This window comes from Erpetoichthys calabaricus, chromosome 8 (genome assembly GCF_900747795.2).
Source record: "Erpetoichthys calabaricus chromosome 8, fErpCal1.3, whole genome shotgun sequence".
Classification (NCBI taxonomy): Eukaryota; Metazoa; Chordata; class Cladistia; order Polypteriformes; family Polypteridae; genus Erpetoichthys; species Erpetoichthys calabaricus.
Genome location: NC_041401.2, coordinates 174,168,168 through 174,312,346, shown reverse-complemented (window position 1 = coordinate 174,312,346; position 144,179 = coordinate 174,168,168). Strand labels below are relative to the sequence as shown.

At 43.8% G+C, this 144,179-nt stretch overlaps 3 protein-coding genes across 10 annotated transcripts in view; 2 read left to right on the top strand and 1 right to left on the bottom strand.

The window, feature by feature from the left end:
* The window catches only part of ttll10 (tubulin tyrosine ligase-like family, member 10), a 328,948-nt gene extending 305,136 nt beyond the window's left edge, over window positions 1-23,812 (top strand). For all 7 annotated transcript variants that reach the window (XM_051931444.1, XM_051931445.1, XM_051931446.1 and 4 more), the window contains 3 exons: window positions 3,088-3,204; window positions 20,026-20,119; window positions 22,523-23,812. In XM_051931444.1, the coding sequence (XP_051787404.1) occupies window positions 3,088-3,204; window positions 20,026-20,119; window positions 22,523-23,301 (990 nt within the window). In that variant the 3' untranslated portion in view covers window positions 23,302-23,812. The remainder of the gene's footprint in view (window positions 1-3,087; window positions 3,205-20,025; window positions 20,120-22,522) is intronic.
* Window positions 23,813-43,600: 19,788 nt separating this feature from the next.
* On the top strand, window positions 43,601-97,870 carry LOC114656296 (rho guanine nucleotide exchange factor 7). Of its 2 annotated transcripts, none has more exons than XM_028807838.2 (13): window positions 43,601-43,907; window positions 64,875-64,950; window positions 68,736-68,786; window positions 71,437-71,472; window positions 76,585-76,728; window positions 79,477-79,563; window positions 85,121-85,196; window positions 86,465-86,601; window positions 91,410-91,556; window positions 92,044-92,130; window positions 92,998-93,073; window positions 93,299-93,375; window positions 96,256-97,870. In XM_028807838.2, the coding sequence occupies exons 1-13, from the start codon at window positions 43,819-43,821 to the stop codon at window positions 96,322-96,324; spliced, it is 1,152 nt and encodes a 383-aa protein (XP_028663671.1). In that variant the 5' UTR covers window positions 43,601-43,818; the 3' UTR covers window positions 96,325-97,870. The 2 variants fall into 2 exon arrangements, with proteins under 2 accessions (XP_028663671.1, XP_028663672.1); XM_028807839.2 differs by having other exon boundaries at window positions 43,601-43,911.
* A 3,116-nt stretch (window positions 97,871-100,986) lies between these two features.
* LOC114656653 (tumor necrosis factor receptor superfamily member 9-like) lies at window positions 100,987-125,897 on the bottom strand. Its single transcript, XM_028808286.2, has 8 exons — window positions 125,891-125,897; window positions 125,128-125,214; window positions 123,317-123,424; window positions 120,648-120,794; window positions 119,471-119,558; window positions 117,151-117,224; window positions 113,142-113,270; window positions 100,987-101,731 (listed from the first exon to the last, which is right to left on the bottom strand). Exons 1-8 carry the CDS (start codon window positions 125,895-125,897, stop codon window positions 101,592-101,594), a joined length of 780 nt encoding a protein of 259 aa, XP_028664119.1. The 3' UTR covers window positions 100,987-101,591.
* Between the last annotated feature and the right edge of the window lie 18,282 nt (window positions 125,898-144,179).

Genomic DNA, 144,179 nt, shown 5'->3' with positions numbered 1-144,179 from the left:
CTCGATTGGAAACACAACTGCTGGAAAACCAATCTGCTGGAGGGTCCACCTGTTTGCCCCTCAAGAGTGCCTGTGTTTACTTCTATAAAAGGCACCCCTTCTGCTGTCCAGTACTATGCTGCAATCCCCCAGATCACTGTGCCACCTGTCAAGTCTGCTGTTCACCAACTCGCCATTTCTCTCAGGATAAGCAAACACAGTCTGTATGAGTCCATAAGTTGGAGGGAGGCACTTGATGTACACACAGAAATAAGGATACCTTTAAAAGAGCCTCCTCACAACACCTGCCATGAAAGGTGCTACTGTATGTGTATATTGATATATGATATTACAGATAGATTGAGATTTTGCATATCTATCTATCTATCTATCTATCTATCTATCTATCTATCTATCTATCTATCTATCTATCTATCTATCTATCTATCTATCTATCTATCTATCTATAATAGATAGATAGAGATATATGCAAGGCACTATATAATAGATAGATAGAGATAGGTAAGGCAGTATATAATAGATAGATAGATAATGAAAACCACTATATAATAGGATAGCTAGATAGATATGTAAGGCACTATATAATAGATAGATAGATATGTCAGGCACTGTATAATAGATAGATAGAGATATGTAAGGCACTATATAATTGATAGATAGATAATGAAAACCACTATATAATAGGATAGATAGATAGATATGTAAGGCACTATATAATAGATAGATAGATAATGAAAACCACTATATAATAGATAGATAGATAGATAGATAGATAGATAGATAGATAGATAGATAGATAGATAGATAGATAGATAGATAGATAGATAGATATGTCAGGCACTATATAATAGATAGATAGATATGTCAGGCACTGTATAATAGATAGATAGATAGATATGTCAGGCACTATATAATAGATAGAGATATGTAAGGCACTATATAATAGAGATATGTAAGGCACTATATAATAGATAGATAATGAAAACCACTATATAATAGATAGATAGATATGTCAGGCACTATATAATAGATAGATAGATAATGAAAACCACTATATAATAGATAGATAGATAGATAGATAGATAGATAGATAGATAGATATGTCAGGCACTATATAATAGATAGATAGATATGTCAGGCACTGTATAATAGATAGATAGATAGATATGTCAGGCACTATATAATAGATAGAGATATGTAAGGCACTATATAATAGAGATATGTAAGGCACTATATAATAGATAGATAATGAAAACCACTATATAATAGATAGATAGATATGTCAGGCACTATATAATAGATAGATAGATAATGAAAACCACTATATAATAGATAGATAGATAGATAGATAGATAGATAGATAGATAGATAGATAGATATGTCAGGCACTATATAATAGATAGATAGATATGTAAGGCACTATATAATAGATAGATGGATAGATAATGAAATCCACTATATAATAGGATAGATAGATAGATAGATAGATAGATAGATAGATAGATAGATAGATAGATAGATAGATAGATAGATAGATAGATATGTAAGGCACTATATAATAGATATACAGTATAAGGCACTATATCATAGATAGATAGATACTAGCAATTGTGGTATAGTTGTCAGGATAATAGATAGATAGATAGATTGATAGATAGATAGATAGATAGATCAGTTGATGTTGCTCTTGTTGGTCATTTATTTTCCATGTACCTATTTCTCTTCTTTTATGTTCCATGTATTTTATGGGTGGTTCTCCAAGAGGTGAGGCCACCTGTCCATCTCCATAAATAGTCTGCTGTAAGTCTGCATAGTCCCTTGTGGTTCCTTGTGAATTCATTGTTGTTGGTGAGTGTTTCTTGTGCTTATTGTGATTTACTGGATTTTTGTGACCCTTTTCCTTTGTGTTTTGACCATTCTTTAGATTTACTGGGACTTTATTTGCTTTTGGCACTGCATATTTTGAAGGCACTACCTTCTGCGCCTTTTGCCTTGTACTCCTCAGTGCTTATTTGTGTGCTACAGAGAATTTAAGTATAAATTAATCTTTTTATTTGTAAAGATTTATCATTGCAGTTTCTGTTGAGTAGCTGAGGTAGGACGGTGCCCCCCTCTAGTGGGAATTTTGAGCTATTTTGGAAGTTATTGTGCTTTGGAACTCTCCAGTTCATAACAAGGGCTCTTTTAAATACACTGATGTGGATTTAATTGTCCCCAGGGGTAAATTTGGCTTTTTAGACTGAATGCTTTCTAAAGGGACTAGCAGTGACGTCTGATATGAAGACAGTTTATTTTGAATATATACATATACAAACAGGAAGATTTTTTTGCTTGTCTTTAATGACAATGTCTGTGAAAGATGCTATAAAATAAAGATCTGAATATGTACTTACACGGGATGTTGGTGCAGTGACAGCACGGCTGCCTCACAGTAAGCAGACCAGGGTCCACGTTCCGAGTTTGCACATTGTCCCCGTGTGTCTGCTCCGATTTCCTCTAAAAGCATCAAGACATTCAGGTTAGGTGGATTTATGAAGTTAAATTGCCCCGTGGTGTGTACGTTTACCCTGTGAAGGACTGGTGTCCTGTCCAGGGGTTTTCCTGTCTTTCGTGCTGTGCTTGCTGGGATGGGCTGTTCAAATTTAAATGTGTTTACAAAATGGATGGCTAAAGACACACAGGTGGCTATATACACTGTCTTTTAATGAGAGTTGCTAGTGAATAAAGCCTTATATTTATTTGATGAAGTATGCATGCTCTCCCAATGTTTGTGTGGGCATTTCCCTAGGCATTACAATTTTATGCCTATATCCCAAAGATCTGCCAATTAGGTTAACTAGAAGATTTTAAATTATGCCACATAAGTGAGTGTCAGGGTGTAGACGAGTGTCAGCTCCTGCATTGCCCCCAGGTCCTCTGGAGTATGACCCAGTCATATTGTTATTAAAGTGAATATAATTGTTTAGAATGATGTATTTACAGAGTTTGACTTTTAATGGTTCCTCCTGTTAAATGTGTGACATAAAATAATGGTATGTGTGTATGCATGAATATATTTAGTGCACATTTTTTTTTTAATATCTCTAGAAACAAATGCAGGACATCATGATGCAGTGCTTTGTAGCGGTGAAGTCCAAGCTGCAGTGCAAACTGGGCTACTTCGACCTCATTGGCTGTGACTTCCTGATTGATGAAAACTTTAAGGTAAGCCCCGCCTCCTGATTGTGCTGCACCTGCAGGCTTTAAAGGGATTAAGGGGACCAGAGCAGGCACGCCAGGGAGGCAACTGGCCAGCATAATGAGAGTTTATGTAAGGTAACTGGCAAACCGGGGGCGAAGGCAGAAAGAAAGAAAGAAAGAAAGAAAGAAAGAAAGAAAGAAAGAAAGAAAGAAAGAAAGAAAGAAAGAAAGAAAGAAAGAAAGAAAGAAAGAAAGAAAAGAAACCAGACAACTCCTTCTCTCGCATATCCAGGTGGGTAAACACATCTGCCCATCAATGAGCAGGAGTCTCGAGCAGATCCCGTCTTTGTTTTCCAGTTGCTAACACCACCTTTGTAATCCAGTGTGGTGATGCAAGACTTATCAAACAATTTCTCTCATGAGCCACTGGGTAAAGATTCTCTGGAGTTGCATCACACTCTTGGGCAGAGCGAAGAGAAGAAAAACAAGGGGGCCCTCGTCTCCCTGAGGCCGCTCTCACCATCTGCCTTAATCTTGCTTTAACAACAGACATCAGTGCCAAGCTATGGCACAACAGCGCCTACTCTTAAGTGAATACAAGCTAAACGGGGATATTCATAATAATGAAAAGCTGGGATGGCAGTGGGGCACAGTGGTTTGCACTGCCAACTGGGCACTAAGATTAAATTCCCAGCTTGGTCAATGACATGTTGGAGCAAATGTGCATTTTCTCAAGATGCCACAGACTCCTTCAGCATTGCCAAGACGTGCAGGTTAAGCCAGTTTTCGAGGTTGCATTGGCCTGGTATAGGGCTGTCTATGATGGAGTCCTCTCCAGAAACAGTGAAACTGTGGCTAACGATGACAAAGTGAGTTAAAAAATAGATGGGCGGAATCAAGAGCAAGTAAACCAAACCCAATAGGTACAAAAACTGCCTCGGTGGAGCCGCAGCCTTCCTAAGAAGCCCTTGAATGGGCCTGTCGACGGTAATGGACTCATCCCGCGTTCATGTCATTCCTCACTACGCCTTTGCTCCCCCATTTTCTCCTATTTTAGTGACTGACTTGTGCCATGTGTGGAATTAGTCAGCTCTATCCAGGTTGACATGGGAAGGGATCCATCTTTTAAAAAAAATAATTATGTTAAAATTGTAGAGTGGATTCTAAGCAGCAATGGGGGAACTGACACTGGATGGTTCACCAGATCATTGCAGGCCTCATTTACTAACTGGGCCGATTCATTAGTGAAGGTCTACCCACCAGGAACCATTTGGAAAGCAGATTATCTAAAGAAAATCCACATGGACATCATATAGAATGTGTAACTCCACACAGACAGTGACCAGGCCTTGAAGCTTTTAGTTGTCCAACACAGTATAGCAATGAAACAGTTCAGGTCGGCTCATTTCCTATGTTGGGTGCCAGCTGGTCCATCTGCCTCTTCATACTGCAGCACTGGTTCAAATGCAGATGATGCCTCCTTTTATAGGAGATGACCTTTTATCATGTGAAGAACAGGATACTTCTTCTGCTTGCCACATTACCAATAAAGCACCATATGGCTTAAACATGGTTTCCTGCCAACAGTGCCAGTTAAGTTCATGCCACACAGTGGAAACTTCTCAGCCCTGGTTCATGTGGGTGGTAAAAAAGCACTTTAGAGTTCGAGTCATGTGTAGGCGAGTACCTGCTGCAGCATGAAAGTGACCGAAAATTCTGCTGTGAGAGGACTTGACTGCAATAAAAAGTGGTCTTCACGTGGGACTGAGCAAGCAGTGCTGAGAGTGGGGTGTCCATGTTATCTAAACCAAACAAAAAGGTCAGTAAGATGAAAATGATTGGCTTAGGCCCTTATTTGATTGCCTATGGCTGGCAGTCTTCATGCTCTGTATGTGTGTGTTGGGTGGTACTCTCAGGACATTCTTTAAAAGTGGGCCACCTGATTGTGGATTTGTATAACACTGGTACTTCCTGTAAGAAGGGGCTCAGGCCGTACAACCACTGCAACCAGTATACACCTACTACTAGAGGAATAAAGTCATAAATGAAATAAATGGATAGATATATTTAAACATTTGGAATAGAAATCAACATTATACATTATTTACACTTTCATTCTGCACAAGTCAACTGTCTACATGTTTAGTCTCCGACCTCTCAGTCCTTTAATCTTAGGTGTTCTAAACATGTGTGCTGTGGAACATCTCTAGTAAGACTGCTGGTCAACATTTCAAATGTGTGTGGCCAGGATTCACACTACTGTATACCTCCATAATTATCTGTGAGGGGGATCCACTGCACCACCGCAGCGCCATCCCTGCTGTTACACAATCAAACAATGGGCAGTAACACATTGGGGGCGGGGTTTCAGATAACAAGCCCCTTAACTCCTTTACGGGCAGGTGGTCACCTGATCACCAAGCAGCTTAAATTTACTTCTCTTTAGATAGAAGAACCTCTCCATTGACACAAATAACAAAGTCTGTAGGGCACGGTCAGCTTCTTCACAGGGAAGAGGTCGATTTGCGTTTTCTGAGTATACGGAATATATTAAAAAAAAAATGTTACACATGTGGAATTAATAATGACATCTCATAAAGATGGCAGATCATGCATGTGTCAGAAATCCAAAGTTTTGCTCATACAGACAAATAAACTATCTATCTATCTATCTATCTATCTATCTATCTATCTATCTATCTATCTATCTATCTATCTATCTATCTATCTATCTATCTATCTATCTATCTATATAACAGCCAGTTGTACAATGCAATGATGGGCCTACTGGGGGGGGGCAGACTCCGCTCACGTCCAGAACAAGTATGCCCACCCAACATATTTTTATGCCAGCTTGTTGCTCCAGTGCTTAACTCTTGCATGCAGAAGTGTCACCTGATTGAAGTGAGATCAACAGAGTGCGACTGCAGTATCTACGATGTCACTCAAAAGCCGCTTGGTGTGACACAGTATTATTTAGCGCTTGAATTCAGGGGGTTGAGTTCATGGATTCTACTGTTGTCATTTTATATTTAGGATTCTTTGTGGTTTATGTGCTATGTTTTGCTTTTGTAATGTCTTGGAAGCCATTTTAGGTGCATTTTGAGTTGCCATCTCTAAGTCCCAGTGTTTTTAGGGGTGTGGCCTCAGAGGTCGTGACCCATTCGTAATCGTCAGAACGGGATAAAAAGATGACTGAGGGTTCATTTCCTTATCTGATCTGTGGTTACCTAATCTTTGTCAAAAAGCCTTGCTGTAATCTAGCCAGTTTTGTTTGGTATTGACCTCTTGCCTGTTCGTTTTGATTTGATTTTGTCTCACGTCTTGGCTTTGTGTTCTAATTGTGATTTCCCAGCTTGTTCTTTTTTTATGTTTTCTTACCCACATCTCCTGGTGCTACTCAAAAAGTTTACCTGTCAGGACAGCACTCACTCAAGAGCATCATTCTAAGGTATTTGTTTTCTATACCAATAAAATGAATAGCATTTTTCATTCCAACAGATGGCATATACAGTAAACAGTATAACCTAAAAGAGGTCATTTTAAATAGAAAAAAAAAAATGAAGGATAGAGGAAGCACTAATCCTATTGGAGCCCACTGACTGTCACATAGAAGGAAGTAGCTGATGATCTGATGGCAGGAGTCTCAGACTCACATAAGTAAGTGTCACAATGTTGACGGGTGTAGGTCATGAAAGCCTAGTGTGCCCATTTTACATCTGTTAATATGTCATTTAGTTCTGCTTTCATTTTACTATATTGATGTGGACGGATCAACAGAATGTTTAATGGACGTGAATGAGATTAGTATTCCCTCTATCATTCTTTTTTATTTCCTATTTTTGTTCAGTTATATGTCTACCTCTATTAAGTTATTGTGTCAGTTAACCTTTTGCCATAATATTGCAGTATTCGGTACAGGATTTTCAACAACAGTGCTAATATTGGTGAAACGCCATCTGTTGGAATGAAAAATACAGTGCACTTGAAAACTTGATTTTTAAAGGAAACTGGGGAAAAAAGATGTACTCAAAGCCAGAAAAAGGGGTCAAAACTAAGAAGAGTGCCACTATGTGGGGAGTAAACGTTAGTTATACCTGCATTTTTATCACTCTTTAATTTAATATTGTTTTTTATCAGTATTGTGCTGCTGGAGTATGTGAATTTCCCCTTGGGGATTAATAAAGTCTATCTATCTATCTATCTATCTATCTATCTATCTATCTATCTATCTATCTATCTATCTATCTATCTATCTATCTATCTATCTATCTATCTATCTATCTATCTATCTATCTATCTATCTATCTATCTATCTATCTATCTATCTATCTATCTATATTGTTATCAAAACCAAAATGAGAATCAAAAAATCCCTCTTAAAAATTCAGGCACAAGTCAAGACCACAAAAAATAGTTTCAAAAAAGAGTAATTTTAAAGAAAAAGGCTTTTGGAGTGCGCAGACTTGGATGAGGAAATTACTAAAATGATGACATGTTTATCCCGTCACGTTATCACCAGCAGTTCACGACTTCTGAGGACCTGCCACTGACAACGCCGAGCTGATCTAACAATGGAATGTCCAATTGCAGTGAAATCGGTCCAAAATAATTCACAACAACAAAAGGAAGTTTCATCAAAAAACTATTAAGAGATTCACAATCTAGGGTTTCGGAAACCCCCCCAAAACAAGTGGTCAACCTCATAAACTGTTAAAGAAATAATAATAAACCCATTCACAACAACAACATATGTTACAAAATACATTCCAACAGATGGCACATTCGAGATGTTACACTGAATATGCCCAACAGAGGGGAGCTGCAGGACAAACAGACATTGACTTTTGTACATTATAAGAGACTACATGGGTTCTCTGGTATTACCTTTGGTTTTACAGGCAACTTCTTTGTTGCCTTTTGTGCTCCTATGGAACTTCATTTTTGTCGCAGGCAGTTTAATGAAGAATAAATCTTTTTCTTTATAAAGACCATGTGTTTTCCCTTTAACTAGCTGGGGTTTCACACTGTTATCCCTCTCTAGTGGCCATTTGTGGAAGTGTTTTTGGGTTTACATTCTTGTCCATGTGAGGTCTGCCTGCTCTATTTGTCTGGTTTTCCTTCCATAATCCCCCAAAGCTGGGTAGGTTAAATGAACTGGTGGGCCTTCCCAAGGACTGGCACCCTGCCCTATGCTGTTTACTGCCTTGTGCCCAGTGCTGCAATGCTCCTGAATTGGATTATGCAGGTTGTCTTATATTATCGTGCCACCCCTTTGTGACATGTTAGCATTAGACTATAGAATCACGGCCCCTGGAGGCACGGATATCTCAATTATTAAAACAACGGAAACACAGTTGAGTTGTTCAATGTATGTCATATGCCAGGTAATTTAATCTCTGAGCTCTATTTAGGTATTTCAGTGGCAGAAATAAACAGTACCCTGCTGCTCTTCTCTCTCAAGCATGCCACAAAACGATGGCCTTATGAAAAACAACTCAAAATAAAGTCTGCCTCTGTGTTTTATTGACTTAGGTGGTAAGAAGAGAATTTGGATGCCATGGTGGCCCAACAATTAGTGCTGCTGCTACCTCACAGCTCTAGATTCCCCAGTTTGAATCTCAGGGTGGACACTGCCCCGAGGGGAGCCTGCACATTCTGTCTGTGTCTGTTTATTCTGCTCACCTGCTAGTGTGGTAGTTCGGTGTTTTCTTCTAGAGCCCAAAGGCGATGGACATTTAGGTTAGTTGGTAATTCTGCACTGGCTCAGTAAGGGTGTGTATGTGTGTCTGCCCTGAACTAGGCCAGGGGTCCTGTTCAGAGTTGGTCCCCTTCAGAGTTGGTCCCCATGGCCCTGAACTGGAAAGATGGATGGACGATAAGAATGGATTGATTCCATTATGTCCCCCCCTCAGTCACATTCTAGTGGGGGGCTCACACTTCAGGCCATGTCCCCATTGAATTGCACAATAGACTGTGCTGCACTCCAGGCTAACGCCCAGCCCATCCCCTGGTGGTCTTTTATTTTACTTCTTGTTCCCACAAAATTATTCAGATTTAAATGTGTGTCAGCCTTCCCGTATCCAGGGTGCCTTCTTGTCCTGTGCTTGTTGTTTGAACTGGATAAGTGAGTTTGAGCATCGACCGATGTGCTCGATGTTATCCACACCAGCAACATTTATTTCTATATCACATTTTCATACAAACGGTGTACTGTAGCTCAAAGTGCTTTAGAAGATGAAGAAAGAAAAGTTTATAAAATTTAAATATAAGATTAGGCAATACTAAATAATGAAGACTAAAGTAAGGTCAGATGGCAGGGAGAACAGAAAAAAATAAAAAATAAACTCCAGAGGGCCTAAGAGAAAAAACAAAATCTGCAGGGGTTCCAAGGCCACGAGACCACCCAGCCCCCTCTAGGCATTCTACCTAACATCAATGACCTCAATCAGTCCTCATGGTTTTCAGGCTTCACGTGGAAGAATTTGATGATGATGACGGTCATGTGGACCTCTGGCCTTCAATCCATCAGTGCAGGGACAGCACCGTGCTTTGGTCAGGTGGTGGTGGCACAGATTGCCACCACAGAAAACCGGAAGCAGAACAGCAGAGAAAGTAGGGGTTAGTATGGATTGTGGAGCCATGAAAAAAACGACAACTCAATGCATATACAGAATATCAGGGTAACACTAAAATGAAGCTATGAGAAATCTATGATAAAGTAACGGGTTTTTAGCAATTTTTTAAAGTGCTCCACCGTATTAACCTGAATTTCTATCTGTCAGCTATTGAAGATTTTAGGTGCCTAACAGCAGGAGGCCGCCTCACCACTTCTTTTAAGTTTAGCTCTTGGAATTCTAAGCAGATCCTCATTTGAAGATCTAAGGTTACAATTTGTAGTGTAAGGTGAGAGGCATTCTGAGATATAGGATGGAGCGAGATTATTTAAGGCTTTGTAAACCATAAAGAGTATTTTAAAGTCAATTCTAAATGACACAGGTAACCAGTGTAGTGACATCAGAACTGGAGAGATGTGCTCAGATTTTCTTTTCCTAGTTAAAATTCTGGCAGCTGCATTTTGCACTCGTTGTAATCGATTGATGTCTTTTTCCGGTTGTCCCATTGCAGTAATCTAGTCGACTAAAAACAAAAGCGTGAACTTAATTTTTTAGCATCTTGCAATGTTATAAGGGGTCTAACTTTTGCTATATTTCTTAGGTGAAAAAATGCTGTCCTGGTAATCGGTTTAATATGCGATTTAAAATTTAGGTCAGAGTCATTAATTACCCTTAAATTCTTTACCTCCGTCTTGACTTTTAAGCCTAATGGATCAAGTTTATTTCTAACACCTTCACTATATCTGTTTTTGCCAATCACTAAGATTTCTGTTTTCTCCCTATTTAGTTTGAGAAAACTACTACTCTTCCACTCAGAAACACAAGTAAGACATTGGGGGTCAGTGAATCAAGAGAGTCGGGGTCATCAGGCGCAACTGATAAATGTAGTTGTGTGTCGTCAGCCTAGCTGTGGTAGCTCATGTTATGCTCCGTATGTACAGAATGAATGGCCATTCTTTCTCACAATGCTCAATTAAAGGGTCTTTCCAGCCCCTGAAAGTGAGACTCTGGCATCTCTACAGGCGTTAAGGGATTCTGACTTTTGTAATGGACTCAATTATGAAACTGTGGTGACATTGCATAAGGGACACTCATTTCATTGAGCTGAGACAAGCCCGGGATAATAATGGCCTCCATTCTCGACTGCTGAATGATTCAGCTGCTGCTGCTGGGCAAGTCTGGCTGTCATTTTTTTTTTTTTTATTTGTGATGCCCGACTGGTAGCACACACTTGACTGTACACATTGAGTGATCGAGCCAATGCCATTTTGGACATGTGCACAAAGGGAGCAGATACTGTCCGAGGCCCAGGAAGTCTGGCTTCAGTGAGGGCTGAGAGCTGCTTCACCACTGCTGTGCTCTTTAGTTGTATTTGAGACGTGCAGCTGACCGCATGTGGTCTGTGGTGGGTTCGCTTTTTCTGGTTCTTTCTCAAGAGGTCTCTTCCTCTCAGAGCAGCAGTCTTTACTTGGCTTTGTCTACATCTCCACCATAGTGGGGGGCTGAACAAATCTCTTCCTCTACTAATGTGAGGAGCTTGTATTGCTGCCAGCTTTGCATTACTGGTAGTACAGTATGCGCCCGCATCATGGCTGCCATGTGTTCTAAGTGTTCATTTGATGCGTCCTCTGAGCAGGTCCTCAGAAATTAACGCGACACGTGCGCAAGTTGCAGTACCAGCAAAAAGTCGGGGGACGCAGTGTGCTAAAAGTTGGAATGTGATGTCAGAGTCTCTGTTTACTATCTACATGTGACAGAAAGCCGCTTTGCAGATCCTACAAGATCAGTGTGCGCGCTTTGATATTTGATAAATAGTTCGATGTGGTGAAGCAAAATGCCGACATACAGATGTATTCGTGGTGTTTTTATATTCAAGCGTCGCATATTCCCAATCGTAATGACACAATATGTTTTAAAATTCTCACATACTGTCTTCTGTGCCGTCTTTTTTTCTGGGGCTTCCTCTGCTCCTGACAGCAGCGAATCACCAGCAATAGATCGCCACACTGAGCATATTAAATGTATGATATTCCAACTCTCTGCACATTTAGAATCCTTAGATTTATACTTGATATCACTTTCATGATGTAAAGCATTAAAATATGTATATTACATTTTACAGATAAATCGGTAATTTCGTTTAAATAATGAATACTGTTAGTGATTACACACATGGGGTGACACAGTGGCAGAGCGTTAGCACTGCTGTCTTGCAGGGAGTCACGTCGCTGATATTCCCTGCCTGGAGTTTACACGTTATTCCGGTTGGGTTTCCTCAGTGTGCTCCAGTTTGCAGATTTGGGGATTTGGTGCCGCTAAAATGACGCTAGTGTATGTGTGTGCTTGTATTCACCTTGCGATGAGCCGAGGTCTCGTCCAGGGATTGTTTCTCACTCGTGCCCAATGCTTGCCGAACATGTTCTCACCGTGATAATATCTCGCACTGCCACCTGCTGGATTCCTCCAGATGTACGCAAAGTACACGCACAAGTATAAACACTTCAACGCTTGCGTAGCAGGAGCGTACGCTGCAGCATGCGTCACGTCGTGTGAAGTATAAACCCAGCCTTACGACCTATGCATCTTATGACCATTTGACTTGCAACTGCTACCACGTCTCACGTGCAAACGTCAGTTTTCACCACACTGTATACTGTGGCCCATTCATCGCGATCTCAGTTTATTACCTGCATTGGTTTCGACTATGTTCGGTTACATTTGTCTTACAATTACAGGAAAAAAAGGCAACTGATCTCGAGACAAAAATGAAGGCGATCAAGCAGTATGAGGGAGGTGAGAAAGTGAATGTGGCTACAAGTTATCCCAATGTAACCGCCGTTCATCGCATCACACGTGCTGTACTGCTGTGCTCTGGCTTTGAATGTCCGAAGCTTCTGTGTTGTGACTCACGATGTGTCATTTAGTGCGAACGCTACCAAGGGGGTAATGAAACCACACTGAACTCCTATAAAATAAAAAAAATAGAAAATCTGCATAATGTGCTAACAATGATGATAAAAATGGTTATAAAACAAATAATATGACTTCACCTCCCTAGCATTAGACCCGAGTGTCACGTGGGCTGTGAAAACAGTGCTAAAAACGTTAGTCCCGAGTGTACCTCGGCAAACTGTATAGACCTGAGGATCACTCGGGCTGTAAAAGTGCCAACAGCGTTAGTGGCGAGCGTTACTTGGGCAATGGTATAGGCGAGTCTCACATAAGCATTAAGCTCGAGCGTAACCTTAGCAACAGTGGTGGTGCGTCTTTTGTAATTAAATAATGGCATCTCGTAAGAAACGTTTTTTCAGTAGCCCAGGTGTTACACGCTCTGGACAGTCAGACAGAGCAGTGAAGTTGAGGAGCCTCTCATAATAATGAGTGATGATGAAGTGAATCTGACCTCAGGCAGTGAAATTGAAGCGGAACGTGAAACTGAAAGCGATTCTAAGGAATCCAAAAGTGACGCTCGCGTTTGGGTCTCTATTGACCCTGCTTCATGTAAACCAGCACCACCTCGTTTTGATTTTGTGGGGCAACCAGGAAAAAAAGTGAACGTTTACTGCCAAGATTCGTTTACTTACTTGAAATTATTTCTTGATGATGACTTGATTGAAAGAACTGAGACGAACCGTTATGCTGAACACTGTCGGGTAAATGACCGTTGACCTAAACCGTTTTCCCCTTCAAACAGATGGGAACTGGTAACTGCTACTGATATCTGGTATTATTATGTTTATTATTATTATACTTTTTATACTTCCGACTTTGTACTTTTAGTGCTTTGCATGTTTTACATTAGAAAGATTTAATAAAAATGTCATTTTTCAAGCCAAAAGATGCAACACTACTTACATGTTTTCTTGAGAACAAAGTAATGCTCAGGAAGTTAAGGAACTTCCTATATACCACTATACATACTGTACATACACCAGAACCAGATCGACTTATGTCCGGTCCATCGGAGCTGAACATGGGCGCAAGTCGACGACTATCTGTATCATTTGCTCATTCTTCAGTTTTATAGCTGGTCTCCAAACCAGTTGGTCTGCAAACATTTTTTATAGGTGGGCACCACAATTCTCTTCACTTTTCTATTAACACCCTCTTGACACCTCCAGGCAAGTATGACGTGAGCAACTAGAAATATTAGAAAGTGGTTTAGACTGGCAGTAATGCATTGACACACACTCCTGGGTCAGGACCAGAGAGGGACACGTTTCTCAGGGGTGGGATTATCCAGAAAGAGCCTGGAGTGGAATGAGGTGAGTGAAGGAGAGAGGGCACAGAACGTAGAGAGCATTTCAGATATGTCTCCCAGCTGCTAGAGTCCTGTGTTCCTGTCTCAGATGTGGGTGCCATGACCTTGGGTTGGCTCATGAAGCTCGGTGAATGACTGGTATACAGGTCACTTCTGACCCTGGATGAGCTGAGGTAAGCCGGGTGGTGCGTGTGAGTGGGCAAAGGGAGCGCGTGGAGCCGCAGAATACCTGAGCAGTGGAAGCAGCCACTGAAGATGACAAAGGTCCTTTTTATGGCCACCTCACCAGTAGTAGGCATTCCTCCATCTCCCGCACCACAGTAATGTACTTATGCTGCCCCCTTCTCTGAGCTGAATGAAGTGGCTGTTCCATGACAGACGCAAAGCAGCCGTTGGTAGTAAGCAAAATCTGCAGCCATTGTCACCATTCGGGGACAAACTTGCTTTCTTTTCGCAATGAGTGCTGCCGTTTTCCCATACATATCCCATATAGCCCCTTTCACACTCGGCACTGTCACAATATCCTCACGCAGGGTGTTGCTGTGCAGTCCGCAGCAAACAATATGCTTGATAAGTCTTAAGGCAAGGAAGGAGTGAATAGCGGGGTGAAACATGAGGCCACACAGAGGCCTTCCATTGAATTTCGACAACGAGCCGCCCTCCCCCACCTCGCGCTTCCCCTCGCTTGCTGGGGCGGCCACGTCACACCTTCTCATCTCTCGCCCACTTCATTCATCTTTGAAATGCAAGACAGCTTTGCCTTTCCAAGATGCTGCTGGCGGTTTCAGGAGTTGAGGATATGAATTGTTATGGGAATATTTCCCAGGCCGGAGACAAAAGACTACGGATTGGCCAAGAGTGCAAGCTCACTCCAAAAATTTAGCACACGGCTTTTCTCGGTTTCGGTGGGTCTCCTCTTCTTCTCGTTTCTCCCATCTCATTTGTCCTCATTGCACCTGAGCCGTCTGGTCGGAAGGCCGCGATTGGTTCATTAAATGGAGCAGGACGGCACTTTTCAAGCTGTCATTCACGGTGGTCTGAACTGCCCCCCGTTCTTCTCTGCTAAAGGAGCAGTCCTGGTGCCTTTGCACAGTCAGAGGTCTCCCATGGGACTGAATCCCCCTCAAAGAGTGAGTGACAGCCACCCCCAGCAAAAAGATTGTGCCTTATTACCTTTATATCAGTTGAGGCAGAAACCCCGACAACCTTCAAGACGTGTCTGGATGGGACTTTGGGGCTGATGGACTGAGTGGTCCCTTGTTTTTTAAATTTCTTATATACTCATGAAGCCCCCTGTCAAAAGTGCTTAAACTCTTTATTAAGGAAGGTGGCATGCTTGGCCTGAAGGACTTGGTGGCTTAACATTCTCTTTTGTTATAGTAGTCCACCATGTCCTCCTCCTCCTCCTGAGCAGTAGCTTGGGGATCAGGACTTTTTAAAACAGAGACGTGCTGATTTATGGAGGATTAGATGTGCATTTCTTACCTGGCATTCACGTGCCTAGCATCCAGAGGGCAACGAGAGATGCTGGCTAGTAACTGGCAGTCATTGCACTTGATGCCCACCGACTACCCATGGTGCCTCTGGCCCCAAGTAACTCTTAAGTAAGAGGCCCTTTGCTAGGCCTCCATGAAACTTACATACTTCAGATGTTCTTTGTACCCTTGTACATTTGGAGGGTCATTTTCCAGTTGTCCAGCACCTATGGCTGCGGGACCACCTTCAACCCAACAACTGGATTAAGGTTTCGTGAGCGGCTGGATGGAGACACCCCGGGACAGAGTATCACAGAAGGAGTAGTCAGCTCACCCCAGTCCTACATCACTAATGGCCTCCCCTCCAAGGCCCATTCTGTAGCTATCCAGCCATTCCTCATTATCTAAGTTGGAGATGATTTAAGTGCAGAACAGGAAACAACTCTGGATTGGATGCCTGAAAATTCTAATTCATATTTACAAGGGTGTGACACAGACCTCACAAACCCACTGCTCTTATTTGCAGTTTGGCTCAGGGTCCTCTCACAGGGCGCTCACGTCCTTACCGGGCCAGTTAACCGGACACACCTCTTTGGTACGAAGTAATGTGCAATAATAATTGATACGAATAACTACATTCCTATAGCGCTTTTCACACCCACTCGAGACACTCCAAACACCACCAATGTGCAGCATCCACCAGGATGAGGAGACAGCAGCCATTCTTGTTCCAGTTGGCTCACCACACGTTAGCTGTTAGGTGGTGAAGGGGGAAGAAAGACAATAAGAGAGAGGGGATGATTAGGAAGCCAGAATGGATGAGACAATTATGGGCAATTTAGCTGGGACAAGGGGGGTGACACCGTACTCTTTTTTTTTTTTTTAAAGATGCCCCGAGATCTTTTACAACCACAAAGAGTCAGGAGTTTGGTTTTATGTCTCATAACATCTCATTCGGTTTCCCCGTCACTGTACTGGGCATTGGGATCCACACACAGACCACAGGGTAGGTGCCCCCTGATGGCCTCTTTTAGCAGCAAGATCTTCCCAGATGGTCTTCCATTCAAGTTCTGGCCGGGTCTTAACATGAAGCACAGGTGGTATGGCAGGTGCCAAGTCTTGGATCATCTTGAGGCTGGCTGGTCACTCTAATGCTACATGTTAACCATACAGGGGGTGACAGTGGGGACAATGAGTGTCCCTCATGACCAGCAGGCAGAGACAATCATACCCAGCAGTGGACTGGCATATTTTGTGATCAGCTTTCTATGCAACTCTTAGAAGTGGCGCACCATTGATGACATCTCTTCATCAACTGAGTCTGAACTGGTGATGCTGTCGCCCATTATAATAAGTTCTGGTGGCAAACGCCTGGAAATAGGTCACGGGTTCGATATTTAAAATGTAGGTTTTGCATATATTTGGATGATGTGATTTGAATTACTTTTAGGTTCCTTTGTCTTGTTTTCCATTTACTGACCTCTAATAAGGGGGATCAATTTGGCCCTCTAGTGCTCAGTCTGTGACATAATTAGTGACATGCCCAGCATTTAATGCTTTTCTCTGCAACTTCTCTTGGGCCACATTCTTCTTTTCACATTTGTTCTCATGTTCTCCAGTGAATGCACACCTACACATATCTGTCACGTCATTTTCGGACCCGCTTGGTTCTGAACAGGGTCACAGGGGTGTCGGAGCCTATCACAGCCAGCACAGGGTGCAAGACAGGAACACACCCTGGAGAGGGCACCAGACCAGCACAGGGTGACCACACAACTCGCACATTCATACACCAAACACACACACACACCAATTTAGAGTCACCAGTTCAGCTAACATGGGTATCTTTGGACAGTGGGAGGAAACCAAAGCACCCGGAAGAAAACCCACTCAGGGACACGAACCCTGGTCAGCGCTACCACTGTGCCACCCTCACATGTTTACTTTTTTATATTCCTTCGTCTGACTGCTGTGCTAGAAGGTTGTCAGCCTCCCCCAACACATAAATACACAATTAGTTGGCACCCAGCACTCCATGTTGCGCTCTTTCAGAGCCCCATCTGCTCCTCAGGTTTTCTTCTCCCTGATGGCTGCCCTGCTTGTACTGCACATTGTGTCATACCTTACTCTAATTACTCCCTCCAGGTGTCACCAGCCCTTGTTTGCCACGTTACGCCAATCAGATTTCTGAGCTAGTAGTGGATGCTGCCACCCAGGCTTGGCACCTCGAGACATTCTGTGTTCATGCTCACTACACCCGCTGTCAGATTTGTGCCATCGCTGAATGTGCGCACGATGATGAAATGACAGGGACATCTGCTGGGCTGGGGGTAAAGGCACATGTGCTGGAACCCCCTTTGCCCTTCTTATCTATGTGGTTGACTGCATCTGCCAAATGGCACAGCTCTGACTTGTCACAGTGTAACATGTCTTGAAATCATTGCATGTCTGTGACCCTGCCATCCCACGCCAACTGTCACAGCTAACTGAAGGTGTGAAGCCCTCAAACTGCATTTTGATTCTTTCAGTATGACTCACTGTGGTTAAACTGGTTTTTAAGAGCTCATTGTTTTAGAGCTGCTGTTGGGGCAGCTGACGTATTGTCTTTGATGTGTTGTTTGTTTATTGAAACTTTGATGTTATACAAGTGAATAACAATCAACTGAATTTAAGCAAAACCGAAGACAATCCATGCATTAGGCAGTGGTGTTTACTCCAGCGCTGGAGATGAAATGAGCGACTCCTGCTGAGCAGGGCTGGTCTGTGAACAGAGTGTGCCCCCTAGTGGCAGACCGCTGCTTGACCTCTTCAGGCCTAATGAATGGCTTCTGCTGCTATTTGCTGTACATTTATTAAAATGCAAGTAACTTCAAATCAATAACTATTATGAAGTTAAAAATGGTTTGGTAAAGATGTGTAGCAGTAATTGACACACAGGTAAATACTCTAGATATAAGGCGCTGGATTATTATCACTCGGCTGATGCCTTCATCCGAGGCGACTTAAAACATTTGAGGTGCAGTTGGCAACATTTCAGTTGAAGCCCAGGCAGGTGAACTGACTTGTTAATAGTCACACTGTGCCAGTAGCGGGATTTCAGGGTCTTTAAATGCAACGTTTTAACTACTGGGCCTCAAATATAATTGATATGAAAGGCATAATGTGATAGATAGATAGATAGATAGATAGATAGATAGATAGATAGATAGATAGATAGATAGATAGATAGATAGATAGATAGATAGATAGATAGATAGATATGAAAGGCACTATATAATAGATAGATAGATAGATAGATAGATAGATAGATAGATAGATAGATAGATAGATAGATAGATAGATAGATAGATAATATGAAAGGCACTATATAATAGATAGATTGATAGATGATATGAAAAGCACTATATAATAGATAGATAGATAGATAGATATGAAAGGCACTATATAATAGATAGATAGATAGATAAGAAAGGCACTATATAATAGATAGATTGATAGATAGATGATATGAAAAGCACTATATAATAGGTAGATAGATGATATGAAAGGCACTATATAATAGATAGATTGATAGATATGAGAGGCACTATATAATAGATAGATGATAGATAGATTGATAGATAGATAGATAGATAGATGATATGAAAGGCACTATATAATAGATAGATAGATTGATAGATATGAAAGGCACTGTATAATAGATAGATAGATAGATGATAGATTGATAGACAGATAGATAGATGATATGAAAGGCACTATATAATAGATAGATTGATAGATAGATGATATGAAAAGCACTATATGATAGATAGATAGATAGATAGATAGATAGATAGATATGAAAGGCACTATATAATAGATAGATAGATAGATTGATAGACAGATAGATAGATGATATGAAAGGCACTATATAATAGATAGATTGATAGATAGATGATATGAAAAGCACTATATGATAGATAGATAGATAGATAGATAGATAGATAGATAGATAGATAGATAGATACCATTACTCAAAGTGACCCTCTGCAGACACAAGCCCACCCCACCTATCCACATGGAGAGCTCAGTGCTGGAGTTTTGAGCTTATTAGTTTTTACTTAACATCATTCAGCTGTGATGTTCTGCACTGTAGGAAAATTTCCACTCCAAAGAGTAAAGACGAGTCTAATTCAGAAAGAGGAAGTGGCAGAGACAGCAAGCCAGACGGTGATGCCTGTATGCTACAAAAAAAAAATGTGCAAAAACCATTATCTATCTATCTATCTATCTATCTATCTATCTATCTATCTATCTATCTATCTATCTATCTATCTATCTATCTATCTATCTATCTATCTATCTATCTATCTATCTATCTATCTATCTATCTATCTATCTATCTATCTATCTATCTATCTGTAACCCTTTAAACCGACTCTGTTGCTGTGATTAGTTTTGATATTTGCTGCACATGACTGCTGAGTCTAACTGTACGTTTCTCCATCTTCAGGTTTGGTTCTTGGAGATGAACTGCAATCCAGCCCTTCACACCAACTGTGAGGTCCTCAAAGATGTGGTGCCAAGTGTAATCAATGAAACGTTAGGTAAGTGCTGCTTGGTGCTAAATAAAGGTGGAAAGTGGCAAAGGCGGTACAAAGGCAGGTTTACATCTGACGTGTGGCTCTGCACTGCTGCCATCATTCAGGCCATTGCTCTTAATTTCACATACAGTACGTGTCTCGGTGATCAGGGCTCTTCAGAATTCAGTAATGATAACAGACAAATAAAATGCCAGGCTATTTTTTGTTGTTGATAATAGAAAAGGAATAATTCATCATTTTTATTTGCAGCAGCTCACACCTAATTCATCCGCCATGACCACCCTGTATTGTCAGAAGTGAGTCGGACAAATTAATAGACAAATGAAGCGTCCATGTGTACACCTTCTTTCACTGTTATGTCTGCTTATTCCAGTTCAGGGTCAGAGTCACGGAGCCTGGAACTTAACCTGGCAACACGTGGTGTGAGTCAAGATCCAACACTGAACTGAGCGCCAGTCCTTCTCAGGGCAAATTCACGTTCACAGACATGCGCGCACACACACACACACACACACACGTGTCCTATGGGCCCATTTTAATACATCCAGTCCAGCTGACCTGTGTGTCTGTGGGATGTGGGAAGAGAAAGTACAGGCTGACAGGCGACGACATGTCCATAAGTCCCAGGATACACCTGGTGGACGATGCTCACTCTATTGAGAGGAGGCCAACCGAGAATGTTGTCCAGATCCCACAGTTGTGCACGTTGTCTCCATCTGGTGCTCATGAACTCCACTGGAGAGGGGAGACTCATTGTTGGCGTGGCCCGGTGCTAATTCCAAGATGTCATGATTAAGATAATAAAATGTGATCCATTTGGTGGTGCTTATAGTCATATTTATTTACAAAACAAAATTATATCAACAAAACATAATATACTGTAGTATTAGCAATTCATTATTTCACACAATATTTTAATGACCAGCATAATAAGGAAATACAACTCTGAGGTATTGGAGTTTTTTACGTTTTACTTGGAGTCTTCATTCCGTTATAAATGGCGCCTGTCTTATACTCCGTTATCAGGTTACAGAGCACATCTCCAAAACTATAAAAGAAAGCTTTTCCGTACCAATCAGTTTATCTCCTGCCACTCACGCTCTTCCTTTTTTTATACCTCAAACACTCCTACTTATCGTCTTCTGACTCCCTACTCCGCCCGCACCTTCCATTTTCTCCTAACTGCTCCTGACACTCGTGTCCGCCCTTCACTTAGTCCTATCACTTACACAGCACTCATTCCGCCCTTTCTGCTCCCGCCCAGCACATCACAAGCTGCCTGCACTCCACATTATATTAACAAAACATAATATAACAGAATTTAAAAAGAAAATCACAGTGCAGAAGAACCTTAACATTAATACAGAATAACATTACCGTCAGTGGTTTCCGTTTTCGACACATTTTTCAATTTTTGTTGGCATCACGCTTTATATCGTTCACTGTTCTTCCTACTCCCTACATTGAAACAATACTTGAAGTGCTTTTGCCATTTCGTAAATGTTTTAATAATTTCAGTTTGTTTGTGACAATTCCAACACCACACGCAAACATTTATCGGCCATAACAATGTCATTCAGTCAGTCATTGTCCAACCCGCTATATCCTAACACAGGGTCACAGGAGCCAATCCCAGCCAACACAGGGCGCAAGGCAGGAAACAAACCCTGGTCAGGGCGCCAGCCCACCGCAGGACACACATACAATTTAGGATCGCCAATACACCTAACCTGCATGGCTTTGGACTGTGGGAGGAAACCCACGCAGACACGGGGAGAACATGCAAACTCCACGCAGAGAGGACCCGGGAAGCGAACCCAGGTCTCCTTACTGTGAGGCAGCAGCGCTACCACTGCGCCACAGTGCCGCCCCCATATCAATGTATGGTAGTTTAATTAAAAACGCTATTAAAGCTGAAGGTATGTAGCTGACACTGTGATTTCAAAATGTGGAGTGGCACAAGGTGCCAGGGAAAAACACTCTGTGCTAATAAAAGGCTGAGTTGTTCGAATGTGCGTAGCTCTCAGCGTACCGCAAAGCAGTAGGGATAGGTGGGCTCTGGTGGTTTGTTTTTTGCCCTGATGGTTAATCGTGTGACAGATAATCGAGGTTTTACTGTACCCTGTTGGACTTACAGGAAGTTAGACATAAAGGTACACAACAATGTTCAGCTGTTGAACTATCTGTATGTTGAAATTTAAATTTCTTTTCCTTGGACATTCTCACCACTAAACTAAAATCACAACTGCAGTACGGACAACGGAAGTAACTGAGGTGGCTGAGTTTTCACCGGACATACGTCAGCACTATCGTCTGCGTATAGCCTATCGGTCAGCAATGTGGAGGCCGTCATTCACGGTACGCTTATGCCAGACATCTGATCCTCCCTTTCTTCTCTTTTCGCAGATCTAACTCTTGAGATTTTTAACAAGAGTCGTAAGTGCCAGTCCATCATGCCTCTAGAAACTCAGGCTGACTTCGTCCTTCTGTTTAATGGAGAACTCCATGAGACTCTCACTGCGCTGAGACGGAGCAAAACGGCGTTAAGTTCTTCGAAAAGCAAACTGGTGAGGCCTAAAAGTGCAACCCCATTGGGTCCCACGCCGAGCAAAACCACAGAGAAGAGGCAAAGACCGACGCTGTCCTTGATGGAGTACCCACCTACGGCTGCCAGAGCACCCCAGAGAGCAAAGCAGGACAAAGCCCCAGAAAACCAATCCAGCCCACCAGTGTGCTCTGTGAAGCCAAAAAACCGAGTGGAGATAAAGCCCAGCAAATGCACATGTCCTCAGGACCTGAGCAATCAAGAGCAGAGCGCCGCAACAGGCGCCCTCAAGGAGAAAATTAGCCTAGCTACCTCATCCACAGCCGCCTTAACGGACAAACCGTATACCTCTCCTCGGATCAAGAGGAGCGCGCCCCCTAAACACTCTCCGATTGCCGGCAGAAGCGTGGCCACCTTCTGTCTGGGCTCCGCTCAGGTCAAGTCCCTCAAGCTCCAGTCTCGTATTCCAGAGGCTAGACTGAGCTTCGTGGACGAGAATCTGAAACCAGGGAATGAAGGCCAGGATCCTCCTCACCTCTCAGAAACGGGCGAGAAGTCCTCCAAATCCGTCTCGTTCGTCGTGGAGGAGCGGGAGGTGAAAAGCTCTGAATCTAAAGGGGACACGTCTACAACTCGATGACTGGTGACTTTAAGTACCGTTCAAGCTCGAGATGTCAGTGGTGACGTCACTCTGCTCTGAACTCGAAACCTATTAGTGTTTGATTGGTTCCTAATTTTGGATTATTTTTCCAGTTTATTAAATACTGATAAGTGACCCAGGAGTGCTGTGTCTCAGCATCTAAACTCTTCACAGTGATGACCTGAGCTTGGTGCACTGCTGGGTTCTCCCAACTTTCAAGCGTGTCAGTTGGTACAATAATGGTGTAATTACCCCAGTTTACCGCGGTGGAGGGGGGGCTTCTAATGTCACTTACTTTTGATTTTATCATGCGGTGAGGATTTATCCTGGAAATTCTGTACTATGCAACCACTCTGTGCATTGTATGACTGTGACAAGTGCAATAAAGTACATGATTGCAGAAGTATGGATCAGAGGAAGAATTAATTACACTACGCTTTATTCTAAAAATAATGCATGCCTTTGTTTTATGAAAAGCAAAATCATATTTTTTCACAGAATAAACAGACAATGTGGGATGGAGAATAAAATTGTGTTTACTTGCGTCTGTTTATCCGTCCAATTTCCTAAATCTAGTTTCTCCATTACAGAGTCCTGGCGAGCATCAGGTGCCATTGAGGAACCAATACCAGTGTGTCACTGGGCACAATCACTCCTAGGAGGACAGTCCAACGAAACCAGTCAGCTTCACATTGTGGGGATCTCAGAGGAAAACGTTATGCCTGAAGCAGGGCTGTAGTGCAGAACTCTGGGACCTATAGATAAGCAGCATCTGTGGGCCCCTTCCTCTCGATCCATGGCTGTCACACGTCCTTGTCATTCCAGGCTTCGAGGGCCCCCCATCATTACCCTGTTTCCCCCCACTAAGACGCCATTGCCTGAAGGAAAGGCCTCAACAACAAGGCGAGAACATGCAGAAAGTGCAGAGACGAGTGGGAGTCGAACCCGTGAGACCAAGACGCACCAAACAGTTTAGGCAGTGCGCTTTCCAGTGCTGCTCTTTGTAAATATCACATTTCCACCAGAAAGTTCCAAACCAAGAGAACCGCCATTTTGTTTGTCAGTTGTCAAGACGTCAGCTGGGGGTCTGATGTTGAGGTGCCTTCATGTTTGGATCCTCTTCTTTTTTAGATTTATCATGTTTCAGCCAGGGATTGCTCCTTGGCTTCTGTTAATTTTATTTTTTAATTTGATATTTTTATTGTTTCTTGAATTATTATTTGTCATATAGTTTTCATTATGTATTTTTTTTAATATGGCAATGCTTGTTATATAGTAGTTATATATATAGTGTGTGTTTACGCTGTTTTCTTAATTTCCTTGTGTTTTGTGAGTGGAACCCCCCAAGAGGTGGGGCCACCATGACATCACTACTGAAGGACCTTCCATTGGCTTTATGTTCAGGTGGAGGAGATGAGCCCCAACAGGCTGTTCCACAATGACATCATTGCTGAGGGACCTCCCTCTGGCATTTATATTCAGGTATAGAACATAATTCCCAAGAGGTGGGTCCACCATGTCATCACTACTGAGGGACCACCCTCTGGCATTTATTTTCAGGTATAGAAGATGAGTCCCAAGAAGTGGGCAACCATATCATCATTACTTAGGGAACACCCTCTGGCATTTATATTCAGGTATAGAAGATAATTCCCAAGAGGCAGGTCCACTGTGAGATCACTACTGAGGGACCACACTTTGGCTTTTTGCGGAGGTGAAAGTGATGAGTACTAATAGGTGGATCCACCATGAAATCATTACTGAGGACCTCCCTCTGGCATTTATATTCAGGTATAGAAGATAATTCCCAAGATGCAGGTCCACTGTGTCATCACTGCTGAGGGACTACACTTTGGCTTTATGCTGAGGTGAAGGTGATGAGTCCTAAGAGGTGGTTCCACCATGACATCATTACTGAGGACCACCCTCTGGCATTTATTTTCAGGTATAGAAGATGATTCCCAAGAAGTGGGCAACCATATCATCATTACTTAGGGAACACACTCTGGCAATTATATTCAAGTATAGAAGATAATTCCCAAGATGCAGGTCCACTGTGTCATCACTACTGAGGGACCACACTTTGGCTTTTTGCTAAGGTGAAAGTGATGAGTCCTAATAGGTGGTTCCACCATGAAATCATTACTGAGGACCACCCTCTGGCTTTATATTCAGGTGGAGGAGATAAGCCCGAAGAGATGGAGCCACCATGTCTCCGCTTTTGAGGGACCACCCTCTGGCATTATATTCAGGTGAAGGAGACGAGCCCAAAGAGGTGGGGCCACTGTGGCATCACTACTGAGGGACTATGCTCTGGCATTTATATTCAGGTACAGAAGATGAGTCCCAAGAGGTGGTTCCACCATGATATCATTAATGAGGGACCACCCTCTGGCTTTATATTCAGGTGGAGGAGATGAGCCCCAAGAGGTGGGGCCACCATATTATCACTACTGGCTTTATATCCAGGTGTAGAAGTCAAAGTCAAAGCGAACTTTATTGTCAGCTCAACCATATACAAGTATACAGATAGACAAAATTGTGAAGTTCAAGGTCCACAATGTAACAACATGAAGTGCAAATAATAAATTAAAAATAGAATTAAAATAAAAATTTAAAATTAAAACACAAGGCATTGTGCAAAGACAAGACAAAGAAGTAGCAGCAATATTGACGTGTAGTAAGCAACATGAATATTGATGCAATGTATGGTATTTTTTAATCTAGATACATAAATATAGTCAAAAGATATGTAATATAATAAATAAATAATAGATATAGATAATGCAGAAATGATCAGTGTATGATAATAGTTGTTTAAGACGTGTAAACAATGACAGGTCAGAATGTTTCACAGCAGAAGGATATCAAGAATGTCAAAGTCCTTAAAGGTCAGTATGAGATTTTCAGTTCTTCCCTACCTGCACACTCGTCTTTGCAGGACAGTAGCTCACATGTATAAAAGTTCTGTTTTTAGAGGTGGTTGAGGCCGTGTAGAAGATCCCAGGTGGCAGCCTGGTGTTAAGGAGTCTTAACAGCTTAGCGGTAAAAACTCTCCTGCAGCCTGGCAGTTCTGGCTTTGATGCTGCAGTATCTTCTCTTGGATGGCAGAAGTGTGAAAAGTCCATGTGAGGGGTGTAAGCGGTCCTGCACAATGCTGCAAGCCTTGCGGACACTGCGTTTGTAAAATATGTCCTGTAGTGAAGGGAGAGGCACCCCAATAATGTTCTCTGCTGTCTGCACTACTCTTTGCAGGTGGTTGCGGTCAGATATGTTGCAGTTGCCATACCAGGCAGTGATGCAGCTGGTCAGAACACTCTCAATGGTGCCTCTGTGGAACATGGTGAGGATGGAAGGGGGGAGACTTGCTCACTTCAGCCGCTTCAGGAAGTGTAGTCTCTGCTGGGCTTTCTTGTTTAGTGATGAGGTGTTATGTGTCCACGTAAGTTCCTCAGTTATGTGCACACCGAGGAACTCGGTACTCCTAACACTCTCCACATCTAAGCCATTGATGCTGAGTGGGATGTGGGCAGGACGTGATTTTCTGAAGTCCACGATTATCTGTTTTGTCTTGTCGACATTGAGAGATAGATTGTTGTCTTCACACCATGCGGACAGCTGTTCCGCCTCATCTCTGTATGCTGTTTCATCATCCCTGCTTATCAGTCCCAGCACCATCGTATCATCTGCAAACTTGATGATGTGGCTGGTGTTGTGCGTGGCTGTGCAGTCGTGAGTCAGGGTGAAGAGCAGTGGACTAAGCACTCAGCCCTGCGGTGCTCCAGTGCTCAGTGTGATGATGCTGGAAGTGTTGCAGCCCATCCGAACTGACTGGGGCCTCTCTGTCATGAAGTCCAGGACCCAATTGCAGAGGGTGGTGTTCAGGTCCAACCTGCTCAGTTTTACAACCAGCTTTTGAGGGACGATTGTGCTGAATGCAGAGCTAAAGTCTATGAATAGCATCCTGACATATGTGTCTTTTTTAATCCAGATGTGTCAGGCAGAGGTGAAGGGCAGAGCATATGGCATCCTCAGTTGACCTGTTTGAGCGGTATGCAAACTGAAGAGGGTCAAGGGAGGCAGGGAGATTCGTCTTTATGTGTGACATGACTAACCTTTCGAAGCACTTCATGATGATTGGCGTGAGTGCAATTGAAGATGTGAGTTCCAAAATCTGCTAATTACACTTTTTGGTAAAATTTAGTGAACACGTGATTGTGACTTTTCATGCAGTTGGTCATGCGCCGAAAATATGTTTCAGCTTCAAAACCTGCTAATTGCAACAGTGTAGCGCTATAGTTTTAGGGATTTAGTTTCAAAATCTGCTTACGGACCCAGATTTTCCTATTTATCTCCAAAATATATCTTTTGTACTTAGTTGATTTTGGAACTGAGCTCTTCAATTGGTTGGTAGTCATTCAAGCACGTCACTGATGACTTCTTCGGCACTGGTGTGATGGTGGTCGACTTGAAGCATGCTGGGACTGACGACTGGCTCAGAGGTGTGTTGAAGATGTCTGTGAGGACACCAGCCAGTTGACTGGCGCATTCTTTGAGCACACGGCCAGGTATGTTGTCAGGTCCTGCAGCCTTGCGTGGATGGACTTTGGATAGAGTCCTCCTCACGTCAGTTATGGAGAGACAGAGTGCCTGGTCAGTGGAGGGAGGTGTTGCTTTTCTCGCAGGCTCTTTGTTCTGCGCCTCAAACCGTGCGAAAAAGTTGTTCAGCTCATCCGGTAGTAGAAGTGTTGAGGAGTTCAGATCAAGTCTCGTGTGAGTATCATTTTGATTTCTAGTTACTGATTTTTGTTTCTCTTTTATTGGATTTTTCCTTTTTCCTTTTTTCCTTTTTCCCATTTCCCTTGCACATTCATCCTACTTTTTGATCATTTAATAAATGCTTTAAATGTAAGGAACATTATTTTGTCTTTGTCTTTTCAAGCCAGAGGTTTACAGTTATCCTCTCCCTGTTTTTGACTATTTTGAACTTTTAAAAGCCTGAGCTCCATTTTGGGCTGGTGTAGGCCTTTGAGCCCCCCTTTTGAATTTGGGCTGAGGCCTATTTCTAAGGTACATTAGTGATGCCCAGGCCTGGCCTGTGAGTTTTTGAGGCCTTGTCACTCTCTTCACCGTCCTGTGTGTGTCACAAAGAACAGTGCAAGCTAAAGGCACTTCAAGAGGATTCCAGTGTCAGGATCTTTTGATTTTGTATCCTGGTTTCGGCATTTGGCTTAGTGGTTTTTGATATGCAGTTCTTATTGTGACCCCCTACCTGTTTAAATGTCTGCCTGCCCCTTACTATCAGCGTCTGTCCATCTCCAGTTGCCTTTTCTCTCTGGGCACTCAACGGCAAACAAAATCCCAAAAGGGAGTTCAGCGAGAGGACAAAAGAAGAGAGCAGAAGGTCAAAGGAAATCCACTAATATCAAAAAGCACCAAGAGCAACAAAACACATGGAAACTCACCAAGTGCCGAACACATTCACAATGAACCTTCAGGAACTGTGGAAGAGACCCTATGGATTTATAGGGTTGGGGGAAGTTCCTGGTGGTGATTGGCAGGTGGCCCCGCCTCTTGGGGGACCAATCACAAAACACATGGAACATAACAAAGGCAGCTTACATGCATAGACACAAGTCAAAATAAAAGGAGATAATGCACTTAATCAACCTAAATAAATGAATCAAGAATGAACAAATGAGACATTAAATGTGAATCTGAACCTCACCCTGGCTGAGATACAACAATTCTATTGACTGTCTTTGATGGGCAACGTACTGTGGCCGGGTTCAGGAAAGACAGCCTGCTGGATCAAAATCTGGGGCACCAACCGTGCCATCCCGTTTAATATTAAAGCAAAGTAAACAAAAGTAACACCTGTCTTGGCGCGGTTTCCCAGGATCTCGTGCCAGAAAACTGAAAAAAGAATATATTCGCATTGTAAGGTCACTCCATCATCCTTGAGTCAAATGATGCCACCTTCCAGGATTCTTATGGATGGGGCACTGGAAGGGGCGGAGTCAGGTGCCCCCACTGGGCAGTAGTCCTGGGGCTGTGCGGAGAGAAGGACAAGACAAGGTTAGTGACAGTGCCCCCTCTCATCCTGGCAGGTCATTCCATACCCCGTCAGGACCCTTGAGGACACGCATGCGTGACAGTTCCTAGATTAGTGTAACGCACAATTGAGTCCTCACCTGGATTACTTTGTGTCATTTCGGTCTCCATACTATAAAAAAGACATAGCAGCACTAGAGGAAGTCCAGAGAAGAGCGATCAGGCTGAGTCTGAGACTGTGGAAAGACCATCAAGGCGCCGAAGATTTTTATAAGGTTATGAGGTGGCATGAAGTGCTCAGATTATAAAGTGAAGTAACTTGGTGGATCCAAGCTGTTATTTCAAAATATAAACAGTTGGTTCCGCTTAATTGGGCCACCGGTTAATTGGGGTAGGCCAAATCTCAAAGAACGAAAACCAAACTAATAAACTAATACATAATTTAAACACTCAATTGGGACAGTAGCAGACACGTGCTGCCAGCCAGTCATCTATTGTCGCCCGTTGAAGAAGCGTTCGGCCAATCCAATCTCACAGTGGAGTAGCACATGTCTGCTTAATAGTCTACCGTCACCACTACCGTACCGTATTCAGTTACCCCTACACCGCCTTGCATGTAGAACATATGACTAATCTTGTTTTTTGACGATTTTATTTAAAAATGTATAACCCTTGCCAAGATGCCAAGAAATGGTTTTACACTTTCAAGTAAAATTGCTTTGCTGGATAAAATTAAAAGCCAGCCATTTAATACAAGCCATCGTAGGCTCGCTGAGATAACCGGTGTACCAAAATCTGCCATAGTGCGTCTCTTACAACCAGAAAATCAACTGTGTGAAGAATGACAGTTGGCGAGCTATAAAAACCAGCACCTTACAGAACTGCTTTGCTGTTTGCGGCTTAAAACCTTTGGAGAATCCCAAAATTTTGAACATTGAGGAAAATGAGGACATATTAAAAGTTCCTATTGCAAATAACAAAGAATTTTCTACAATAGATGACAATTTACCATGTTACGATGAAAATGAAGACTGTGAGGATGCAATTGTTGAAGTCATTAAATCGAAACACCAAACATTTAACGAAGAATATGATGATGATGATGATGATGATCCACGTGTACCTGTGAGTAATTGGGAGGCAAAAAAATGTATAGTCGGGTTACAGCGTTATTTTATGCATCAAGGCATTGAAGGGAGCCCTCCAAAAACAAAAGACAGACTATGCTCAATGCATCTTTGCAGAATTAAATTGTATGTACATTATTTTACTTTAGAATTTATTATTTTTTCTGCGGTGGGTTGGCACCCTGCCCGGGATTGGTTCCTGCCTTGTGCCCTGTGTTGGCTGGGATTGGCTCCAGCAGACCCTCGTGACCCTGTGTTCGGATTCAGCGGGTTGGAAAATGGATGGATTTATTATTTTTTTCTTCACAGTCAATATTATTTTTTTTTTATTTATATTTCTGTTCAATAATCTCTCTATTATAAAAAAAAATCCTGTGGGAGGGAATGACTAGGAGACGATACGTGATCTTCACGTTAAGATCACAGAAGACAAATGAAAGACCCGCGAAGCGAAAGAGAATGGCCACGGAGCGTCTCGCGGGGATAGAGAACATGAGATTCTTGCAACACGTGTCCTACTTACAAGCAGTATCAGAGCACGGCCAGCAAAAAAAATCAGTAGTGTAAAGGCAGCTCAGTGCATATAAAGAGTATAAAGGACAATACGTTATAAATGAAACGTCGGCGACTAAAAGATTGCATTAGCGCAAATTAAGGGAAATTAATCATTAGGACCAGGTGTAATTGAAAAAATAGCAGGACAAAGCGCGGTCAAAAATAAAAGGCAAAGAGCAGAAAACAAAGTCTTTTCGCCTTCGCATCATTCAATGCACAAAACGTAGATTTACACAAAGATGGACCACACGCTATGAGAATCTGTGGTCCCGCAACAGTTAAAGCAACGACAAGTTTAATTTCAAAGAAAACACGTTTCGGTCAGGTGTGTATTTATGATCATGCAGAAGCGATCACAACGCGAGCAGCAGAGACACAAAGTGGCAAAAAGGACAGCGGCTGTACAGGCTTTAAAATGATCGATGGGCAGCGGGACAGCAGCTGTCCCCCCTTCACAACGCGAGCAGCGTCATACGTCCTGCAAGAAAGAGATTTAACCACGCCTGGTGCTGGAAGTAAAGGACAAGTATTGTTTTCACAACGTCACGTGAGACAAGGCAGTGAGACATCATTTTAAAACAAGTCCACAGACATCTAACCAAGCAGTTGTTGGATTGCTTTTGGCAGACAGACATCATGTGCTCCCAGCTCTTAAAACAACGACAAGCAACAAGCAGAACACTCAGCTCGCCAGCAGCAGATGATCCGACCGCTTCTCCTTAGCGTGCGTTCAGCAGCCCCTCTCTTCACAACGTGAGCAGCGTTATACGTCCTGCGAGAAAGAGATGTAACCACGCACTGGGCCGGAAATAAAGGACAAGTATTGTTTTTACAAAAATTTTTAAAGTAAAAGTGAAAATAATGCATATGTAACAATTCCCATGAAACTAACAATCTCTTTAAATTGTATATCTGGTAAACCAAACCCGGGGGTAGGTGAGCAAAGTGAGCAGGGGGCAGAGCCCCCTTGTTTATTAAAATATAGAAAGAAAATTATTTCTTGTTTAATTTTATGTGGCATTCGCTTAATTGGGCCAAAATGTCCTAATGTGTCCCAATTAAGTAGAATCGACTGTATACAGTGTGGCACCCGGCTGGGGTTCATGCCCGGCCGGGATGCCCAGGAGGACCGGAGGAGGGCTTGTGCCTCCTCCAGAACAAGAGGGGGTGACCGCCCTGGTTGCTTTGGGGGCCACGGGTACAGAGCGTGGAAGCTCAACCCTGTAGGGGTCCGTGGTCACCACCAGGGGGCGCCCCGATGCCTTGGGAGCCCTGGACCTCAGCACTTCCGCCACACCCGGAAGTGCTGGGGGGAAGAGGATTGGGGACACCTGGAGGACTTCTGGATACACCGCCAGAGCTTCTGCCACACAGGGGTGTGTTAACGGAGGCTCCTCAGGAAGCACCTGGAGTCCATCCGGGGGTGTATAAAAGGGGCCGCCTCCCTCCATTCATTGGCAAGAGTCCAGTGGAAGTGGACGAAGCTCGGTGGAGAGGAGTGGAGGTGGACCAGAGACAGTGAAGGCATTGTGTTGTGTGGCCAGGACTGAAGGGGTGATAGGTGCTGAGGCACTGGGTAGTGTACTTATGGACATTGTAAATATTGTAAATAAATGTGTGTGTGGTGAAACCATCATGTCTACCTGTCTGTGTCCGGGCTGTTCCCCACAACAGTATATATCAACAAGAACACGAGGACACAAATGGAAACCTCAGGGTTACACAAACATCAGCAAGAAATGACCAATGAGTCTGGCGGAGAGTGGAACCTTCAGGTGAGTGAGGTTGGCAAGTAAAGCTCTACTCATAGTTGTTGTAATGTCCTCCGCATGTCCTCCATTAAATTCTGGGGGCTACTCACTGCTTGAAATGCCCATCAGATGTGACCAGTGCAGCCCATTATGGACCAACAACACCTGCGCCGATCAATCGATGGATTTGCTTTGAACTGCGGACAACATTACAACTAATATTTGGGCCATTTCCTTTTGAACAGCTAACTGCACCTTTGCTTAGATGTTACAAGAACCTGTTTACAGAGATAACGTTGGGCCTCGTTTCTAAATTGTGATTTCATAACAGCCACAATCTGCAAATCATGACACGCTGCGTTGTCGTAATCTGTCGACTGTTACCTAATTTAACTGCTCTCTCCGCTTGCTGTGTTCTTCTGCCGCTTTAAGGGTTTGGGGGTTTTTAGGTGTTCACCGGCCACACGTCGTCTGATGCTGGTGCTGCTCTGTCGTTTGCAGCACTTTCATACGAGGAAACTGCAACAAAAAAACAAAACAGAAAAGCCACAGTCTGAATGTCAGCTTCCTGCAATGGAGGAGGTGGTGGAGACAGCAGCCTCAGCAGAAGAGGTGAAAGAGCACACAGCCAGCTCTAACGTGCTGCTCGTCATGGAGGAGAACGCAGCCAGATACCTACCTGCTGATTATGGGCCACACAGTGTCCACATGGTTTAGTTTGTGTCATTCATAAACTGTCTCTGGTCCAGATTCCCTTTAGACCTGATAGGGTGACTTCTGTTTTTGTGACTTCTTCTCAGACACGATGACAAATGCCTGCTGGTGGCATGGAGCCCAAAATACAACGACAACTGAAAATGTCCTTCTTCTTTTTTAAAGGATTCCTCATCACTGACGGTGTTTGTGGCACGAAGATTCACTCTCGGACGGGGTGAAGGCATCTTAAGAACTTGTCTGTGCAGAGAGTGTTGAGAGAGACCTGCTCCTCTGTTTAACCCTTAAACTGCCACATACTTGGGGGTGTTAATGCCCCCCTGGACGCCAAATACTTCCATCCATCCATCCATTTTCCAACCGGACACAGGGTCACGGGGGTCTGCTGGAGCCAATCCCAGCCACCACAGGGCACAAGGCAGGGCACCAACCCACTGCAGGACACACTCACACACAAACACACCCCCACACCAAGCACACACCAGGGCCAATTCAGAATCGCCAGTCCACCTGACCTGCATGTCTTTGGACTGTGGGAGGAAACCCACGCAGACACGGGGAGAACATGCAAACTCCACGCAGGGAGGACCCGGGAAGCAAACCCAGGTCCCCAGGTCTCCTAACTGCGAGGCAGCAGCGCTACCCACTGTGCCGCCCACGCCAAATACTTTTTTGCTGAAATTTTTAAGTAAACGTCACAAAGAAAAAGTGACATTTTAATGGAACACATATTTTTTTCATGCAAAGAGCATCACAATTACTGCAACACCCCTTACCAGGAGCGGCCACTACACTCCCAAGAGGTTTCTTGCTCAAATAACAAGCCGTACTCCATACAAATTGTCTTATTTTTCCTGACACGACGAAATAATCAGAAAACAGTAAACAGATATGTAAAATCAAACACGGATATATTGTAAATTGAAAAGACAAACAAATATTCGGTAATATATATATATATGTTACTGCCAAAACCCGAAGTTCTGTCAGTTCCCGACTTTGGCTGAGAGGTGTGGCCCAAGTCCAAATTACCAGAAATGACCAGTGTATACAGTATGCCACTTTGGCTGGCCATTTCGCGAAGTCCCAGGCCAAAATCCGATGTGCTGATGTAAGACTGTCCGCTCGAGGTGTGAAGATGCTTAAAAATTCAGATGCAGATTCAGAAGTGAGTTTTCCATTCTGCACAAGAAACTGCTTACAGTGGAATCTGTAGGCACAGAAGAAAGATTACTACGAACCGTCGCGTCTTCCCAATCACTGACCGGCGGCCAAGGCTACAGTCGATGCAACTGGACTACTAAGTGCGCAACAAATCACTGCAAATGTAGAAATAAGAAACTGTTGTGGAACTCGCAATGTCATAAAAGTTCATCTTGTTGTAACAAGTGATGTTGGATATTCATAAAGTAAAGAGATTGTATAAAGTATGACATTCTACAGACCCACCAAAATCTGCTTATTCTTTTTTTCTTCCGACGCCATGCTATTTCGCAAACTGGCTGGCCAAATCCCGAAATCAAGGAAAGATCGGACATTGGCTGGTCAATGTACACCGACATTGGCTGGACACTTCCCACTTTGGCCGATTTCGGGCTTTGGCCGTAACATATATACAGTATATATGTGTGTAAAACACAGCTATCCCAAAAACCCCAGTGACTAAGGACTATAAAAGAACACGGAAATACAAATATTTACATTGAACCCTCCGTTGCCCTTAAACAACAAACAGAAACACGTAACACAAGTACAGACACAGATTAGTTAAACACAGCAACTGAAAATGTGGTAAAAAACGAGTCCAAAATAAAGTCTGGCAGTACTGAAACTGGCTGTAGTGTATTGTGCTCCTTCCCGAAAACAAAACGACCTCACCGTGAAAAGTCCTGGCAATGGCTGGGATGAATCCAAACCCCGTGTTTTCTCGACTCTGGCTGTCGTGATGTTGAAACGGTGGTTGAAAAAGCAAGCAGTGGAATAAAGCAATGATCGGCAGTGAAGACTTTGAAAATCCATCCATCCATCCATCATCCAACCCGCTATATCCTAACTACAGGGTTAGTCACGGGGGTCTGCTGGAGCCAATCCCAGCCACCACAAACCCCGGGCAGGGCGCCAGCCTACCACAGGGCACACACACCCACACATCAGGGACAATTTAGAATCGCCAATACACCCAACCTGCATATGTTGAGAGAGACCTGCTCCTCTGTTTAACCTTTAAACTGCCACATACTTGAAGGGGGTTAATGCCCCCCTGGATGCCAAATACTTCCATCCATCCATCCATTTTCCAACCGAACACAGGGTCACGGGGGTCTGCTGGAGCCAATCCCAGCCAACACAGGGCACAAGGCAGGGAACAAACCCACTGCAGGACACACACAAACAAACACACCCCCACACCAAGCACACACCAGGGCCAATTCAGAATCGCCACCTAACGTCCACCTAACCTGCATGTCTTTGGACTGTGGGAGGAAACCCACGTAGACACGGGGAGAACATGCAAACTCCATGCAAGGAGGACCTGGGAAACGAACCCGGGTCTCCTAACTGCGAGGCAGCAGCGCTACCACTGCGCCACCGTGCTGCCCGAGTTTGAAAATGACCGGGTAAATTGCCTCCTTTTCTCTCCTCTCTCTCGCCTCTGCTCCTCTTTTTTAATTACAGAATGTCCCGGATGTATCTGGTGTTTAAACAGGTGATTCCCGTCTCGGGGCTGCGGTCTCTCTCCATCATCCTTACCCTCTTCACTTACGGAGACAACATTCACTGACGCACATATAATGGACAGTAAACGGGACGATGGAATGAAACGTACTCAGCACAAACATAGAACATACTATTATTATGTACACACCGATCATTTTACACACTGCTAATAAACTGTAAAAACTATTAAAAAAACGACTGAAGCAATATGTACGAGATGCAATTGACACCATTGATGGTATTCAGTAAATCACAGAGCCAGCTGCGCTTGAACTGGCTGCACACAAACACATAGAGGTAAACGCCGACGCCCTGCAGGCTAGTCTAGTGCAGCGGCTGAATCCCAGGGACAGTGATGCAGATTCGCTAGGGGGCGCCAGTGGTCATGAGCTGGCTGCTTAATGAATGTACAGCACGGACTGATCAGCTCCAGCATGCTGGCAAATTCCACTGGGAAGTGGCTAGAGATAGATAGATAGATAGATAGATAGATAGATAGATAGATAGATAGATAGATAGATAGATAGATAGATAGATAGATATGAAAGGCACTGTATAATAGATAGATAGATAGATAGATAGATAGATAGATAGATATGAAAGGCACTGTATAATAGATAGATAGATAGATAGATAGGTAGATAGATATGTAAGGCACTATATAATAGATAGATAGATAGATAGATAGATAGATAGATAGATAGATAGATAGATAGATAGATAGATAGATAGATAGATAGATAGATACTTTATTAATCCCAAGGGGAAATTCTGCAGGAAAAACAAATAATAACTTTGTATAGCCGGTTTCCAGCGGTTTAAGGGTTAATTACATGGTTGGAAAAAGGCTTATGTAGTTGGAGAAAGTGAGTGCAGGTGGTACAAGTCAATGCTGTGAGCTACAGCCAGCGGTGAGGATGTGCAGGCAGTGGCCGAGGCAGAAAAACGAGTATTGGAGCCTCATGGAAGAAACCATGGAAGATTGGGACAGCGGCAGTGCTGTTTGAGGGTGGCCAAGGAAGGAGACAACCTCCTGTAAACCTCAGAGGAGGAGGAGATGGTTGGGAGCATATGCTGACAGAGCACGTTGTTGCATCCACCACACGACAGACCACCCAGATTTGGACCCAAGTGCAGCCATGCAACGGGTGACACCTCAGCGCCACACTGGAACAGTGTGTGGTTTTCTTATGGTGGCTGGAGTGCCAATCCTGTCACCAACCCCCACATTTTCCCTGCAAATTGGAGGACCTGCTTGCAGGGTTGGGATGGGGCATGATAAGAAAATGGGTTTTGTAGTACAGCAAGGCAAAATGGCCGAGATAAAAAGGTGTGAAAGGGCCTCACAATAAACAGAAGCCCCCCCGGCACTTCAATGGTCAGCCTCAGAAACAGCCCTCACACCAAGCAGCAGGACCCCAAACTTGAGAGGCAAACTTTCACAGGCCCAAAATGGCACACTGTTGTGATTCTGGCACCACAAAAATAGCAAAATGGGTGAGGCCTGCAAAAGGATCCACCAAAACTGAACACAATCCTCGCTGCACTCCAGCCACCATAAAAATACTTCACACTGTTCCTGTGTGGTGCTGAAGTGTCACCCACTACGCTCGGGTCCCAATCCAGATGGTTCGGTGTATGGTGGGGTGTAGCAATCTCCCAACCTCTCCTCTCCTCCTTGCCCCAATGCAGGTCTAACCCTAGGCAAATGGGAGGTGTCTGGCCTGTCCAGGCCCCAAAATGGGAACAGGCTTTTAAAGTTCAAAAAGTAACAAGAGAGTCTCAGATATCTCAACAATGTGTCACCAAGAGGGAGAACTGTGAAACTCTGGCCTGTTTAGAGACAAGTCCCGCAGGAATCTTTAAAAAATAAGGAACGGAGGATCAGCAGCTTCCTGAGGAGATCAACGCCTGATCAGCTTGGGTGGAAAGCTACAGCTGCCAATAACACTAGTTGTGGAGGAGTTGAAGATGATGAAGGACTGGTATGCTATGAGGACAATGAGGATGAAATGGTCCATCAGGTAGGAGTCAGCATCCAGACTGGACGCAGGTAAACTTCTAGAAACATCCTAAGGGAGGCTGACGAGCGGGTCCAGCACCCTGATGTTGTGGGGACCAGGGAAACTGGAGAGGATGGTTGCTGGCTGGCATCGCTAGGTCAACCTGGAAGGATACTAAGTCAGGGGAGCATTAGGCCATGGTGCAGACGGAGATCCAGGCCGCAGAACAGGAGGAGCACAAGTGTCCTACAGGAGCAGTCATGAAACAGCAGTGCAAGTGGACTCATTAGGATAGAACACAAGGAATATCTCTGGGCTGGGAAGACCTTTGCAACATGGAGGAGCATACGATTAAGTTCTTCTATGACATTTTGCCCACACAAAAAATCATACACTGGTAGAGACTGATAAATAACCCAGGTTGAACACTGTATGGGAGACCCACCAGCTTGGAATTCATTCTCTCGTTCTGCCAAGTGAGCCTGTCTGATGGGAAGTTTGGATGGTGGCAAGACCAGGGACTGGTACAATAGGCGGGGGTACTGGAGAACGAGAGGAGGTGAAAGAGCAGCAAGGTACAGGCCACAGGGTCTCGATTCATCAGCTTCATTAAGCCAAGAGAGAAAGCTGGCAAATAGGCAAGGACCACAGGGAGCCTGGCCACAGACTGGGACTGGGACATACGGGTGGAAGTGAAGAGGCAACACATATTACCCAGGGGCACAAGCCTGAGACTCAACATCATCCTTTGGTCCAAAGCCATGATCAGATGGTCCTCTTGGAATTGATGGTGCCCTGGAAGGAGAGGATTGAGGAAGTATGTGAGTGTAAGCTTGGGAGACATGCAGCTCTCGTGCTTCAGTGCCTAGAAGTTCCCAGTTGAAGTCGGCTCCAGGGGTTACCCGACCGTGGGGAAAATTGGGCATCCTTAGGTTTAGAGGTCCGGCTCACAGAAAGCTAATGGATGACCTCAGCAAGCAGGTGGAGGCAACATCTAGGTGGGTTTGGCTTCAGGGGATTAAGTGATGGCAGAATTTAGTTGGTGGAAGAGAAGCGGACAGAGCTGAGTGGTAATTAGACTGGAGGGGCTGAGAGGGTAGATTCAAATGCCAGGTGTCCTGAGCGAATGGACAAAACACCAGTGAAGGTGGGCACCCATTTGAAAACCTGTTAAAGCCTTAATAGTTTGGACTTCATGGCTTAGTCCTAGTGAAGTGTGAAGGGAGAGTTTAGTGCCAACCACCTCACCTGAACACCTAATGATGATTTCATTGTGTTTTACACATTTATTCAGAAAACAGATGAGTTGAAGAAAATGTTCAAAAGAGCCAAAAGAAGAATTGCCTGACTGGCAATCCTAAAGTGAATAAGTCCCATCCATCCATCCATCTGTCCATCCATCCATCCATGCCTCCTTTTCCATTACGATGCCTTGGGGTGTCTGCACCAGCAGTAGTGTAAGACTCAATCTCAGGCTGGATGGCATTCCTCATGGGGCACACTCACTCACTCACTCACTCACTCACTCGCTCGCTCAATCTCTCTTTCACTCACTCACTCACTCACTCACTCACTCACTCACTCACTCACTCACTCACTCACTCACTCGCTCACTCGCTCACTCACTCACTCGCTCACTGACTCACTCACTCACTCACTCACTCACTCACTCGCTCTTTCACTCACTCACTCGCTCTTTCACTCACTCACTCACTCACTCACTCACTCACTCACTCACTCACTCACTCACTCACTCACTCACTCGCTCACTCGCTCACTCGCTCACTCGCTCACTGACTCACTCACTCACTCACTCACTCGCTCTTTCACTCACTCACTCACTCACTCACTCACTCACTCACTCACTCACTCACTCACTCACTCACTCACTCACTCACTCACTCACTCACTCACTCACTCACTCACTCACTCACTCACTCACTCACTCACTCACTCGCTCACTCACTCACTCACTCACTCACTCACTCACTCACTCTTTCACTCACTCACTCACTCTTTCACTCACTCACTCGCTCACTCACTCACTCACTCACTCACTCACTCACTCACTCACTCACTCACTCACTCACTCACTCACTCTCTCTTTCACTCACTCACTCACTCGCTCTTTCACTCACTCACTCACTCACTCACTCACTCACTCACTCACTCACTCACTCACTCACTCACTCACTCACTCGCTCTTTCACTCACTCACTCACTCACTCACTCACTCACTCACTCACTCACTCACTCACTCACTCACTCACTCACTCGCTCTTTCACTCACTCGCTTGCTCACTCACTCACTCACTCACTCTTTCACTCACTCACTCACTCACTCTCACACTCACACTCACACTTCTCCCAGCGACCTTAATGGTGATGAAGCTCAACGGTGAAAGGCCATGCGGTCAAACCTGTGTCACTGAAAATGTCAGGCAGCATTCCCAATGACTAGTCCCTCGATCCAGGGCTGGCACAGGCCTTCCACCCAGTGGTGCAGACTCCACATGAGCACCCATAATGTTACTCAGGCAGGACTGGCATGCATTGCTGAAGCGGGCAGAGTGAAGTGACATGAGGGATGCTTCACATCTGAAATGCCCCAAGCCCTCGTTTCTGTCATGTGAGCCATGCTGATCCAGCAGCAGATTTGGGGGTGACAAGTGCCACAAAGACTGGCTGGAGGGCAGTCTCAGCCAACAGGGGTGCTTTATTGGGTTTGTGATGACTGACAAGGCTCAGCAGTTAGCAGGTGTCCACCTTGTCACTCTCTCTTCTTAGTTCATGACTTGTATTGTGCTCTTCCTGTGCTCGTCCCTCCTTGTTGTCTGTTGCCCACTATACACTGTATACTGTAACTATAAGGAAGACCCACATCCTGCTCTCCCTGTAGCGACAGGCTGAGCAGTGCAGTCTCCCCTCTCCTGCTGTCTTCACCCTCGCTGCTCCAAAGATTCAAGCCCCATTAGCCGAGGCAAACCCATCAGCCATTCTGAGATTTTTTTCCCCTCTGATTGCACTAATAAGATTGTGGGCTCTCAGCTCTGCACTTCACTTAAGCTTTTCTGCTTTCTCAATTCAGCTCGTCACTGAAACCCGCCCAGTCATCCTGCCAAAACACGCAGTCTTGTGCCCTGAGCCGGCCGAGTTGGCACATCCTGTGAATGAACACCACATGCCACAGCCACAGTGAGCTCTGGACAGCACGGGAGGACTGCCACTTCCGCTTGGTAGCATGTGAGCCGAGTGAGCGTCTGGAGGACAGACCCCTGAGGTAGGGCACAGCGCAGCACTCAGGCTCATGCACTGAGAACATTGTGTGGTGACTGAGCGGTGGGACAGAAAGACTTTAATAACGGGCCTCACTAGAAAAGTGAATGGTTTACGGTATGACAGCGGTCTGTATGAAAGGCACTATAAACACAGGCTGTGACAGGCCTCATTAGTAAAGCTGCTGTCTGACTTACATTTATGGCAGTGGTCAGGTATGAAGGAGCTTCACAAAGTCTGACAGGTGACAAAATTCACCCTGAAAGATGACCTTGTGAATGAACCTGAGAAGGAAGGCACTATATTATAACAACTATATTATATATATATATACAGTATATACTGTATATAAAACTATACTATATTATATAAGAGTGATGGCACAGAGCAGTGAGCTGCCTTTACATTCCGGCTCAGCCGCTGTCACTGAGGAGCTGCGTCTCTGTCACTTCTCTCTTTTACAGTATCAGCTCACCCAGAGCCATGCAGGTTAGGCTGCCTGCTGAGTGTGAATTCACTGGTGTAAGTGTGAGTGTGTGTGCCTGTGAATGTGCAACTTGAGAGTGTGCATACATGTGAGCAAGTGCTTGTTCATGTGTGTATGCACGAGAGTGTACATGTGTGTGCATGTGAGTGCACGTGTGTGTGTGTGTGTGTGAGTGTGAGTGGGCATATGAGAGTGTCTATGTGCATATGTCTGAGTGTGTGTAAGTGCATGTGAGCGTATGCATATGTGTCTGAGTGTGTGTGTGTGTGTGTATGTGTGTGTGTGCTCCCTAATGGACTGCCTGCCTGCCTGCTCCTCTCTTGCACCCGAGGCCTTTGGAGTCGCGTCCAGCCTCTCTCTAATTCCAGGTTGTGTAATGGATGGACAGACGTCCTGGTCGAGGTGGGTGCCATTCCCTGACCTGGGTGGGAGCCCAACATGAAGGATGTTCTCAGTCAGCTGAATAGAAAAGCAGGGATGGATGGGAGTTCCTTACCCGGCCAGGAGGTCGGTATGATGGATTGACACCGTTAATGGTCAGAGGGTTCCATTTCTTGGTTAAGAGGCTGGCGGCAGTGAAGGGCACCGGGAGAGGCAGCACCCCTTCTGGGAAGTCCTCATTTGGATACCTGCCGGGCAGCAGGTCCTCTTGGGTTCCACAGCTGCTGCCAGAGGGCGCTATTGGGAGGTGAGTCCTGTAGGCACTGATTGGGCATGGCAAGTACCCCCAGGTTAGATTCAAATGGGGGTGTTCAAGGCAGATTGGGGAGTGGGAGAAGGGAGGTGAGGTGGAGGAATAAAAAGAAATTAGAAAGAAAATTGTGTTGTGGTAGATGAAGTGTATCTGAGGGTATTTTGTTAAATACAAACAGTCATTTGAACCTGGGACTGTAGTTGGAGTAATTGTGACGTCCCCTAGTAGCCACAGTTAGAAGATGAATGTTTGCAGTAGGGCTCAGTATCAGTGGCTCTTAATTATGATGTGAAAGAATAGAAGGCTGATTTGTGAGATTACATTTATATGAAATGCAGTGAGATGTCTTATGGAGACAGGCGCTATATACAGTACAGCACGAGCCGGTCCCTGAACCTATCGTTGGGCTCACATTCCTGTGGTAAATGATTAACGTGCAGTTTGTTTCTCTGCTTGCTTCACCCATCTTTCATTAGCAGCCACCTTCAGGCTGGAGACCACCTGAGAGAACTGACAAAAACCCCCTCTAATGAACACCCTTTTTCTTGCACAATTCTGTTTTGTTTTGCGGGTGGGAAAGTTTCCCAGTTCTGGCGCTCTCCCAACTCAGGTGCAGCTATGAAAAACCATAAAGATTAATATTAATAAAGCCGACGAGACTCCTTGTTCCGAAGCCGTGGGGCGCTGCTGGATCTGTGCTGGCCATTGGACCAGTCTGGTCATTTTCTGTTTGCACCAGCAGTTCCAGTCATGGAGCTCTTGTTCCTTCTGGGTGACCTTATTATATTGTGGGTCTCTGAGCAGCGGCTTGGCTTGGCAGCGCGTTGGTGTGAGAACGTCATGATGATCAACATGAGCTCCTCGTTAACCTCAGAGGAAGTAACTCTTGTTGCCGTCATCAGGCACAATCTTCACAGGAAAGAGCTGCATTTCACTTCTGCTACGTGGAGGGCTCAACAGAGGCACTGGTCTCAGGAGCCCAGCCGTGTCCTCGAGGACGCACGCCATTTTCTCTCTGTCTTCCTGCTTCCAGATGACTTGAGATACTCTGAAGTGCTGCATGGATGTCAAGAAGACCGGGAAGCTGCTGCTGCTGCTGCTCTGGTGGAGCCTCTGACAAAAGGCTACGGCTGAGACAATGGGCTGCTGCAGCAACACAGCACGGCATTCTGGGATTGACCACGTTGGACCAGATGAAATCGAGCTCCTGGAAATAGACAGCCATGGGTAGGTGTGTTTTGGATATTTCATCATATTTGAACGAGGGTGGGTGGGCAGCACATTGGTGCAGTGGTTAGGGGTCCTGCCTCATGTACTCAGCCTCCTGGGTTCCCTGATCGGTATGACGATTCAGGTTCTTCTGCTGTCTGCTTGGGTTTTCTTAATAATAATAATAATAATAATAATTAATAATTCTTTACATTTATATAGCGCTTTTCTCACTACTCAAAACGCTCTCCAGGCAGGGAGGACCCAGGAAGCAAACCCACAATGTCCTTACTTCAAAGTGGGTTCTTCAGATGTCCTACTAATCAGTTAAGTTGATTGGCCACAGTGTGAGTGACTGTGAATGCACACGTGTGTGGTGTCCTGTCCAGGGTCGGGTCCTGCCTGATACGTCCACCCTGAACTGGATTAAGCAGGCATTCCTTATCCATTGGTGTGACAGTCTCTAGGGGTGCCATGATTTGTGAGGATGACTACCTGACCTAGGAAATGTCTGCCTTTCTTACATGAAAAAGCACAGAAGAAAAAGGCCATTAATCGACAAACAAAATAATGAAAATGTCATCATTTATTAGGTAGGGTGACAGCGTTTTAGGTTCTGCCCCTGTCGGCTCAGATGCTTCCAGGGGGTTTCTTCAGATGTCCTATCCTACCAGTTAGGTTGATTGGTCTTAGCATGAGAAACTGTAATGCATGTTCATGTCTATGTGGTGTCCTGTCCAGGGTCGGGTCCTGCCTGATGCTTTCACCCTACATTGGAGTAAGCAGGGATACCTAACCCGTTGGTGTGGTAGTTTGCTATGATAGTCTCTCGGATGCCATGATTAGTGAGGATGACTATGTGACCTTGACATGTCTACCTTTGTAACCTAAAAAACTGTCATTAACAGACAAGAAGCAGTATCACCCATATTAGGTATGGTGGCACAGTTTTAGGATCTGCCCCTGTCGGCTCAGATGCTCCCATGGGGTTTCTTCAGATGTCCTACCAACCAGTTAAGTTGTATTGGTTTTAGTGTGAAGAACAGTAATGTGTGTGTGTGTATGTGTGATGTCCTGTCCAGGGTCGGATCCTGCCAGATGCTTCCACCCTAAATTGGATTAAGCAGGGACTCCTTACCCGTTGGTGTCATAGTATTACTGTCATAGTCTCTTGGATGCCCTGATTAGTGAGGATGACTATGTGACCTTGAAATGTCTGCCTTTGTAACCTAAAATATTTTCTTTAACAGACAAGCAGAAACATGAAACTTATCTCATTGATATCAGGTATGATGGCACAGTTGTAGATTCTGTCCCAGTCTGCTCGCGTGTTCTTAGGAGGTTCTTCAGATGTCCTACTAACCAGTTAAGTTGAATGGCCACAGCATGAGGGACTGTGAATGCACACGTGTGTGGTGTCCCGTCCAGGGTTGGGTCCTGCGTGATACATCCACCCTGAACTGGATTAAGCAGGTATTCCTTATCTATTGGTATGATAGTCTCTAGGGCTACCATGATTGATGAGGATGACTACGGTACCTGACCTTGGAAATATCTGCCTTTGTTACGTGAAAAAGCACAGAAGCAAATTGTCTTTAACAGACAAGCAGAAGCAGTTTCATCTATATTAGGTATGGTGGCACCATTTTAGGATCTGCCCTGGTTGGCTCAGATGTTCCCAGGGAGTTTCTTCAGATGTCCTACCAACCAGTTAAGTTGACTGATCTTAGTGTGAGGAACTGTAATACGCGTGTGTGTGTGTGTGTGGTGTCCTGTCCAAGGTTGGTTCCTGCCCAATGCTTCCACCCTAAATTGGAGTAAGCAGGGACTCCTTACCCGTTGGTGTGATAGTATTAGTGTCATAGTTTCTCGGATGTCATAATTAGTGAGGATGACTACGTGACCTTGAAACTTTTACCTTTTGTAACCTAAAAAACTGTCCTTAACAGACAAGCAGAAGCATGAAACTTATGTCATTGATGTCAGGTATGGTGGCACAGTTGTAGGTTCTGTCCCAGTCTGCTCGGGTGTTCCTAGGAGGTTCTTCAGATGTTGAATGACCATAGCGTGAGTAATTATGAGTGTGTACATGTGTGGTGTCCTATCCAGGGTTGGTTCCTACTCGATGCTTCAGTCCTGAATCACATTAAGTGAGTCTGTGTGTGTGTGTGTTTGAATGAAGGGTGAGAGCAAATTGCATCCACAAGCCTGGCCATGGAGCTCAGGTCACCAGCCTGAGTGATGTAACTGTCACCTCCCATATTGGCCTGCATATTAAATCTGCTGTCACCCGCATCACTCCAGACTAATATATAAGATTAGCTGAAATGACACCATGAAGGAGTGGGTCTCAGGGCAGGTGGATGACAGGACAGCCTCTGAATGTTGACAAAGGGAAGGTGTAAGTGTGATGATGTGATAGTAATCAGGATGCGAGGCGCTATATAAGGAGGTGACTGCATAATGAAGTGTAATATTACTGTCAACTGGTAGAAGGATGGAACAGCGATTGGTGGTGGAGTGACCAAAATCTTGGATGGATTAATAGAAGTGCAAGGAAGTTCCAACTTGCAGGTGTTAAATACACGTAAGATGATTAGTGAGGATGACTACCTGACCTCGGGAACTTCAGTCTTCCTTAGCTGAAATTAACTGTCCTTATACATATCATCCATATTAAGTAGGGTGGCACAGTGATTAGTGCTGATACCTGCACCTTCAGAGTTCTGAGTTCACACTTCAGCACAAAAGTGGTGTTTTGTCCACAATGGCTGCCACCCCCTCTGTTTCCACTCATAAACTGACTTATTTTTAATATCACTATTGTTTTAATTCATATGTAATTATGTGATTGTTCAAATTAATAATTTAGAATCTGTACTGGGTCATCTGTCGGTGCAGTTAGGGGGCCTTCTAATAGCGCCCTGATTGGATTGTATCCACATTTCATTTTTAAACTTAATGTACTCTTTTATTAGACAATCAGCATCCCAGAAAAGTATTAGGTTAGCGCAGTGAAGAGGACGTCCAGTCAAATGGTACCGTTTATTTGAGGACGTCCTGTCTGTTTAAGGACAAACCTGTTATTGAGATGAGGCTGAGTTTGCCAGTAGGACTTCAACTCCCAGCAGCCCTCAGTGTGGAAGTTAGTGGGTGTTCAGCAGGAGGAAAGGCTGAGAATGGAGCAATGGTGGTCTTTCAAACACAACATCTAAGTGTGCAGTCGTCACGAAAATGGGATGCTCTGTTTGGTGGGCAGAAGTACAATGTGGAGTGGCATATCTGTGTGGGGTGCCATTCGTCCACCAAAGATATGCATATCCTGAATAACCGCATCGTCCATAGCTCATTTATTGTATATTCCATAGGACCAGAGCAAGACTTTGGTATTCAGCCAACAATGAGCATCAACGGGACCCCTTGCATACCATGGGGAACTTGAAATCCCATAATCCCATAGTAGGCCTGACTATACGGCCCCGCCAGCACTCCACGCCATTGCAATCCAACACTCCCAGACTGAGGTTCACATGTGTATCAAGTTCAGATGAAATGATCGCTTAGACTAATCGTGGCATTGAGTCTTTTCAATACATAAAGGAGCCTTATGAGCCCTCACTGCTTTGTTGCCGCTCTGTCCTATGCATTAAAGGTGACGGCGGCGTTTCAAACACAAGTGAGCTAGCACGTAAAGTGCACGCAGATATCTGGGGTTTCATGGCAGAGAAATGTGTTGAAATTACAACTTCACATTCTGAACACCTCACCGCAACTTTCCATCTCCGCTCACATGTGAAAGGGATGCCAGGAAGCTCACCCAGAAGGGCCTTCCTCTTGCGTACGCACACAGCGTCTGGGCCTGGGGGGGGGCTGGCTGTGCCTTCCCCACCGTCTGCAGGAGCTTCTCTCCCTCCCACATTCATATGTGCCAATCTTGCCACCCTAAACACACCCCGTATGTGGATGTGCATGTGCCCTGCAGAGGACTGGCACCAGCTTCAGGTCAGCTTCATTCATTGCAATCAGCAATGCCAGGATATCCTGTGATGCCCACAAACCATTAGATAGAAAATGGAGAGAATGAGGAGGTGAAAAAGAAGACGTGTTCATACCATCAGGGGAACGTTTGCAGCTCTCTCAATGAGACCATGTTGATTGTAACATTCAAACTAGACTTCTCCCCTGCCAGCCAAGGTCAGTCACCTTGCTCTTTGGTTCTCTGACCCAGTGACGGGACACCTGCAGGTTCTTCCTTGTGACTCAGCTTCTTGGTGTATCCAGTAGTCTCACAGGGCCTGACGTGATTCTCGAATGAAAACTCACATCTGGGGACAACTTGCTAAAAAGTTTGTAGTGAATAGCAGTGATGAAAAGATGCAGCCCACAGGGTCCAAGCACTTTAAGAGTTCGGAGCTGTGGTGGTCCAATTCTATTCATGTGTCAGAAAAACACTTAAAAATAAATAAATGGAAAGACACGGAGAGAAGAAATTAAACTGAACAAAAGACTTAGCATTGAGAGAAGATAGAAAGGTAAAACTGACCTTATTAACTCAGGAGCTCAGTAGCCCAGCTGAAGCTTACAGATTAAACTGTAAATCGTAATGAGTGCGGAGACACAAGAGACACACACACACACACACGTAGACCACTGCAGGTACTTGGATCCACGCGTTAGTGAAGAGCTCCTGTCTGCTGTGATCTCTCTCTGTCATTTTGACTGTTACATCACTTTTTGGCATAACATTAGCAAATTGAGTTTAGATAAGCATTATGGTCTGTGGATATTCTACATTTTGTAACGCCGCAGCTGTATTCTGGTATTGCATGTTTGCCTTTCTCTTAGACCGCAATCTTAACTTCCTGTAGTTTTTAATTTAGATGTTCAGTCAAGAGGTGGATGCTGTGCAGCTCTGCAGGAGCGTCAGAGCCACATTTACTGTTTTGGGTGCATTGAGTTCCGAATTCTTCATCCCCTGTGGCTCTTTGTTATCAAATCTCATAACGTCAGACTGTTTCACCTCCTTTGATGGGGTCTGACACACCGTTTACTTCAAATACATATTGTGACAGTAGATGGTGCTATACCAGCACTTAACCAGACACAGACTGACTCAGGAGGCACACTTTCAAAAGCACACCTGATTTTATTTTCTTTCCTTCCCTTGTGGGAAGCGTCATCCACGTCTTCTTCTTCTTCTTCTTCTTCGACTCTGGCACCCGGAGTAGTCTCTGCTGGCCCCTTATATAAGACACCCTGAAGTGCTTCAGGTGCTTCAGGTGCTCGTTGATCTAATTCTGACAGCACCTCCGGGTGTGGTGGAAGAGCTGCTTTCTAAGGTTCAGCAGCAGTTGCAGCACCCCCTGGCGGCACCCCCAGATCCCAACAGGGCTGTATCCAACTCCACCTCCCATGAAGCTCCTCGGGAGTCCGAGGCACCACTGCAACCCATGGGGGCTGCCATCTAGCGTCCCGGGGGATGTAAAACCATGACCAGACTTGCTCCCCTGATCCTTCCAGCAAAGAGGTGTCCTGGCTGGGTAAGGATCCTGGCCATCTGTGACAATATTTTGCAATTCATATTTTCAGAAACATTGCCGTCAGTTCTTTCACCCTTATGTCTGACACTAATCTTTTTTTTCATTATAATAAATCTTTACTAACTTTTAGTATAAAATGGCAAGAAAAACTCCAGTTAATAAAAAGAAATACAAAACATACAAACTTTGCACATATGCACATACTGTAGGTGTTACACCAGACACGATCGTCGTGACTTTGAACAACAGCAACAACACATCGCTCACTTTTACCACTCGTCCATTCATGTCTTTGAATGCCAACATATCATCTGATTTCACAGTACTAGGGTGTTGTACCGTGTTAGCGTAATGAGAAGTTGAGCAAAATGACACCTTTGATTGGCAAACTAGAAAGATTACTATATGGACGATTTCAAGGCAACTCAGGCCCCTTTTGCTTGACTCCTCCTTACATCCGATTTTACAGAAAAGTTATTCTATTGTTTGTTTTTAACACATTCAAAGTACTCCCCGCTCCTACGGCACACATTTACATGTCAGATAGGGGTCTTTTCAGAAGACTTTTTGGCTATAAACATTTTATCGTAATCAGAAGCTCGCTCTCGATCAGACCAGCGTACTAAGAGGATCACCGCTCTTGGGTGGCGCGGTGCTAGCGCTGCTGCCTCACAATAAAGAGGCCAGGGTTTACATCCTGAGTCCCCCTCCTGTGCAGAGTTTGCATGTCGCTCTGCGTGGGATTCCTCCGCATGCTCCATCGTTGTGACTTTGAACAACAGCAACAACGCATCACTCACTTTTACCACTCGTCCATTCATGTCTTTGAATGCCAACGTATCACCCGATTTCACAGTACTAGGGTGTTGTATCGTGTTGGCCATTATGGATGTAATGAGAAGTCAAGCAAAAAGACCCCTTTGATTGGCTAACTGAACAGATGGATGCTTTCAAGGCAACTCAGGCCCCTTCTTCGGGCAAGATGTCATTTTGCTTGACTTCTCTTTACATCTGATTTTACAGAAAGGTTTTTCTATTGTTTGTTTTTAACACGTGCGAAGTGCTCTCCGATCATATGGCACACATTTACATGTCCAATAGGGGTCTTTTCAGAAGTAATCAGAAGCTCACTCTCGATCAGACCAGCGTAGTTTAGGCTCACCGCTCTTGGGTGGCGCGGTGTTAGCGCTGCTGCCTCACAATGGAGAGGCCAGGGTTCACATCCTGAGTGCCCCTCCTGTGCGGAGTTTGCTTGTTGTCTGCGTAGGATTCCTTCGCATGCTCCAGTTCCGTCTTACAGTCTAAAGACATGCAGGTTAGGTGGGCTGGTGATGTTAAATTGGCCCAAGAATGTGTGAGTGTGTTTGTCCTGTCTGGGAAATTCAGGAGCTCAAGGTAACTGAAGCCTACGGATTAATCTGTAAATTGTAATGAGTGCGGTGACACAAGAGACACACACACACACACACACACACACACACACACACACACACACGGACCACTGCAGGTACTTGGCACACATGCCTTGTGATTGCTGGGATAGGCTCCAGGACCACCACTCAGGACTAAGTGGGCTTTGCAAATGATATGGTATCGTACCACTGCTCTCTGTCCTTCAAAATCATCCCCTCCTCTTTGAGCCCCCTCCCCTTTTGTGAGGTGTCGGATTGGTTCAGAGACGTGACACTCTACTTGTTCCCCGCCCACTTTTAATTCACTCATGGTTGTCTCTTGACGTATTCAGTATATTATGCGTTTGGCTCTACAAGACTTTTTTGTATTTGATGCTTAGACCTGCACGTTGTGAGCCGTCCATCTCTTATTTTTTATTACAGTGATGTTGATGAAAGGGCAACGGCAACACACTTTCACTGTGAGCTGCCAACTTAACTTAATGTGGCCAGAAATTCATCTTAAACACAACAAGAACCTACAAACTCCATACAGGCAGTGCCAGGGCCAGGGATTGAACCCAGGGCTCTGGAGATGTGAAGCTACAAGCTGCCTGGTCCTTATGGGAGGGTGGACACAGAAGAACAGCTTGTGTTGTCCCCACTGGATTAATAAGGTTTGAGGAAGTTCAGTGCCCTCCATAATGTTTGGGACAAAGTCTTAGCCCTTTGCTCCACAGTTTAAAATTACAAATCAAACTGCAGACATTCATTGAAGGGGATTTCCATACATTTTAGTCCCACCATGCAGAAATAACAGGTGACAACACTTTTTTTACATGGTCCCCCCATTTCATGGCACCATAATGATTGTTACAATTGGCATCACTGGTGTTTGAGATTCCTCAGGTGGGTTTCATTGCTTCATGAGATACCTCGGCTTGCTTCTACCCTTTGGACTCTACAGTTGCCATTGTCAAACATGAGGACAGGATCTGTGCCAATGAAAGTCAAAGAAGTCATTATGAGGATGACAAACAAGAATAAAACCATTGGAGACATCGGGAAAACCTTAAGATGACTTATCTGGAATGTCATCAAGAAGAACGAACGCACTGGTGAGCTCAGTAATCACAAAAGGATTGGTAGGCCAAGGAAGACCACCACTGCTGATAACAGAAAAACCTCACAATGGTGAAGAAAAGTCCCAGACGCCTGTCTGACAGATCATACACAGTCTTCAGGGGGACGATGTGTGTGTGTCAGAGACAACCATCAGCAGAAGACTTCAAGAACAGAAATACAGAGGAGGCCACTCTGCAAGATGGAGACCACTACTTAGCCACAAAAACAGGAAGGCCAGATTACAGTTTGTGAAAAAGGACTTACAAGTGTCTGCAGAATTCTGGGAAAATGTATTGTGGACAGACGAGACAAAGATGAACCTGATCAGAGTGATGGCAAGAGAAAAGTGTGGAGACCAAAAGGAACTGCTCAAGATTCAAGGCAGACCACCTCACTTGTTAAACATGGTGCTGGGGGGTTATGGCTTGAGCATGTATGGCTGCCAGAGGTCCTGGCACACTTCTCTTCACTGATGATGAAACTGCTGACAGCAGTGGCACAATGAATTCTGGGGGGTATAGAAACAGCTCTTCAAGTTCCAGTAAATACCTACAATATGGTGACCCAAACATGCTACTGAGACAACACAGGAATTTTGCAAAGCTAAAAAATGGAAAATTCTTGAATGGCCAAGCCAGTCACCTGATTTGAATCCAATTGAGCTGGGCTTCCATATGCTGAAGTGAAAACCACCGAAAGAAGCAGGAGCTGAAGATGGCTGCATTAGAGGCTTGGCAGAGCACCAGCAGAGAAGCACCTGGTGATGTCTGTGAATAGCAGACTTCAAGCAGCCATTGCATGCAAGGGATACGCGACAAAATCCTGAATATGACGGCTTTAATAGAGCTGCCATTGCTGTGTGCCAAACATTATGGTGGGTAGAAAGTGTATGCAGAGCCCCTTAAATGAAAGTGTGCAATGTGCACTTTAATCACAGCTGAGTGTTTGATTTGTAATTCTAAACCGTGGAGCAGAGGGGAAAATCAAGGAACAATGTGTCTTTGTCACAAACATTATGGAGGACACTGTAAGTCTGTGTGTGTGTGTGTGTGCGTGTGTGTGAGACATTAATGCAGTTCAGACCTCTCATGCCGCCCAAGGGCCTCCACTTGATGTCCACTTACATGGAGGGTCTCTCCATTCTAGTACCACTTGACATTGCTTTCTGGTGTCCTTTCAGTCTACATCCTCCCACTCTGCCCTTAAAGCTTTGCTCTCAGCAGACTCTTTTCTTCTTATTGTGGAGCACCAGGGGGCCGTCCAAACCCAACACAGACAGATGTGGGACACAAGATCAGGGCTCACATGTTTTTCATTTTTTTTTTCTTAAAAAACCCCGTGGGAAATGCTTTCTCCCATTTCCCACGTGTACAGCACAAGTCAAAAGCCCACTTGCCTTCTTTCTTTTCCTTCTCTTCTTTCTCTTACTTTGCCTCCTCCTCCTCCTCCTCCTCCAGCAAGCTTTGCCCTCTGCCACCCGACTCTGGCTCCCGGAGTAGTGGCTGCCGGCTTCTTTTATAAGGCCCCCTAGAAGTGCTCCAGGTGCTCGGAGGCCTAGTTCTTGCAGCAGCGCTCCAATTAAGGGCTCAGCAGCAGCTGCAGCACCCCCTGGTGGCACCAACAGAACCCAACAGGGCTGCACCAAACTTCAGCCCCCAATGGAGCCCTGTGGGAATCTGAAGCACTTCTGCAACCCAGGGGGGCTTCCACCTAGTGCTCTGGGGGAGGTAATCCTCTGGATACGCTTCCTCCCCTGGTCCTTCAAGTGTAGAGGAGTACGCCATATTATATAGCTAAGCCTTCTTCTCTTTCAGTGACAGACCATTTTCGGTTTGTTTCCGTCTTCATTTATCTTCATCTGCACTCCCTGCAGGCTCCTCTACCTTCATGTTTCAAATCTAACGTCTGAGGCATCTCAGGAGGCGTCTGCCCCACCGCCACCTTCCACCTTCACCACGTCCTCGTCTGTAAATCTATAAACTGCTGCTGCTGTGTCCACACCTTTTAGGGCTCATCTCAGTAGCCTGAAGGTCTCTCGCAGTCAGTCTTTATTGTATATAGCGTCTTTCACAGAACACAAAATGGCACTTTAGGGAACAGTAAAAGGAAAAAAATGACATACATAGTAAACTGCAAGAGAGCCAACTTGCAAATGACCTTACAGTGCGTGAGGGAACCCTGACAATGAAGACCACTCCGGAAGGTGCAAGTGAGACAATGCTCATTGTCATCCTCACGCCTTTTGTTGTTTGAAACGAATGAACTGAAGAAACGAAACTGCCACATCAGCCCCAGCCTCCTGCCTGTCCGCTCTGACGTTTAGCGGATTTCCTCCTCAACTGCTGCCACCCTCTCTTCAAACCCTCAAGATTTTTATCTCCTTCAACACCCGCCATGTCTCCACGTTACGCTAATCTGCCCAGTGCTTCCCCTTTTCCCAGCAGATGGTGCCTTTCTTGTGTCTCACTATTGTTAAAATGTTTGTCCCCAATTTCCCACGATATCCTCAATTTGATTTCTTTTCTAGAAAAATATCGATGTCTGAAGTTTGACAACTTGTTTTAGTTTCTGTGCTTGGCACTGCTAGCCTGTTTCCGGGTTGCTTTGGCCTCAGTTACTCAGCCGTCCCCATTTGTAATCCCCTGGGTGCAGGATGGAATCCAGTCCTGGTCAGGGCAAAACGCACTCCCCAACCCAGCTTCGTCCATGATCTCCAGTTTTCCGTGATTTGCTCATTTCTTTTCTAGAATAATAATTTATTCTGCAGTTTGAAAAAATGATTGTATGCCTGACGCTGCTAGCCTGTCTCCTACAGTTCATCAGCTAGTGTCGGATCGCTGTTAAAATCTCATCCAGCTTTCAGACCTCCGAGCCAAAATGGCTTCAAAGCAAATAATGGATACGTTGTCACACATGTACAAGCAGGAGGAAGCTGAGTGGACCGAAAGAAGATAATTCCACGCCAGGCCAGGGGCTGGCGGGGTGCACTAAACCTTTCTCTATTTTTTCTGCGGACAAAACACGGGAAAACCTGCCTGATTTCTCATACAAGACGTCACTTCCAGTTCTGATACAAAGAGTGACATCACTCCTGGTTTCCGACTCCCAATAAGATGTCACTCCAGGTTTCCGACTCCCAATAAGACGTCACTCCCAGTTTCCGACTCCCAATAAGATGCCACTTCCGGTTCTGACATAGATGACATCACTTCCTTTGATGGCCTTTAAAGCCGCCATCTTTGTCACTACTCATCAGTTCATGTTGAGAACTCGTCCTGAGCACATCTGTGGAATTTCCATTAAACTTTCCAGCTAGGTACAATATATGGGTGGCTGCCCCAAATGTTTTTGTGGGTCCGTGGGTGACAACGTCCAAAAGCTCCCCGTCTGACTGCAGCCCCCCTGGTGAGCCGCACCACCACGCCACACTATGCTCAGTCCTGCTCGTGCTGAAGGTGTTGGGTTCTAATCTGCTGTCTCTGACAGATAGAATATTACATGAAGACTTAGGAGCTGCACAACAAGAACGGTAGAAGTCACCTGCCTTGTGGGGGTCTCTCATGCATAATTCAGTCTCCTGATTTTACTGCATCTTCACAAGACAGTTGTGTTGGTTGTAAGGTCATTATGATAATGATAAGCTGCTGTATTATAATAATAATAGCAATAATAATTATCGTCTACATCTATATATTGTTTTTCTCACTAGTGCTTCAGTGAGTGGGGAGCCACTTCAGCCCCCACTAATGTGCGGCATTTACCCGGACGAGGCAATGGCAGCCATTTTCTCGCCAGCACGCTCACCACACATGAGCTGTTAGGCAGTGAAGTGATGAGAGAGACAGCCAGTTAGAGACAGGGGATGATTTGGGGGCCAGAATGACTAGGCTGTGGTGGGCAGATAAGCCTGGACATCGAGATACACCCTACACTTTATGAAGGAAGCCCAGGGATCTTTTACGACCACAAAGAGTCAGGGCCTCCATTTTACGTCTCATCCGCCATTTTTACAGCACTATGTCCCCATCACTGCACTGGGACATTGGGATCCCCATTCACAAAACCTTGCAGGCCTCACCAGCACCAACACTTCTTTCGGCAGCAGCCCAAGTTTTTCCCATCCCAGTACTGGCTGGGCCTGAACACGCTTAGCTGCAGGTGGATGACCCCTTCTGAAGAGCAGGTGGTATGGCTGCTGGTAACAGATCAATACTTTCAGCTAGGAGGGGACGCGTATCCCCCCTAGCTGCCCATGAGGTAGGTTTAGTTAGATACTCAGTGAGATTTAAAGAGATCTTGTTATGATTAATACCAAAAGTCAAAGCACTAAGGTCGTCTTCAATAATCACAAAGACTTGAGACTGGAAATCGAAACCAACAAAGTCAAGAATGTCATCCTCTCCTAAATTATCTGGGCTCAGATATTTAAAGTTTAGATCATGTGACAAGTACACTGCCATCTTCTGCACTGTGGCGTCATTTGTAACTTGACATATGCATCACAAGCTTAACGTACACAGATAATAGCAGGCCAAAGATCTGGAATGGAGCCACTCACGTGTGCTCAAGCGCTGGACTTTCTGTCAAATAGTTTTCCTTTGAATGCTGTGACAAGCTCACTGCCATCTTTTTTATCATTTCAAGAGTCACACAAGACAAGCTCTATAGACGGCAGCACTCATAGAAAAACACACACAAAATGGTGATGCAAAACCCAAACAAGAATAAAAAGAAAAATTAATAAAATGTCCAAATGGACAAATCGACTAAAAAAAACGAGCTAAGATTCGGTAGGACAATGATTTATTTATTTTTTCGCTGAGGATCCCAATAACGCACCCAGCCTTGGCCCAACTCACACGCACTCCCTCACAGAGACAAAAAGCAACTGGTAATAAAACAGAAATTAAAGAATGTATTAAACAATAATAAATTAAATATAACTACGCCATCTACAACGATCCCACCCCAGTTCCCTACTGGCGATTAAGCAATAAAAACAAATTCAACAATAACAAACAACGAACAAAAACCACACACGATGAAGTCCGTAAAAAACGGCAACGGAGAGAGACAGTCCAGAGATCAGCTCGCTGGACGTGAATGTAAAGATCAGGCCTACCGGTATTACGTGATGAGATGATGACGCGCGCTCCTTTCTTCGCAGGTCGATAACCAATCCTAATACAGTCCTCATGCAGCAGGCAGACACCACACAGTCCATACACCGAACAGGAGATAATTTGGGGCAAAACAAGAATCCAGAGGTAGGCAAACAGACAGGAAACTGCAGACACAACGCAACAAAAAACTCTCCTCCTCTGTAGAACTGGCCTCCTTTGAAATCTCACGCTGGCCTCCTTGTCCCCAGCAGCCCCTGCGCCCTCAGCAGATGACCAATCAGAGCCATTGAAGGCACTGCTGGGAATTGAAGTTTTCACTCCCCAGCAGCACTGCTACAAGTTACAAATAAAGACATACAAAATATTTATCAACTTATATACAGAATTTCCCACCACATCAACTTTCCTGGTATGACTTCAAGCAGCAGCATGCCAAGTGAGTTGCTTTGGCAGAAGCTTGTGCTCGTCGCTGATGTGACTCGGCTGGCATTTTAATAACTGGTAGTCAGGATTGGTCCTGCTGTCAGGAGCAGCTGGCAGATGAGCCTGAGAGGAAAATATAATTAAAATGTACAGCGTGAAATAAAATGGTAAATTTTAAAGAGGAAATGAATCACGATTTACGGTCGCACAGAATGTTTCTCTGGTTTAACGACAGATGATTTTGAATATTTGCTAATACTTTTAAATGAAAGATTATGAAATTAAAAAAAAATTGTATAGTATGAGCATTTCAAGGTAACATATTAAAAATGGAATTGTCCAAACAAATTACCTTTAAGGATAATTGTACCGAATTTCAACAAAATCCGTTCACATGAACAGACACAACGATGACCTTCCATGCCAGCGCACCTTTGGCTTTGCAAGTTTACAACTGCAACTCAATCTGCATGGAAAATTTAAAGAAGCAAAATAGAACTGAAATGTTTTTACATAAAACAATATGAGAATGAAATATATTTCCAACTCCATTTGCTAAATACTGCAAGAAAAATTGCAATTGTATGAAAATTAAAACAAGCAGCCAAATCCCATTTTCTTTCGCATACTAATTAAAACCCACCAATTGCCATTTGCATTTGCGAAACAATTACTGGACCAGAAAGACAAATGACATTTAGAGGAAAATTAGAACAAAAAGACGCCTGCATAAAAATTACCCAAAGAAAAAAAAAAAGCTAATTTACATACATATTTAAATAAAAATAGATTTTCAATGGCATTAACATGAAAATGAAAAAGGTGACAAGGGAAATTTTCATTTGCATACCAATCAAGATTAAGAACAGAGACATTCTAACAATATTTGCATAAATAGCACGGAAAAATGTTAAATATATTACAATTGAAATTAAAAGCACCAAATTATGATTGCGTTTGCATGCTAATTACTTTTACATGAGAATTACAAACCAGAATGTTTTGTCTGCATTTGCATAACTATTAGAAGAAAGGCAGAGGGCATTTACATGAAAATTCAATTAATAAAAATAACAAGAAAAGGAAAATGGAATTTGCAGAAAAATGTCATTTAAATAATGCTTATAGCATTCACTACAGAAAAACAGAATGACTTCAAATTTCAATTCAATTAAGAATAGCAGCACCCTCTCAAATCCAATTCAGGGTTGTCGGGTCGTGGAGCCCATCCTGGCAGCTCTGGGGGTAAAGCAGGCTGCCAGTCCATTGTTGGGCTCACTGATGCCCACGCTCGGACAATTCAGCATTTCTGGTTAGCTTAAGTTGCACCTCATTTTGGAGTCCCTGGAGGTTCAAACTCCAGAGCAACGGGAATTGAACCCACAATGCTGGGTCCACGAGGCGGCATCATCACCCACAGATCCACCTTTCATTCGTCTGTGTGACTTGTTTTGCTGTTTTAGGTGTATATGTAATTAAGACCCCATCCAGAGTGGGTTTCCAGCTCCTACAGGCGACCAAGCAGAACACCATAGGCTTGGTAATTCTCTGCAAGCCACTAGCTATGACCTGTACTTGGCGCCACTGAGCCCACAAACCCCAGACACAATGACACCATCACAAGTCACAGGTTCAATTCATCATTTGTTTTAACAAATACCTTCACGCAGGTTATATTTAAGCACACACACAAGTACAATTGCTTCTTCTTCCTCTTCCTTCCACTCCTTCTGGTGAGCTTCATCCTGCGCCTCCCGACTCTCTGAATGGATGTGAGGTGACTCCATTTGTACAAGACCAATAGGGGAGTATTTCAGGGGTCACGACATACCTTGTGTGAAGCACTTCCGGGTCAGGGGGAAGCGCCTCAAAATAGGCAGAACTTCTTTTGGCATAGTGCCCTCTGGTGGTACTCAGAGCTGCCCTGTGTGACTACAGGTCACCATGATCCCCTGCAGATGTCCAGACTGGGAGAAGCACTGCCACCTCCCGTGTTTGGAGATAAACTATCCCAGTCCGTTGTAGGCATAAGTTTAATATGTCACTGTGCTCTGTGCAAATATATTTTATAAATCGGCTTTTGCCTGCTCACATACACAGCTGACACATTGCCAGATTAGCCACAGGGGCTCACACAGAACTGCTGGGCAAGCAGTATGACATAAGATGGACTGGGACAAATGGACAGTGGGCAGTCAGACTGTGAGATACTGTAACTGGGTGCTATTTCTGTCTGTTAAGTCAGCATTGTTGCCTTGTTTGGCATTACATGTGATGAAAACAGTATAAAGCCTTGGCACATTACCCAGCACACCTTTGAAGCCAATGAATGGATGGGAGATGCCGCCACCTGTTCCTGAAAATGCCTTCCACTGCACCGATGACACCGACAGACTCCATTGGTTTTGTCACTGGCTTCATTCGTCTTTGTACCATATGCAGTGTAAGGCGACACTAAACAAAGCTAAGTTATTCCTCCTACGTGATTTCTTACCGCCATATCACTAGGGAGGGGTATCACCTTTTATGATATATTTATATAGATTCGGGTTAAGTAAAACACCGCGATTACAAAAGAATTCATTCCCAGGAAGCTAGTGCCCCCTACCTGACACATCCATCCACTATGGCCGGGTAAGTCAGCACTCTCCAACCCAGATGGGATGCCAGTCCTTCCATGTTGCCATTCACATAACATAACGAAACACCCGTTTATTAAAACACTCTTAATGGTAAGTCCATCTATTTTGATTGTGTGGTGCATTTATGAACGTCTGCTCACCAGACACGCCAGCCCTTCCACCCTTGTGACTTTGTGCTTCTTATTACCTGCTTGTGTCGGACATTCTGGTCCCGCTGTGAATGGTATGACACCCAGACATATGCCACACAGTTTACACAGTTTACTGGCCTGTGTTCATTAGACGTTACTGTGCTCTTGTTGATTCTGGATGGCATTACTCCCGGGCAAGGGCACATACACTGAACAGATGAACGGCTTATCACTTTGTTTATATGAGGGACGTTGAAAAAGTTTCTGTGCTTTTTTTTAACTCTATTTATTAAGAATTTCAAAAACAAATTACATCACTTTTCTACATAGTCACCTCCACTTGCAAAGCAATTTTCCCAGCGTTTTAATGCCCAATTACTACTCCTTCCGCCTTCACCGTTTCCGACGAAAATATATAAGTGCGGAAACTTTTTGAATGTTCCTTGTATATATATATATATATATATATATATATATATATATAGAGAGAGAGAGAGAGAGAGAGAGAGAGAGAGATAATTAAGCACAAATTTCAATTATAATGAATTTTAAAGGCGCTATATAAATAAAATTTTTATTATTATAGATAAGGAGATTTACACAAGTGCAGGATGATAGTGCCATTCGTTTGTTAACATGCTTTCTGCTAGAGACTATTCTGGGTGGGAATCAGTTATGGATGGGTGATGCCAATTCATCATACTGCCCACACACTGGGGTGTGCCACCACAGTTTGGAGCAGGGGTGGGGAAAGCCAGTGCTGGAGGGCCGCAGTGGCTGCAGATTTTCATTCTAACCCAATGACTTAATTAGAAACCAATCCTTGCCAGTCTCAGACCTCATTTTCATGTTAAGTTCTTATATTGTAGATTTTTTCCATCCATCCATCCATCCATTTTCCAACCCGCTGAATCCAAACACAGGGTCACGGGGGTCTGCTGGAGCCAATAACAGCCAACACAGGGCACAAGGCAGGAACCAATCCTGGGCAGGGTTCCAACCCACCGCAGGACACACACAAACACATCCACACACCAAGCACACACTAGGGCCAATTTAGAATCGCCAATCCACCTAACCTGCATGTCATTGGACTGTGGGAGGAAACCGGAGCGCCCGGAGGAAACCCACGCAGACACGGGGAGAACATGCAAACTCCACGCAGGGAGGACCCGGGAAGCGAACCCAGGTCCCCAGGTCTCCCAACTGCGAGGCAGCAGTGCTACCCACTGCGCCACCGTGCCGCCCAGATTTTTTCCTTTCCAAGGATATCAAACAAATGACTTGAAGCTTAAAATGGATAATTTTCAGTCTGTCACATTTTTTATTAAATGATTTATTAAGCCAAATAGTGCATGATGATCACACACGGGTATAAATGGAAACAATTTAGACGGACAACTGCTGGCTCTCATCTTATAGCTAATAAGGAGCCATTATAGATGCCACACAGACATCCCGACCAGGAAAGGATGCAGACCCGGAAGGAATAGATGGGCGGACAGCCTCTATAAAAGCAGAGATGTTACTAGGAAATGATTAGTTCATTAACGTGCTAGATGGCAGCAGTCCCGGATATCCACACCCAGTGGGAAACCAGCAGGGCATGCCGGTAAATGTAATCTGGCAGGGCAGACTTTCTGGGGTCATGTGGTGCCACAGGAGGGCGTTGCTGGGAAACAAGCTCCCTTCTTGAATAATGGACTTCTCTGTGACCCGGACATACTTTCATCGGGCAATCGCCCTGGCACCAAAAGTACTGTAATTAAAGAGACCGCACTCCCTTATTCAGTCGAGTCGGAGCTGGGTGGTAGGGAGGCAACACTTGACTGGAGGAGGGCAGTGCGGTGGTGAGAGAGCATATTGTGGAAGGAGAGAGAAAGAGAGACCAGTGTTTTGTGTTTTTTGTAATACATTTGGAGGTATTTAAAATAATACCTTTGTTTATTTGTGTCTGGGACTCTGCTTCTGTGTTTGTGTCAGGATTTGGGCAAGCTAATGCCCGGGTGTCCATCACACCATTAAAACAGTGAATGCAGATTCTTAAGACTGAAATAAACAATTAATAGTGGGGTACCTTAACAAGCGAGACCACTAAAATGAAGCATCAAAATGTCACTTGAGCAACACATGCTTCATCGGCACAAATTGACTTCTTATTAAGTAACTGGGTTGGAACAAAAACCTGCAGCCACTGTGGCTCTCCAGGACTGACATGACCCACCCCTGGTTTGGAGGTACCAGACTCATCTGGTAGACTCATCTTATGACCAGTGATAGTGACAGTGACAGTCCAGGTTTGAACGTGAGACTTTGAAGCATCAATGGCCATTTGTGGCGATCCAGTGTGTCAAACTGTGTAATATCAGTCACCATGGAAATTAAAGAGACATGTGGTGGGCTAAGGACATGTAGCTTCTTAATCTTCTGACCAAGTAATAGAATTTGGTTGTTGAGCAGTATTGGCAGAAATTACCAGAGACACCGCAATATGATCTTATCACTACGCCTGGGTCACTCTGCAGTAATACTGAGATTTTGAAAACGCTTTACTGTCGTAGAAAACACCAGAGGGAAATTCATCTTGAATAGAAGCTCAGGAAATGTAGACATATTACAAGAAAGAAGAACAATAAACCCCAAACAAACAGAAGAATTACAAAAATAGAGAAGAAAAAAGGGCTAAAATAAGAGAGCAGGACTGAAATAAATTGTGGGAAATTCAGTGTTCTGTTTTAGAAAAAAATAACGACCATGTCACTGATAATTAACGTCGTAGCTATAAACTTCCCAGTTGTGGCCACAACATCAAGCCCAACATGGTGGTGCCATCTGTAAAGGAAATCAAAGGAGGATCTATGCAGACTTCCAGAGCTCAACAATTCGGGAGCTCCACTGAACAGCCATTCAGATTGCATGTTTTTGTCACATGACTTACATTTAGGACTTTAGGATGTCTGGTGTGAACAGTTCCCTTGAGGTCATTCCACAGTATCTCTGTTTGGTCAAGGTCTGGGCTTTGACTAGGCCCCTCCAGAAGGAGGATTTTCTTCTTTTGAATCCTTTCTGTAGTAGAATTACTTCAGTCTTTATGGCTGTTGTCCTGCTGCATCACCCAACTTCTACTGAGCTTCATCTCCCTAGGTTGTCGGACAACCACCTTGTAGGATACCTTGATAATCTTGGGAATTTATCCAGGTCCCAAAGTACCAAAGCAGCCCCAAATCAAAATGCTCCCTCCACTGTACTTCGCCGTTGGGGTGAGGTTTTCATGTTGTGTTTATGCTAATGGTATATCAACCTTAATGTCATCAGTCCACAAAGCATTTTCCCAATAGCGTTGTGGAGTATCATGGGGTGTCTTTGACACACTTCAGGCATGCAGTATGTTTTTGGTGGGGTGAACAGTGGATTCCTCCAACATTGATGGATGGATTAAAAGCCAGAAGTCTGTATGACCATCAGCATCAAGTGACTCCGTGAAAAACCCGAACTACAAAGAGGACTATTTCATTTTATGTTAGGTAGAATGCCCAGAGGGGACTGGGTGGTCTCGTGGCCTGGAACCCCTACAGATTTTATTTTTTTCTCCAGCCTTCTGGAGTTTTTTTTTGTTTTTTCTGTCCACCCTGGCCATCGGACCTTACTCCTTTCTATGTTAATTAATGTTGTCTTATTTTAATTTCTTATTTTGTCTTTTATTTTTCTTCTCTTCATTATGTAAAGCACTTTGAGCTACTTTTTGTATGAAAATGTGCTATATAAATAAATGTTGTTGTTGTTGTAGTGTCCTGCAATGGACAACATGCCTATCCAATGTTTTGTGTATGGTAGACTCACCAGCAGAGAATGTTAACCTGCTCCAATGATTCCTTCAAGTCCTTAGCTGTTACTCTAGGGTTCTTTTTTTATCCCTTTGAGAATTGCCTTTTCATGACCACATCATCTCCATTTAGGCACAGTTTGTCTTACTGAGGACTGATGCATACCTCAACTCTTTGAAATTACTCAGTGATCATTTTGAGCTTCATGCAGATCAACAGTTCTTTTATCGGAGATCTTCTGAGATGTTCTTTTCTGCTCACTTTAACATATACTTCAAGCTCAAGATGTTGGAGTCTTTCTTTATTGGTTAGAGTAGCTCTAAACCCCACCTCCAGTCTCATTTCATTGGCTAACTCCTGGCTCCTGTTTGCTTCTTCTGAAGTCGTCAGCCCGGGGATTCACGTACTGTTTCCAATGTTGTGTTCAATATTTAAAAGAACAACACAACAATTGGTGTGTTATTAGTTAAAACAGACTGTTTTTTATTCATTATTGTAACATAGATCAAAATCAGAGCATTTTAATTTATACATAAATGTGGCTGTTTCCAGTGTTCACCTATTTTTTCTTACCACTGTATTTCACTCTGAATTCTTTTGTATCCATCTAATTATATTTGAAAGGAATCATTTTTTAAAAAAATACGTTCCTGATGCTGTTAATGCCTAATTAAACCTGTGGCTTTGACTCGGAATGAACAGAAACACAGAATCCTGTTGTATTGTAAGAAAAGAAAAACCTGCAAGTGAATTTCTTCTGATAATTGAGATGTGTGGTTCTTTCAGGCTCTGGTCGTTGGCTGAGTCAAATCACTTGCCGCCCCCGTCAGCGAAGACAGGAGGTGATGTGACTGCAGTAAAGGTGAGTAAAATACGCAGAGGCGGGGAGGTGAGTGAGAAGATCCACCAAGAGACGCTGCCATCGAGCATGGGATAGAGTAGCAGTGTGACCGACAGGATTAGCGGCTTTCAGATACATTACAGAGATCTGAAGATGTTAACATTTGCATTGGGTGTGACGAGGATGGATAGGTTTAGAAATGAGGACATTAGAGGGTCAGCTCAGGTTGGACGGTTGGGAAGCAAAGTCAGAGAGGTGAGATTACGTTGGTTTGGACATGTGCAGAGGAGAGATGCTGGGTATATTGGAAGAAGGATGCTAAAGATAGAGCTGCCAGGAAAGAGGAAAAGAGGAAGGCCTCAGAGAAGGTTTATGGATGTGGTTAGAAAGGACATGCAGGTGATGCGTGTAACAGAGCAAGATACAGAGGACAGGAAGATATGGAAGAAGATGATCCGCTGTGGCAACCCCTAATGGGAGCAGCTGAACGAAGAAGAAGAAGAAGAAGAAGATACATTACAGAGATTTAACTGTTTATAGCTTAGAAGCAATTAAAGGGGCACTTACCTTTAGAAACAGGGTGGGTGCAAGGGAGATGTGCTTCAGTATTCGCGACTCCATAACAACATTCAAGATCTTTGGTAGCAATTGTCCCAGAGCGTGAATGTGGTCTGAGGGTCTACAGGGAGCCCACCAGATACCGAAGCCATCATCCCAAAGGCAGTCTACCACTGTGAGTCAGAGTGTGAACAGTCGGGGCTGCACGTGCATAGAGAAGGGTCCAGGATTACTTAAGCAGCAGACGTGAAGACGTCACGCACAGACTGGCATGCACGAAATACACATAGTGAGTTCAGAGTTTGGCAATCCATTAGGCAACATAGATGGCCACCTTAAGTGCCGTCACCTGGGGGGCACCACTTAAGAAATTTAAGGGGCATGTGCTCCAGACACTGAGAGGGAGTCTCAAGGTCAATGAAATTCGATGACTCTGAGTGGGCACTGTTACCCGCTGGATGCTTTTATAAAAGTAAAAGTGCACATGTTCTGTATACCAAGCGGTGTGTGCTCCTTTAAGTCCATAGTATAAACACAAGGGGTTGCCATCTATGCTACCGATGGGGTCACCAAGAGGGAACCCCCAGTCATTGAATTCTCATAATACCGACTAACCGCTATGGACAACGAGGGGTGACCTCTGTCCACATGGCTCCAAATAGGCTTCTACCAGAGTGCGTTCCTATTGAAATGAGAACATGTAGCGTAGCTAGCACTGTAGTGTGTAGAGACTGGAAAGACTCCCAAAGTGTCAAAGTGGATTGGATGTTGAAATCCCATGGAGGTATAAAATTCCTGCATGGAGGCTATGGGCTCTCTTTTGGCAGATCCAACCTACTGATCATTACAGGAGCAATGAGGATGAAGGAAAGGTGCTCTGGAGTTGACCCCCTGATTTACTTAATGGAGGCGACCACTGGGGATGACAGCTGGTGAGCTCAGGGACACCTTCACAGCATCATAGGACCCCCGGACAAAGTATTTCAATGGGGACCCCTGTTTCAATAGCAAAACAGAAACACACATAAGCATCAGAAACATGGTGGGCCCCTATGCTCCGGGTGCTTAGTTGATCTTTGTTTTTATCTTGTGATCTTCTTTTTGATTTCTTGTGGAAGAACTTTCTGGACTTTGATTTAATCTTTAAAGGAAAAAAAACTTTTTCTTTTTGCTTTTCATTATTTTGCACTGCAGAGCTCCTGAAGGTGTAGTCTTGTCAATACTTGTAAATAGTCCGTTTGCATCTAACATTCTTGTGTGTCATTAACGTGATTGACTTGGTCACTGGATTTGCCTGGCACTGATTTTTGCTTATAGTTTTGTTTTTGCGCACTTGCCACAATAAAAGGACATCTTTAGATTGCTTCTCAACGTGTGGCTGTGTCTGCCTCCTCACTCACTACTGGTTTTTATTCAGTTCATGAACTACTAGATGCCCAGGGATCAAAGTCATGCTTGGGTTGAAGGAGCTTGGGACACCACAAGCAGCAAGAGAAGTGGGATTGTCACAAACTACATGCAACTTGACATCACTCTCCAGATTGGATGAAATCGCATAACTCTTTGTTATTTCTCATAACACTTGGAGCCCTGTGGAAAAACCAAACCCTGAGATAAACTCCTACCTAACCTACCTAACCTACTTGGCAGGCCTTGAACATGTTCAAAGCTCATACTCAAAATGGTGGTACTTGGTCTCGGCTCAGGACCTTGCTGCTAGGTCTATGACATTTTAAGATTCTATTCTGTTTTAACAGAAGTGCTCACATGGCTTTACTTCAAAGACCTGCAAAGTGGACTTCTACAGGGGGCTACAGGAGGCGTGTGTTCAGACCAGCTGATGGCTTGCTATTACAGTTTTCAAATAAGGCTTACTTGGGACTTGAGTCCATTGTTGTGAGGCTCCTGTTGTTCATAGCCTTAGTTGAATTAAATTAATGGGTAGATGTGTTTGGCAACAAGTTGGCAACTTGTTAAGGGCAGATGTCACTCAAATGTTAGGAGGTTTTTCTTCACCCAATGAACCACATTAGAACCAAGAAACAAATTACCAAGTGGTGTGGTGGAGAGCCTGACTTCAGGGACCTTCAGAACTCAACTTGAAGTTACTTCAAAGCTAACAGGATGGACATGCTCGATGCAGTCACGATAGACTGAGATGGCCGAGCTTGATACAGTCAATGGTGGCTCAGTCAAACCCCAATGGCTGTTCATAAGGACACTGCCTCTAGCTAAAGTGAAGGACCATTGGGCTAAGGATGACCCACAGAATCTTTATTGTTCAAAAATTTGTTTTCAAACAAAGAACCTTAGACTCATGGAGAAAATTATGACGTAGTATGGCATTGAGCTGGACTTTAGGGACTTTCAAAGCTTGACTTGATGTTATTTTAGAGAATCGAAGTGAACAGGATGGATGAGTGTGTTGCAGTCATGACAGGCTGAGATGGCTGAGCTTGATGCAGTCAATGCTGGCTCAGTCAAACCACAAAGGATGTGCATAAGGACACTGTTTTTAACTGAAGTTAAGGACAATTATGCTAATGGTAATTCGCAGATCATTGATCAAAAATACGTCTTTACACAAAGAACCATAGACACATGAAGTGAATTACCAAGTAGTGTGATGCTGACCTGGACTTTAGGGACCTTCAAATTTCAACTTAGTGTTATTTTGGAGAATCCATATAAATAGGATGGATGACCTTGTTGGGCTGAATTGCTCTTGTCAAAGTTGTTCTAAAGTATGAACCAGTGAATAGATGGACAGATGGATGGATGGTACATTTTGGGATGTGATAAGTCCATTTCTTTCAAAACCGGTCTCAGTAGATCTTCGAGACCCTGAGTGTGACAATGTGAACACAAAACAAATGGGCAGATGGATGTCTTCCTGAAGGCTGGTCCCAGCCCCTCAGGTGCACACTACATTTGTGGATTTGTCACCTCCAGCATCTCCTTTGTTCTTCTGAATGCCTTATCAATTGCAGTCCATATCAGTTAAGTCGAATCCCTGAGTGTAATGGCTGTTCAAAAGGATGCTGCCTCCCATTGAGGTGAAGGCCCAGAAGTTAGAGGACCATCCACAGTTTCTTACTTTTATTATTTACCTCTTTTCATTGCCTCTGACTTCTTATACTATTGTAATTATTGCTCAGTTTTGTTTGCCCTGTTAAAAGTTTAAATGTCACTGTTTAACCATCAGTTATCTGGCAGGTGATGGCCATTGGTATTTGTCTCTTTTGCAGAAGCTGTCAGTGGTGACAGACGACACTATGAAGGACAGTCTTCAGTCACAGGTGGGTGTCTCTAAGCATGCAGGGAGACAAATCCATATCATAATTCTTTACATTTATATAGTGATTTTCTCACTACTCAAAGCATTCATAGTGTTTAGAACTTTGTGACCTCGAGGGGATAGACGACAGAGGGGCAAACAGTCGACGTTAGTGGTGCTCTCTTACTTATTCTGTTCTGCACACTGGAGAATTTCTTAAGGACTGGAAGATATTGAATATCCCATAATATAAAAAAGGTGATTGGGTGGATCCAAGTAACATTAAGAAAGTAACAGTGACATGCATCATGGATAAATTAATGGAAGCAATTATTAAGGAAAAGATCAAACAGCAAATGTGAACATTCAGCACGGGTCCAGACGGTGGAAGTCAAGTTTCACTAATATACTGGAATTCTATGAAAAAGAAACAAAAGGATACAATCAGAGAGGGACATAATATCTTGATTTCCAGAAGGATTTCAACATGAGAGGTTAATGATAAAACTAAATGAAGTGAGCATTCAGGGCACTGCATATATGTGGATTCAAAATTGACTTAAACACCAGGAAAGAAGGTTATGGTGTGAAGAACCTTTCCAGAATTTGGTGAGGTTAGCAGTGGCATCCCTCAGGGTCAGTGCTACGACTGCTGCTCTTTACGTTATACATACTGTACCTGATCTGATCTGATAAGAATATGAGTAACAAGCCCATTAGGTTCAGGAGGATACTAAACTAGAGAGATGGGCAGATGATGTAGAATTAGCGTAATTGTTAAAGTGTGGAGTTGGACAGCACACAGGTGTGGGCAGATTTGTGTCAAGTGAAATTCAATGTGAGGTACTACACGTAGTAAGAACAAGACAAAACCAAGAAAAAGGTTTGGGGTAGCCACTCCGTAAATCTCAATAATATAGATAAGAAAACAAGACAGTGAGTGATATTAACAGACGGAGTCCAAAACTGACGTGAATTCTATCAGGCTATATGCCGGTTTTATAGATGAATGGCAGGAAGGGGCGAATTTTTAGGGTAGGAGATGGAAGTGAGGTCATCTTCAGGGCCGGAAGTGAGGTTACAGTGAGGGTATCAGGAGGACATTTCTTCTGAGGGTCTGCAGAAGAAGAAGAACGGGCATTAGTGCTCACCATCAACTCCCATTCCAGCTTATCATTCTCTTTAGTTTAGCCCATCGACTGCCTCCCAGGCACAAGTGTGTCACAACGTATTAAGTAGAAATGATTGATTTGAAAACACGATGGGAGGTCTGAATCTTGAAAGTACATCTTATGAGAAGGACCTAGGAGTCAGCGTGGACTCATCACCATCTATATCCAGAGAGCGGACAGAAGCAATCAAGAAAGCTTAATGGGACATCAGGTTGTATCACGACGTGTGGAGTACAAGTCAAAGGAAGGTCTGTTTAAGTGTCAGCTGGACTGTTGTGTTTAGTTTGGGTCTCCAGGACACAGCAAAGACACAGCAGTAACAGAGAAAGTCCAGAGAATGGCTGGAGAACAATGAGGAGGCACCAAAGGAGTTGAGCCTTTTGAGTTTAATCAGAGATTAAGAAGGGACATGACTGAGGTGTTTAAAATTATGAAGGGAATTAGTCCAGTCGATCTTGGTAGTTACTTTAAAAATTGTTACGGGTAGATCTCGCACAAATGTTAGAAAGATTTTCTTCACACAAAGAACCACAGCTGCAGACCCTAGGAATAGATTACCAAATAGTGTGGTGGAAACCAGGACTTTATGGACCTTCAGATCTCAACTTGATGTTATTCTGGAGAATCTAGGGTGAACAGGCTGGACCAGGTTTACGCAGTCAAGATGGACAGAAGAGGACAAGCTTGATGCAGTCAATCCCGGTTAAAATGAACCTCAGAGTGCACTGGCCACTCATAAGGACGTTGCCTCCAGTTAAAGTGAAGGTCCACACATTCTTGTTTGTTGCAAAGTTGTTCTTCATGCAGAGAATCACAGACATACAGAATAGAAGTGAGACAGAGAAGAGAATTTAGGGACCTTCAAATCTCAATGTTATATAGGAGAATCTAAATGAAGAGCCAGGTTGGGCTGATCGTCCTGTTCTCGTCACAACTGTTCTGATGTTCTAAAGTGTAAATCAATGGATGAAAGGATAAATGGACAGACGGGTTGACGAACAGGTGGACTGATGGTACACTTAAGGATGTGATGGGCCAGTTTCTTCCAGAACTGCAACCATTGCTTCTAACACCCCAAGTATGATATTGTGGGCACAAAACAAATAAGCAGATGGACATTTTGTTGCAGGATGGTCTCCGGTGCTCAGATGGACATTTTTCATTTATTGCTCTTACACTTGTGGATTTGTCATCTCAAGCATCTCCTTCTTTCCTCAGCTCCCCTTTATCGATGGTCTTCCATGCAGTTGATGCTGCCTAAGTTTAACCCCTGAGGGCAATGGCTGCTCATAAGGATGCTGCCTCCAGTTAAAGTGAAGGTCCACCAGGCTGAGGACCACCCACAGATTATATTTTTTAAATTTATACCCTTTTGTTGTCTATGACTTCTTACATTCTTGTAATTTTTGTTCATCTTCATTTGCTATGTTAGAAGTTGTTGCTGTTTAACAATCCATTATCTGACATTTGATGGAAATTCATAATCTGTTTGTTTTGCAGAGGCTGTCAGTGGTGGAGGAAAATCTTCGGTCACGGGTGGGTGTCTCTAAGCATGTAAATCCATGTAGTCTTATCACTCTTGCCTTATAACCTCCAGGGGGTGGGAGGCAGAGGGGATCAAAGTCAGAGGTCATTTACTGAGGGTATTGAGGACAGGACGTGGTGGAGGTCAGGATGCCCTGCGGACCAACTACTCAATGAGGGTGGTGTAATTGATGCTTTAGCTTGGTCTTTTAGGCCTTAGATGTACTGTAAGTGTTATGAAGAAGAAAGAACGTTCTACTATTTCTGAAGTGAAACCATGACCCTCCAGTTCCATGTTTAGTGTGAACATTGGGAGATGGGCCTCTAGCAGTAATGGGAAAGCTCCAGCTCTGCACCTCAGATTCAAGATGTCCAGTCACCACAGTGCTCCACCATTTCTTCACCTCTTCTCGAGTGCCCACTCTATTACCAATGTTGGGCGTCAGGGTTTAAGTGGATCCCATGATGAGTGGAAAAGTTTTAAAAATGTTTGTCAGATGACAGGAAACTTAGAATTCCGGTCGGACAAATACATAAGTCAAGAAACAGTCAAATACATCAAAACAGGCCACAAAGTCGTAGTAGTCGACAGAATAAAAAACGCCCTGCACTCATTGGTCAAGGGCCGGTCTTCATTTCCAAAGCTCAAATGTGCTTGCATTATTCACTTTCCAGAAGTATTTATTTAACAACACAATGCCTACAAAAGTATTCACTTCCTTGAACGTTTTCACATGTTATTATTATACGCAGCAGATTTAATTTGAATTTATAAAGCTGATCCACAGAAGAATGTCAAAATGAAAACGGATCTCTGTTTACAACTTAAATTTAAAACAAAATATAACCGATCCCATAAATATTCAGCACCTGCAAATCAGTACCTTTGGCAGTCATGATGGCCTTCAGACTGCGTACTCAGGCCCCACTCTGTCGGCTCTCTGCACTTTTCCTCTATTCTTCTTCTTTGCACAGCTGCTCAGCTCTGTCAGGTGGTATGGAGGTCACGAGTCAGCAGCCTTTGTCAAGTCCTGCCACAGTCTCTCAGTTGGATTGAGGCCTGAACTCTGACTCGGCCACTCAATTGTTATTTTGCATCATTTCTGTGTAGCTTTAGCTTTATGCTTATAACGCTTTGACCTTTCCCGGTCCCGAAGGTGGTGTAGATAGATAGATAGATAGATAGATAGATAGATAGATAGATAGATAGATAGATAGATAGATAGATAGATAGATAGATAGATAGATAGATAGATACTTTATTAATCCCAGGGGGAAATTCACATACTCCAGCAGCAAAAAAATATTAAATTAAAGAGTAATAAAAAATTCAGGTAAAAAACAGACAATAACTTGAATAATGTTCAACGTTTACCCCCTCTGGTGGAATTGAAGACTCGCATAGTTTGGGGGAGGAATGATCTTCTCAGTCTGTCAGTGGAGCAGGACAGTGACAGTAGTCTGTCGCTGAAACAGCTCCTCTGTCTGGAGATGACACTGTTTAATGGATGTAGTGGATTCTCCATAATTGATAGGAGCCTGCTGAGTGCCCGTTGCTCTGCTACGGATGTCAGACCGTCCAGCTCTATGCCAACAATAGAGCCTGCCTTCCTCACCAGTTTGTCCAGGCGTGAGGTATCCTTCTTCTTAATGCTGCCTCCCCAGCACACCACTGCGTAGAAGAGGGCACTCGCCACAACCATCTGATTGAACATCTGCAGCATCTTACTGCAGATGTTGAAGGATGCCAGTCTTCTAAGGAAGTACAGGCGGCTCTGTCCTTTCTTGCACAGAGAATCAGTATTGGCAGTCCAGTCCAATTTATCGTCCAGCTGCACTCCCTAGGTATTTATAGGTCTGCACCCTCTGCACACAGTCACCTCTGATGATCACGGGGTCCATGAGGGGCCTGGGTCTCCTAAAATCCACCACCAGTTCCTTGGTTTTGCTGGTGTTCAGTTGTAGGTGGTTTAAGCCGCACCATTTAACAATGTCCTTGATGAGGTTTCTATACTCCTCCTCCTGCCCACTCCTGATGCAGCCCACGATAGCAGTGTCGTCAGCAAACTTTTGCACGTGGCAGGACTCTGAGTTATATTGGAAGTCCGATGTATATAGGCTGAATAGGACCGGAGAAAGTACAGTCCCCTGCGGCGCTCCTGTGTTGCTGACCACAATGTCAGATCTACAATTTCCGAGACGTACATACTGAGGTCTGTTTGTAAGATAGTCCACGATCCATGCCACCAGGTATGAATCTACTCCCATCTCTGTCAGCTTGTCCCTAAGGAGCAGAGGTTGGATGGTGTTGAAGGCGCTAGAGAAGTCTAGAAACATAATTCTTACAGCGCCACTGCCTCTGTCCAAGTGGGAGAGGGATCGATGTAGCATATAGATGTATATGTGTATGTGAGTTAGATAGCAGGTCAACATCAAAACAACCTCGGACCCCTTCCTGCTATACTGATATGATAACTAATATAACTTACACAATCTCAGCACAATAACCATGAGAAACAGACAAGGTGAACATAACTGTACTAGATTAATCTTATATATAAAAAGAACTATACAGACATACATGGCAACAACCAAATTCGTGGAAGAACTTCCCTCAACCCACATGTATGTAAATAACTGAAAAGGAAAAAAAATCCCTTCGCCCCAGACAAACCCCAAAATCCAGACAGTTTTCAGACACTTCTAATAATGTCAGTCCATTTTCATTGTTCTCCCCACAGAGTCTCCAAACACGCTACCCCACTTAAACCTCTCCTGACTGTCCCATCCGTTTATACTTTAAAGTGGGTCGGCCAGGCAAAGTCTTTGAGGTGGCTACCTCTGTAAGCTGGCGAAGCAATCCTTTCTCTGACCGTGGATAGTCAACGTTTGACGCTTTTTTGTCTCGTTCTTTTTCTCCCCTTCTTCCCTTTTGTGGTCTTTTTTAACTGTATCCTGGTGTCCTTTCTCCACGACAATCCTTGCAAATTGCAGCAACAGACCACCAAGGTCTTCTTTACAACCGTCTGCCCAATGTGCCTGATTTTTTTTAATCCCCCCCCCACCATATTAAGGGCGTATAGGCAGCTACAGAGGTTGACATTGAGGATGACTAAGAGACAAGAGCAAAATCAAAAAGCATTTATGTGGCAGGGTCACATGCTGGAAAACAAATCTTTTCCCATTGAATACATCAAGTTTTCCTCCAGGATTTCTTGACATTTTGCTGCATTCATTTTGCCTTCATAAGCCACCCAGGAGAAGCACCCCCACCACCTGATGCTGCCACAACCACACGTCATGGTGACAAGAGTGTGTTTCTGGTCATGTCAGGTGTAACAGGGTGTTTGGTTTGATGGCCATTAGACCACAGAACCTTCATCCATCTGACTTCAGGGTCTCTCTTCATGTACCCCTCTATGTGTGTGTGTGTGTTGTTTCATCTTTTCCACTCTCCCATAAAGCTGTGACTGGTGAGGCACCTGGGGTGACAGCTGTTGTCCTCACAATCTTTCCAGTCCCACTCAGTGTTGCTTCTCCCTCCTTCTGACCTCTCACATGTCTTTTGATGGTCTTCCTCACTAGTCTGTTTCTTGCACGATCACCCAGGTTTTATGGATGGCCTGATTTTGGTAGATTTACAGTTTCCATTTCTTCCTGATTGATTTTATTAGACTCCAAGGATAATTTCAAGTCTCCACTCCCTGACTTGTGCTTTTCAGTCTGCTTTTCGTGGAGTTGCTTGGAGTGTTCTTTGGTCTTCATTGTGTAGATTAGACCACCAGACTTCTTCTTCTTTCGACTGCTCCTGTTAGGGGTTGCTAGAGTAGATCATCTTCTTCCATATCTTCCTGTCCTCCTCATCTTGCTCTGTTACAGCCATCACCTGCATGTCTTCTCTCACCACATCCATAAATCTTCTCTTAGGCCAGCAGTTCTCAAACTGGGGGGCGCGAATGTTGCCATATGTGGTGTAATTTTGCTATTTGTAGGAAAATTTTAAACTTGTAGTGGTATATCGGCAGCAAAAAATATAGGAACAAATTTTATTAGGGTTTCAAAAAAACATTAGGGGGGCACGATTAAAACTGTTATGAAAACTCGGGTCGCAAATACTTAAAGGTTGAGAAACGCTGTCTTAGGCCTTCCTCTTTTCTTAGACCACCAGACTGACTCACCACAAGTTGGAACATCCAGATCAGGTGCATTTATACAACAATCAATGGAAACCCCAGACGGGTGACCTCCAATTCTGTGACCTCTAAAACTGTTTGGCTGCCTCACTGATGATTTGAGGCACCATGCAGTTAGTGAACTAGTCAAATGGACTGCAGTTGCCCTTTGAACCTTACAGACTCTATTGATTTTTCATGAGGTTGGGACTGGCAGTGGCATTTCACCCAGGAGTAGTTGAACGATTAAAGTCTTGTGGAACCCCAAAGGTTAAAATGTGCTCCGTGCCCATCATTTATCAGACTGGTAGAGCCCTGGTAAAGGAAGTGAAAACATATGAGATCAGTTATGTTTCTGTTTTATATATTTGTAAAAACTTGCAGTGGGGTGAATACTCTTTATAGGCACTATATGTGTTTTGGACATTGTGAGCATATGGATGGATGATTTGGATTTTGGGGTATGTGTACCTTGAGATTTGTTTATGGACATTTTCATATCATTTACTGTTCTTCAGCATTGCGCACAAACCCACTAGCCCACCATTGAATTCCATAGCATCGTAAATGTAGTTATCCCTGTTTTCCTTTAAAACATGACCTTAAAAAATGTCCTCAGAAATTACTCCAGACAGCGTAGGATAAGCAACAGATAAAAAATGATCACTTTTGGGTGGTGCACTTTTTAATTCATAAGGCCGTTTTTGGACCCTCCTGATGTTTTTTTGTTCAAATGAGCAGAAGTAAATTCCGCTCTTAGTCTCAAGTGAAACTGCTTTGCTCAGATGATCTCACTTTCTGTTTCTAAAATGAAAAGCAGGGGCCCATGTGACCGCATTTTGGTTGCTTGCTTCCCCCCTTGAGGTTTAGAAGCTGAGACCGTTGACGGAGGGGATTTGTTGTCCCCCCCCCCTCCCCCCAATCTGACTAACATGTTCAAATCTTTCTCCAGATTGTAATGTGGGGGGAGACCCGGCAGAGCCTGCAGGAGAAGATTTACAGGGAGCCGATAGCTGGCTGGGAGGGCCCTAGCGTCCTGTCGCTTGGAGAAGCCATCTGGTCCTCACTTGTGTATCTCCAAGACAACTACACTCAGGTATCGTGCTGCTTCCTGTTCGTGGAATCCCCCCTTGCAGACGTCAGCGTTTTCTTTTTTAATGTCCTTCCTGCACCTTCTTCCCCTTTTGTACACGGTGGTTTACAGGCAGCTACTATCATGGCGAGTCATCTGTGATTGGGGGGTTTGTTCACTTAAATTATAAAAGCAAACCACTTGAGTGCCTATCACAAGAGTGGCCATCTGTGGGGGTGAGTGAGAGACCATGCAGTTAGTGAACTAGTCAAATGGACTGCAGTTGCCCTTTGAACCCTACAGACTCTATTGATTCTGCCCAATTTTTCATGAGGTTGGGAATGGCAGTGGCATTTCACCCAGGAATAGTTGAAGGATTAAAGTCTTGTGGGACCCCAAAGGTTAAAATGTGCTCCATGCCCATCATTTATCAAACTGGTAGAGCCCTGTGACTGGCAATACACTGTAACCTCAACTGCCCTTTAATTCTAAAAGACTCGGCTGGCACTGCCATTGAGCCTTAACACTGGACTGACACTGCCCTCTAGTGTCCATAGTGTGTCGAGGCACTGCACTGACAGTTCAAATAAGGCTCAACTATTAGTACAACACAACCTTAAATTACTGCTCTGGAACTATTAAGATACCTGGAGTGGTTCTTCGGTGGTCAAACATACTGGCACTATTTTTTGACCCTTAGAGTATCACTTGACACTGTCCTGATTGCCCCTGCTTCACTAGACATTTTAAAATATCCCTTTATGACTTTGACAGGCATCACAATAGCTATACAAATATACTGGTACCAGCTTTGGCCCCTTAAGGTTCTGATGACACTACCCTGTGATCCAGCCTGGCATCGTCTGGTGTCTCCAAGCTACTAGAATGACACCTCTACAGTATGTGACCCTCAAACTGCTAGACTGACACTTCCACTTCCCCACCCAGTTGACAGGCACTGCCATATAAGTTCCTTTAATAGTTGAAGGTCATCCAAGTTCTTAGTTCAGTGCCCGGGCACACCATGGACACCAGAGGGCAAAGTCAATCCAGTGTTACGGCTCTACAGCAGGGTCAGTTAAGTCCTTCAGAATCTGAGGGCAGTGTCCTGTGTCTCCCAGTCACTAAAACTGCCACGTCCATGCGATCCCAAACTGGCACTGGCATTTGAGCATTAAAAGCTCATTTGACATCCAATTCTTGCGCCCATGAACTGGACTGGTATTGACGTGTGGCCCCCGTTCACTCAAATGATGTTGGCGTGACAATACTGATACTCCCCTACGAAGCCTTATAGTTTCTTTTTTTTTTTTTTTTTAATATTTTTATTTTATTAATTTTCATTGTAATCATTCCATACAAACAGATCAATTTATAACCCAACAAATTTGAAGACAAATCAAACCTCACCCCTGAGAAGTAGTTTCTTAACCAACATTTTTCATAGACCCCAATATTTGGAAGGGTTCTGCTGTATGATCCTGGCTAAGTATACTGGCACTGCCCTTTGACCTCTGATAACTCAAATAACACTTGCCTGCCCTGGCATTGACTGACTGTGGACTAGCCTGGCATGGCCCTGTGACTCAGCTATGAGGCCAACACACATCTCCAACTACCTGAGTGGCACTGCCCTCTGAGCCACAAATAATGACATGGACTCCCCCCCCCCCCCCATATCGTTTACACTGCCGTCACCCTTTGGCCCTAAACTAAACAAAACAAAACTGCAGTCTGAGACCTCCACGTCACTTCCAGCAGCCAAATCATCTGACACTACGGTGACACCAGCTATTAGGGTGACAGCCTCCCTGTAATGGCACAGTTCTGCACTGCAGCTTCATCTAGTGGATGAGCACAGCCTTAATACTGGATTGACACTGCCCTGTAATGCCCATGGTGTGCCTGGGCACTGAACTGACAACTCAAATGATTCTCATTTACGTATTTGAAAGACTTTTCTATAAACTACTGAATAGATCCTTCTCTTGGATTTGTAAGACATTCCAGTGCCTAGAACGATTCTTCTGTGGCCACATATTCTGGCTCTAATCTTTGACAGTTCGGGTGACACTACCCTAATGCCCTAGCTTCACTACCCATGTTAAAATATAACTTTACAACTTTGAGGGGTATGCAGTCACAATAGTTAGCCTTATGATTATACTGGCACCTTCTTTTGTCCCCTATAGGTTCTAATGACACTACGCAGTGATCCTTTGATAACCAGCCCAGCACTATCCTGTGGTCCTGAACTACAGTTTATACCTGTTTATTAGATTGACACTGTCCTCTGATTGTCACCTACTCGACAGGCACTGTGACTTCTGGGAATTCGACTAGTTGCGTCATTTTAACTGCTGTCTGCTGAAATGGCACTGCCCCATGCCCATTGACAGCAGCACAGTGCAGCTACGAGATTCTCAGGGGCTGCAGTGGTTACTTCTGTTTAAATCCTGCAGACATGGTGGCCCTGCTGCCCCCACAGCCTGGACTGTCAGTGCTCTGTGGTACTTGGAGACTGGCACTGTCCATTGATCCTTCAGAATGTATGCATTCATGTCTAATGGCCTGTCTTTCTTTCTAAACACTCAAATGGTTTTATGGTGTATGTCAAATTAAAATAATAATCCTAGAGGTAAAGGACTGACAGCTAGGCCTCTTCTTCTTTTAAGATTATGTGTTTGTGATCCTCCATGTGGGGTTTGTCATTAACTGTAGGCTCAGGTTGGCTAAATGACACGCTCTCCTGCCTTTTCTGATCTCTGTCAGGAAAAGAAAGAAGCCTACCTCGTCCTCTTTTCATTCCACCTGCTGATCCTGGAAGCTGACCACGCGAACAACAAATTCATTTACCAGGTATGTAAAGGTAACTTGGAGGTCCACTCTAAAATTCACCAGCGGTGGGCAGCATGAATCTAACGCAGTGGATGTTCATTTGAAGCCTTTAACTCTTTGCAATTGGACTTGTTTTCCTGTTTATCCATTTGACCTGTACATTTAAAATTAAGCAAAGGAATGAAATTCTTATTAATGATAGGAAAGCTTGGTCCTCTTGGGTGCATTTGTTCAAGTGGGATTATTATTTGTGCTGTAAATTTCTGCCGATTTACTCTTCTCATGATAATGTGTTGGTGTTCAGGTTTTTGCATATCATCATATTGATTGGAATTGACAAACCCCTGTTTTAACCTTTGTATACACGGACTTTCAACAAACACTTTTACATACCTAGGGTCTTTAGAGTCCCAGCACATATTTAAAATTAATTCAAGCTGCAAATAGCCGTAACTGTCCAAACTTTTACTGAAACCTCTTCCCTGAAAACTTTAGTTCTTTTTAAAGTAATTTTTAATACTTAATTATTTTTAACTTTTAATATTTGTATATAATTATGCAACCATATTCTGCTACTTAGCGCAGTACTCACAGACCACATTTATATTTTTGTGATCATTGTAATTTGGCTCCTGGCACAGCCTTTAGTGATCAGCTGTTTTGTAGTTCAGTCATACTGAACATAATTTGTCCACTTTTGCTTATTTAAGAACCTGTTTCAGGTGTTGTGACTTGTGCTGTGCACCTCTCAGTCTCGCTCTAATTTGTTATCTGCCATCCACAACAGGACGCTTTCAAGGACCTCCTATGCTGATAAGTCTCAATGGCACTTCTTTTCTTATCTCCTATCTCTCTAAACTCATAAACACCTAAATAATGAGAAACATGATAGAAACACAGCTGTAATAACACCTTCTAGGGTTTTTGTGCACTTTTGCTTCTGAAATGACTGGTTTCAGGTAACATAACTTATGCTATTTCAATTCGTGTAGAAGCAGCAGCTACTTGCCATCTTCACCTTCATTCAATCATTGCCAGATATCCCCCTGGGGACAATCCATCTTTTGTCCAACCCGTCTGCTGGAGCCAATCCCAGCCAACACAAGGCGCAAGGCAGGAACAAATCCCGGGCAGGGCACCAGCCCACCGCAGGGCACACATACACACCCACATACCAAGCACACACTAGGGACAACTTAGGATTGCCAATGCACCTAACCTGCATGTCTTCGAATGGTGGGAGGAAACCCACCAACCCAACATGCAAACTCCACGCAGGGAGGACCCGGTAAGCAAACCCAGGTCTCCTTACTGCGAGGCAGCAGCGCTACCACTGGGGACAAATAAAGTTCTATCTATCTAAAAAAGCTTACAGTGGATGCCAGCTTGGATTTGTTGAGGTATAGTATCTCAGCCAGGGCCCTAATTTAGCGCATCACTTTCTCTCATCACTCTTGAGACCACCGCGCTTCAAGCACTGGCAAAGCTCAAATCATTCACTGACAAACCGGAGCGTGAATCTGTGTGAGCTGAGAGTGGCGCAGATCTGAGAGGCCCTCATAGCAGGTCACGTGCTCTATCTATCTATCTATCTATCTATCTATCTATCTATCTATCTATCTATCTATCTATCTATCTATCTATCTATCTATCTATCTATCTATCTATCTATCTATCTATCTATCTATCTATCTATCTATCTATCTATCTATCTATCTATCTATCTATCTATCTATCTATCTATCATATAGTGCCTTTTTATGTTTATATTTCTATCATACAGTGCCTTACATATTTATTAAATAGTGCCTTGTGTGTCTTTCTCTATAAATGTAATTATTATTATGATTATTATTATTAGTAGTAGTATTAGTAGTATCTATTATATTTTGTCTTTTCTATCTATTTATCTATCATACTAGGGGGCTCTGCCCCCTGCTCGCTTCGCTCGCCAACCCCTGGTGTTGGGAATGACAAAGAGCGTGATGTATGAATGAGATATAGAATAGTGTGACGGTGTAGATGATGCAAATAGAAAGCAAACAATAAAGTGTGTGGCACAGTGTAAAGGTTTATTTGAAAATTTCTTTGTACACGTTGTTTAAGTGTAAAAGGTAATTCCAGCTCAGAACTTGTAAGGTCATTTAAGATGGTTATTGTTGTGATCAGAGTCAAGTTTGTCAGAGCTTAGAAAGAGTTGTGTCTCTCCAGGAAGTAATGGAATGACTTGGGTATTAATGTTTTCCATATTAATATTTTTTGGACATAATATAGTGCGTTGTGTTAAAAGGGGCATTTGGTCTAATGAGATTGCTGTTCCAAATCCCTCTGTAACTAAGTCGTCGCAGATAAAGGCTTGAGGAATTGTAATAATATGTGCCTGAAGTCCAGCTGTATTGGTGAGTGTACCATCTCTCAGTTGTAATAAGCAATTGTTATGATCTGGTTCTGGACATCGTATCTTTTTTACTAACTGTATCTTTTGAAAGCAATGCCAATTGTCTGCGTATTTTAAGGTGCACTGAACAATAGCTGAGTGCATGGCATCTGGAAGAATAGCTAATCACTGTCTAAAATCTCCTCCTAATAAAAGTACCTTTCCTCCAAATCGAATATTATTATTCATAAACGTTTGTAGAAGTTTATGAATGGTGTTGAGTAAGTGACTGGATGCCATTGAACATTCATCAATAAACAACATTTTTTCAAGACGGATGTCACGTGCAGTGCCACCAGTAATGTTCATAGTGGATACCGATTTGTAGGATCTAATGTAGTTGATAAAGATTTCACTTTCAGGTACATCGTCAGTTATAAGCTTCTGTAGATATTCAGTATATGAATGTAAAGAAGGCAGTCTAATTTGACCCTTTTGACAACAACGTGTAAATGTATAACTTGTATTTCCAGTTGTTTCTTCAGGGAAGTGAACTGAATGACAATGATTGCAAATGACATTCATTAATCCGAATGAATTTTACTGGTGTATGTTTTTCTTGTGCCGTTTGAGAGGCGCGTTGTTGCATGTGTAGTATTTGGGACGTGTTGTTTTGGAGCTGTAATCGATTTGCCTGTGCTGTGTGAGAAGCCCGTTGTAGCCTTCGCTGCCATTAACGTATGTCTGAGACGGGAGGTGTTTCGTTTTGAATCCGTGCCTGTTGCGATGCAGCACTTTGATTGATAGTTTGCGTCATGTGGATCTAGGATGTAGATTTGTGCATATTTGCGTTGTTGATTTGTTTCAGGGTGCACTGTTCCAATGCGATGCAGTATTTGTGCACATATGCGAAAGTAGTATGGGCCATTGCCTTTTGGTGGCCTGATATTTACTCCGGTATATGCAAAAGCAAATGAACTATTGTAGGATCTAATGCAGTTCATAAAGTTTTTACTTTTAGGTACATCGTTAGTTAGAAGCTTTAGTTGAGCTTTGCGTTTTTGGAGTCGAGACATTTTTTCTTTTAGAAATATGGATAAGTAATAAGGAGTATTGCACTCACTGTTAATATGGAGCCTTTTCTGCGGTTGAACGGTTAATAGTGCCTTATTGTAATGAGATCCACCTATGCTGCATAGCCGTCTATTTTGTTGTTTCTTTCGTTTTCGTGTGTTTGTTCCTGTTATCCTTTCCTTTTCGTTTTGTACCCGTGACCGTGTATTCATGACTTGTTTCTTTCTCAGCATGCGAAATATGGATAAGTAATAAGAAGGATTGCAGTCACTGTTAATATGTTTCTTTTTTTGCAGTTGAATGGTTAATAGTGCTTTATTGTAAGGAGATCCACCAATGCTGACACCTATGCTGTCTAGTGTGAAGGTGTTGATGTTCACTTTAGAATATGTGGCTTTGGGTGTCACTTCTTATGGATGTGTGTGTGTGTGGGGGGGGGTGTGTGTTGGGGTTGAGGATTGTTGTTGCGCGAGCGTCTTCTTTCTTTTTGTGTTCCTGTGTCTTGTTGAATCCCCCTCTTTGTGTGTGTCCAGTCCCTTGCTTGTAGGGTCTGTGGGGTGGTTTTGTGTTCTTTTTTTTGTGTTCCATGGGCTTGTTGAATCCCCCTCTTGGTGTGTGTCCCGTCCGGTGCCTGTAGGGGGGGGGGGTGCCTTGCTGTTGTGCGCGAGCCTCTTTTTTTTTTTTTTTTTTTTTTTTTTTTTTTGGGTCTAGTTTCGTGTGCAATGTGTTTCGTGCTTTGCTTGCGTTTGAATACTTTTTTATGTGCCGTTTCCTTTTTTCGGTGCTCTTTGCGCCTCATTTCTCAATTTTTCCTGTGCTCACTCCTTTTTTCTGTGGTCTTGTCCGCCTCTCGCGGCCCCTCATCCGCCTCTCTCGCCCTCTTCTATCCGCCTTTCTCGGCTCCTCAGCCGACCCTCGCGGACTCTTTTTGCGCCTGCGCAGTACGTCTTTTTGCAGCTACGGCCCATTGCCGGATGTGCCTGCGTCCATCATCCAGTTTAGCATTCTCGGTTAGTAATATGGATAGTATCTTTCATGTCTATTTTACTATCATATAGTGCCTTTCATATCTATTATATAGTGCCTTTCTCATCTATCTATCTATCTATCTATCTATCTATCTATCTATCTATCTATCTATCTATCTATCTATCTATCTATCTATCTATCTATCTATCTATCTATCTATCTATCTATCTATCTATCTATCTATCTATCTATCTATCTATCTATCTCATCCTAAGCTCTGCTCCTCTACAATTTCCTTCCCACATCATTCATAATCTGATGGCTGCTGAAGTATCCCTCTGCACTGCATCTCTCTCTGACTTTTAATCTGCTATCTGTGAAAGGGGGCTCTTTCAAGGACTTGCTGTTCTGATAAGTATTGCAGCATTTCTTTTCTTATATCTTACCTCTCTAAAGTCATAAATGCCTATGTAAAAAGTAATAAGCTAGAAATGCAGCTCTAATGAACATATAACGATACAAAGAAAAAAAGCATTTCGCTCAAGCACTGTTAACAAACACAGCACTTAAAACACGCATCTAAATGACACTTTACCGCATCTGGGGTTGCCAGTGACCCTATTTGTTTTAGATAAATAAATGATCATAAAACAATTATTTTAAACTATTTTGGCATATTTTTGATGTAAATTGTTGCACATGAAATTAATAAGGCATGCCTGGGGAATTGTGTCCAGACTGTATCATATGACCCCATTAGAACTATAAACATGATATCACGGGTTGATAGCGACCAAAGATATGTATAGAAGAGTTAAAAGAGGACAGAGGCCACCACAGTTACAAAATATGGTATCAGACAGAAAGCTGGGATACCAATTAAATAATAAGTTCAATCAGACTCTTCAAGAAGCCTCTGGTTATGGGACTATATAGACAGAAATCCTACATCTATGAGGTCCCCATCAATGGAGGTAAACTACTGGCCTTCTACAATAAGACCCCCAGCCTCCCACAACTTTCTGCTGACTTTAGATGATGTCAGGTGTATCTCTTCAGATGGATTGGCCAAGTAGTATTAAATACAAATAATGGCTGTTTTGTGTATAACTAGAGTGCAAGTGGGGCTTTGTAACAAGAAGCTTCTCTTTGTGTCAGGGAACCCTGCCGCTTTCTGGAATGTCTGTGGAGGAGGTGCGGAAAGACAATGCGGTCAACATGTTTACAGTCGCTTGTAAGTATGAAACACCTCAATGCTGTCCTTATGTTTGATTTAAATGAACAATGAGGAGACGAGGAAGTGCTTTCATGGTCCAAAATGTTCATCAACATCAGATAAGAGTTTTTATCTGGAACTAAAACATCATTTCCTTGCCAATAATAATCCATCCAACCTTACTTACAGCCATTCATTAATGCATCCATCCATCTTCTATCCACTAATCAATCCATCCATCCATACATCTATCCATCCATCTTTTAACCTTTAGTCATCCACTTATTCATCAAGATACCCATCAATCCCCCCATGTTTAGATATTAACCAGTCTATCAATTCCCCAATCTATCCACTCCTTCATCCATCTATCCATCCACCCTGCCATTCATCAATGGACCAGACCAACTATCCAATCATCTCTCCATCTGTCTGGTCAGCTATCCACCCCTCCATCCAGTCACTCATTCATCCATCCATTTGTCCATCCATCCTTCCACTCATTCTCTACTCATTCAATCTGTCCCACCCTTTCATTGCCCATCCATCTGTTCATTTCAGGTAATCCCCAGTATTTCGGGTTTGATCTGTCCATCAAGTTTTTCACTCGCATTACAATGATGCCATTAAAATGCCATTAATGAATGGTATATGTCACTGAGTGCTTGGCACTGGTGATAGGTTTGGATTTGATGCACCCCTTAGTGGATCTGACTGGCAAACAATTTACAAGCACAAAGAATGTGCATTCTTCTTATATGTGTTATTTACCTCTGACAAAGGTCCAAATTTATATACTGTATACAGAATAAGCAACTATATTCATAATTTAAAGATTATATGGATGGTCATTTCAAACAAGTACTTTAGGATATATAAATATAGCAAGCTAAATTTTCAAACTGCTCTGTGATGGACGAATTGTCCCATTCAGGGTTCCTTTCTGCCTCGTGCCCATTGCTGATGGGATAGGCTGCATCTCTCTGGATCTCTGCACCAAATAACTGATGACTTATAGTTGGATGTGGAAATCGATATAAAGTTGAACTTGAAACTGTAACCCAATTATTGCTTAAATTATGATGATGCTTATAAAGAATTTGGTTATAATTAAAATAACTAGGAGACATTTAGATTTAGATAATAACTGGGAGGAAATGGTGTGGTGAACTAGTAATTTAAAATGACCTTCTGTGCTGCATACATTGGTGCACATACATGAGCTGACATTGCACACAATGTGATGGTTTGGCACTGCTATGAAACTTAATGCTTTGCTTCTGCAGGTCCAATGGTGGATGCCAGGATAGTCATTTGCATCAGTGCTTCTGAGCTGCAGGTTTGGCTGCAAAAGACTGAAGAGAGGATCCAGAAAACCAGTAATCAACAGAGCAGCATTACCCACAGTGCCCTCTCTTATCTGGTATGTCACCATTGAAGGTTCCTTTATGTTGGATTGCTTTGATTATGGATGATCAAAGTCCAGAGAAATAATGAGAGGGTCTGACCCTGAGCACTTCGATAGGGAAAAGAGGTTTTTGGTAAGCCAGCTAGGCTAGAGCTGCTGCTACAAAGGTAAAGGTCACTTCTCTCTGGCTGTACAACAAGCAGCTTGCATTTACTTATGGGGACCAGCACCGACTTCATATGACAGATCATAGTCCTAAATTCACCCCAGAATAACAAAGCAAAATATTTATGACTTTTTGCAAATTGAAACTGAAATATTACTCTGACACGAGTATTCAGATCCTTTACTCTCATTTACTCTCCGTCCTTCTTTGGTCTGTTGCAACAAGCTTCGCACACCTGAATTTGGGAATGTTCTGCCATTCTTCTCTGCAGATCCTCTCAAGCTCTGTCAGGTTGGATGAAGATTATCATTGGACAGCACTTTTCAGGTCTCTCCAGAGATGTTTGATTGGGTTCAAGTCTGGGTTTAGGGAAATCCCCAGAGTTGTCCCCAAGCCACTCCTGTGTCGTCTTTACTTTGTGCTTAGGGTCATTATCCTGAACTTTTGGCCCAGTGTGAGGTCCAGCGAGCTCTGTGCAGGTTCTTGTGGAAATAGATCCAGGCTCTGGCACATTTCAAATAAATAAATGACATCTACACTCGTGTCTTCAGGTGGGGCGTGGTAGTGTGGCAGGGACGGCTTCAGTGCGAGATGTGGGAGTGGCGGACCAGCAATTCGTGCACACTTGCAGGAAACGACTGAGACCCTAATTATCGCCGGAGCCGTGTTTGCCACAGCAGTGAGTTTAATGCACTGCTATTCAACATGCCAGATTGTCAGATCAAGCAAGCCTGCATCTTACTGCGCTCTCCCACCTTATCCAAAACCCCTGCAGTCCCATGTCTGCCAACCTAGTGTTATGTACTTCCTTCACTGTTGCTCTTGCTTCCTCCTGGACAAGTTGGACAAGCTCTGCACTTTGCTGTATTGTGGCTTGGGGAGACTGCCAAACGCCGCTCGTCCTGGTGCCCCTACTCTGACCACTGCCCTGTGCCACAGGCTCGACACTGCTAATTCCAACTGCCTTCCATTTCCTACATTTGTGAATTTCAATGCCTGCTAAGGAGACTTTGGGGTCTCTTTATTGCAGTCCTTCCCTTGGGTTAGACACCTTAGACTCTTCCATGATGCTATTAACCTCCTTAGTGTTTGACCTGAACACCACTTGGGTTGTGAAATCATTTATTAAATACCCCGAGTGTCAATTGGGCAACTGTATAGATGCGTCTTGCATAAGTGTTAGACCCGAGGATCAGTCGGGCTGTTAAAGTGCTAATGGTGTTAGATCTGGGCGCTACTCAGGCAACAGTACATGCAAGTCCTGTGTAAGCGCCAGGCCCGAGCACTACCCAGGCAACAGTATAGACACATCCTCTCCTAGCCTCGTAAAAAAAAAAAATGTTTTTCAGGTGTTGCACGCTCTGGATGGTGAGACGAGCAGTGATGTTGAGGAGCCTCTCATTAACAGTGATGGTGAAGTGAATCTGTCCTCAGAGAGTGAAACTGAAATGGACAGTGAAACCAAAAGTGATGCTCGCGTTTGGGTCTCTATTGACCCTGCTACAAATAAACCAGCACTACCTCGTTTTGATTTCGTGGGGCAGCCAGAAATAAAAGTGAACGTTGACAGCAAAGATCCACTTAGTTACTTGAAGTTATTTCTTGATGATAACATGATTGAAAGAATTTTGACAAACTGTTATGCTGAGGGCGGCACGGTGGCACAGTGGGTAGCGCTGCTGCCTCGCAGTTGGGAGATCTGGGGACCTGGGTTCACTTCCCGGGTCCTCCCTGCGTGGAGTTTGCATGTTCTCCCCGTGTCTGTGTGGGTTTCCTCCCACAGTCCAAAGACATGCCAGTTAGGTGGATTGGCGATTCTAAATTGGCCCTAGTTTGTGCTTGGTGTGTTTGTTTGTGTCCTGTGCTGGGTTGGCACCCTGCCCGGGATTGGTTCCTGTGTTGGCTAGGATTGGCTCCAGCAGACCCCCGTGAACCTGTGTTCGGATTTAGCGGGTTGGAAAATGGATGGATGTTATGCTGAACAATGTCGGGTAGATGACCGTGGGCCTAAACAGTACCACACAAAAGACATATTTTGACAGTATATACCAGAGGTGGGCAAAGTGAGTTCTGGAGGGCCGCAGTGGCTGCAGGTTTTTGCTCCAACCGAGTGGCTTAATTAGAAAACAATCCTTGCCAATAATTCAATTTCGTGGCTTGTTAGTGCTTTAATTCTGCCATGTCAGGCCATTCTCATATCCTAGAGCTGGTGCACCTAGAAATCTAAAATGGAGGAGTAATTCTCAGTCCTTCACTTTATTCTCCTCACTGTCCTTCAAAGTATTTAATTAAACCCAATAGTGCATGGTAAACACACAACGGTGTAAATGGTAACAAGCTAAATGGAGAAATGCTGGTTTCTTTTGTCATTTGCATCTTATTGCTGACAATGAGCAATTAAAAAATGGGAATACAGCTGTTTAAGACTAAAATAAGCAATAAGGACTCAAACTCTTAACGAGTGAGACAACTAAAAGCATTTGATAAGGTGCCACATGAGAGGTTGAGCATCAAACTAAAAGAAGTGGGAGTTCAGGGTGATATTTTTAGATGGGCTCAGACACAGGAAGCAGAAGGTGATGGTGTGATGTGAGGAACCTCATCAGAATTGGCTGACGTTAAGAGAGGTGACCAGCAGGGGTCAGTGCTGGGGCCGCTGCTATTTTTAATAAATATAAATGATTTGGATAAGAATGTAAGTAACAAGTTAACAAGTTTGTAGATGATACCAAGTGTGATGGACGACTGGCTACAGACTCCGGTCGCCACCCCCAGGCCGCTAGGAGGAGCCCTCCGGACAGCATGATGGTGCCCCGAGTTCCAGCAGGGCCTCATGGACTTTGTAGTTTATATTCACAGCCCTGCTGGATACCTTGGGGACCACCGAGAGTTGCTGTAGGGGGGCTAGTGGGCTCTTGTGTGCCCTATAACCCGGGAGTGTGTCATCATCACGTGACCAGAGGGAACGACGCACTCCCGGGGTGAAGAAGAGGACTGTTTACCCTGACCCGGAAGGAAATGGACTTGTTTGTTGTGCCAGGAACCACTTCCGGGTCAGGGGATATAAAAGGACTATGGGAAAGCCCAGACACTGAGCTGAACTGTGAGGTAGGAGGGCGAAGTGTCTGGGCGAGGAGGATTGTTTATTGTTGAAGAGTGTAGTGGTTATATGAATAGTGTGGTGTGGAGAGTGCTTTGTGCATGGTAATATTATAAAATAAAGAATATTTATACGTTCACCTGGTCATCAGAGTGGTACCTGAGGGTTCAAGAGGTGGACAAAGCCTCGATCTGTTACACAAGATAGGTGGAGTAGCAGATAATTTGGAATCTGTTATATCATTACAGAGGGACTTGGATAGCATACAGACTTGGGCAGTTTTGTGGCAGATGAAATTTAATGTCAGTAAATGTAAAGAATTATACATAGGAAGTAAAAATGTGAGGTTTGAATACACAATGGGAGGTCTGAAAATCGAGAGTACACCTCATGAGAAGGATTTAGGAGTCTAAGCTATCGAGTTCCGGACGGTGTTCAGAAGCCATTAAGAAGGCAAACAGATTGTCAGGTTATATAGCGCCTTGATGTGTGAAGTCCCAGGAGGTTCTGCTCAAACTGGTGAGGCCTCATCTGGAGTTCTGTGGGTGGTTTTGCTCTCCAGGCTACAAAAAGGACATAGCAGTGCTAGATAAGGTCCAGAGAAGAGCGACTAGGCTGATTCCAGGGCTACAGGGGTTGAATTAGGAGGAAAGATTAAAAGAGCTGAGCCTTTGCAGTTAAAACAAAAGAAGATTAAGAGGTGACGCAACTAAAGTGTTTAAAATTATGAAGGGAATTAGTCCAGTGGATCGAGACTGTTATTTTAAAATAAGTTCATCAAGAATACGGGGACAGAGTTGGAAACTTGTGAAAGGTAAATTTCGCACAAACATTAGGAGGTTTTTCTTTACACAAAGATCGATAGACACTTGGAATAAGCGACCAAGTAGTGTGGTAGACAGTAGGACTTTAGGGTCTTTTGAAACTCGACTTGATATTTTTTTAGAAGCATTAAAAGTGGATAGGATTGGTGAGCTTTGTTGGGCTGAATTAAAATTAATTCAAAAGAAGTTATTTAGCAGCACAAACAGTGCACTAATTAAGAAAAGGGTTAGAATGAAAGCCTGCAGCCACTGGGGACCTCCAGGACCGGAGTTGGGGATGCCTGCTCTAGACTGCCTTGCACAATGTGGCTCAAAAACTAATCAGCACATCGTTATTTCATAACAGATTTAAGTTTCGTTCGAGTTTGGGATTTTCTGTCCAGTCATTTTAGCTGTAGACCATCCTCAAGAAACTGTGACACACACACACAGACAGACACACACCCATCATTGAGATAGTGATGTTTTCGTTATCGGGGACCCTAAAACGTCAAAAACTGGAGATCTAAATTTTTGACAAACCTAAAGCTTTCGCTCCTCCTGGATAGATGATAGGTTATGGTGACGGAGGACGCAAAGCAGAAATGAAGCACATTACCGAAGACGTTGACTTGAAACAAACTCAGGAGGCATGCCAGTGTTTTTTACTTCCTGTTTAGCCATTTTGATCCCTTCTTGAATAAATTTCAATTCATTCTCCCCTTTTGGATGTTCTCTTTCTCTCGTTCTACAGCTTCCATGTAATGAAAAGTGGAAAAAGCAGGAGCTGAAGAGATACCTCCTGCACAGTCCAATTGAGAACTGGGAGGGCAGTGCCATCCAGCACCTGGGAGAGATTGTCTACCTGTCACTGGTCCAGATCTCCAGCTCCAAGGGAGAAGTAAGAATGTCTCCCACTGGGTAAATATGCTGCTTTTGGGGGGGGGGGGGAGTATTTGTGGATAACACACTACACATGGGACCTGAAGTTCTCAGGTGTAATGTGTGAGCCTCGAGTGAGCTACACAGCATGACTTGGAGAAGCTATTTACCCTTCTGCCTATTGATTGTACACTGCTAAAAATATTAAGGGGATGCTTACCACACTCTAACACCGAGTCAGTGAAGCTTCAGTTAGGAAGCCCAAGTGATAGTGAATCAACGTCACCAACTTTGGTGCAAATGAAAGTGACAACCAGTGCACTGGAGAAGCAACAGCAAGACACCTCCAAACAGGGAATGGTGGACACAAACAATTGCTCTTTCCTTATCCTGCCTGACTGGTTCTTCTCTAGTTTTGTGTTTTGCTAGTGTCCTTGTCACAACTGGTAGCATGAGGCAGATGTTGGTAGTCACTCACAAGAAGCTGCTTTTTGCTCTACTTGCAGAGAAATCAAGAGCGGCTCCTCATCATGTTTCCCAGTGAAGTAATTTTCCTGTCCACCGACGTCCAGCGCTCAAGGCTTATTTATCAGGTAAGAGTTTTTCTTCCACCCGAGCTGCTGCTTGTGTCGAGCACTGAAGGAGAGGTGAAGAGCGGTGGCCTGTGAGCGAGTGTTGCAGTAGCAGGAAGTTACCAGCAGAGGGTGCACTCTGCACACATTTCCAGCAAGATGCCCAAAGGCCACCACAAGTGTCACTCTGCACATGCATCATCATCATTATTATTATTAACAATAATCTTATTTCTAAACAAACCCAAAGTCTTTTTCCAAATGTTTGGTTATCCAGACTTGCTGTTTGGAGGTAAATGACCCTAGAGGACATCTGGCTTTGCTGATAAAGTCATCAATCCACCCATTCTCTGAACCAAGTCAATCAAGTCATTGGTAATTGGGGGAGTCCTTAGTGTGCAAAATAGACAACCTCAAACAAGGATGACAAAATCAAAAAATCAGACAGTATTACGATATTTTTTTGTACAGTTTATACTACTCTACCTTTCATAATTTAATAAATGTGGAAAAAGACATTGGATGACACTGTTTTGTCTGACATGACCCCGGCTCTTTGTCACTCGTTTCCCTGAGGTATAAAAGTCCCAATACTGGCAAGTGAAGTGCTGAAGGAATGCACTGTTCTTCACTCCACCAGTGGAAAATGCAGATTAGGTTTGCTGGACCAAACATGGCAGATGATACTTTCCAGGCAGATTCTTGTTTGAAGAGGGTCCAAGGTGGCTAATGAGAGCTTTGTTGAAAAGAGGGATAAACAGGAGACTCGTCATCGTGCAGTTTAGTGCAGGGCACCACAAAAGAGTGAGAGTAGGAGAAATCGGGACGTCCAAACAGCAGTTATTATCATCCTGGTGTGCTCCTCAAGTGCTTCTGTCTCCCTTTCAGGGTCGGCTCCCCTTAAAGTCTATTAAAGCGCTGGAGAAATCTGCATTACCTGGCCGGCTGGAGTTTGAACTTTCCGGTGAGTGGAGATTTATGAGTAGCAGTCTAATAGATCTGGTGAGCTCATTTAACGAGATTCATAGCATTGTGCTCAGCTGGACATTTATAGACAGATGATGAATGGTGTCTTTCGCCGTTGGTCTTTTGGGACATTTCCCACCTTTGGCTCTGTTTCCTCAGACTCTCTTTTTATGAGGTGACGACCAAGATTTTACATGAATTCCTATTTTTTTTAACTTTGTAGGCACCATGATGGATGCAATGCTCATCCGCTGTTCTTCTTCAGAAGATTATGAAAATTGGATTTTCCGGCTTCAGCAGGTGGGAAAATTTTACTAAGATTAATTGTTTTTTTGTTTTGAGGGAACCCATCACAGCCCTACAATGATTCCTTATATTTGATACGTGTGATGACTCTGAAAATTACAGTTGTTCATGAAAAGAAGAAAGTTTTTACCAGCTTCTGTCAGTTTCACAATGTGTAATATACTGCACGATATTGTGAAATTTGCTAAATTATTAATAATAGCTTTACTTTAAAGAAGTGTTCATCTATGCGTAAGACAAGGGGTTCTTGGCCTTCTCTGAGATCACATCTTAAGTGTTCAGGTTAATGGCACATGGCTGTGGGTTTGTTTTTGGGACCATAGCTATGTCTGATGATATTTGCTTTCTTTGAAATTGAAGACGGCGCAGCTTAAAGAAGGTGTCAGTTAAAGTGTAGACATGCCACAATCAAGCACTTCACTGGTCTATGATACAGAGAATGTGATGGCAGAGGTTTGGGGCATTCCAAATTCTAAATAAATAATCGGGCATCCCAGAGGGTGCGGGTGCATGTGTGTTCATGCATGTGCCGCATGAGGTAAATTGGGGTGCTTGGCTGATCACACATTCCCGTGTACATGTGAGTGGATTGGTCAAGTGCTTCATTCACACCTCGGAGTAAGTGGAGGACACCACCTGCACCCAATCGGTTCTATAAAGGGAGTCTACACGGTGAAATAGGCGGATGAAGAAAAAAGAGTGAGAGAAACAGAGAGAAGAACAGTGAAAGAGAGAGACAGAAAGAAAGAAAGAGTAGGTGGGCAGTTCATTTAGTCAGTTAGGGAGGGAAAGGATGACGGAGACGGCAGAATCGGGAGAAGCCAGCATGCAATAGAGAGGAGGCGGGCAGTCAGGTAGAGAGCACTAAGGAGAAGCTTGAGGGAGAAGAAGAGGATTATTTATTTATGGATTATTTGAAGTATGGAACCTTTGGACACCTTTGGAAATAAAAGCACCATTTCTTGTTGACTTTGTGTGTCCTCATTTGCCCGGCTCATCCTCGGGTATGTTAATGACAGTTCAAGTGGCTCCCGGAAGCAACCTTGGAATGTGGAGTCAACCCGGGCTGTCAGAGAGCAACCAATTGGGAGGGTAGTGTCAAGAATCACAAGAGCTTCATTCTGCGGTCCACAGATAAGTGGTCAGACTGATTTATGAGTCTGAATTTGGCCCACGATGAGTGAGGATACTTTATAGTGGACTGGCATCTCGTCCATAGGCAGGTCCTGTTTCTGCTGGAATAAGGTCTGCAGTTAGATAACAAATGATAGATAGATAGATAGATAGATAGATAGATAGATAGATAGATAGATAGATAGATAGATAGATAGATAGATAGATAGATAGATAGATAGATAGATAGATAGATAGATAGATAGATAGATAGATAGATAGATAGACAGATAGATAGATATGTAAGTCACTATACAGTGTAATACACAACAGATATGTATGGCACTATTATAACAGATAGATAGATAGAGCGATATGAAAGGCACTATATAATAGATAAATAGGTAGACAGATAGATTTGAAAGGCACCATATGATAGATAGATAGATAGATAGATAGATAGATAGATAGATAGATAGATAGATAGATAGATATTCAAACACACTTTGGTCTGAACTCACACCAGAATGACTCAAAAGGAAGACAATTTAAAGAGAAAGATAAACTTCTGATTTGACTGTCCCAGTCCCAGTGAGGCATTATGCAGAAGTATTGCTGTCGGTATAAAGGAGCCCCCCATAGTGTTTCTTGACACACATCTGCTGTATAATTCATTGGCTGATTGTCCTCATTGTCAGTGTGTCACAGAGAGGCTGTGCAGCATTGTTCATAATGGCATTCAGTTTTATTTTCATTCTCTCCTCCAGGGAGTCCAGAGTGTGTCCCCTAAATGAGCCTGCCCTTTTAATTAGCCTGTTGATTTGGTGGGCCTCTCTTGAAGTGATGTCACCAGCCCAGCACACCACAGAGACTTTGCAACCGGACAGACACACACACACCTGTCCTTTCATGAGGGCGGATAAGCTGATGTCTGCCCATCCTGTAGTTGCTCTATGTTTGACTATTTCAGCATTAACATTTACTGTGCAGTGTGTCCGTTCGGTTGGTGTGTCTGTGTTACATGCCATTTGGTACAGGATTCGAAAAAGCAGAGCTAATGTTTGTGATGCGCCATCTGTTGGATAACAAACATATAACAATTGGGCAGGCACACAGACACTTATCCTTTTATTAAGGTGGATATTCTGATTTCCTCCTACGCCCTAAAGACATGCATGGCTCTTAATTGTCACAGCATGGGAGCAAAAGTGTGTGTGCCCTGGGGTTGACTAGCAACCTTCTTTACTGTTAAGTCCCACCTTATGCCCATTTACTGCCACGATGATCGGCAGTTTGCATCAGCCAGGCTATTAAAGAGTGGGGTTCAGAAAAGGGGTGATTCGGCAAACTTGAGAGACTTGCGATGACTGCCCTGTGCTGCATGATGAGATGAGTGGCCTCTTGCTCAGTTTCCTAATTTTGTAATCTCAGGTTAGGACATTCTGTACAGGAAAAAGCTAAAGCAAACAGATGTCTCAAATTCCAGTAAGTGAAACTACAAACTGTTACTCCTTTCCTGCTCACTCTATTTATGTTTGAAAGCAGAAATGCTTTAAAACAGTTTAGAAACTGATGAGCTTGTACAAAACCTGGCTGCTGCAGCTCAGATTGTAATCGTTGAACCACAATCAATGATATATAGGATGATTTGCATTTGCACGCTACGTGAAGAGGTTCCTGGGAGGAAGGGGTGAGGTCAGTGCAGGGCAGGCCTTGATGATGTGATATTCATGTGAAACCTTGTCTTCTTGCCTCCCACAGCCTGAAGAGATGTTCAACACCTTAACAGATGAGCCTCCACCATTGATACCTAAGAAGAGGAGAAGCTAGAGCTTGAGAACAACATCAGTCAGGAGGCCAAACATCGAGAAAGTCTACAGGTACCCTGGACCAGCTGATGACGTCTTGAGGTACTGGAGAATGCTCGGGTAATGGAGGACTGAACCCTGAGGAGCCATTTTGTGCGGCTTGCAGCTATGGGCCTCTCAGTAGCACCTTATCAAGATGTCACGTGGGCTGAGAACTTCCCCACAGACTGAACATCAGCGCACGCCAGCTTCCTTTCAATGTCCGACGAGTGCTTTGCTCTGCTGTAATTACTCTTAGCTAATTGCAGATTCACCACTATTAGGACTTGTGTCTCCCACCGTCACTTCCAAGTGGCCCTTCTGCACAAACTTAAAGAAAGTTACGGGATGGGAAATGCAGGTCTCAGTAGGCGCTGCCAAACTGAAAGTCCTCCAAAGTCCTGTGCCAATTTCATTTCGAGGAAAACCATGTGGATTTACAGCGCAGCTTTGTTGAGGCCTAAGAAAGTGACAGGATGGAACGTGAAACTGAAGAATCAGAAGAGGAGAAGAATCCAGACAGAGGGTGTGCTGTGGTCTTTCTCAGACGCCTGGTGGAGAATGTTGACCCCCATTGTCGAGACTTTGACTAGCAAACAAACATGGCAATAAAGGCTCAGTTGATCACTTCAGAAAGAAAAATGAGTGACAATGGAGCTGCTCCTTTATTTGACATTTCATGTCTTTGGGTAATCCATGTAATTAGTGCTCTGCATAAAAAGTGGAAAGCCTTAAAATTGTAAAATTTCCTTCACTTCAAAAAACGAAACATCACATATGGTGTCCATGAAAAACGTAATCAACTTCCTGGAAGCCTTCACATTTCGTTGTTAAACATCATTGAGTCACAGTCGAATGCATTTACCTTTTTTGATAGGAGAAAAAGACGATTGGATGTCAAAATGAAAAAGACCTCTGCAGAGTGGTCTACAATAATTACAAATACAAAACACAGAATCGTTGGCCACATAAGTATTCAGCCCCTTCAAGTCAGTTGTGACAGATGCCACAGAAGGACGGGCAACCTGGCTGGTGTTGTACTGAGAACCTTACCCAGCTGGGATGCCCATGGTGTGAAAGGACAGGAGGAGACAGTTTTCAGAGGGCATTGTCTCCCCCGAATGCTGGTTGGCAGCCCATCTGGGTTACTGCATCGCCATGGATTCCCACAGGGCATCTTGGGAACTGGAACTGGTGTTTGTAAGTTCAGCCCTTTTGGGTTCTGTGGGTGCTGCCAGTGGTTGCTGAGGGGACTGGAGATCCCTGCTGTGTTTGGCTCCAACTTCACCCGGAAGTGCTTCTGAGCCACAGCTTTGGGACACTGGAAGTGCTTCTGGGTGTTACATAAACAGAGCAGCGCTGCTTCGATTGGGGAGCCAGAGTCGGGAGGGGGAGAACAAAGCTTGCGATAGGAGCGGAGGAGAACAAGACAGGGAAATGGAGTATTGCTGAGTTGCATAGTTGTAGTATGGGAAACTATTCCTTGTAAGAGTTTCCCACCACAATAAAAACCCTTTGCAAACACCAAACTTGTGTCCGAGCTGGTGTGTTGGGAGTTTGGGGAGACCCAGCACCCTCTAGTTATCACACAGTATGTGGTCTGAATGTGGATCCCAATGTCCCAGTGCAGTGACGGGGACACCGTGCTGTAAAAATGGCTTCATCCTCCGTATGAGACATAAAACCGAGGTCCTGATTCTCTGTGGTCATTACAAACTGGTCATTACGACCCCTAATCATCCCCTATCTCTAATTGACTATCTCTCTCACCCCCTAATCACCCCCTATCTGTAATTGGCTATCTCTCTCACCCCCTAATCATCCCCTGTCTCTAACTGGCTGTCTCTCTCACCTCTTCACCACTGTGGTGAGCATACTGGTGCAAATTGGCTGCCGTCCCGTCATCCAGATGTATGCTACACATTAATGGTGGTTAAAGTTGCTCCCCACTCACTGTGTAAAGCACTATATAAATGTAAAGAATTATTATTAGTAGCATGTAAAAGACATCTTTGGCAGCCATGACACCCTTCTCTCTATCAGCTTTGCACATCTGGCCACTGTCTTTCTTTCTCCATTCTTCTTCTACTTTGCAGGACATGCTCACCCTCTGTCAGGTGTCATGGTGATCCTGAGTGAACTGCCTTTTTCAAGTCCAGCCACAAATTCTCAATAAGACTGAGATCTGGACTCTGACTTGGCCTCTTTTATGCACATCTCATATTTTGCATAAAGGTTACAGTTCTTGTTGTGTGGTGGGAGCGCAGCACACAAACGTGGCCCAGGGCATACCTCATTTAGGGACTCATTGGTTCCTGAAAGCAAAGTTCTTGTGGTGGGAATGTGCCTATAAAGGTATTGCTAGTGCATTGCATCAGGCCCTCACCAACTTATGTGAGAATTGTGCTTGCAGAATTTAGTTAAGTATGGTAAACCATCATCTCTCAACAGCTTGTACAAAAGTGGTCCTCAGAGGGTTTGAATACCTGTGTAACTAATTTTTGCCTTTTTGACTAACAAACCCCAGGCTGTAAGGTTTTCCACACCATCATTGTGAATAGAGGGGCACTACAAGGCTGTGTAAGGAGCCCACTACTTTATACCCTGTTGGTGCACAACTGTGTATACAATTGATACCACAAACGTGGGCCTCTTTACAAACGTGATATAGGAATGAAGTAGAGTGCCATGCCATTTGCTGCCAGGACAATGGCTTATCTCTCAATGTTGACAAGACCAAAGAGATGTTATTGACCTTAGAAAGACTCAAGCCTTTCACACGTCCTTTTATATTAATGGCTCAGTGGTGGAGGCAGTGCCCAGTTTTAAGCTTCTGGGCATTCACATTTCTAAAGTTATTATCATACAAGTTAGAAAAGACACAAGAGTCTATCTAATTTCTGAGGATACTAAAAAAAGCTGGACTTCCACCCCCCCATTCTTATCAGGTGTCCCATTGAGAGCATCCTGCCATGAAATTTGTCTCAAACATTTCCTTGAAGAACAAGTGGTCCACAGTCAGTCAGTCAGTCAGTCAGTCATTATCCTACCCGCTATATCCAAACACAGTGTCATGGGGGTCTGCTGGAGCCAGTCCCAGCCAGCACAGGGCGCAAGGCAGGAAAAAACCCTGGGTAGGGCACCAGCCCACCGTAGGGCACACACACACACCAAGGACAATTTAGGATCGCCAGTACACCTAACCTGCATGTCTTTGGACTGTGTGAGGAAACCCACGCAGACAACATGCAAACTCCACGCAGGGAGGACCCAGGAAGCGAACCCAGGTCTCCTAACTGCGAGGCAGCAGCACTACCACTGCGCCACCGTGCCACCCAAGTGGTCCACATATCAACAAAATGTGTCCATGTTGTTTCATGAGGACAGATAGGCAAACATAGCTACCGCAATAGGTGCTTTGTGAATTATATGTGAATGTGCTTAAAAAAAGGGAGATATTGTTACTGGATCATTTTTGGCTAGAGTGAAGCCAGGCATGATGGAAGCAGCACTTATGGAGTCTGTTGACTGTGGGCAAAAAAAGAAGAAATCAGCTCCATTTAACACACAATGTGTTAAAAATGAGCCAATGACTGAAGAGACTCCTGTCATGGGCAAGATAGCAGCAGCTACCGTAAAAGCCTTTTAGTTAGCCATCATTGTTTCTTCTGTTACTGTCACCAGTAATTAACTTCTCACTTCCTGATCAGTTCATTCAGATATCATCCCTCAGCAGACCCCAGTGACGTACAGAGCACTTTAATAAAATCCATCCATTCATTATCCAACCCGCTATATCATAACTACAGGGTCATGGGGGTCTGCTGGAGCCAATCCCAGACGCAAGGCAGGAAACAAACCCCGGGCAGGGCGCCAGCCCACCACAGGGCACACACACACACCCACCCACACACCAAGCACATATTAGGGACAATTTAGAATCGCCAATGCACCTAACCTGCATGTCTTTGGACTGTGGGAGGAAACCCACGCAGGCACGGGGAGAACATGCAAACTCCACGCAGGGAGGACCTGGGAAGTGAAAACCCGGGTCTCCTAACTGCGAGGCAGCAGCGCTACCCACTGTGCCACCGTGCCGCCCTTTGCTAAAATAATAGTCATAAATTTTACTGTCGGGAGAGGGTGAGTTGGAAGGCCTAATGACATTTATTGCTTGTCCAGAGTCTCTTGAATCACCGATGTGGAGGATTCACCCTTCAGAGTGTCAACTGGAGTTTGATCTTTACCCAAAGAGGAGCACATGGTTTGTTAGATGATGGAATATGATGGCAGAGAAAGACTTTTTTATATATATTGTTTGCTCTGAGAGATGAGGGGCAGCACGGTGATGACCTCAAAGCCTTAGGAGTTCTGGCTGTTCAGATTTCTGTTTTGGAGTTTATGCGTTGTACATGATGGATTTTCTTCACTAGATACTCCAGTTTTATTCCACATCTGTAAAGCACTCAGGTGAGGACAACTAGTGACACTAAATTTCTGAGTTAGTGTGTCTTGCAAAGGACTGGCACAAATGGTGCCCAGTGTTGCTGTGATGGCCCACCCCAAACCATTATTAGAGTGAATGGCAGGCAGTGGTTAAGGCTTTGGACTTTGGGTTTAAATCCAGCTTCTGACACTGTGACCCTGAGTAAGTCACTTCACCTGTCTGTGCTCCTACTGGAAAACCAAAAGAAATGCACTCAGATGTTGTACGCCACCTTGGATAAAGGTGCCAGCCAAATAAGAGATAATGATAATAAAATGGATGAATGGAGAAGTGGTGGGTGGCACAATACAAGGGGCTGAGCTTCTCTGTCTATGGTATCTTCATGATTTACAGTATAAAGCAAAACCCTTCAAAAATGAAAAGAATCCATGTTGGCAATGTCAATAATGACACCGTAAATAAAGAAATAAACAAAGGGCAGTGAGTTAAATAAAATATCTTTAAACTGCATAATAACATTTATGCACAAATAAAAAAAAACGGAAAAGCATGTCCACTGTGGAGACGGCCTGGCCTCCCACTCCCTGGGGTTTTTCCCAATAAATAAGTGCAATAAATACAAACGTGACGTGCCCAAGAAACTGGCACCGACCTCTGTGCTTCTCCAGATATGGCATTGCAGGGTAGCTGCTTGGCACTTGGTCACGACATCCCTGCTCCACTGAGTCCCCTCCGGGATCCAGAGAAGGCCAGTCACGTTGAGCCCACTGGTCGAAACTGCCCTTCGCAAGTCGATGACACGCTCACGTCAGCTTCTGGGTGAGGTCGGTGTCCTTGAAGCTATTCTCCTGCACCGGTTTGCCCCCGTTTTCTTCTTGTGATAAGCGGCAGTAGTAGCCATCCTGCTGCGCTGGGTCTTTGATGAGGGGATCGGGCCTGATGGCTGAAAAGAGATGAGAAGTCGTGGTTATCTGTTTGAGTTGTAAGTGAATATGCCCCTGTGCCATTTAGGTGCCCCTTGGCTAATGCTTATGTCTCTCTTGGACTTCGGAGATGGTCTGGGCTCTGGTGTGGATCTTAGGGGGAGACCTTCTCAGCTACAATATAACAAGACTATTTTTCATTTTCCCAAATACCTTTTTAGATGTTTCTTCCTTTTCAATGTAAACAATAAAGCAAAGTTCCACCATTACAGCATTTCTTCTCATTCTCACTTGGCTGGCTGAGGCAGAGGGGCATCTTTTCAAGCTGGGTCTGGGGGTACTTCTGCTACAATGATATCATATCCAGAGAGCACATCCAGGTCAAGTGGAACCTCCACGTGACAAGAGAGCCTCTTATCCCTGGCAGCTCCCTACAAATCTCATGCAGCCCTAACACTACACCAGAGAGGCGCTGCCACCCACCATACTGGGGAACATATGGGCCTGAGAAGGCAGTTTCCCACTGGCCATCCATTATGACAGCTTCCCAGCCAGAAAAGGGAGCTCTATCCACCCCAGCCAAGATACCATTCCTTCCATGCCTTCTATTACCTCTTTGAGGGATGAATATTTTTTCCAGTTTTCAGAAAAGCTCACGAAGCAATGGTTTCACACATAAATTAATATAAGACGTCTTTTGTTGCTGTCAGTGCCCGTTCGGCGTCTCTGGAAGCAGAGGCTGCACAGGGGCAGCTCAATGGCCAGCAGGAATATGTGGTGGGCCGGCTTGCCCGGCTGTCTTCATGCAGCAGTAGCAGTAAAACGCAATCTGGTTTGTACCTCTTGTCATTATAAGAGGTGGCCCTCCCAGGTGAACGTTGGCATAAGTGCAGTAGCTACACGGAAATGGTCAGCACCACAATCAGCTGACACTGGCCCCTCACTTTCGTTTTCGATCTTCAGATCACCTACATCAAAATCTGACAACTCAGAGTCCGATTCAGCGCTATGATACACAAAACGCTGTCCACAGAGTATTTTTCTTTGCACATTTGCTTTGGTCTTTCGCCAGATGTCGATGCCATTTGAGGGGTTGTTTGCTGTTTTCGCTACTCATGCAAATCAACGAGGCTAACTTTAAAGAGAGTTGGACTAAAACAGAATGGCGAGTTTTGTCACCGTTTACAGCTGCTTATCGTCCTCTACCCGTGAATTTCGACAAAAGTCGACATTCGCCCTGAAGGAATTGCTCCAGAAGGAAGCTAACCTAGGCATTTGTCTTCCCAGAATGCACTTCTCTCTTTCACAAGGCCATAGGTAGCCAGGGGTCAGACATGTGAGGCTACTGAGTGTTTTATGGGGACCTACTTAATGATGCACAGGTGGACCAGAAAATGGCTTACACCCCATATTCATATACCTTCCTTCTATTCCCATTCTCAGGACAGAGGAAGGCCCACCCGGAGATGGCTGATGTCTTCTCTTGCCCTCTTCAAACTCTTCCTTTTCTGCTCTATGCAGCTTAAAAAAGGCCTCAGGTGGAAAACGGGGTCATTCTGATCAGAGCAGCACTGGCGGACACAACTCCAGCAGAGCAGCACTATTTCGTTATTCTTACAACAATTTCCTTCCTTTCCTGGCAGGGACCCCAAATCTTTCTCTTTTCATTTGCCTGCAAGTTTACAATACCAACAAATAACTCACTGGCTGACCAGAGCAAGACACCATAAGATGCAAGATGGCTGCTGTTGAGTCTTTCTCTAAAGTCATTTTTGATTTTGAATACTTTGAAAGACGCCATATACATACAATGGACTTAAGAAGACTTCAGACCCCTTCACTTTCTGTACCCTTGATTGTGCTGTAGCTTTAATTTTAAATGGATATGTTTGCAATTTCTGGCCACTTATCTTGCAACCAGTAACTCATAATGACTAAATATTTTCAGAAAGGTTTGCAAATGTATTAAAATGTAAAAACTGAAACCTTTCATTCGTGTCAGTATTCAGACCCTTTGTGCTCAGGGGCCTCCTGAGCCTTGAGATGTTTCAAGAACTTGATTGGAGTCCACCTGCACATTGAAATGACTGGACATCATTTAGAAAGGCACACACTTGTGTATTGAAAGTCCCACAATTCACACTGCATGTCAGGACAAAAACCAAACCATGAAGTCCAAGGAACTCTCTGTGGACCTCCACGATCAACTTGGCGGTTGAGGCGTAGTTCAGGGCAAGGAGATCAAACCATTTCTAAAGCTCTGCAAGTTTCCAGGAGCACAGCAGTGTCAATCATTGTGAAAAAGAAGAAGCTTGGAACCACCAGGACTCTTCCTAGAGTTGGCCATCCAGCCAAACTGAGCAACCGGGAAAAAAGGGATGTGGCCAGCAACCCAGTGGTCATTCTAACCAATCTGATGAGATGGGATAACCTGTCAGAGGAACAACCATCTCAGCAGCACACCGTCAATTAGGCGTATATGGTAGAATAGCTAAATCAAAGCCACTCCAGAGTTAAAGGTGCTTGAAGAACTCTGAGAGAAGGAGGGAAAAGATTATTTGGTCTGATGAGATAAAAACTGAACACCTTCAGCAGAAAACATTTAAAGCAGAACTGCACTCACTGAGAACCATGCACCATGGCAGAAAGGGACATCACTATGTGTCAGCCTCTGTGTGCCAAACTGAAGCACTAAAGAATGCCACAATGTAGACCAGCTGGCATGCCAAGCCTATGGAGGGCCTGCAAAGCACTATATCTGTGGAAGACCAAATATTGATCATCTCCTGCCTAATACCATATATATGGTGAAGCATGAATGGTGGTGCCGTCATGCTATGGAGTGTTTCTCAACAGCAGGGATGTTGAGACTGGTCAGAATTGAGAGAAGGATGAATGTGGCCAAATACAGAGAGGTCCTAGAAGAAAACCTGCTCCGGAGTGCTTGTGCCCTGAGACCTGGGCACCAATTCACCTTTCAACATATACAGCCAATACAACACTAGAGTGGCTTAGGGACAAGTCTTTTGAGTGTCCTTGAGTGGCCCAGCCAAAGTCTAGAATTAAGCCCTATAAAGCATCTGTGGAGAGCTCTGAAGATGGCCAAAAAATGCTTATCATCCCATCTAACGGAGCTTGAGAAAAATGAGATAAACTGGCCAAATCCAGGTGAGCAAACCTTAGTGAGACTTATCTTATTTGACTCAGAGCTAGACATTGTTGCTGTAGGGGCTTCTACAAAATGCTGAATTAAGGGTCTGATTTCAGGCTTTGCAATCCTTTCTGTAAACATGATTTTACTTTGTCATTATGGGTTACTGAGCGTAGATTAATGGGCCCAAATGGCAAAATGTGTTGTTTCCATTTAAAATTAAATCTGCAACACAATATCATGTGCAGAAAGTGAAGGGGTCTGAATATTTTCTGAATCCACTATATGTCTATAGTGTCTTTCAAAGGATTCAAAACTAAAAATGACTTTGCAGAAAGAAGTAAGAGTGGCTGTTTACATGAGCCTTTCTAAAATGTCATGCAGACCATATTCCGGTTAAAGAATCCAAAATTATTGGCCTCTGAGCACCAAGTTATCAGACATAGATTCCTTCCTTCCTTATGTAAACCCTTAACCGGGTTACAGTTTTATAGCCTGTTTATGTCCGCTGCACTCTTCGCCTGCTCAGCTTTGCGTCGCTTTCAGCAGCCACAGGTAGAAGTGTCCACAAAGGTAAATTTCCTGAGGCAAATGCTCAGGTGATCAGATTATTTCTTGAAAGTGATAGGGTCTAAATACTTTCTGAATCCACTGTAAATTTGTTTTGTCTTAGTAGAGTAATATATATTGCTCTACTTTTCCCTATTGTATTATTAATATGTAGCCTTAGAATGCCTAATCTCACAGACTTTCCACTGTTTATAAGGTACTATTGTATATAACTTATCCCCACCTTCCCTTCTATATCTATAACCTCAGGCAATTAGATGTAGTAAAAAGACAAGCAGAAGTTAAGTTACACATAAGATAATGTATTATTGATAATTTTCATAAATAATAACAAAATGCAAAGTATATTTGAATATTGTCAACCATACAACCTGATTAAATGATGATATGTAGTTCAGGTGGCACACAGACTTGTAGTTACTTAAATGTCTCTAGTTAAGGCATCATTGGTGCTCAGCTTTCAGCCACATGTCTGTTCAAAATGGCTGCTGAGCTGTGCTCTTCATTGTGTTGTCTTCATTATCACAGGTTAGCAAGAGAGAGATACTTCTTCATCATATGTTGGTTAGTAAGGGAGAGATTGTGAGGTTAAACACATACATTTATAGATGTTCTGTCCAACACCTACAGCCAATAGGCCGTCGTAGTACTTAAAGGCCTCTGAGACAAGCCAATTCCAAACAGCCATGCCTCAGACCAATGGGGGAATAGAACATCTTAATACCTGCCACCCCCAAGACCATATGTCTTTAAGTCTTTCTTGCGGGGGTAGAAATGAATTAAGCAAAGAAACACTAACCAAACCGGTTTAAGGCACATCTTCCCCCAAGTCCTGTCATAAAATTCAAAGAGGCTCAGTCGTAAAAGGGGGGCAGACACGAACGCCTCTCACCAAAGTAACACTAAATTACATTGCTTTGCCTAAAAATCAAATAAAGACATACAAAATATTCATCAAGTTATATGTAAAATCTCACATCACAACAAAATTAAACATGTCATCGATCAAAGGATGGCACAATAGTGAAGGCTGCAGCATCACACATCTACAAAACACGATTCTGTTCCTGGGCAAGTCACCAACATGGGGTCTCCAATCTGAGTGAGTGTAGGTGTGTCCATGAGATGGGTTGGCATCCTGTCCAGGGTTGGCCCTTGCTTTGTCCAGACAGTTTATAGTGTCCTTATTGTCACATGCACAGAGTGACATCGTTACTTGCTGGTGCTAATTAACTTGCAACATGTCGCCACTGCTTCTATGATCGACTCCATTTCACCAAGACTCTATGCTAGGCGAAGTTAATAAAATGGATTGATGGATGGATGGCACTTTTAAAGGCAATAATGGCTGGTGGTGTTCTTTATGAAGAAAATGGTTACTGCAGTTGCAACTGCAGATTGAGACTCCTGCCTCTCTTGTAGGCAATCTGCATGGCGTCTGCAACTCCTTCTGTCTCTGCCAAGCTGTCTGCCTTACATCAGATGGCATGACAGGCTACCGTCCCACCCCCAACAGCAAAGGTCTTCTGCTTCCCCACAGGTCCTGAATGTCCTGACCTTTACCCCAGCACTACTCTCCAAAATGCCAAAAATGAATCACTCAGTGTGACCGGACCCTCATTGGGAAATTTCTACCCCTCTGTCACAAGACGGTGCCTTTTCTCCTCGCTGAATCTCACATCAAGTGATACATCTCATCTTCAGAGGCTGAGGGGGCTGCTGCAGCTCTGATAAGAGCTGTGCTCATCTCCACCTACTTCTGTAAAACCCGGTGAGGACGTAAATTTGCTGGGTCTCCCTTCAGGAGGGCGTTAAGACAGCTGGAGTGCCCCCCGATGTGTGCCTTCTAGCCAGTTAGGACTGTTAAGAGTTCAGTCCGTGATGGCCCCTGAACTGTATGCTGTGTGTCTCTGCTACTCTGGTGTGAACAACTTCCCTCATTGAAAATATAAAACATGAGGAAGCTGGCAGTGGTTTTGGGGTATTAACCACTGGAATGAACTTGAGGGGATTTTCAGGGTAGAGAAAGGGATGTACAGGTTGTTGGACTCCATTAAAATGACTGACTCCAGATTCTGGCCTGCATGATCTTCTCTCGGCCCGCACTTATAGTCACTGACCTGAAGTCTGAATGTGATTGGGGACCTCAATGGGCCAGGGGTTTCGAGGATGTCTTCTCTGCAAACCTCTTTTTGTCAAGCTACCCAAGATGCAGTCCTCTGCGGACCTTCTCCTCTCATTGATTTATTTTGTTTCTCTGGTTTTACTTCTGCGGTTGCCTGTTTGGAAGCCGTTAGCCACTAAAGGTTCTTTGCAAGCAGAGATGTGTAGAAAGCAAACATCCAGATAGCAATCTGCAGTTTCCTAGAAGCTACACCAAGTAACAGCTGCGGTATTTCCTGTCAAGGGCAGATCTCCGGCTCAAATGTGTTTCTGTCAGCGTGCCTACACACCACTCGATGACTTCAGGCTCTGTGAGAACCTCATGCCACACACACACTTTGCTATACAGCACCTTGGAGAGTGATTTCTGCATCAGGTTGATCTTCATTTTCTGTTGATTCGGTCAGCACTACGACTCACCCCGTGCAATCATACCTGCCAGACTGAAACTTTATACCATACAGGGTTTATAAAAAGTGTTCACCCCCTTGGACATTTTCACATTTTCTTATTATACAACATTGAAACACGGGGGATTATTTTGGTTTTTTTTTTTTGGCTGTGAGCAACAAAAAAATATTCCTTGATGTCAAAGTGAAAACAGATCTCTGCAAAGTAAATCTACACTCTATATATAAAATCCTAAGTCTAAAAGTGCAACGATTTTATGTGATGTTTTTGGTCATGCTTTAAATCAGGCTTATTTTAAAACTTGCATATATTTGGTATCATTCTTTTCAGAATTTATCGAACTTTAATGGAATGTTGTTAGATTTTCAGATTTTTATTCCGTTTTTAAATTATAAACTAAAAAATATCAATAACTCACATCCCGCAAGACGAGACTTTGTGCCAACAGATTTAACTACACCTGGGGCCGGAAATAAAAGACAAAGAGTAGATGACAAAGACAGCTGCTGTACAGGCTTTTAAATGTTCAAAGTGCTGCTCGAGATGCAGATCACATGGCACGGCAGCAGCAACAATCCAGCAGCTGATCAAGCAAAGAGGAGGTAAAAAAAAACTGTATTTGTTTCCCATTGTATCAGCGTTTAAGAGGGGGTTTCGGAGGAGCGACCGTGTCTCCTTGTGGTGCGTTCAGCCCCCCTCTTCACAATGCGAGCGGCAGAGATGTGAAGTGGCTGGTGCATAGCACTGGCCGGGGTTGGTTGGCGAACAAAATGAGCAGACAGGTAAGCCCCCCAGTTACAAATATAAAACACAAAATAATTGATGACATAAGTATTGACACCCCTAAATCCTCAATGGTGCAGCCAACTTGGCTTTAGAAGTTACAGAATGAGTTCAAAGGAGGTCACCCATCTGGGGTTTCAGTTGATTGTCATATAAATGCACCTCATCTGAAAGGTTCGACTTGTGGGGAATCAATATGATGGGCTAACCAACACAATGAAGACCAAAAACATGCCAAGCGACTCCATGAAAAGTGGACTGAAAAGTCAGAGGATGGAGACAAGGTGCTGACTATACCCTTGGATTGCAGTTAAATCAGACATGAAAAAATGAAATGAATGGTAGGGCGGTAAACCTGACTGGAGCAGGCCCTCCACAAAAACCGAGTGGTCATGCAAGAAAAAGATGAGTGAGGGAAGCCCACCAAGAGATCACTGAGAATTCTGAAGAAGTTATGAACTACAATGGAGACTGGAGAGACTGATGCCTGGGTGCTTCAGCAGTTACAGCTTTATGGGACAGTGGGTGATGGAAAGCCTCTGCTAAGGCATGTGGGAGACTCTGAAGTCAGCTGGAAGACGGTTCTATGGTCTGATCAGACCAAAACTGTTACACTGTACATTATTAAAAACCTACCATTCCCATAGTGCAGCATGATGGTGACAGCATCAGGCTGTGGAGGTGTGAACTGACCTACACAATGAAGACCAAAGAACAACTCCATGAAAAGAGGAATGAAGAGAACAAGTCAGGGGATGGAGACAAGAAAATATCCAAATCACTGAATATCTTTGGAGTCCAGTTAAATCAGTGGTTAAGAAAAGGAAATAATATGGCAGAGCTGGAAATCTGTTAGACCAGGCCATCCACAAAAACTGAGTAACCATGCAAGAAGATGGTGAATGAGTGAGGTCATCAAGACATCTGTGAGAACTATGAAGTCGCAAGCTACAGCAGCTGAGACTGGAGACTGTGCAGACAACAACTGTGCCCGTGGGTGTTTCACCAGTCACAGGTTTATGTGAGAGTGGCAGAGTGATAAAAATACCGGCAGAATCTCAGCTTGAGTTTGCCAGAAGGCACGTGGGAGACACTGAAGTGAAGTGGAAGATGGACCTATGGTCTGATGAGACCAAAATCAAGCTTTGTGGCCATCAGACTAAATACAATGTTTGGTGAAAGGCTAACATTGCATATTATCAAAAATTGGGAGTGCTCTCCCCTCGACTTTCTCATATACTCAGATTTGGGGATGGATATTTGAGGAGTAAACCGCAAGACAATGATTATATTTTTATATTATGTACATTAAAGAACCATCAACAGCAAATCAAATCAAATTAATAATATATTGAACAATTATTATAAAAGTAAAGTTCAATAAATCAGACTCTGCAGCTACATGAATAAAAAAGTACCACTTCTGGTTGGTGGAAATAGCCGAAAAGTTGATAGAAATCTATATTTTGTACCTAATACTTGTATGCAAGACTTGGTTGACCTAAGTGAAAGTGTACTCAAGTTTACACACACACCCACACACACACACACACAGACATAATTCCAAAAAATTTATTTTCGGACTCAGGGATGCCTAAAACGTCAAGATTCATCAAAATCTCAAAATTAAATTTTTGAACGATTACAATACTCCCTCGTCAGCTGTGGCAACCCCTAACGGGAACAGCCGAAAGAAGAAGAAGAAGACAATACTCCCCCCTATACTTTGTATTCAAGAAAGTAACAACACACCATCATCACTGTGAAGCATGGTGGTGGCAGTATCAGGCTGTGGGGATGCTTCTCCATCTTCTGTAGTGGGTCCTGGAAGGCTTGTGGAGGTAAAATGCAAGGAGATCCTGGAGGAAAACCTGTTGCAGTCTGTAAGAATCCTGTGCCTTGGTAGAAGATTTGTTATCCAGCAAGACAAGGACTCCAAGCATAAAGCCAAAGCTACTCAGGAATGGCTTCAGAACAACAATGATAGTGTCTTGGAGTGGCCGACTCAGAGTCCACATCTCAATAAAATGCAGAGTTTAAGGCTATTAATTCAAGATCACCATGCAACCTGTCAGAGCTTGACAAGTTTTACACAGAAGAAGAATGAGGATGTGCAAAGCTGACAGAGAGGGGGAAAGAGACGCCTGTGCACACAGACTGAGGGCTGTCATGGCTGCCAATGGTGCACCTACTAAATACTGACTTGAAGGGGGTGAATACGTATGTAGTTAGTTATTCTGTATTTTATATTTGTAATTAATTTAGACAACTTTGCATAGATCTGTTTCAATGTTTTGTCTTTTGTTTTGCTGAAAAATGGACAGCTAGATGCCCACTGAGCGTGAAGGCAGATGGTGCTTAGCTGGTAGGAGAAAGAAAGGCCACAGTTTACACAGACAGAGAGGGGGTGGAAAAGGACAAGTAAGTTAGACACCCTGATGGACAGATGAACTGTCACAACCGGTGGATTAGTCACCACCCTGCTGGACAGTCAGAAGGTCACAACTGGTAGGTTAGCCACCCTGGTGGACAATCAGAAGGTGGTGGGCTAGCTGCCCTGCTGAACAGTCAGAAGTTCACAAAAGGTGGACTAAATTCTGGATAGTCAAAAGGTCATGACAGGTGGGGTAGCCACCCTGCTGGACAGGTGGAAGGTCACAATTGGTGGGTTAGTCACCACCCTACTGGACAATCAGAGGTCCATGAAGGGTGGGTTAAACACCTTGCTGAATAGTCAGAAGGTCACGACTGGTGTGCTAGTCACCCTGCTGGATAGTCACAAGGTCACAACTGGTAGGTTAGCCACCCTTGTGGGCAATCAGAATGTCATGACTGGTAGGCTAGCTACCCTGCTGAACAGTCAGAAGTTCATGAAAGGTGGGCTAGACACTTTGCTGGATAGTCAGAAGGTCATGACGGGTGGGCTAATCACCCTGCTGGATAGTTAGAAATTCACAAAAGGTGGGCTAGACACTCTACTGGATAGTCAGAAGGTCACAATAGGTGGGTTAGCCACCCTGCTGGATGGTCAGAAGATCATGACAGGTGGGCTAATCACCCTGCTGGATAGTCAGAAATTCACGAAAGCTGGGCTAGACATTCTACTGGATAGTGAGAAGGTTGTGACAGAGGAGCAGCAAGTTTTGTGGTTTGCCTTTTGCTTATTTGTATTTTGAGTGGTCTTTTTTATCTTCCCTCTCTTAAGTTCATTTGTGCTTTTCAGAGATGAGAGCAGGTTCTCCCTGAGCACACGTGACAGACGTGAAAGGGTCTGGAGAAGCCGTGGAAAATGCTATGCTGCCTGTAACATTGTTCAGCATGACCGCTTTGGTGGCGGGTCAGTGATGGTCTGGGGAGGCATATCCAATTTAGGGACACACAAACCTCTACAGGCTAGATAACGGCATCTTGACTGCATTTAGGTATCGGGATGAAATCCATGGACACATTGTCAGATCCTATGCTGGCGCAGTGGGTCCTGGGTTCCTCCTGGTGCTTGACAATGCCCGGCCTCATGTGACGAGAGTATGCAGGCAGTTCCAGGAGGATGAAGGAATTGATACCATTGACTGGCCCCCATGCTCTGCTCGCCTGACCTCAATCCAATAGAACACCTCTGGGTTGGACATTATGTTTCGGTCCAATTGACACCACCGGGTTGCACCTCAGACTGTCCAGGAGTGCAGTGATGCCCTGGTCCAGATGTGGGAGGCGATCCCCCAGGACACCATCCATCTTCTCATTAGGAGTATGCCCTGATGTTGTCAGGCATGCATACAAGCACGTGTGGGCCAAACAAAAAAACCTGAGTACGATTTGGAGTTGCTGCAATGAAATTTTGGCAAAATGGACTAGCCTGCAGCATCATCATTTTTTCCCTTTGATTTTCGGGGTGTCTTTGAATTCAGCCCTCTGTAGGTTGATCATTTTCATTTCCATTAAACGATGTGGCATCCTTTCGTTCCTAACACATTACCCAGTGCATATCAGTAGAGATATCTAGTAGGATTTGTTTTCCCATTGAGATCTGATGTGTTTTCAAAGTGTTCCTTTAATTTTTTTGAGCAGTTTTACATGAGTGTATTTGTGTGTGTGCATGCGTGTGTATGTGTGTGTGTGTGTGTGTGTGTGTGTGTGCGTGTGTAAGTGAGCCCTGACAAACCATACCCTTTCTGTCTCTTGACTTGCCCCCAGTGTCATGATGCCCAATGACTGTGAAGTAAGCAGCTTTGAGAATATCATGTTATGGATGTATGACTTTTGCACATTTTATTTAGACATTAGGAAACACAAGATGGAGAAGATGGACGAATGCTCCGTGCTAAATTGCTTGCTTTGAGCTAAACACTTACCAGGCTTAAAATGAATGGTTTGCTTCTTGTACATGATCTTCCATAGCAGAATGTTGGCAATCAGAATCACTAATGTGATGGTGAAGAGCAAGGAGGCCACCAGCAGAGGTACCCTGGAGAGGCAGGAATCTGGAAGAAGAATCCACATGCAGTTAATCATTGAGTTTGGTGAAATGAAGGCAGTCAATGACTCGGTAACACTGTAGTTTAGGTACTGCAAAAACACATTGATTACTCATTTACTCTTAAGGAACAGGACCGTAACAAACTCTTCTAAAGCATCAGTAGTCATGATATTCACATCTGTGCTGTGAGGAGTATTGACATGCAGCTAAAATGACATGTTAATATGAAGGATACACAGGTCTTCCCATAGGAATGAAACATCAGTAAAGAAATCTCCTTAATATCTTTTTGGTTTCTCCTTGACAACAATGAAACCAGAAAGAAATAAAATGGAGATGTTGTCTATTGTCTCCTGTTTCTCAGATTTTTCTTCTGAGGAAAAAATATTCCACAAGCGTCTCCTGTTGAGTTTCAGCGGAGATCTCAGCAAAGTCACACAATGGGCTCAGATCATCCAAATAGTGTCTTGACAATTTTTTTGCCATTTGAAAGTACTTGCATTGTGTGTTCTGTTATATCTGGTGAAATGTATGGACAGAGCAATAAAACACTTTACTGGGATTACAAAACTTGTAGATGCCACATGGGCTGGACTGGCATTGCAGCCAGAAGAGAGGATGGTTCTTTACTCAGACAGAAGGCTCCTAGAAGGCAGGCAGGCAGGCATCCTAACCAGGGATGAAAGAGAGGAACCAGACCCAGAAGGGATGGCCAGAATAGATAGATGGCAGCAGCCTCCATGAAGGCACCCATTTGGGAACCAGCAGGGAATGCTGGAAGATGTAGTCCGGCAATACAGCCCTGCTGGGGACCATGGGTGCCATATGGGGGTGCTGTAGGGAGATGTGCTCCCCAATTTATGGGGATCCAGAAGTACTTACATCGGGCAATTGCCCTGGCACCGGAAACACTCTGTAATAAAAGGGACCGCACTCCCTTACCCAGGCAAGTTGGAGCTGGGAGGACGTAGGGCAACACTCAACTGGAGGAGGGCAGTGCGGTGGTAAGAAGAAGAGAGGTATTGTGAGGAGAGACCACCTATATATTGTATGCTTGTGATACTTTGTGGAAGTGAATTGAATAAACTTTCCATTATTTGAACTCGGGACTCTTTTGTGTTTGGGGGTTTGGGGCTCTCTGAGGCCCTGGTTTCCTTCACAAACTGTAGTCCTTGATTCAGAACAATGCCATTAGTTGTCCTCGTTTATATTGTTGTGCTCCAGTTAGGTCGTACTGATTCAAGAAGACAAGGAAGGCAATGTGTCATAGTGGTTAAGGCTTTGGGTTTCAGATCCTCAGGTAGCGGGTGCAAATCCCACTACTGACACCACCGCGTGACTTCATCTGCCTCTACTCCAATTGGAAAAATCAAAGGAAAGGTAACCAATCAGATCTTGTAAGATACCATAGGTAAGGGCATCAGTGCAATCATAAGTAAGAAAAATGGAAGGCCTGAAAGAGATCACACAAGATGATCCATCCATCCATCCATCCATTATCCAATTCGCTAAATCCTAACTACAGGGTCACAGGGGTCTGCTGGAGCCAATCCCAGCCAACACAGGGCACAAGGCAGGAAACAAACCCCAGGCAGGGCACCAGCCCACCACAGGGCACACACACACACACACACACACACCAAGCACACACTAGGGACAATTTAAAAATCGCCAATGCACCTAACCTGCATGTCTTTGGACTGTGGGAGGTACAAGATGAGCCAGGCTTGTCAAACTGAATTCTCAATTTGCACTCCTTTTTGTTGACTAAAGCTGTTTCTCCTAAGGAATTTTACGAGAAACATCTGTGATAAAGTTGATTTTTACACAAAACATAAATGAGAATCTCTGTGAAGTGTCGTGAGCCATCAAAGATCAACCTTTGAACCATAAAATTTTCTGATGGGGTGTTACTTGGAGCATTGTGAAAATAATAAGAACAAGACATTAAAAAAAAACAGCTTTGTCAAAATGACTGAAAATAAAAATCAGACTTCCAATTTGTTATCCTGAACTAAAAAAATGTAAAACAAGGTTAAACAGATACGTATATAAAATGCATTCTCATGTTTGCCATCAAATCATCCAATGAATGAATGCAGGATCCCACATAGCAGCCTGTCAGGTGCCACCAATCACAATTCAGAAATGTATTTGCATTTGTCAAGCCGCACACACACTACTGTTACTGTTGACCAATAAGACGATGAGGGGGGCGGTTCTTAGTGCTTTATGCTGTGCCTGTAATGTAGTTAACATTCTGTTGAATCTCACAAACACTTTACAGTAGTAATGACTTTAGTAACAGAGCATAATGCTTATTAAACATCAGGTGGCCACAGCAACTCCTGGAGATGAGGCAGGGGACAGCACTGGACAGGGAGCCAGATAAAGGCAAGATTCCATAACTCTCCTACTGGGACTTTAAAATCACCTGCTAATCTTTGGGAATGTGGGAGAAAAACTGGAGTTTCTGTATTGAAAGCCCACATAGACACAGGGAGGCTGTAGAAACTCCACACAGATATTAACCAATGTCGGGTGTTTGGGGGTCATCTTCAGGACTCTCTTCAGAATAATTAGAATGGTAAATGGGGAAAACACGGTCAGTGAGTCTTTCTGCCTTTTCTACCTGTAGAGCAAACCAAGAGTCACTCTTGGTGATGATATTCTCAGGCCTTCTTCTTCTGCTAAGAATCTTGGTGTCCTTTTGGAGTTCCACCCACATAAATCACATTAAGAAACTTCCTGACTTTCACCTCTGCCATGTATCCCATGTTAGCTCATTCTTCCTGAGAAGTTTGGCCATGCTTTTATAACCTTCTGCATTGACTTCTGTAACTCCTTACTGGCAGATGCCCCTTACTAATCTTTTATCACAGCTCCAGTTGGTTCAGAACTCTGCTGTAAGAGTCTTTACAGTGAACGTCAACATCCAGCCAGATCCGCCATCACTTAAGATCCTGTGTCTTATAGGATGGAATACAAATTTCTTTTATTAATCCAAAAAGCTTTAAATGGCCTGGCACCGGAATAGACCAGTAACCTCCTCCATCTCTACGGTCCTGTCCACCCACTAAGATCCACCAAATCTGGCAATCTTGTAACCACTATTATTCACCACGTTTATAATGATGGGTTAAATACGGATTGCACATTGACGCCAAACTGCCTTCCTGCAAGCCATAGAACGATGGCACCTTTGGCAGTGCTTTGTCATCCTTCGTTCTGTTTCATGCTTAGGGACAAATTAAAAGTCCATCATTGTTTTCAGTTGCTGCAATTCTCCATAGCTGGGGCTGCAGACTGACAGAAGTACTACTGTGGGGGGCACAAAGGGGCAGACAAGGGTGCTACATAATAGAAAGCAATGCGGTTTGATTCGCCAATAACCCCCTTCATCCTTCAAACCACAGACTGAATCAGAACTTCACACAAGTCTGGTGTCTCCCCTCTGGCCCCTCACCTTCACACCCACACTATCTATTTAGCAACTCAGTTGTGACGAATATGAAACCCCACCTCCACACCTGATGCGTTAAACACCCCCACCCAATTGTGGTATCCCTGCTATGGTAAACTAAACCCTCCGGTTCTTAGCCCACTGCATATGTAATACCCTAAGGGATTCAAAGCCCACTCTCCCAATGTACACCTCTTGAAATTAAAGCAGCTCAGTGACAATGTGACTCAGCTCAGGAGGTTGTTCAAAAGTGGCCTGACAAGGAGTCTGTCTGATACGACACGGCCATGGGGTAGCAGTGGGCATGTCATCATCATCATTGACTTAATGTACTTACCCAAACACCCCCACCCCCTCAACTGAACTGATGTCTCCCACCACAGTCTGGTACTGCACATTGAACAGACAGCCATCAGCTTACCTTTGTGACATCCGCACTTTGTGTTGTGGGTTCGGTTGCCAGGGGTGACGGTGATAAAATCAAAGGCTTGACAGCTGTCACAAAAGAGAGAAAGAAGAAGAAGAGTCAAAGCGCATTTGTCTGTGGCTGAGAAGGTGCTGTCTCTAGTGCTTCCCACTTGGCAAAGGAGTAGGGGGGATTTTAACACACCTTATCGCTACTGGCCCCGCAATGTCTGACCTCCACTCAAAGGTCACGAAACTCCTGAGCATCCTCTTGTCCCGTAAAAAAAAGGTAAAATCTCACAAGAAGATGCTGGGGTTGGGATTCTTCTAGAAGGTTCACCTGAGTGAAAGCCCCTAAGGGGCAAGCAGCGTAATGTCTAGTCCTTGTGTGCCCAGGTCTTGACAATACGTGCTGCTTCAGTCTTTTGTTTAACCAACTTTATTCTGTATAGTTTCATTATGTGCTGCGAGATGCTGTAAACATGAAATAGTGCATGCACTGTTAATACATATTGTACATTTTTCAATAGATAGATAGATAGATAGATAGATAGATAGATAGATAGATAGATAGATAGATAGATAGATAGATAGATAGATAGATAGATAGATAGATAGATAGGAAAGGCACTATATAATAGATAGATAGATAGATAGATAGATAGATAGATAGATAGATAGATAGGAAAGGCACTATATAATAGATAGATAGATAGATAGATAGATAGATAGATAGATAGATAGATAGATAGATAGATAGATAGATAGATAGATAGATAGATAGATAGATAGATAGATAGATAGATAGATAGAAAAAATATTCTGAGTTTGTTTCCTGACCACTCACAGAAGTCCAGAGATTTTATTTCTATACCTATTTAAGACTGGTCAAATTACAATGGTGCCCAAGAGAAAATCCTAGTCTGATGATGGGATAGTTTGAGAGATGATACATCTATGGCTATAAATATAAAGGAGGGAGGAAGATGAACTACCAATTACAAAGACAGAAAGACGACAAAGAAAACCAAACCAAAACCATCCATCCATTATCCAACCCTCTGAATCCAAACACAGGGTCACGGGGGTCTGCTGGAGCCAATCCCAGCCAACACAGGGCACAAGGCAGGAACCAATCCCGGGCAGGGTGACAGCCCACCGCAGGACACACACAAACACACCCACATACCAAGCACACACTAGGGCCAATTTAGAATCACCAATCCACCTAACCTGCATGTCTTTGGACTGTGGGAGGAAACCGGAGCGCCCGGAGGAAACCCACACAGACACGGGGAGAACATGCAAACTCCACGCAGGGAGGACCCGGGAAGCGAACCCAGGTCCCCAGGTCCAAACCAAAACCACCTGAACGCATTGAGCATTTTAATGAACACAGGTGTCAAACTGGATCCAGAGAAGGTCGCGTGGCAGAGCACCTGCAAGGAGTTTAGGGTGCAGCCTTTATAGCCTGTGTATTGATAGGATTCTTGGGACAGGTTTGTGAAGGTAGTATTCTAACATAATGCAGGTCTTCCTAATGAAGGAATGGCATGACAGAATGATTTGCAACATAAGGTGGAGCAAAATCTGGGCACTCTCTTTGTAATGCAGTGCTCAGGCCATGAAAGGGGAGTTCTGCTGCCCCAGGTTTGCACTCCTAATCCTGACAGTCATGTGTGAAGTGTCTGCATGGCCTGGTCTCTGGACACTCAACTTTTCCACCACAATTACAAAGACACTCACATCACTCTACATTTGCCCTCTGGGAGTGAGTTTGCCTTGTTTGTACAGTAGTTCATGACTGGCACTGGTCATTGGCAGCACTGAACTGTACAAACAGGTGGGTAAATGGATGGGTGGACTCTGAAAGGAACTATACAATACATTAAGATGATGGGAGGATGGTATTAATAAAGTCATTTGCTTTCAGGTCTCTAAAAATGAGAGCATTAAAATTCATCAATAAAAAGTGTGCTATATAAACATAGGCTGCTAACAGAAGAAAAGTGTGTACCATTTTTAAGTTTTGCAGTTAATTGAGCATTGTTGTATTTTTAATTTTTTGGCATTTGTAATCTAAGTTGTCTGCACCTGATATATCAAAGGCACGCCATCAGACTTGGCAGCTTTACAAACCGCAGCAGCAGCAGCAACAGCAGCAGCAGGATGACACTGAGCAATGTGTAGACTTGGCCAGATCTGCACACCCCAGCTTATGGTTTCCAGTTCCGCCTATTCAATGTACTTTCACTTTCTCCTTCTCTCTTGATGGTGAGAAGAAAGGTGGCCAATGATCAGAATTTTACTCTTGCTCACGCTCAGCGGTTACTTACTCAGTCAGTGGCCTGCAGTTCCCAGCCGGTGTGTCTGAGAAGGTGTTGGGTGGACAGGGGACACACGTATATGTGAAGACATTGCTGCCTGCAAAGAGGAAGAAAATATAATCACATTCTGAGTGTCACGTTTTGGCCAGAGCTGAAGCAGCGCCGAATCCATCTTCTTCCCTGGCCTAATCAGGCATCTTCCATTAAGCATTATTAATCTTGACATTCTTTAGATTTGTGGCATTGGCATTGTTCTAGGACTACAGTTTGCTGCATGTTTGATGTCTGTTCTAAAAACAGCTTGGCAGTAGAGCAATGGCACCAGGTGACAGAGAAGAGAAAAAGAACAGAATTGGGTCAGTAACAGTTCATAATTATTGAATGATGTATACAGTATATTGTAGGCGCCAAGTTGGATGGACAGACATTCAGGCCAGGTTGGTTGATGAAGTCTTTCCTGGCGGGGAGGCCCTAGTGAATGGACAGGAGGAGATTTTTCATCCGGAACAATTTCTTCTCCATCATAATAGATGGCAAAGCTCCTCTGGCATGGACCCAGTATGGACACCCAAAGGTATCCATGGGTTTTGTAGTCCTGAGGAACAACCACATTGGGTCCTTGGGTGCTGTCAGAGGACTCTACAGAGCGATGAACTCCCTGTTTCAGAAGTGCTTCTGCCATTCAGTGCTATGGCACCAGAACTACTCCCGGGGCCAACATTAAAGGAAGCCATTCAGCCTCCTCCAGTTGAGCTAGAGTCAGGAGGCAGAAGGGGACACTCACCTGGAGGAGTGGAAGGAGGGAAAGGAACAGAATATTACTGGTGGCTATATAAGTAGATCTTGTTCATTTGTAAAGGTACTGTCTTTAATAAACAAAATCCATCAAAATCACCAACTTTTCAGGTGTGACATAAAAGACATCTCTTTTTAATGAAGATTGAAACACTTTTATGGTGTTCCTGCTTTCTTTATTTGGCTCCAGTCCTTCTCCTTTGTCCATCCTTTAACTCCAGACCTTTATAATTTACACCTTCTTTTCTTGGCCCTTGTTCTTGCATGCTATTGGGCCACTACCCTTTGTTGTGTTCCCACCCACTCTCATAGGCCACTCCCCTTGAGGGATGCTTTCTTGTGTTACTAGAACCCCACCTTATTAGGCCCCCCCCCTTTTCCAGATCCATACCTTCAATGCTCAGCTGCTCTCCCTCTCGACACTGTGGCCTCGGCACACACAGATTCTGTTCTTTACTCTCAAACTCAAACCCGTCTTTGCACTGGCACTCGGCGTTCGAGGTGGGTGTGCACTTTTTCTTATACAGGACGTTATTTTCTGTTGAGAGATGGGGAAGGTTTTGTGAGCAGAGTGGTTTGTGTTCCTCAAATGTGTTTAAATGTCCTTGGCAAATACCTGACCTGGAGCAACAAGGCATGTGTTGTGAATTATAGGAGTTCAAGGGTGTAGCAAAGAAAAAAATGACTTATGGGTACTTTAGTCTTTAGAGGTGATTGGGGGGCCTTTGCACTTACTGTTTATTGTAAAATGCGTCCATATTTGTAAAGTGTGAGATGATGGTGTGTTTTATGAATGGGTCTATCAACTTTGTAAATAAAACTCAACATTCTATGTGAGTGTGTGTGTGTGCATGTGTGTCTGGTCCCTTCAAGCAATCTGATTGTCCAGTTTGGCTTTACTCTGATTTGGTTTGTTTTATTTTGATTGCTCAGTCAAATGCGATCGAGACGGGAATTGGCGGGCAAGAGAGGAGGAACGCTGAGAGTCACCTTCAAAGATGGGAAGTATTTACAAGAATACGAATGAAGTTTAAGGTAATGAGGGCCCAGCGGCCAGGAGGTGAGCAACGCGCCGCAAAATAACTGAGCCTGAGAAGCAAGCTTTATGGGCATGCGATTGAGATAGGACTGCCGGCTAAGAGAAGTCAAGACACATTAGGATATTGAAGAAAGGTGTAGGAGGACATGTAGGGTACATGGCAGGCAAGAGATCTCAAAAATCAAATATTTTTACATTTATTCTATTGCCTGTCTTCTGCAGGTAACGTAGCTAGTATAACAGAACCAAGTCAGAGCTTTTTTTTCTTTTGAATTTTCTTGCTTTATAGTCATTCAGACCAAAGAGAGTGTGTGTACGAGTATATTTATTTATTTATTTACTTATCTACCCATTTATGTATTTATTCATTTATTTAAAGAGCTTCCATTAAGAGCCAAATTTCCATATCTATCTATCTATCTATCTATCTATCTATCTATCTATCTATCTATCTATCTATCTATCTATCTATCTATCTATCTATCTATCTATCTATCTATCATATAGTGCCTTTCATATCTATCTATCTATCTATCTATCTATCTATCATATAGTGCCTTTCATATCTATCTATCTATCTATCTATCTATCTATCTATCTATCTATCTATCTATCTATCTATCTATCTATCTATCATATATCTATCTATCTATCTATCTATCATATAGTGCTATCTATCTATCATATAGTGCCTTTCATATCTATCTATCTATCTATCTATCTATCTATCTATCTATCTATCTATCTATCTATCTATCTATCTATCTATCTATCTATCTAACATATAGTGCCTTTCATATCTATCTATCTATCTATCTATCTATCTATCTTTCTATCTATCTATCTATCTATCTATCTATCTATCTATCTAACTATCTATCTATCTATCTATCTATCTATCTATCTATCTATCTATCTATCTATCTATCTATCTATCTATCTATCTATCTATCTATCTATGACCAATGAAAATTCATTACTCCCATTCAAAGCATTAGACCCTCTGGGTGGGTGGGCATCTTTCTTAAATTTCAGCTATTAAAAATTAGTTATACAAGATTGAATGAATAATTCAATGTGTATTCTGGGGGCAAAAGACTTCATTCCCTAATTGTAGATCAGGCCGCCAAGGAAGGGTCTCAAGTAGCAGCATCTTGGAAGGGAGGCCAGCGATAACCCGCTCTGTCACGGGTATTCATATTAGTGGAGGGACAGTTGAGGATGCACCAGAAGACATTACTTGTTCCCCAAGAGGGCCAGTGATGTTACTCGATCTGCTTAGGGGAAATTCGGGAATATGGTCCCATTTATGTTATCAGATTTTAGGATGTCCCAGAAGTGCTGCAGGGATGGGACTTTAAAGGACTTTCTCCTCCCAGTTCAGATGAATGTGTAGTTGGGATCGGAGCAGTCAGTGAGGGCTTGGCTGGCAGGATGACCAGTGGCCAGGATGAGGTAAGAGGTGTGTTGGTGAGTGTGCTATGAATGCTTAGGTCTTGTTTTATCTCTGCATTGTTCTTTTTCCTGCTACTGTTATTCATATGTTTTGTGAATAAATCTTATTTTTATTTTAGTTCAGCGACCTACTCTACAGTACCTCTCCAGAGCCCACAAGTGTACAGCTGATAGAGGTCACATGCTTCACATCTTCAGAGTTTGATTGTCTTTGAAGTTTGAATGTTCTCTCTGTATTCATGCAGGTCTTCTCTATACTCTGTCCTGGGATGGCCTGGCAGTTGGTGGGCTCCCATTCCTCATTACCCTATAATTGTATGAAGGTGCTAAGAAAATCAAGGTAGGAATAGGTTCATAAAACTGGTAGATCTCAAAGATACGTGTGCTCAATTGAATGTCAGCTCTAAACTGTCCAAGTAGAAGTGGTAGGTCTGTGCTTGAGGGAGCCCACGATGGCATGTAGGATACTCCCTATCTGTAAAAATACATTTCTCATTTTTAACACGTACTTGTGTAAAGTGTAAGTCCCCAACCGAGCCTCTCCTCAAAGTAATGGTTGGCCGTACCTGATTTGCATTCCTTGCAGGGCAGGCATTCAGTCTTCTGGCTGTTTGAAAAGTTGTCTGTTAGGCAATGGAGGAGAGTATTGCTGCCATCACCTTTCTGAGAGGATACTGTTAAACAAAAGAGACACAGTCCTTGAGTCGTACAGAAGAAGGTAAACAAAACAGTAATGTGTGCCATCCTAAATCACTATGGAAGATACACCTCAGTAGACATCCATTTGTTTGTGTCTTTATTGAGACAAAAGCCTGTCACAGCAGCAATTAGAATAAACTCCACATATCTACAGACGACAACATGAAAACCTCCATGCTGAAGGTAAACAGGGGCTATTGTGGAGTGGGGCTGCAGTGCAACTAACAGGCTACTATTTTATTATTTGTCCATTTATTAAACCACACTTCATGGAACAAGCAGTGGTGTCAAGTACAAAGACCAGAAAGAAATCTGGCTGAGATATATGTATAATTATTGTGTCGGATGGCCGGGGCCCCAGTGATGGAAGGACCAGGGAAGTGGGCATATTCAGGGCAATACCTTCCCTGGAACACTAGATGGCAACCCCCCCTGGCTCACAGCTGGGGGCTGTAGCCCTGGGCTGGAGCGCTTACGCCATACCTGGTCTAGGAACATCTGGAGCACTTCTGGGTGACGTACAAAAGGGGCCGCCTCACTCCATCTGGAGAGCCAGAGTCGAGAGGAGGTGAATGAAACTTGTTGGGAGAGCAGTGGAGGTGGCAAAGAAAGGAGCGAAGAAGGAAGGAGAGGACTGTGCATTCGTGTTGGTGCTTTACTTTGAGTTATGGATTGTTGAAAAGAAAACGTGTGTTGTGTGGCAACTCGCTTCTCTGCCTGTCTGTGTCAGGTTAGGCCGACTGTATGCATCCTGGCGGTCCACAATATATACGCCCTCCATCCAGGTCGGAACATCAGTCCTTATCCCAAATGGTACTCACAATACACACACACACACACACACACACATATATCTTTACTGTATGTAAAGTGTGTTTTTATATACATATATGTATATATGTCTATATATACTGTATATACAGTATATATATATATATACATATATATATGTGATTATTATAAGGTTTGCATTACGAAATATTCAAATATGAGCATGATTCAAATATATAAATGTGTGTATCGGGCCAAACATTAGCAAAACTCTGTAATATGGACAATGAATATTAACATGGACAAAATATCCTGTATATATAAAGCTATAAACCCCTTAGGGAAAGGGTTACTAGGAGGATTGCGTTCCCTGAATTTCCACACCATTTTCTCTACTTCACAAAAGCATGTATGGTGGATTCAGAAAGTATTCAGACCCCTTCACTTTCTGCACATTTTATTGTGTAGTAGATTTCATTTTAAATTAATAAATTTGTAATTTTTGTACAGCAATTTACACTCAGTAACCCATATTCACAAGGAAAAGCATATTTTCAGAAAGGCCTGCATATTAATTAAAAATCAAACACTGAAATCTCTCATTCATAGAAGCATTCACACTCTTAACTCAGTGCTATCTAGAAACTCCTTTGGCAGCAGTTCCATCCTCATGTCTTCTCGGTTAGCCTCTAGAAGTTTTGCACATCTGAATTTAAGCAGCTTATCCCATTCTTCCTGGCAGATCCTCTCAAGCACCATTAGTTTGGGTGATAGGCGTCTGTAAACGGCCATCTGCAGCTCTCTCCACAGATGTTCTATGGGCTTTGGGTGGGCCACTGAAGGACACTCAGAGACTTGTCCTGATGCCACTCAGCATTATTTTGCATTAAACAGCTCACACAATTACCAGCGTCACACATGGGTGTTTGGGGATCACCTTCAGAGCTCAGACCAAGCAGGTTTGCTAACTGTTCGGCCTCTTCCTCCCGCAGTTCTGAGAAGACACCCAGTGAGGTCACATGACATATACAGAGTAGGCTTCGCCCCTTCTGGTCCCAGTCTTTTAAAAGATGATCGGCCCTGGCAGGAGGTGTCCTTTTTTTTGAGGATGAAGCTCCCAGTTTCTGACCCCGACTCAGATCGGGCCTAAATTATAAAGACTACATTAAGAGGCATTAGAAGAAGCCAGAGACGGCATTTTGTTTTTGTTTGCACTTGTTTATTTGATCTCAAAAACTAAACAGGGTTGCCTGGTTGGCTTGTGAAGATATTTTGGGTGATTACACCCATCGATCAGAGCTACCCTAGCTGCACCTGATTCAGGCTCAGAGCTTGATGTGATTGGGTCAATGACAATACAAATGAAGGTGACGAGAATATAATAGCAGTGGTCTGTGAGACCGACGATCAACCCCCCTAATCTAACGCAAAGAAAGTGATGTGCCCCGATGGGGTGTCCTCACAATGTGATCATTTTCAGACGTAATGCGGATAAGGAAGCACACTGACTGTGACATACTGTATGTAGTAAATGTTAAACATTCTAAAATGAACATTATTAACATGTATTAATAAGAGCTGAGGCAGTAGACACGTGATTTGAGATAAATTAAATTGAGGTCCTGCTCACATGCTGGCTACTGGAGGGTAAATGATGGAATGAAACTCACCTGACATGTCTACTGTCATGAAACTGGAGCACGTTGGTGTGTGCCCTGGACAGAGCACTCAGTCATGCAGTTGTGTTTGGTAAATAAGCCAAATAATTATGGAAAATGTCACAGTTCACAAACACAATGGTTGTTGACCCTCCATGATATTTATCCCTGGAAAAAAATTGTTCTGCTGAATGAAAGAAGTCCCCATGACACACCTGCTGGGAGTTTATTGTTACTTCCGGATGGCTTGAAAGTTTGAAATACAACTGAAATAACTGGAAATTAAAACAAACTAACAAATCATTCCGTGATTCAGGACAAAGCAAATGGACAATGGGTGTGAAAACGAGTGAAGAGTCATTGATGACCACCTATCCACTATAATGATAAACAGGACCCCAATTCTGTTTTCCCCCATGCCGTTCTCTGACTCAGATGTGAACTCTTTAATGCCCAGTGCTAGAAGTATTTTGAACCGTAGGTTACCTTGGTATTACAGCGCCATGGGAAGGATCCTCTGATTACATTTTGTGTCTTAGCTTATTTCATTGGGCTCGCTGAATAATTTGAAATATTTGTGACTTCCTTAAATGTCACTCTGGATAAGAAAGTCCTCCTCACCTAACCCTTTAAACTTTACAGGGCTTACATGTATGTGGCGGTAAAGATGCTCTCCTTAAATGTTATGTCAGCCTCTTCCCTAACTTCAGGCCACAAAGCTCCCCTGGGGCTCGGTCATATTCCCATTGAGACTTTACACGTGTGTATCTAACGTACATTATGGCTTCCCTGTCTACCTTGTGATACGCCAGTTTGTCATTGCACACTGGGGTTACCCAGCAATCTCAGCTACAGCCAGTGTGTTGGCATAGCATTTGGATCATGTCTGCCAGTATATAAAGGCCGAATGTCCTAGCGCTACATGTCTTGTTGATTTGGTGAAACATAATGTTTAAAATTTGAAACTGACAGATCGTCAGGTGTACCATACTGCATAATATTGAGCTTGACGGCTTAAAATTACAAACACAGAATTTCCGAAATTGAAGAATATCAAGCGCAAGTTAATAACAAGCTTCATATTCCACAAAAAAGTTGTTATGTTGTCCGGCAAAGCAATCAGTGCTTAACTCGATTGAGTTTTAACGTAAAATGCCAAACTTTTTAAAGGTTTCCGTCAAATGCACTCTTCCTAATTCTACGGTTGCATTTCACAGTAAGGAGGTCATGGGTTTCTGTCCCGGGTCCTCCCAGCATGGAGTTTGCAAAGCGCTTTGAGTAGTGAGAACAGTGCTATATAATTGTAAAGAGTTATTAGTATTGCTTTGCTTTGAGTGTCAATGGCTGATCGTCGTCCTCATGAATTAACGTATCTCTCAGGACTGAAGCGTGTGAGTGGAGGGCCAACAAATCGTATGAAGAGAAGTGCGGAGACAAGGCTCTCATTCAAGTGTCAATTCGATTCATTTGTGATAAACCCAACCATATTCGCACTCACTTGATGAAACTGGAGTACAACTAAGAGGCTGCAGTTTTTCAGACTGTTTTTTGATGAGGTACTGATGGAATCCGTGAATCTGGATCACTGTAGACCAGTTGTCATGGCCGAGGTGCACATACCATCACGAAAACACAGCCAAGCTGCAACTGTTCCAAAATGCTGCGTCTGGACGTTTGACTGGCACACGTTAGCGCGACCGTGTTTCTCCTGTGGTAGCCTCTCCTTTTTGGCTTACGGTCCGTTATGGGGTTGATTTTAAAATGTGCCCTTGTTTGTTTTTATGTACGTAAATGGGTTGGCACCTTCCTGTCTCACTGAACTTTTACACCTTTACATTCCATCTCGCCAACTTAGCTCGTTCTTAGTAATTTCGAGGACACAACTAACACTTCGAGGTGAGTGAGCTTTTGCAACAGCCACTTCTACCTGCTGATGGTCCGGCCTGCTGCAGCTTTAAATCCTAGTTGAAAACATATCTTTTCTCTTTGGCTTTTAATTGGGATTGGTCTGTTTAATATTTTTACTGTATTTTATGTTTAATGTGTTTTGTTTAACTTTATCCTGGTTTAGAAAGTTGTTCCTTATTCCTTATTTATTGTAATGTATAGCACATTGGTCAATGTTGGTTGTGTTTTATAAATAAACTAAACTAAACTACCATATATACTCATGTATAAGTCGAGTCTTCAAACCCGAAAAATCAGACCCCGTCTTTTACGCCCGTTCAGAAATATGACACTTCAATTTTTTGTTTACATCTTTTTTCCTCCTCCAATCTCACATCAGTTTCTCAGACGCGTCAAATTTTGTTACAGCAGCGCAGCCACCAATTTCTTTCGCCACTTCAATGACTTTTAATTTAAAACCAGCTTCACATTTTCTTCACTCCATCGTAGATAAGGGATGCTCTTACAATAAGGGTGAGGGTGTGAGATACAAAAACCACAAAACAGTGCAAACGTCACTTCGGAAGAGTTCAGGTATTACCGCGTAGTCACAATACATAAAAAAAAGGCTGTGTGCTCCGTGGTGACTCTCTCAAGTGGGCGTTAGCATATCGTAATCTCTTGGACCAATAGCGTGAGTTATCTGCATTCAATTTATACGACCGACACGACATTTATACGGTAAAATCAAGTCCCGACTTATCCGCGAGTATATACGGTAAGCAGCCGGGGTGAAGAGAAGACCTTGGGGTCAGAGCCGTGCCGGTGCTGTTATTTTGCACCCTAGGCCAAGCTTATTAGTGCACCCCTTGTTTTACTAATAAGTTACTTTTTTGTTTTAAATTGAAATTATGGAAAAAGGAAGCAACAATTTAAATTGACACATTCATTACACAAATAAGTTTCACATAGATTACATAACCAAAATGTAATTGTTCTTGCCTTCTGCTTCGATCCAGTGTGAAAGCTAAGTCCTATTCAATAGAAACTGTCGTCAGGTCTACAAGTCGGTTTTGTGTCTTTGTTGAGCCCAAGTAAGTTTGGATACGGAGACACAAAGCCCTTAAAACGCGAGAGTTAGCCGCAACATCTGAAGTATTACGCCGGTATGTATATCTTTCTAACTCTGTCTCATTTTATTTTATTTTCTTATTTTGTAATTATCGGTTTATAAATAAAAACAATTGTGGCATACGGCTAAGTACCTGGCCCAGCCGGAACACCTCTACGTTGGAAAGTTGAGGGAAGGGAGCGTATTCAGAACATTAATTCCATTGGAGCACTAGGTGGCAGCCAAACCCCCCCAAACCCAGCCATCCCGGGGTTGCAGTGGTGACTCAGGCTCCTGCCGGGCTCCATGGGAGCTGGAGTTTGGTGCAGCCCTGTTGGGTTCCGTGGGCGCCGCCAGGGGGTGCTGTACCTACTGCTGAGCCCTTAATTTCAGCACTTCTGCCACACCTTGAAGTGCTGTCAGAATTAGGGTAATGAGCACCTGGAGCACTTCCGGGTGCCTTATCAAAGGAGCCAGCAGCCACTACTCCGAAAGCCAGAGTCAGGTGGAGGTGGAAAAAGCTGGCTGGAGGAAGAGTGGAGGCAAAGACAAAGAGAAAGGAGGAAGAAGAAGAGGTAAAGTGTATTTTGTGTTTGTGACTGTGCTGTACACGTGGGAAAAGGGGGAAAGCGTTTCCCACGGGGAAAAAAGGAGAATAAAAAAAATGTGTGCTGGACTCATGTCCCGCGTCTGTCTGTGTCAGGGTCGGGGCGGCTGGTGGTCCACAAAATACAAACCACCTCAGAGCGCAAACAACGGTTCTCTATCGAACAATGGGACTCAAGGCCAACCGAGTGTTCGGTGGGCTAACCTGTGTGGCTGAGTTTTACCCTCCCCTTATGATCTGCACCCTAGGTGAATGCCTTATTTGCCTTAATGGTGGCGCCAGCCCTGGGTGGGAGTGGACGTATTTCTGCACCTCCTGTTTGTGTTGCCCTTCCACTGGCCTGTGGCTTCAATTTATTTCCACATCTCGTCACAATAAAAATGGATTGAGAGGCTTTAACTTGGCCTGTCCACACGAACAAGTCCCTTTGAGTCCTATGAAAAACATTACAGTGACGACTGAAAATTTTCAAAGTGTTGGCTTAGTATCAAGCTGGATAAACAAACACACCATGCTTGAAGTCTCAGACCCTTCAACACGTTTTCCTTTAGAACAAAGGCAGTCCTGGTGGGCTCTAATGGCTACAGGTTTTTGTTCCAAAGCCAGTTTCTTAACAACGAGTCCATTCTCGCCATTGAAGCACTTATTACTCAAATGACATTTTAAAGCTACAATTCTCTTGTCTCACCTATTAGGATTTCCCACCCTTAATTGCTTATTTTACCCCAACACAGCTGAATTTGTGGGTTGTAATGCCTCCTTATTAGCAATAAGATGCAAGTGATAAAGGAACAAGCAGTTCTCCATCTTGCTCATTTTCATTTACACTTTTAAACTGAAGGGAAGAAAGTGGACAGAGAATTACTCCTCCGCTTCATTTGGATGATATGAATCACCTGACGTGGCAGAATGAAAACCCTAACAAGCCATCACATTAAATAAGGTCTCTTATTGATAAGGATCAGTTTCTGACTAAGCCATCCAGTTGGAACAAAAAAACCGCAAGCCTTTGCAGACCCCTAATTTAGAACAGCTTGTCAAACTCAACTTTAATGCACCTCAGAGCAATGGGGGACACACAGAAATCAGAATTAAAGGCTTCAATGGTTGGTAAACTCTATAAATGCAGATGTGTAGCCAGTGCCCTGGCTATGAAGTTATGGATCTGTGGAGCCATCTGGAAGGTTGCCGGTTCAAATCCTGTTACTGGCAGAAGAGATACTACTCCATTGGGCCCTTGAGCAAGGCCCTTAACCTGAACACTTCACAAGTACAATGGCTGACCCTGTGCTTTGGCCTTCAAAGGTCTTGCAAGAAGACAATTTTGCCTCTGGGATTAGTAAAGTATGAGGGGTCTTCAATAATTTATCTACCTCAGTAGGAAAGAAAACAGTTTACAAAAAATGTTTGTTTTATTTTTCAATCTAGCCCCCTGCTAACTCCATACACTTCATCCACTTTTCTTGCAGTAACCCCTTCTGTGGTGGCTGGCCGGGACGCCCCTGTGTTTGGAGGACCAGGGAAGAGGGCATATTCAGGGCAAACCTCCCCCAGAACATAAGAGGGCAACCCCCCTGGCTCACTGATTAGAAACTCAACCCTGCTGGGGCCCGTGCCCACCGCCAGGGGGCACCTGGGCAGTTTCTAAACCACACCCAGAAGTGCTGCCGGAAGAGGATCTGGGAGCACCTGTAGCACTTCCGGGTGCCCTATAAAGGGAGCCAGAGTCGGGAGGAGGAAGACAAAGCTTGCTGGGAGAGGAGTAGAGGTGGCAGATCGGACCGAGGGAAGGAGAGAAGAAAGTGTCTAAATGAGTGTGTGTTATTGTGAGGTGCTAATTAGGTACTGTGCCGTGGGGAGAAAGAAAGGCTCCCCGACTGTAAATGAATCGTGTGCTGTGTGGCAAACTTGTGTCTGCCTGTCTGTGACAGGTTAGGGCGGCTGTACGAGCCCCGGTGGTCCACACTTCTGTTTGACCTTCAAAGCAGCTGTGATGTCTTCCTCACTTGAAAACCATTGTCCACTGTCAGATTTCTTCAAATCTCAGAAGAGGAAATAATCTGAGGGTTGCCAGCTCAGGACTGTAGGGTGGATGGTTCAGCTGCTGGAAGCCACCTTCTTGGATGGCAGCCTGTAATTGATGTGACATGTGAACCGACACATTGTCGTGAAGATGCAGCAGGCCTGCTGGGAGTTTTCCTCGTCTTTTCTCCTTGATTGACTCTCTCAAAGCGATCATTGTGTTGACGTAACTCTCCCCAGTTATGGTTGTCTTGTGTGGCATGAACTCCAGAAGCAGAAGTCCTTCACTACCCCAAAAGACAGTTGCCATTTTTTTTTCTGCAGATTTTTCTGTCTTGAACTTTTGTTGGTGTGGTGATTTGTGCTTCCGCTGCATTGACTCTATTTAGGACCCAGAACCTCAGTGACAGACCCAAGTCTCATCTTGAAAAAAAATTCACTTGGTTCTTCACGGAGCATCTCCATGTTCTCCTGACAGCACTGGAGCCTCGCGGCCTTCTGACATGGCATCAGCATTCTTGGAACCCATCTTGCTCTGACCTTTGATGTGCCCAACTTTCCATTAAATTTTTTTCCAAACTGTATCTATCGAGATGCCCATTTCCTCAGCTATTTGGGAAACCTGAATTCGTCTGTCTGAAAAAATTAAATCCTCAACTTTCTGGCACATTTCTACAGTATGGAAGTTGCTTCCACAGGACATCCAGTGTAAGGGTCATCTTGAATGGACTCTCTACCCCACTTAAACTGCTTGCTCCAAAATTGTACTTTGTAGGATGATGGGGCAGACTCACTATAGAGTGCGGTCCTGTGTTCATGGATCTCCTTTGGCTTTTTCCCTTCTTTTGTGAGATATTTTATCACTGACCGTTGCTCCAAATCTAGCATTTTCTTGCATGATTCTCATGAGGACCATCCTGATCTCCTGTCTTTTGGAATGTTAGACTCGCACTGTGCATGAGTAACCTCGGGACATGTCACACCAATCCCAGACTTGCTTGCTGCTTTCTTTCATACTCAGGTACTTAAATTATCAATCACCGCCCATATGTCAAAAAAAATTAAAAAGTACGGGTGCAGAAAATGGATGGATGGACAGATACTATTTTCTGATTAATTGAAATGGACATTTTTTTTTGACAGGCCTTTTCTTGCTTGCTCGCACTTGCTGGCACCACATAAATATGCAGAGCTTACTATTTGGAGATGTTTCGGAGTAAATTACATCACTGAAAGGAGCTGCAATTCGCTTTATTAGACTGAAACTCTCACCACAAAGAAAAACATTGTCAGTGTCGAGATCACAGTAAACATCACAAAGGCTTCACTCTTGGGACCTAACGAAGAGAACATTGCCTTAACAGCCTCACCAGCCTCCACACAGCTGACTGTACAGGGTGGTCCAGATCTAATTATGCAATTATGCAATTTTCATTACGCTATAACTTATTAAGTTTATTGCATAGAGAATTCACCTAAAATGATTTTTTTGCTGATAGATGGCAGCACCTGCCCTGCATTCGTTTATTGCAAGATATTTCAAACAATTCTTTTGTCTTGCATTGTTTCCTGCATTGCATTAAAAGTTGCATAGTTAGATCTGGACCACCCTATAGAGTACCCCTCACCAGAGACGCTTCCTTAAAGAAAGACAGCGCATGGCTAACCACAGCACCCAGCACTGGCCTGAGAAACAACATGCAAAGAGGAGAACGCTGGGGTACATCACCCATCCATTTTCCAACCCTCTGAATCCGAACACAGGGTCAAGGGGGTCTGCTGGATTCAATCCCAGCCAACACAGGGCGCAAGGCAGGAATCAATCCTGGGCAGGGCACCAACCCACCACAGGATACACACACACACACCCACCAAGCACACACTAGGGCCAATTTAGAATCACCAACCAGCTAACCTGCATGTCTTTGGACTGTGGGAGGAAACCCACGCAGACACGGGGAGAACATGCAAACTCCACGCAGGGAGGACCTGGGAAGTGAACCCAGGTCTCCTTACTTCGAGGCAGCAGCGCTACCACTTCGCCACCGTGCCGCCCAGGGTACATCACCCATAGGGGTCAAAGGAAAAGATAAAAAAAAATACAATACAATACAATTTATTTCTGTATAGCCCAAAATCACACAAGACGTGCCGCAATGGGCTTTTACAGGCCCTGCCTTTTGACAGCACCCCAGCCTTGACTTTTGGGAAAAACTCCCAAAAAAAAACCCTAGTAGGAAAAAAATGGAAGAAACCTTGGAAAAGGCAGTTCAAAGAGAGACCCCTTCCAGGTATGCTGGGCATGCAGTGGGTGTCAAAGAGAAGGGGGTCAACACAATAAAATACACAGAACAGCACACAAGTAATCCTCAAAACAGTATAATAGCAAAATAAAAATATTACAAATACAGAGCCAAATTTAACAATAGATGATATCACATAATAGGATTTGGATTTGGATGTACGATAACAGAATGTGGTTGGACTTCTTGTGTGCCCCCAGACTGGGCTAGGCTGGCACTGCCTTACTTTACATTACAGTAAGAGGCTCCGGGTACAACTTGACTTTACCGAGTGGCCCATGCAGCACTCACACAGCTATTGCTATTATAAGTCCACTGCTGAAATAAATCCCAGCTTTTCTCCTTAATTCTATTAAACACTTGGAATCAGAACCACACAAAACCCCAAAGTCCAGTTTGCACCTTCAGCCTCGCTTGGCTTATGAGGAGGATCAGAGAAAAAGAGGCAAATTATCAGAGAAGAGCAGCGGCAGGCAGAGAGATAGACCGATAGACATGAAGGGTGGCTCACCTGAAGAGCTTTGCCCCCCGCAGTTGGCGGACTTGATGGCGAGCAGGAGGAGGAGTACGTCTACGAGCTGGCAGGACAGCATGCTCACTCCAGTCAGACCTCAGCTCTCTGTGGCTCTGGGGTTTTGTACTGTAGTTTCCACTGTGATGTCATCTCTGTTTCTCAGTAACTCACAGCCATTCTTCTCTGGGCTGACATTTATTGGTTTTTGGTAAAAATGAAAATAATTTCAGCCAATAGGGTGGTTGGTTGTTTTCTTTCTTTCTTTCTTTCTTTCTTTCTTTCTTTCTTTCTTTCTTTCTTAATACTTTTTACACTTTTGTTGTGCACCTTGGGATGCTTACAAGCAGATCATCTCATAAGCAGTGAAGTGCACCCTCTGTGCCATCTCACATTTTGCCCTACTGTGTCAATATGGTGAATTACTGTTTATTGTTTCTCCACTTCTAGATCCTGGGGCTAACCCTCAGTGTGGAGTTTCTCCAGGTTGGCAAGGAAGTGTCCTCCTCCTACATCTCGAAAATGTTCAAAGAGCCTAAGGGAAGGATTATTGCTCTTGAGGTTCAAATAGAAAAGCAGGAGTGACAAATTTCAGGATCTGACGCTACCTTTCCCATCTGGAATATCTAACTTTTTTTTTTGTTCTTTATTTCACCTTATACAATTTCTTGTAGTAGGAATTTGTTAGTTTTCGCATACCCCTTGGGGTCAGCCATTGTACAGCATCCCTGGAGCTATTGCAGGTTAAGGGTCTTGCTCAAGGGCCTGGCAGAATAGGATCTCTTTTGGATTTAAACCAGAAGACTGCCAGATACCGGCACAGATCCTTAGCCTTGGAGCCCCCACTCTGCTGGATCTTGGAAGTCCACCCTTTAAAAGAGGCAGCTGACGCTGTACATAGAGCAGACCGAGGTGCTGGTATGAGAGAAGATGTAAGTGTGTGTGAGGGCTAAGAAACTGGTGTGTGTGCTGGCATGTACATCTGCTTTATACAAACCTCGTACAGGAGCTCGTCACACTAGGCAGTGCACTCAAACTCAGACATCAAACTACAAAAGAGCTTTAAGGAATATAACAATTGATATAGTGACCAAATCAACAAAGTAGCAGTAATCACAGGAAGAATGCAAAGTATGAAAACGCCACGGTATCATTTCTGAAATGGTTTCATGCGGGTCACACCCTTGGTTTGTGTTTTTTCTTTATAGTATTTTGTTTCTTTTCTTTTTTTGTTAGCTAGGTTTATCTGTTACTTGTTCGATTATAGTTCCCTCTGTCTGTTTAGTTCAATGTTCTGTAAATGATGCTAATATGTGAATTGTTAAGGTGGAAAATGGATGTAAAAAAACAAAAAAAGAGATAAAGATCAAAAGGTAGACTGGGTCTGAAACAGCTAAGTAGCAGAGTGACTGAAACGACAGGAAGAAACTTGATAATGGAAGGCAAGAAGGTTTAACATAACCCAAGGGAAAATAAAAAAACTAGAAGTTCATAAAACTGATGGATGAACTGAGTGGCAGTCACGCCAGTGTCACCAAGCAGGTGACAAGGTACAAGGAACAAGAACAAACCTAAATTTTATCTGATGCACAAAAACAGTAATTATTATTTATTGAATCCAAAATCTTGGACATTGTGTGCAGTGCTCCATCAGTCATCATGTTGGTAGAAATCATGGTGTCACCCTTTGAAATAAGACAAGATGGCAATGGCCTCATTAAACAAAATGTAATCTACTGTGTGTGGTGTAGTGGCAAAGCCTTTAGGACTTCAAACCCCAAGGTTGTGGGTTTAAATCCCACTACTGACACCAAGCGACTTGCCTGTGCTCCAAATGGAAAGGCAAAACTTGTATCTCTCAAATCTTGTGTAATGCCTTAATTAAAAGTGTCAGACAAATAATGCGAAATAATAATCATAATAATAATGGATTATGGAAATTAAGTTAACCGCTATGACAATACCTGTCTGACACCCCTCACTGCTGATTACAGGTGCAGGCTCAGCATTGCACTTTAAGGGAAAGTGGGATTTGCAAACATACACTGTGTATGGAACCAGAGTTGTATGAACATCTGAAAAAATGAATAAAATTAACAAATACCAATTAAAAATGTAAAAAAATGCCCAACAGCTCCTGAAAGCGCTGGGTGTAAATTCTGCAAAATACGAATTTCTTTAAGAGACTTCCCTTTATTGACATCGAGATCTAAAACCTAAAGAGCTGAGAAAGTGGACTGTCCTTTTTTTCCTTCTGGAGGTGGCAGATACCCCTAGTCATAATCTTATATATAAACGTCTACACGTGGAAATGTGTGTGTGTCTGTCTGTCCGGCCCAGAAGTGCGAGGCAACGCAGAGGAATGATACAGAGGGGCTACAGCCGCTCATACACAAGTGAGGCGAGCACGTTGGTAAAACAAAACCTCCAACAAGAGAGAAACTCGCTTAGCCGCTGATAGACAACAGAGCCGAGCACATCGGTAAAATGAAACCACCGAGAAAACACAACCTCACTTAGCTGCTGATAGACAACCAATGCCACTGATTGATTGAAGTGCCAGAATCCATGGTTTCTAAGAGCCTGGGCTTTTTACAGCACGGGCTTACACATATAATATAATATAATATAATATAATATAATATAATATAATATAATATAATATAATATAATATAATATAGGGCGGCACGGTGACGCAGTGGGTAGCGCTGCTGCCTCGCAGTTGGGAGATCTGGGGACCTGGGTTCGCTTCCCGGGTCCTCCCTGTGTGGAGTTTGCATGTTCTCCCCGTGTCTGCGTGGGTTTCCTCCGGGCGCTCCGGTTTCCTCCCACAGTCCAAAGACATGCAGGTTAGGTGGATTGGCGATTCCAAATTGGCCCTAGTGTGTGCTTGGTGTGTGGGTGTGTTTGTGTGTGTCCTGCGGTGGGTTGGCACCCTGCCTGGGATTGGTTCCTGCCTTGTGCCCTGTGTTGGCTGGGATTGGCTCCAGCAGACCCCCGTGACCCTGTGTTCGGATTCAACGGGTTGGAAAGTGGATGGATGGATGGATAATATAATATAATATAATATAATATAATATAATATAATATAATATAATATAATATAATATAATATAATATAATATAATATAATATAATAAAACACAGAGGTCTTTGTGTCCACTCCCTCAGAGCAATCTGATTGGTCAGTTTGGCTTTGGAGATGTGATCAAAAGAAAACGTGTGAGTTTGAGACAAACGAGATGAGAAATGGCATGGAAAGCACATAGAGAGTCGCCTTCAAGGACAGGAAGTAGGAAAGTGGACAGCAGGACAGAAAGGCACCTCAAATATAATGACAGAGTCTGAGAAGCAGGCTTAATGGGCACACACTCCTGAACAAGGAATTGCAGGTGAAGAGGGTTTCAGACACATGCAAATACAGAGGAGAAGGTACACACAGGACAGGAAATAACAAAAGTTTGTAAATGACACAATTACCTGTCTTCAACATGTAGTGTGATTGTTAATATGAAATAAAAATTGCTAATATTTTGAAACCTGCCTAATCTAAATCAGGATCCTGGTGGCTGGAGCCCATGCCTGTAACACTGGGCATAAGGCAGGAAACAACACTAGATAGAATGCCAGTCAATTACTAGAAACCTAATATAATATAATATAATATAATATAATATAATATAATATAATATAATATAATATAATATAATATAATCTATAATAATAAAAGGCAAAGCCCTCACTGACTGACTCACTCACTGACTGACTGACTGACTGACTCATCACTATTTCTCCAACTTCCCGTGTAGGTGGAAGGCTGAAATTTGGCAGGCTCATTCCTTACAGCTTACTTACAAAAGTTAGGCAGGCTTCATTTCGAAATTCAAAGCGTAATGGTCATAACTGGAACATATTTTTTGTCCATACACTGTAATGGAGGAGGCGGAGTCACGTATTGCGTCATCACGCCTCCTACGTAATCACGTGAACTAAAAACAAGGAAGAGATTTACAGCACGAGTCACACGCGGGAACGAAGGTAAATGACGTTAATTTTTGACTGTCTTTTAATACTGTGTAAGCATACATATTAAACACATGTGCAATTAAAACGTGTGCATTTACAGGGTGATTTCTCAGGCTTAAAAGCTCGCCTTTTACTAAAAAGGTAAATGCAAAACTATTTTCAATCAGTTTATTGAAACGCTCCCGTTAAGGATTGCAATAACATATTCGCGAGATAAAAGAACGAAGTAGGGGGAAATGGAGGAAGAGCCGGAAACAGCGAAGAGCAAAAAATTAATTAAACAATTGAGAACGGAGCGAGTGAAGCATACAAGCATGTTCATAAGGGAAACAAAGCACGGTGTAAAACGTAACTTTAAATTAAGTTTATAGAAACGCTCCCGCTGCGGATTGCAATAACATATTCGCGAGATAAAAGTTTAATGAGAAGACATGAGGTATAAACGAACCACACGCCGTGGCGCAACGTTAAGGGCAACAGTTTCAACCATTCTATGATCTGCTTCTCGCAACTGAAAGACGGCACATGGCGGATGTTAGCCGACTTGCTGACCGCAACGTTAGGGGCTTCAACTATGGCGCTGATGCCACATCTCAGTGCCAACACTTTGCAGACTCTACTTAAAGGACACGCCCTCCTCACTGGACAGTTAAAAAGACCAATCAAACTAACGATGACATCAAGTATTACCCAATCAAAAGTAGGAAAGGAGGCATCTTCATAAAATGCGTGTGGGATGATTTGCATGACACGCTGCTTTAAAAAAAAAATGATAAAAAAAATACGGGATAAATCCCGTCCAGTATTGATTCAAAACGGGACGCGCAATTTCATTCTCAAACGCGGCACGATTCCGTATTTTAAGGACGGGTGGCAACCCTACAGTGCCAGGTAACCACCCATACAATCAGATTGTGATTCAGACTAGGAATGCAATGAATGTAATTACCCCGATCTACATACAAGGCGAAAGTCTTGCAACATTCAAGGATGATGGTTTGGGATAATTAGTACTTATTAAGTACACCATGGCACATAAAAGAGCTTATGAAGCCTTGAACCGAAAAAAGCAACATCTCAGAGATCGTAAAAAAAAAAAAAGGAGCTAATGTCGTTTTACTCGCTGTACATTTTAGTCAAACATTACCAGTTATTCCACGAGGGAGACCAGCAGATGAACTCAACGCGTGTTTAAAATCCATGCTTCTCCCACGCTCGGTTATATGTCGCGTGTTCTCGGATAGGTACACCAAAAAATGTATACATTTAAGCATGTAATGGGCAAACAAAAAATGAGGTATACCCGAAGGCACTGCAGTAGTACTCAATGTAACTTTACTTCTTAAATGTTAATGTTTTACTGTTTAATAATTTATACGCTTCTTATATATTGTTCAAATTCTTTTATCAAAATACCAGTGACAGCGCAATGCACGATAACATGGAGTGAATACACCATACGCATCTGCCCACGGCTGCCCTGGTGTGCACAGATAGGAGTTGATTCTAAAATAAAATAAACATAAAAAGAGTAATACAATCATCACCCATAAAGCGGATAGCAGACGTGACGTATTATATGTGTACCAGATTTCAAGTCAATAGGTGAAACGGTTCGCAAGCTACAGGTGATTTAAAATCCTGGACAGACCAACGAAAAGCCACGGTAGCAAATTATAGAAGAAGATTTTACTGTTTAATTATTTATATTTATATGAAATGTGCTTCTTATATGCTACTTCATATTCTCATATGATAATGATGTTAATGTTGTTTATATTGATTTCTATGTTATTGTAAGTGCATCTATGTGTGTATGTATGTATGTATGTATGTGTATATATATATATATATATATATAAAAAATATATGTGTATATGTATATATAATATATCTGTATATGTGTTTTTATATGTGTGTGTATATGTGTATATGTATATATATATATGACAGCAACACTCATAACAATGACAACACAATTACATTGACAATCATGTTACGTTATTTTTAAAATGTTTCCTTTACTTTTTCATAACCTCTTTAACACACTACTTCTCCGCTGCGAAGCGCGGGTATTTTGCTAGTATAATATAATATAATATAATATAATCCATCCATCCATTATCCAACCCGCTATATCCTAACTACAGGGTCACGGGGGTCTGCTGGAGCCAATCCCAGCCAACACAGGGTGCAAGGCAGGAAACAAACCCCAGGCAGGGCACCAGCCCACCGCAGATATAATATAATATAATATAATATAATATAATATAATATAATATAATATAATATAATATAATATAATATAAAGTCCCCAGAGCCGTGAAGCAACATCAGCTGTAGGCTCCCGTCTGTTCAAATTTAAATATATAAATCTGTGCCATCCTGTCATTTCTTACAAACTCAGGTAGGGCTCTGCTTGAACTTACCAGAAAGCTGAAATGAAATTTTCAGCTAGAAGCCCACTTTTGGTCAAATCGAGAATAAGGATGTTGGTGTAAGCTGTGGTGTTAACATGTATATGATGACTCTGAATTGGCCCTCGTTTGGCTGACGGAGTGTGTGTTTGAGTGTGCCCTACACACTGAAGGACTGGCACCTCATCCAAGGTTAGATTGTGCCCTGTGCCTATTGTCACCAGAGTAGGCTGCAGCTTCAGGAACCCTTTATTGGATTAAGTGGGTTCACAGATGGATGGATGAACTGATACATTTTACAGATGGATCAAGCCCATTAATTTTTTCTCTCCGTGTATATTTCATTGCTTTATCATTCTCCATATTCATTCCTTTATTTATCCTGACTAAATCCAGTTCACGATTGCCAGGGCTGAACCTTATGGACAGGGCGTCAGTCCACCAGAAGACTCACTCACACTGGACCAGTCTAGAGTGACCACTTTCTGTAACACACACGTCTTTGCAATACGAGAGAAACTCTGCAGAATACTCTGCAGAAGTATTCAAGCAGACTTGAGAAGAATGTGCAAACGGAGCCCAGAATGTGGCCTCCTCAGTTTCCGTATGAAGATCTTAAACTTACCATCACGTATTGTTTATTCTTATCTTTTTTAACTCCGCTCTTCAGGTTGGTTATGTGGTTTATTATCTCTTTCTGTTATTCTGCTCCTTCTTAGGGAAAAAGCAAGTCAGTGATAATATACATCAGAGGTTAGATAACTGCCATGGCAGCTGATATCTCGGGTGAGGGCTTATACTTCAGCTGCATGGCAGGTGTGTGGTGAGCTCTGATGGACCTGCTTAAGTGAATGATGTGCAAGGGCACCTGCTGCCAGGCCTCTCTTGTCGGTAGAGAAACTCTTCTGTCATCTAGTGCCTTTCCATCATTCTTTCTTTAAGTGTGCAATGTGGCAGCTTCATGCCATGTTGATAGCCCTGACTTCCACTACTCCCAGGCGGACCCTCAGGTAAGAGGTGTGAGAATACTTCTTCTTGGCAAACCAGCCCCACCCTATTGGCATTAAGTACCAAAGCCTGTGTAATTAAACCTACTGGAGCACTTTGTGCTACTATCTACAAGGCCTATCATCCAAAATGAGTTACAAATCAGTCTCAGCGGTGCCTCCACCCCTCCTTTAACCGCCACCTTATCGTGGTGGAGGGGTTTGTGTGTCCCAATGATCCCAGGAGCTCTGTTGTCCGGGGCTTTATGCCCCTGGTAGGGCCACCCAAGGCAAACTGGTCCTAGGTGAGGGATGAGACAAAGAGCGGTTAAACAAACCTCCTATGATGGAAAACAATTTTGGACGGCGTTTTCCCTCGCCCGGACGCTGGTCACCGGGGCCCCACTCTGGAGCCAGGCCTGGAGGTGGGGCTCGATGGCGAGCGCCTGGTGGCCGGGCCTGCTCCCATGGGGCTCGGCCGGGCACAGCCCGAAGAGGCAACGTGGGTCCCCCTTCCCATGGGCTCACCACCTATGGGAGGGGCCAAGGAGGTCGGGTGCAGTGTGAGTTGGGTGGTGGCCGAAGGTGGGGACCTTGGCGGTCCGATCCTCGGCTACAGAAGCTGGCTCTTGGGACGTGAAATGTCATCTCTCTGAAGGGGAACGAGCCTGAGCTTGTGCGTGAGGTTGAGAGGTTCCGACTAGATATAGTCGGGCTCACCTCGACGCATAGCTTGGACTCTGGAACCAATCTCCTTGAGAGGGGCTGGACTCTGTACCACTCTGGAGTTGCCTCCGGTGAGAGGCGCCGAGCGGGTGTGGGTATACTTATTGCCCCCCGACTTGGAGCCTGTACATTGGGGTTTACCCTGGTGGACGAGAGGGTAGCCTCCCTTCGCCTTCGGGTGGGGGGACGGGTCCTAACTGTTGTTTGTGCGTATGCACCGAACAGCAGTTCAGAGTACCCACCCTTTTTGGAGTCCTTGGAGGGGGTGCTAGAGGGCATACCTTCTGGGGACTCCCTCGTTCTGCTAGGAGACTTCAATGCTCACGTGGGCAATGACAGTGAGACCTGGAAGGGCGTGATTGGGAGGAATGGCCCCCCCGATCTGAACCCGAGCGGTGTTTTGTTATTGGACTTCTGTGCTCGTCACGGATTGTCCATAACAAACACCATGTTCAAGCATAGGGGTGTTCATATGTGCACTTGGCACCAGGACACCCTAGGCCTCAGTTCGATGATCGACTTTGTGGTCGTGTCGTTGGACTTACGGCCACATGTCTTGGACACTCGGGTGAAGAGAGGGGCGGAGCTGTCAACTGATCACCACCTGGTGGTGAGTTGGCTTCGATGGTGGGGGAGGATGCCGGTCAAGTGTGGTAGGCCCAAACGTGTTGTGAGGGTCTGCTGGGAACGTCTGGCAGAGCCCCCTGTCAGAAGTAGCTTCAACTCCCACCTCCGGCAGAACTTCGACCACGTCCCGAGGGAGGTGGGGGACATTGAGTCCGAATGGGCCATGTTCCGTGCCTCTATTGTTGAGGCAGCTGACCGGAGCTGTGGCCGTAAGGTGGTTGGTGCCTGTCGTGGCGGCAATCCCCGAACCCGTTGGTGGACACCAGCGGTGAAGGATGCTGTCAAGCTGAAGAAGGAGTCCTACCGGTCCCTTTTGTCCTGTGGGACTCTGGAGGCAGCTGATAGGTACCGGCAGGCCAAGTGGAATGCGGCTTTGGTGGTTGCTGAGGCAAAAACATGGGCGTGGGAGGAGTTTGGGGAGGCCATGGAGAACGACTTTCGGATGGCTTCGAGGAGATTCTGGTCCACCATCCGGCGTCTCAGGAGGGGGAAGCAGTGCAGTGTCAACACTGTATATGGTGGGGATGGTGCGCTGCTGACCTCGACTCGGGACGTTGTGGGTCGGTGGGGGGAGTACTTCGAAGACCTACTCAATCCCATTAACATGCCTTCCAATGAGGAAGCAGAGCCTGGGGACTCAGAGGTGGGCTCCCCCATCTCTAGGACTGAGGTCACCGAGGTGGTCAAAAAACTCCTTGGTGGCAGGGCCCCGGGGGTGGATGAGATACGCCCGGAGTTCCTCAAGGCTCTGGATGTTGTAGGACTGTCTTGGTTGACACGCCTCTGCAACATCGCATGGACATCAGGGACAGTGCCTCTGTATTGGCAGACCAGGGTGGTGGTCCCACTCTTTAAGAAAGGGGACCGGAGGGTGTGTTCCAACTACAGAGGGATCACACTCCTCAGCCTCCCTGGAAAAGTCTATTCAGGGGTCCTGGAGAGGAGGGTCCGTCGGATAGTCGAGCCTCGGATTCAGGAGGAACAGTGTGGTTTTTGTCCTGGTCGCGGAACAGTGGACCAGCTCTATACCCTTAGCAGGGTCCTGGAGGGTGCATGGGAGTTTGCCCAACCAGTCTA

What these genes read in the sequence shown, in the direction of transcription:
- LOC114656296 (XM_028807838.2), top strand. Translation starts at nt 43,819, where the DNA reads ATGGGCTGCTGCAGCAACACAGCACGGCATTCTGGGATTGACCACGTT. An exon ending in GTGATGTGACTGCAGTAAAG is followed by an intron (nt 64,951 to 68,735) that starts GTGAGTAAAATA and finishes TCTCTTTTGCAG; the next exon opens with AAGCTGTCAGTGGTGACAGA. An exon ending in AGGACAGTCTTCAGTCACAG is followed by an intron (nt 68,787 to 71,436) that starts GTGGGTGTCTCT and finishes TTTGTTTTGCAG; the next exon opens with AGGCTGTCAGTGGTGGAGGA.
- LOC114656653 (XM_028808286.2), bottom strand. An exon ending in AACTGCAGGCCACTGACTGA is followed by an intron (nt 117,225 to 119,470) that starts GTAAGTAACCGC and finishes CTTTTGTGACAG; the next exon opens with CTGTCAAGCCTTTGATTTTA. An exon ending in AAAGTGCGGATGTCACAAAG is followed by an intron (nt 113,271 to 117,150) that starts GTAAGCTGATGG and finishes TTCTTCTTCCAG; the next exon opens with ATTCCTGCCTCTCCAGGGTA.